Genomic DNA, 103,023 nt, shown 5'->3' with positions numbered 1-103,023 from the left:
GATGTGGCCTTAACGCTACTAAAACAACACTCCAAGTGTATTTTGTACAAACAATGTTTGTTGGCAATGATTTTAATATTTTAGTTACAAATTATCAACGTACGAGAAATTGCATTTTTACTCTATTATATTTTTGACTGTTTTTATATTAAATGTACATACTTTACTTTGGATTATTTTTTGTTATCTTGTTTACATTGTTATTGAGTCAAGTTTTACTTGATTATATTTCATTATTATAATAAAACTACTCCATTTGGAGTCAAAATTATACAATACAATTTAGTTGTTTTTAATTGATTTTATATGGTGCACAATGGTAGAATGTGATGATGCAGAGGGTAAATGTCATGGCCAAAGGCTCCATTGTGTGCACATAGCCTCCTGTAGTGGACATCAGTAGTATTTTATTGACAGATTCCCTTTCAAGAGGTAGAAACCCCATTTGGCACACTTGGTATCCAAGTGGCCAAATGGAAAATCCGCCTGGTCCTGTCCTTACTAAAACCTTTGTAGAATCTATGTGCTTTGTGTTATTTATATGTGCTTTGGCACAGTTGTAGTCAAGGAGATGCTGAATGAATTCAGTGGCATCTCTGTGCATGGCATCATTGCTATAATGGTGTTATCCACTGTCTAATCTAGAAAACATTTGTAGGCGATGATAAAAAATTAAATTTTTCCTTTGTTCATCACAATTTACTCAGTCATAGTAACAGTCATAATGTTACTTACACTGGGGATGAATTATCTGAGGTCTTACCTATCCATAGAGACCAAGATCATGCATATAGACCTGGTAGATGTTGAGCTATTTTGATTTATTTTGGGCACGTCTGTCTAGGTGTACCACACCTTCTAGCACCCTAGGGCTTGGTGTAATTGTATAAGTGGTTAATTACCCCTCTACTTATTGGTTTTCATTGTTGGTGGCGGAATTGTGAAGCACTCACAGAAAATGCAATGTCTTTGGCATTTTTTGACAGTGACAGTTTTAAATATTACAGGACGTTATGGAACAAGAAGGAGCAGCCACAATGTGCTGTTACGTGCTTATTAAACTGCACTTGCTGTTACTACCAGTAACCAGAGGTGTCACTAAAGCAACCATTAGGCTACCATATTGGCATCTTTTACTGTTTGATGTGGCAAACTTTAGCAAAAGGTTGCTTATTTACACATCCAACGGTTACAGAGCAACATTAGCATTCATTTGGAGTTGTTTTACTGGCCAACTGATGAATGTAAGTCCAATATTCTCCCTCTTTCAGCTCTGTTTTTGGTCTCCATCAACTCCCGAGGGAAATATCTGGCTCTTTAGTTGCTAAATGCTCCACTATGTTCACCAGCTCAGTGTGACTGCCGTGCCAAACAAATTTGCACATATACAGTAGATGATTATTCACTGTTAAGGATATATCCTCCTCTTGGTCAAAACGAGAACACCATTGACACTAAACTGGCTCCACTTGTGGTAAAAATAGCTTCCTCTTTCTAGAGAAGTAAGAGATAAAAAGTGTGCAGAGAGCCCAACATAGTTGCTGAACAATTAACAATGAAACAGAAGCCGAACATTTGTGCTGTGTCTTTAAAGATAAGTTGACATTTACCTTCCACCAATTGAAAGTTTCCTCTGAGGTTGTATAATTTCTTGACAAAAAGGGCTTGGGAGATGCACTGATAAGTTCCCTAAACCGAGGATCACCCTCTGTTAAACATCTGTGACAGGCACAAACACCTGAGTGCAGAAGGCGGAGGGAAAATAGGCCTACAGATAAGTTCCATGAAGAATTGGACAACACACCAATGGCAGTGATGCACAGTAAGCAAATGAACATTTTTCCCGCAGTGGAAAGCATCTCTGCAGCGTGTCACTCCTGAAGGAATCTGTGGATACAATATGTGATGAAGCACACAGGTGAGTCAGATCATGAACGTGGGACACCATTATGCCAGAGAATGAAACTGTCTGCTCTCATGTCCTCTGTAATTTATAGCCACATTGTCTCGTCTATTATTCACATGTGTCCTCAGATGGGGCAGAATTACATAAAAAGACAACAAAAGGTAAGGATAACAATGCAGCTTAAAATAGTTTTCGGAACTACAGCAGAACCATTGTCTTTTTTCATAGATCATTGGGTTACAGCTGTTGGCATTCAAGACAATTTGATGGTAATGTCAATTCAGTGGATAATATTTGACAGACTTCTGTTTGATATCAAACAATGAACAATGAACAATAAATCAATAAAAAATATTATTCAATAAATTACCTAGCATATTAACTGTAATGTTAGATTATTTTACTGCTCTGTGGATATATTCATGCCCTAAATGTTATTTTTACAATTTGAATATTAAAAACTTTATGAGGGTGTAACTGAACTAATAAACAAGAATATAAAAAAAGAATCAGGAAATAAATATTTTACTTTAGATAGATAGATAGATTCATTCATTTAACTCATAATAGATCCCACTTCTCTGCATTTGTTTTTATTTTGCATTTATTTACTTATTTACACTGGGGTTATATATTGCATGTTTTTGATGTGCATTTGTACACATTTTTCATACTTCTCATTTATTTTTTTAAATTACATTATTTATTTATATTATATAATTTTAATGTAATAGTGTAATATTAATAATAGTTTATCAAGTTTAAGAGGTTACATTAGGAACAGTTTGAGACAAGAGGGAGAATATTTAACAGTAGTGTGAGCATTACAGCAATGATATTTAACTTTACTCAATTAATACAATACCAGTTTGCCATATAACTACTAACAGCACATTAACAGTGTATTCTTGTAAAAATGCCAGACAACAGCGTAGAACTAACTAAATATTCACTGAGTATCAGGACTTTATTAAAATCTTTTCTATTCTGCATTTGAACCTTTTAAATTATTAGAACACAATATTAAACTATAAATTAATTATAAAATCCCACCATCAGTTGAAATGGGTTATATATATATTTAATTTGTTTCTCTTACCTGACAAGAGATGAAAAACCGGCGAATAAGGCAAGAAAAAAACCCTTGCAGTGGATAAACCTGTGAGATGTCAACACTGATAACTTATGAACAGCAAATAGAAGTGACTAGAAGGAAGTGTTGGAGGTTTGGCATCTCCGGCAATGGGGTGTGTCAAGACTTTTACAATAAGCAAAGCTTTGTATGAATTTTACATGACTAATGTAACAAACATTTCCGACGGTTTTGAGTGTGTGACTTTTTTCAGGAATTATTTCAGTTTTATTTTTGTCTTCATTTTTCAAAAATGTGCTGAACCAAACTCCACCAAACTTTACAACATGGTCCATTCTCACCAAATCCGCCCACAGTATGCTTCGCCCTTCATCTCCCACCCTTTCCGTTTCCTTCCAGTTCTCCCGAGGTTCACGCCAAACCTATCAAACTTAAACTGTAGAACGTCTTAATCGATGCCTGAATGTATGCCTAAGTGTGATTGCTCACTGTAATCAGGCTTTGAATGTGTATCATTGATGCCAACGCACATTACCCACACATAGCGAGTCTACACATGTTATATACAATTATCAGACTAATAACTTATTGCTTATTTTATGCCTTTCTAATTATCATGCCTTTTATGTCTATGCCAACTTCATCACTATACATATACAGCGGGTAAAATAAGTATTGAACACATCACCATTTTTCGCAGTAAATATATTTCCAAAGATGCTATTGACATGAAATGTTCACCAGATGTTGGTAACAACCCAAGTAATCCATACATACAAAGAAACCAAAACAAATAAGTTCAGAAATTAAGTAATGTGTAATGATGTGAAATGACACAGGGAAAAAGTATTGAACACATGAAGAAAGGGAGGTGGTCAGGTCTTTCTGAAACTCTCCACAAGTGGTCCTTGGCTCTTGGACAACTCTTCTGATAATTATTTTCACTCCTCTGTCAGAAATCTTGCGAGGAGCACCTGGTTGTGGCCAGTTTATGGTGAAATGATGTTCTTTCCACTTCCGGATTATGGCCCAAACAGTGCTTACTGGAACATTCAGAAGTTTAGAAATGCGTCCGTAATCAGTATGTTTTGCAACAATAAGGTTGCGAAGGTCTTGAGAGAGCTCTTTGCTTTTACCCATCATGAGATTTTTCTTGTGTGACACCTTGGTAATGACACACCTTTTTATAGGCCATCAGTTGGGACTGAACCAGTTGATATTAATTTGCACTGACAAGGGGCCGGATTACTTTCTAATTACTGATAGATTTCAGCTGCTGTCTTGGCTTTCCATGCCTTTTTGCACCTCCCTTTCTTCATGTGTTCAATACTTTTTCCCTGTGTCATTTCACATTATTACACATAACTTAATTTCTGAACTTATTTGTTTTTGTTTCTTTGTATGTATGGATTACTTGGGTTGTTACCAACATCTGGTGAAAATTTCATGTCAAAGGCAGCTTTGGAAATATATTTACTGAGAAAAAAAGGTGACGTATTCAATACTTATTTTACCCACTGTAAGGCTGCACAACATTATGGTCGACAACCGTATCAAAGGTCACGCTTCAGTGAGGCACAGAGGTACTGCAGTAGTTTTTTTCTTTTGTGTGGTATCTTAGGCCTCTAAAGCCTGTGCAAACGGAGGTATTTCTTTGTACTGTACCTGAACGTCTCCTTGTGTCTCCAGGATCATTACCCTCCAACTCCGCTGCCTACGTGCCTCACCAGCTCGCTACCGACAGCCACGCCCACACAGTCATCAGCCTGCTCGACTCGGCTCGGCTCAGCCCTGCCTTCCGCCGTCGCCCCGCTACCCTCTGCCTTCCTCAACCTCACACCATCCTCATCATCGCCCTTGGTCCCTACAATAAATCCTTCATTTACTCTGAACTCCTGAGTCTTTTTTTCAGTGACCCTAAACAACAGCTTATAACACAAACGGAAAATGAAGGAATTATAAGAGCAGTAGTTGTGGTAGCATTAAGCTTCATTTGTTTAGTGGTAGCCAAGGTATTCAAAAATACTTTCCAGCACGAGTAAAGTCAAAGACAGGAAAACCAAAAGAAAAACCCATTGTTCTTCTCTCCCTCTGTCTTAGACTCATCTTTTTGATATGGCCATAATGATTGTTGGTTTGGTACTCAAGTCGCTTATGTGTGTGTCATTTTGCTCTATTATAATAATGCTGGAAGGTGGGGAAGGAAAAACGCCTCCCAATCTTTGGAAGATGTGTGTGAACCCCACATCCCCACGGACAGGACCGCCAGAGCGCTGTGCCAGCCCGTTCTCATTCCCAGAGTGTCAAATACAGACGGTTTTTGTGATGGCCAACGGTGATACAGCCACGTCTGATATCTGGCGTAAATCTATAGTCACATTGTCTCATCTATTATTCCCGTGTGTTCTCAGATGGGGCCGAATAACATAAAAAGACAACAAAAGGTAAGGATAACAATGCAGCTTAAAATGTTTTCTGAACTACAGTAGAACCGTGCTGCCAGTGTTTTTGTCTTTTTTCATAGATCATTGGGTTACAGCTGTTGGCATGCCAGAGAATGTGATAGTAATGTTGCTACTACTAAACCTCTACTAATAAAGCCTAGCATAGCTCCGTCATTCCCAGAGACTGGGTTGATTTTATTAAGATGATATTAAAGGCTTGTTTTACTGATGAGAGGAAAAAAGGAGAGCTTGCTATACTCTGCCTAAATGCATATATTTGGTCACATTTATAAAGTATTTAACATGTGTATCTGTTTTTGTTGTGGTTTATCAAATGTAGTATATCTCTTCAACATGGTGTATGTGTGTGTGTGTTTCTGTGTTGTGGGCATGGCACCTCTCTCCCTCTCCCGCCTCTCTGATCTAAGTTGATTCACCTGTCCCAAGCTGCACACCTTGCATGCCATCTACTCATCAACGCTGCAGATCTTCACTCAACCTATACCAGATCGTTGTTGCAATCACACTGGTAGTTTGATGTTTTTCTTGCCGCTCCTTTTTGTGCTAACAGAGTTATTTCTTTGTACTGTACCTGAACTTCCCCTATCTCCTTGTATCTCCAGGATCATTACCCTCCCACTCCCCTGCCTGCCTGCCTGCCTCACCAGCTTGCTACAATAACCTCGAGCTATCGCACCAGCCACACTCTCACTGTCATCAGCCTGCTCGACTCGGCTCGGCTCAGCCCTGACTTCCACCATCGCCCCCATCTACCCTCTGCCTTCTTCAACCTCTCACCATCCTCATCATCGCCCTTGGTCCCTACAATAAATCCTTCATTTACTCTACACTCTTGAGTCTGTTTTTAGTGACCTTAAACAACAGCTTATAACAAAAACGGAAAATAAAGGAATTATAAGAGCAGTAGTTGTGGTATGTTTCATTTGTTTAGTGGTAGCCAAGGTATTCAAAGATCCTTCCGAGCATAAGTATAGAGTCAAACAAAGACCAAAGACAGAAAAAAGAACATTGTTCTCTCCCTCTTTCTCAGACTCATCTTTTTAATATGATAAAAGTCAATAGTATTTTATTGCAGCAAAATTCACCACATAGTTTCATTGACATACGTTTCTGTTGTCTGATATAGTACTACGAGTTGATCACAGCTCATAAATACTAGTATGTTGACCAGCAGTCATTGCCAAGCTGCTGAGCTGCTATTAACATCTTTATTTTACGATTAGTGTCAGACAAAGTAAACGTAAAAAAAAATGGATTAAGACAGCAGCTGTGCAGTGAGATCGGCTATATGTTGACATTTAAAATGAGTCATGGCAGAAAATGTTTAACACAAGGTCATATTCAGGTATAGTCATACAGCATCTGTTACACATCTGAATGAGCTGCTGTAGATTTTTCTTGTGAAACATGAGACATGTTGGCAAATCAACTCTTAACTGTATCATAAATGTGGCTGCTGACGCACAGACGCTCCTCTTCTGAAAGCTTTCCTGTGGACATTGAAACTGTGACAGATCCGTGACTAAGACGGACACAGTAGGATACTGTGTGGTGTGTAATGGTTCTTAGTCATTCCAAACACTGGAAACCAACGCGATCACTTTACAAGACTACAATAACGACTGCATCGAAAGGTTTTGGGATTTCCTCACATCATTGTTGTAGCTTTAGTCTAAAGATTTAATCTGCTGATCTTTGTGTGCACTGGTGCCAGTTTACTTATTCTGACGTCAACAACCACATTTTTTGTCTTGTCATGGATCCATGGAAAGTGTCATTTGTCACTTTACAGGACAGCAACTTGCCTTTCCACTGTAGTGGGGAGAGATAGGCACACCTTACTAAAACAAATACAGGTCTGTTACAACAGACCTGCAGTAAATCCGACCATCAATAAGGTTGTAATGTTTGGGTTTTGTTGATTCTACCTTATTGTTCATTTGAAGTTGAATTTTATTATATCATACAGAGAGTGGACTTCAGGAGAAACTCACAAAGTAAAAGACATTCTCTAGACAATTATTGTTATTTTTATTATCTTTGAATCTAAAAAGGTTCCATCCAGCTGACTTCACAACCGTTTACACTATAAGCACAATCAGAACATAACAATACATCATGATTTAACTTTTAACCACAAGTTACCTAAAATACTCCAGAAAACAAATTCAGTTAAATTAATTTAATAGTTTTAATTTATGTTTAATAAAGAGACATTAAACACATCTGGGTATAAATATGGTACTAATAGCCCTCTTAATTGACCAGAAACTACCTTTTCAACACTTACGTAAAAAACTGACAATGACTGTTTTGTACTGAAGATGCATTTTTGCTGAGCAGTCGCTGTCAGCACTAACCTGAGTGACTGTGATGACTCCCTTTCCTATCAATCTGTCTATTTCCCATGTTTTCCAGATACCTGGTGTCTCCGTCTGCCGTGCTGCTGCTGCTGCAGTTCTCGCCCTTCTCCTAACAGGCAGCCATTTGTTTGTTTTCATGTGTCTTAAGTTTATCCATATTGCATTTTATGACACCCACACACACATCCATCTACATCTACCACCTAAAGAATCAATTACAGATCAAATAGAAATCAATCAATAATCATAAAACAAAATAACTTTTAGATTTGTATTTACTGTATTTTTTATTTTTAGTTACTAGGTGAATTGTGCCAGGCAAATAATTATTTTAGAGTTTTTTTTTATAATAGACGGCATGTAAATATTGCACCAGATTAAAGCTGTTTTCTAAACAAAATGGAAAGCACTTTCAGTGGAATACTGAAGGACAAAAGACAGGATTTCTATGCAAATGAAGTTTCCAGAAATAACTCCCCTAAACCTCAACACACTGACAAGAAACATGCATGACAATGAGCAGAAACAACTGTATTTATTTTTTTTTCCCAATAAACTACCCATTTCTCCTTTAATGACCATGATGTATCAATAATGCGGTGGGTGCTGCTCATTAACGCAATTGACAAAGACAGAGAGGCAAACAGAAAGAGAGAAACAAATATCACCATCCTTTGAAAAAGGTAATTTTCTGTTGCTGATATAGTTTCTCAATGATTGCATACTCCTGATTTCCACCATGATTTCCAGTTTTCAGTTGTTTGTTTTTGAGTATTTCATAGTAATGGTCCCAGTTTCCATATCTGTCTGCACCGAACCCAAACACGCTGACCTGGGAAAACAAAAATACACTGAATTTTATATAGATTTAACCTGGAAGAAAATTGTTACCATAGATTTCATCAAGTTGCTTTGTGGCAGCGTGTTACCAATCTGTCATTTGAAAATGTTGTTGTCATCATGTTATAATTTGCATATCAGGAGGTAGATTTTCTGAACACATTACAATGAAGACCATACAAGTAGAAAATGTATCAGCACGCTAATATGCAAATTTTCATCTACAACCACAGACTGGATAAAAGGAGTTCATGTCCTTTACCCATTGGTTTGTGGTCTGCGGTTTTGAAGCCTCGAGTTCAGCATGTTGGCCTTCGCCATGTCAGTTTCAACCAGAAGTGAAGGCAAGAGAGAGTAGAGCTATAACTGAACGCTGACTGAGACATTTTCAGGCGACCAAAAAGTTTATAATTAACTTTCATGAAATGAAAACACACTATGAAAGGGTTAAAGTTCTAAGACGAACACACGGACAACTCCCAGATTGGACAACGCCGTGGTAGCGACCTGCCAATCACAAGGTAGCCACGCCCTATAGCATCCCCTGCTTTATGGTCTATTTGAGTCTAAATGGGACCATAATTTACTAAATCAACATCATGTTGTATTGAAAACGACTTGAAACTAGCAATTGAGACCATAAACTCATGTTTACAATGTTTACTGAGGTAATAAATCAAGTAAGAAGTAGGCTCATTTTCTCATAGACTTCTATACAACCAGACTTCTTTTTGCAACCAGAGGAGTCACCCCCTACTGGCTATTAGAAAGAATGCAGGTTTAAGGCACTTTGGCATTAGACCTGGATGTTGCCACATATCTACAATAGATTTGTCCTTGTTGAAGGCTCGCCACTCAGGTCACACTAATATATTTATCATAAATTTGCATTTTGTAATGACCTCAAAAAGGAGTCCTTACAAACTTAGGAAATAAGGTTATAGGTTACGCAGAATTATTAGCTATATTTAACCTTTTGAATCCAGTTTGACCATTTGTTGAAGTAGGAACATGAGCACCAATTTTGAGCAGCAGTATCATTTTGATTGACTTACAGCTAATTAAAAATGATGTACTGATATTGTAATATTGAATTTTTGAAAATTGATGAACGTACCTCATCACACATGTGCATGCTGAGAATCAAAGTCATAAAGCCAGTAGATGGATACATGCCCTTCCTTTTGAGCCAAACATAATGAACGTATTTCATGAAAGCTGGACTGAGGATCATCACCTGTTCAGGAGTAAAATTAAAACTTTAAACTGACATTTATGAACCATTCCATCCCAATGAACTGTATAATAGCAACATGATGTCAGACGTAAAAATAGCATGACATTTTAAGGACATTCAGCATGTCATGATAACGCATTTTTAGGCTTTTCATGTGTCATTTACACGCCACGTCGTTACCTGAAATTTTTTGTCACCAACAAAACAAAACAGTCGTCAACAACGGTCTCGAACATTGGTCTCCTGGTTAAAAGTCTGGGGTTTGTTGGCGTACAAATGATACGACAAAAGCAACAAAGGCGTTTTTATTGCACGCAAAATGACGTACAAATTACTGTGTCATTCATAAACCATTTGGTGAGATCGGGCTGATAATACTCACCAAATCCTTGTTGGCTTTCAACCCTGAGTCCGCAATTGTTTTTTGTCTGTTGGTGGAAACATGTAAGGGATAATGTACAGTGAGCCAGTCGTTGTTGTGAAATATATTATATCACACACCTACCTTGGAGCGAAGGACTTGAGGAGCCACTGTAAGTCATTTGTCTTGAATGGAAACAACAAAAGATGGGTGGTGTTGTCCAAATTAGTAGCACTAGTTGGATACATCACACGATGTGTTGTTCTGGTCCCAACATCTTTTTCATAGCCTTTGATACGGCCACGGTTGATCCTAAATGGTGCAGAGGATAAACATTAGTACATCATGTAGTTAAAGAACTATTATATGGTGAAAGAAGATCACAAGGAAATACAGAATATAAATGTCGATCACTGAAGACTGGAGCTTTATGATTCACTGTACCTTATGATGACATCGTGGAAATCTATGAGAGGTCCATAGTGTGATCCATTCAGATTCCCAGAGTTCCCAACCACAGCACAAGTCCTGCAGCGGTCGGGGCTGGACTCCATCAGATTAAGACTGTGTGGGAACATCTGGAACACCTTCTCCACTGTTGTATTGTAGAAACTGAAGCTGCTTCTTTCAGACTGTATGCGCTGACACACATAAAAAAAACAGATTATCCACAACAAACCCTGTCTCGCAGAAGTTACGGTTCTATCATAATACATTGTTTTGCCAATTACACGATGGTGAGAAATGTAATCAATGCCTTGAAATATATATATTTTTTTAATGAATGAAGAGCACCAGATTTTCAGGGGTATGGTCTGGGCAGACGGTGGATGTACAGAGCGCAGGACTTTGACTCCAGAGAATAAGGTCACATCCTGTCTGTGGTTAGGCACTGCAGGGAAAGATCATGGTTTCGGTTGAAATGTTAATAAAACAAAACACTTTGTGTCTCAAGTCACTCCGGACCTCTTCTGCAATAAACCAAGAAGACCATGATCTTTCCCAACATTAAAGGTGCTAAATGCAAGATTGGGAGCATTATATTGCCTTTGCACGGCTTGCAAGATTGGATATTTAGCTGAAAACAAATTAAATATGTTGACTGACATTTTACTAATACATTCAGTAGCAACACTTTTTGGGGCTTCCCAGATATGTTAAAGGGACTGTTTATTACTTTTTACACGTATAAATGTATTGGGTCGGGATCCCATGCGCGAGTGGCTACGCTGTTCAGACCACTCCTCTGCCTGCATGCTTGCCTTCACTCACACAACGCGCGCGTTCTCGCTGTCTCGCTCCACCTCTAGACTTGAACGCGCGCTCACTACACACTGCAGAAGAGTTAGTTTAGCTCTGAGAATATCGAGTGAATGTACAGTGGACGTTTGTGCAGAAATAACTGCTGCAGCTCCTCCAGACCAACAGAGGCTTCCCGTGTCTTGTGAAGTGACGGGGCTCCGCAGCGAGAAACGTTAACGTTTCAGACCGGGTACCGGTGTCTCCCTGCGGGCGCAGTCGGGAGACGATAACGTTTCTGTTCCTGCTTCAGCCCCGGCACCGACCCGCTTTTCCTGCTTCAGCCCCGGAGGCTGAAGCAGGAAAAGCCAACACTAGGATCAGCATTGATTCAAGGAGAGACCTTCGTCTGGTCAGCTAACATTACTGCCAAGCAGCTGAAATATAGAGTGATATTGTGGTTTTAGCTGATGTGTGTCGCCTCACTGTTTTGAGCGATGCTCGTTCATGTCTATTTAGAGCGAGCAAGCGCGAGCAACAGGACGCTGACTTTCGTTGACTTAACGGCCACAGGTGTCGCTGTTAACAAGCAATTCTGAAAGTTACAAATAGCCCCTTTAATTAAAAAAAACCAAAACATTTCTTCATAATGTTAAAACAACCTAATACGGTCGGCATTATAAATCCTTGAACTGCATTTGATGCTTGCACTAAGATTTCTGCATTACTTATTTTAACATCAGATTTTCACTATTTTAAATATTTCAAATAAATACAACTTTTTTACTAAAGGAAAAAACAGAAATAAAAGCTATCGTAACTACCATAACACAATCTTTAAAGGTGCAGTGTGTTGGTTTCGGAGGCATATAGTGGTGAGGTTGCAAATTGCAACCAGCTGAGACTTCTCCCATGTGCCAAGCATATAGGAGAACTACGGTGGCTGATGCGAACTTGTGAATGGCCCTCTCTAGAGCCAGCGTTTGGTTTGTTCGTTCAGGGATACCGTAGAAACATGACGTCCGGCTCCGTGAAGAGGACTTGCTTCATATGGAGATATAAACGGCTCATTCTAAGGTAACGAATACACAAGGATTCTCATTATCAGGTGATTATACACTAAAGAAAACATACTTATTATTATTATATTCCATTTATGCCAATAGATCCCCGAAATCCTACACACTGACCCTTTAAAGATTTAAAAGTTTACTGATTTACCTTCCACCAGTTAAAGGTCTCCTCTGAGATAATGTTTCTCGGTGACAAAAAGGGCTCAGGAGATGCACCCATCAGCTCGCTAAACCACGGATCATATTCCATTAAACATTTGTCACATGCACAAAGACTTGAGTTGTAAGGGGGGAAGAAATCACGGTACACTGATAAAATCCATGAAGATCTATAAAACACCCCGATGGCAGTGAGACACAGCAGGGACATGACGACCCAGGTTTTTCTGGAACACATCTCGGCAGCGTGGCGGTCTTGACTTGAGTATCAGATCCAATCTGTGGATACAATATGTGGTGAAATACACGGGTGAATGTGTAAACCTGTCATAAACAAGCTTACATCAAAACAAATGACAGTTTATTACCATTTTAATATTGGAACTAAAACTTGAGTCTGGTGGCCTTATAAAATAAATTCAGTCTACATCTTATGAATGTTTTTTGATCTCTGTCTCCTGACTATCCGTCATTTACACAGCTGCCTAGATAACATATTTTTATGTATGTGTGATGATACAGGAAGTGATGTCTTGTAAAATAACACAATATTTTATGGAAGTCCGAAGTCTGAGTGTTTAACTGTGTGTTCAATGTTATGTGGAACATATTCATGCCTCAGATGTTATGTGTAATATGTTATCAAGTTTACAAACAAGTTCTAACAGAAGACAGACAATGTGTATGAGGAAGAATGATTTAAACTAACAGATTTAGATCATTTAATGTAAAGGTGAATGAATAAAATGAAATGCAATAAACCTTTAAAAAAAATAAAATAGGTAAAAGTTGCTCATAATTTTTTTTGTGGCTCAAACAATTTGTTGTTCTTTGACATGTATGTGAATTTTAAAAAAAACTATTTTCGAATGTTCCCCCATCAAATCTGGTAGTTTCATATTATTGTATATTTATATTTTTTACCATAGCGTTATACCAGAGAGCAGACGGTCAGACTGACTTTACCATTTTGGGTATAAGCATTTAATTCAACACTACATTGTGTCTTAAATCTATGTCAGGTTAATCACTCTAAACAGTTGAAATGTGTTCAAATGTCTTTGTTTCTTCTCTTACCTTACCAGATATCCAATACATTTAGATATATCCAGTTACCTCCCCACAGAAACAGGCTGTTCTGCTGAGGTCAGAAGAAGACTGAAAAACATGTGTGATACAAACTGATAAGTAGGTGGAACTACCCGTAGGAAGGGTTGGGATTATGGCATCAGCAGCAAGAGAGGGTGAAAAAAACATCAACATAAAAAGCTCGTACATTCTGTTTATGGTTTGTTGGTTCTGTATAATCAGCATATTTTTGCAAATTGTTTTCTCCCGAGCCTTTTGAAATATTGTTTTAGAAAATAAAAACAAGGATTATATAATTCCCATAGTTGTAATACATTATAAACTATTTATAATGCATTACAATTAATGTGATTATAAGTTACTGTAATTGGTCGTTTGGTTAAAGTGGAAATTAATTTTAAAGATTTTAATTTTACAATGTTTTGTGTGTTGAGCAGTAGCTCAGTGGGTAGAGCGGGTCATTCTTTAACCACAGCGTTGGCGGTTTGATCCCAAGGAAGTGTCCTTGAGCGAGACGCTGAACCCAAAGAGTCCACTGCTCCTAAAAATGTTTACGACGGGTCAAATGCAGAGGTCAAATTTCATGTGAATAAATCTAATAAAGTTAAAGTTAAAACCTTTTAAGTAAGTGTAAGTCAAATATTATGGAATATGATTGGATATGTTTTATGAGTGCATTTGTGTGTAATCCCCATGTTGTTCAAGATGGAGCTAATTCAAACTACTTTATATACTATTGGGTAGGTTAATCTATAACAATGCATCATGATTAACATATAACCACACAGTAGATGCTTCAGAAAACAAATTCAGTCAAATAAATTTAATATACTTAATTTAAGTTTATTAAATACAATTGGCTTTATGACTTTGATTCTCAGCATGCACATGTGTGATGAGGTACGTTCACTGGTAATCATTCCCTATTTTTAAGTAAATCATTTTAAGCAAAATGTGCTGCGCAGTGTCAGAAAGCTTGGTCTCAGTTGCAGGTCATGGGTCCTCAAACAGGATACTGACCTAAAACACAGCTAAAAACACCCAAGAATGGCTAAGAACAAAACATTGGACTATTCTGAAGTGGCCTTCTATGAGCCCTGATCTAAATCCTATTGAACATCTGTGGAAGGAGCTGAAACATGCAGTCTGGAGAAGGCACCCTTCAAACCTGAGACAGATGGAGCAGTTTGCTCACGAGGAGTGGGACAAAATACCTGTCGACAGGTGCAGAAGTCTCATTGAGAGTTACAGAAATCGCTTGATTGCAGTGATTGCCTCAAAAGGTTGTGCAACAAAATATTAAGTTAAGGGTACCATCATTTTTGTCCAGGCCAGTTTCATTATTTTGTTTTTTAAAATGATTCTGTTGAACCACAATTCAAAAGCAATGTCTGATTTTCATTAGTTAATTTTCAGTAATTTTTTATTTATTATTACTTTTGTCAGTTTCAAGTTATTTCAGTGACCATTGTGGGTTTTTCTTTCTTTAACGGAAGGGTACCAACAATTTTGTCCACGTCTGTAATACAGCTTTGACACAGCGGTGGAAGAGTAAACAGTGAATATCAAAAAATACAAACAGTAGTAGTTTACATCCCCTGTGCATTTAAAGGCCTAACAATAAACACTACTATATTATATAGAGAGGTAGTTAAAAATGTAAATACATTAAATATTGCTGAAAACATTCCACTCAAAAATAGCCAACTTCAAGCAGTGCAACCTCTGTGATGTATTTATGCATTGATGTGACACAATACAAATCATTTTTCCACAATTCTGTAGACCACACAATATCTTAAGGGGGACATATCATGCTCACTTCCAGGTTCATACTTGTATTTGGGGTTTCTACTAGAACATGTTTACATGCTTTAATGTTAAAAAAACACATTATTTTTTATCATACTGTCTGTCTGTATTCATCCTCTGTCTGAAACGCTCCAGTTTAGCACCTGTCTCTTTAAGAGACCCTCTATATTATAATGAGCCTGCATGTGACATAGGAAGGGGCGCCAAATCTGAATGGTTTGTTGAATCACATGTTTTCTGATCTAGGAAGCCCACAATAAACTAACTGGGTTGTCTTATTTCACAGTTTGTGGGTTGGTAGGGACTACAATACCCAAATGTGGGAGCACAAGTACTGAAAGAGTGAGTTTTGTGTGATATGTCCCCTTTAAGTTGAAAGACAACAACTGACAAACAAGAAAAACACAGCGATGGTCAACGTCCATACAAGTCCACACTCAAAGGAGAGTGGTCAGCATGTCTGAGTATGTATATGTCGGACTAGTTTGTTAATTAAACCCCAGTTATATTTCAATATGTATCTTAAAAGACTTTTACTTTAACAAATTATTATTATATTTTTTACTAACATTATATATTATAGCCACAACTCTGAGACTCAATGAAGGTGAGGAGGTCGAATAGAAGCAAATGGACCTCAACATTTACAACCTAGAGAATCAATTACGGAAAAAAAACAGCAATCAATCAATAAACCAATCAAAAAGAACATTTCATTTTGCATTTACTGTATTTTTTTAAATGAAAAGACGATGATAGTATAATGAGTCTTGGATGGGCGCTGTGAATAGATTCTAACAAGAATATTTGGGGGTATTTAATTTACATGTGAGAATATTTTGTCGCATTTTTTGGACAAACATGGTCACAATAGAGAGAGAAACAAAGATTACCATCCTTTGAAAAAAGTAATTTTCTGTTGCTGATATAGTTTACTAATGATTTTATACTCGTGATTTCCATTATGATTTCCAGTTTTCCAGTTTTTCCTCATGTTTTTCAATATTTCATAGTAATGGTTCCAGTTTCCATATCTGTCTGCTCCAAACCCAAACACGCTGATCTGTGGAAACACAAACACAGTAATATACTTAATTTCATGGATTTAATTTGGGGTAAGATTGTTACCATTTAATAATTTGCATATCTAGATTTAGAGAATGTAGCTATCCGCAGTATAATATGTTAATTTTTCATCTACAGTGAATTTGTCCTTGTTGATTGTCAATTAAAAATGGGACTCAAGGTGGATGCATTTTCTATTTGATTCTGAGGTGCTGAAACCTGACAGCTTAACTCAAAGAACAAGACTCAGAATCTACAGCCATTAGTGGCATTAGGGCGAGCACCATGCATATCCGTACCAAAGTCAATGGCAATCCATTCAATAGTTGAAGTAATATGTCACTAAAACTAGAATTACCGCCTCGTGGTTGTTTGCCTCCGCCAACCAGTCAAGTTACAGTTTACATCCATGCCTGTCCAAAATGTCATCTCTTCATCATTTTATCCTGTTAGACATTTGTATGAAAATGTCATAATTAGCATATGAATTCTTGAGTTATGGCCAAAATCCTTTTTTGGGCCATTTGTGCCAAATTTGAAGACACTCAGTCAAGGCGATCCTGAGATATCGAGAGAATGGGACGGACGCGAGGGCACAATGACCTTTGACCTCCAAATTCTAATCTGTTCATCCTTTAGACCAAGTGGATGTTTGTGCCAAATCTAAAGAAATTCCCTCTAGGCGTTTTGGAGATATTGCGTTCACAAGAATGGGACGGACGGATGGACGGACGGACGGACAATCCTAAAACATAATGCCTCTGGTCACAGCTTTCGCCAGTGTGGAGGCATGGAAACAAAAATGGCAGCCTTATGTTGGTGCTAGAGGAAAATTTGGGGGGGGGAGGGATCAGCAAGAATAATCCTCTGGACATCAAGAAGGACAACATTTCATCTTCGTTTTTTTTAAAGTTGGTTAACAATTCTCTTTATTCAGTGCAGAACTCCTGCATGTAGTGGAAGGCTTGCTAGCTAACGTCAAACAACGTACTGTATATGAGATGAGTTTTAAAAGTTTGGCAGGTGTATTTTTGCACTTTTTGAGGCCAGTGGGTTCCCTCTGTTCCTCCAGTGTTGGAGCTATGAGGCCCTTTCTGGTCACAATAGGTGTGAGAACTGATGTACTTTCTCCCTTCAGCCCAGTTTGTATCTTTTTCCAACTACTAATGCTCATCTTGCAGTTCTTCTCTATAGTACAAGCATGTGTGCAAAGCTCCTTATTCAACTCACGGACCAGTTGTGGACAAATGGAAGTGAACTGGGACTATTCTTTACTATGTTTCAATGTTTTCCTACATGTGCAACCCGCATAAATGTTCAAAATGTGATTATCAGATTGACTGACTACGTCAAGTACAAGTAATGTGCAAGTGGAGAACTGTTCCACTGTGGTCCAAATGGTCCAGTTTGACCATTTGTTGAAGCAGGAACATGAGCACCAGTTTTGAGTGGCAGCATTATTTTGTTTAACATTCACCTAATTAAAAATGATTTACTTAAAAATAGTGAATGATTACCAGTGAACGTACCTCATCACACATGTGCATGCTGAGAATCAAAGTCATGAAGCCAGTGGATGGATAACTGCCCTTCCTTTTGAGCCAAACATAATGAACGTATTTCATGAACGCTGGACTGAGGATCACCACCTGTTCAGGAGTAAAAATTAAAACTTTAAACTAACATTTATGAACCATTTTATTCCAGTGAACTGTATAATACATAAAACTCACCAAATCCTTGTTGGCTATGAATCCTGAGTCTGCAGCTTTTTTTTCTCTGTTGGAGGAAACATGAAGTGTTAGAGTCTACCCTTCAAAATACGTCTTTGAGGAAATGTAATTCATGTCTGGATTACATTCAAACTCATGAAGTTTCTTCCTATTCAGGAAGTGTGACATCCCTCTACTGCACAATCAATAGGAAGTCAATGGCTAGGGACACTGTAGACCAGGGTTTATTCCATGTCTTGTTAGAATTAGACTACTTAAAAGGGAAACTTTGCTGATTTTCAACCAGCTCTGTGTCATCCCAGTGTGTGCAGATGAATGATGTTTGGCTGTTTTTTTGGGTTACCAGCGCCCAGAACTCCAACACACAGAGCTGGTTGAAAATCTGCAAAGTATCCCTTTAAACCAGGGGTGTCAAACATATGGCCTGAGGACCAGAACCAGCTAGCCGAAGGGGTCCAATCCGGCCCACTGGATGACGTTGCAAAGCGTGAAAACGGCAGAGAAGTCATTAATTCAAAATTTTCAATGGGGCTGTCCTAATAAGAGTAGCAGGCCCTATGCTGGACACACTATTAAAGATCCCGCATGCTTACCAGCCCAGTCTCACGGCAAAGCGTGCAAGAGCCTGCCTGTCCACCGGAAGAAAGCGTGGCAGTGTCATGTTTCGTGTCGCTGCGACGTGAATATTACACACCCGCATGAAGGTGCAGTGTTTTGTTCTGATGTTTGTCACGTGTTGTGTAGTGACGGAAGTGAAACTTCAGAGCTAATTATGTAGTATATAAAGTGGAAAAGACCACTTAAGGTGGGCGGGTCAAACAAACACAGGACATTCAAGCGGAAGGCTTGTGTTTTGTTTTGCAAGTTACGTTAGTGACGTTTGTCACGTTTTTTGTAATGACTTTTGTCACAAGATGTTTGTCACGTGTTTCCCGTACTGACGTTTACGTTGTGTTTTACTTACTTTACATACTAATTTTAAACCCCTACAATGCCGTTTTCCCTCAACCTAACTTAGTGGTTTTCTTGCCTGATCCTAAGTCAGTAGCTTTGTTGCCCCCTGCTCGTACTGCACGTTCATACAGGTGTGTATATTCACGTCTCTGCGAGTCAAAACGTAACACTGACACGCTGTTCTCTGGTGGACAGGCGGGTGTATTACAGGCTTTGATATCGGGTTGCACGCACAGGCTTGTGATACAACACTGTCAAGCGAAAGCCATGCAGGAGCCACTGGTGAAAAAATGTCTTTGTCAAAAAGGAGAACAGTGAACAATATCGGGTTTTCCAAGAAAAATGGATCAGTTCTTATTTCTTCACCGAGGTAAATGGGGAACCAGTGTGCTTGGTGTGTTCACAGCACCTTCCAGTGCTCAAGGGATACAATATTTGCCGCCACTATCAGACTCATCATGGCAGAAAATACAAGAATTTGCAAGGATAACTTAGAACATCAAAGATAAATGAATTGTTGGCAGGTTTGAGGAAACAATCTGTTTTTTAGTCGTACCCGAGAGATTTCAGGCCTTTCATCGTCTGTATTGTAAATGGATTGTTCATTAATTGTAAACGTTTTCAGAATGTATTTGTTTTTCTTTCCACTTATTATTATTTATTGGTAATTATGCAATGGTTTTACTGGTCCAGTCCACTTGAAATCAAATTATGTGGCCCATGAACTAAAATGAGTTTGACACCCGTTTTAACTTCAACGTGTTAAAACTAGAGAAAGATTGTGGTTCTAGTTACAGAAAATAATGAAAAGCAAATGCATCCTGTCTCATGCTTCAAATCAGTATTCACTTTTTTATTGTGTAGCCAAAGATCTTTTTGACACAGATCATTCCCTAACTTTAACTAAGTGTTTTCTGTTACCTTAACATAACCGTAAAAATGTCGGTCATGCTTTAGTTGCTAGCAGCGGATATTGTAGAGAAAACAAATGAAATATGTAGACACTGAATGTGTGGCAGATAAGGTCAGTGTAAACACTTTGCAAAGGCAGCAACAGCTTGCAGATATGTTTAATATGAATATTTACGTCATGGTAATAAAGATATGCCATCTGGCAGGCATTACGTTTCCTTCAAAACATATTTGCGAATGCAAATTGGTTAAATGTAATGTGCATGTGCCCATTGTTATGTGTTTCCTGATGTTATTCTTCAAATTCCTCTTACACACAGCCAACTACACAACTTCCTCTTACAGTAGTTGCTTGGTTCAAAATCATAAAGTCTTGTAATCAAATTACATCTCAGTACAGAAAAAAAATACAGATTATTTTCTTTGTTTGTACAGTTACTGTATATCTCACACCTACCTTGGAGCGAAGGACTTGAGGAGCCACTGTAAGTCATTTATCTTGAATGGAAACAGCAAAAGATAGGTGGTGTTGTCCAAATTAGTAGCACTGTTTGGATACATCACACGATGTGTTGTTCTGGTCCCAACATCTTTTTCATAGCCTTTGACACGGCCACGGTTGATCCTAAATGGTGCAGAGGATTAACATTAGTATATCATGTAGTTAAAGAACTATTATATGGTGAAAGAAGCTCACATAACAAGGAAATACAGAATATAAATGTTGCTCACTGAAGACTGGAGCTTTATGATTCACCGAACCTTATGACGACATCGTGGAAATCTATGAGAGGTCCATAGCGGGATCCATTCAGATTCCCAGAGTTCCCCACCACAGCACAAGTCCTGCAGCGGTCGGGGTTGGACTCTGTCAGATTAAGACTGTGTGGGAACATCTGGAACACCTTCTCCACTGTTGCATTGTAGAAACTGAAGCTGCGTCTTTCATACTGTATGCGCTGACACACATAACAAAAAACAGATTATCTTCAACATTTACAGTGAAACCCTGTCTTACAGAAGTTTTGGTCATATACCCTCCGCAAATTACGGCCCCTCAAACTCAGACAGGGTCAATCACCGTGCAGCATCGGCCAGCTCACGAACAGCGATCTCCTGGATGAAAGCTTTGTGTTTGTTGGACCCATCCACCTCCCCTCCCGCCGGCCCTGTGTGTGTCTCTTTCGCTCTTTAAACTACGTCACCACAGTGACTCCCGGCACACTTTCTCTGCGCTTTCACTGTCCCTGCGGCGGGGTTTAAATTGTAGTTAATGGAAAGCCTGTTGCATCTCATACTGGAGCTAAAGGGTGCCTTGTGATGCCGACGGCTGTGACAAAGCATCAGTATTTGACGCCATGTGAGTGAGAACGGGCTGGACAGCTTGACGGAGTAGCAGCGGAGGGAGGGGAGGGGGGGGGGGGGGGTGCAGCTAAAGGCCCTGACACACCAAAGTTTGGGGCCGTTGGTGAGCGTCTGTCGGCTTAGTTTTTGTGGTGTCCCGCACCGTCGGCTCCAGTCTGCCCGTGTTGGAGGCTTTTCGGCCGATTCAGCATGTTGGAACCAGTCGCTGAGAGAAATCACTCTGATTGGCTGTTCAGCTTAAACGAGTCAGTGCACGAGAAGAGAAACGGACGTGAGGAAAGCAAGCCAACGATATTTTTACAGCGACACGGCCATCTGGAATGAAGCTATGTGGTGAGGGAGTGGGGTGTGAAAGTGGTCAGCAAACCCCACTTTGTTTCATGTACGTATCATGACAACGGCTTGTATATCCACAGTCCTATAAAATAAATAATCATAATTATTATAACACAGTATTTAAAGATTTAAAAAGTTGACTGATTTACCTTCCACCATTTAAAGGTCTCCTCTGTGATGTTGTTTCTCGGTGATAAAAAGGGCTCAGGAGATGCACCCATGAGCTCACTAAACCACGGATCATACTCCATTAAACATTTGTCACATGCACAAAGACTTGAGTTGCGAGGGGGGAAGGAATCACGGTACACTGATAAAATCCATGAAGATCTAGAAAACACCCCGATGGCAGTGAGACACAGCAGGGACATGATGACCTGGGTTTTTCTGGAACACATTTTTCTGGTCTTGAGTGAGGATCAGATCCAATCTGTGGAGATAGTATGTGGTGAAATACACAGTTGGATGTGTAAACCTGTCATGAACAAGCTTACATCAAAACAAATGACACAGTTTATTACCATTGTAGTCATAGTGGAACTAAAACTTCAGGTTGGTGGTCTTTATTAAACTAAAACCAGTCTCCGTCTTTGGGGCATTGAGTCAGAAATAAATCCACTTTCTGACCTCACCTCCTACAATTTGAATGTTTGTTTTTGTTAACTGTGTTTACTCATGTAACGCTTTCTGCACCTTTTCATATAGGTAGCGCCCTGTGTTAGTAAAATTATTTCCCAGGTTGGCTCTAATTAAACCCTTATTCCTGTTGTTGTTTTATTTTAATAACCCATCATTATTTCCTCCCTATTTCTTATATGTGGCTTCACTGTGGTTATGTTTATACACAACAAAAATCACAGAACAACTATGTCCCCAACAATTAACTCACAATGTATTAACTAAAAGGGAATGATAATATCAAAAATATGTAAAATAGAAAAGGTTCACAATACTCTTAATAATAGTAAACCATGAAAATAGCACTTTGACCTTTCACAGAAATAAACAAGTCAGTATTCACCCAAAACAATCTTCTATGCTCCTTCAACCTTCTAAGGTCACTAGCATATATGTTACCCTTTAATGTACTTGGTCTAGACAATAATACCATAAAGCAATACCAAAGAATATGAAATGAACTCTTATGGTTTCTTTTACTTGACCAATAATAACCTGGTGGGCCCACACACACTCACACACACACAAACAAGCTGGCAAACAGAAAAGGACCATTAATGAAAACAACCCCCGTTGCAGGCCTGGTCGATGCTTGGGAACGTGGTGGCCAAAAACAGTTCAGACCGTTTTGCTCTAACCGAGCCAAAACAATAAGAGCTGAGTACTCACAGTAGCGTAGCAGAGTTTGTGTCAAAGAGTGCTAATGTTGCACCTCCAAGTAGGGGTGGGCAATACATCGAATATAGTCGATCGCGGCTTGTCCCACGCGCGGTATATAAAATGACTATATCGCGATCATCGACTATAAATTGTCACGTAATGTTTTTAAGCCATCCCCCCCAGCATGAGACTCTCTGTGTGATGTATTCGGCCGGCGTGTTTTTTTTTTTATGGAGGGAAGCAGTGGAGAGAGAAGGAGCCCGGAGCCCAGAGAAAGCGAAAGAACTGAAACGGCAAAGCGAGTACAGTAGCGAGAACACGACAAAAGCAACCAGAACCAGCCCAGAGGCAAATGACTCTGGCTTCCTCACTTTCCAAAGCAATCCCATTTGACAAAAAAGTGCAAAATGCAAAGAAATCACGGCCGCTGTAAACACCTACATCACAATGTTAGCGTAGTTGAAAAGCCCAGATTCAAAAGACTCATTAAGACACTTGATCCAAAATATGAACGTCCAGCTAACAGAACCAAAGCTGTGAGCCTGAATAAGTGGACAACTGCAGTTTTGGCCACAGCCTTTCTACACTGCTGGGAAAATAATATTTTTTTTTATCAGCAATGTTATAACAGCTTACTATTAAACATAACAATAAGTTACTTTACACTTATTACCATTAAAAACATTGTAAGGCATGTATTGCCAGATAACTATTTGGTTAAAGTGAATACTGTTTTGTTAAATTTAACTTGTGATTTCTCCCTTTCTCCATGCAAGATTAAAATATATTAGTTCCAATAGATCCCCCTAATGAATATAAACAAGAGGGGTGCAAAAAGCTGGCTGGCTGATAGCTGACCGTGGCAGGCCGACGGGTGAAATCTTCTTTCTCCCTCGTTGCCAGAGAAGCTACCAGGCTTTATCCGGGTCACCTGGAGGCTCTCTGGGCATTCTAGAATGTCCTTCAGAGGTAGTTAGCTTGGCTAGTTAGTTGGAAAGGCTAACGGCGCAATATCAGCTACGGCGTCGATAGTCACTTAACTACTCACAATGTATACATTCGGCGTTTTACTGGCTTGTAGTCAAATACTGTGTGTTTATATTGAACTGAACATGTCAATATTAACCAAAATATATTTATTCTGAGCAGAACCATCAGGAAACCGGTTCTACAGATGTCAATGAGGAAACATTATGTATGAATATTTAAATTAATTCCCTGTAAGAATGAATAAATAAAATGAAATGCAGACTTTAAACTGTGTTACCTTCATCACAATGATCAAATGTTTTGCGGCTCCAGACAGATTTTTTTGTTTTGGTTTTTTTTGCCTAAAATGGCTCTTTTGGTAGTAAAGGTTGCTGACACCTGTCATAGTGGAAGTAAAACTTCAGGTTGCTGGTCTTTATTAAACTTTGGCATTCAGTCAGACATAAATCCACTTTCTGACCTCACCTCCTACTATTTGAATATTTGTTTTTTGTTAACTGTGTTTACTCAGATGGTATGTAAATTGTAGCCTACTGTCTGTTGATATTCAAATGAATCACAATAAACAAGTTCTACAAAAGAAAATGAGGAAACATTATGAATATTAAAATTAATTTCCTGCAAGACTGAATAAATAAAATGAAATGCAGAAAAAAACTTGAAATAAAGTGGCTCAAATGTTTGTTTGTTTACTCAGACATTTATGGGAATTTAAAAAAATATATATTTTCACATTTTCTTCCATAAAAGCTGGTATAGCTCCATACAATTGTGTATATATTTTTATATATTTTATCACAGTGTTATGCCTGAGAGCAGCATAGGAGTCACTCATATCAGCCAAATTAATCACAACAAAAAAGTTCTACAGAAGACAATGAGGAAATATTATGAATATTAAATTTAATTTCCTGTAAGACTGAATAAATAAAATGAAATGCAGTAAAACCTTGAAATAAAGTGGCTCAAATGTTTGTTTTCTCAGACATTTATGGGAATTAAAAAAAAATATTTTCACATTTTTCTTCCATAAAAGCTGGCACTTCCATACAATTGTGTATATTTTGTATATATTTCAACACAGTGTTATGCCTGAGAGCAGCATAGGAGTCACTCATATCAGCCAGACTGACGGACTTCACCGTGTTGTGTGTATGTGGGCTGCGCACAAATTGTTTGCTTTTATCTCTTTATACCTCCACATGTCGATGGTTAGTCAAGTGCGTCGGGAGCGTGCCAAACGCACTTTTGGTAATACCGTGGCCATGGCTTGCTCGTTATTTATCCTAACAGTGTAGATCGCCAAAGGTCCATACGTTTATTTCATTGACGTGTTGTCTACCCACCTCTCTCTCTCTCTGTGTGCTCCTCTGTGCGCTTCACCAGATCGAAACAGGAGCAGAGCGCAATCAGCTGTTAAGTAACCAGGGCGCATTCAGATGAGGTGTTGGTCACATGATTAAAGATGAGAGATTTCTGTGTAATTATATATAATATTTTAAAGGCAGATCATTGTGTGAGAAAGACTTGTTAAAGAATATATAATTTCCTTCGTATGATTTGTGTTTTATTTGAGGAATAATTTTAATATTCTGGTGATCAATTAGCCTGATAGGAGGAGCTTCAGATTTTAAGGAGCTCCATGAAAACACGACATTGTGTCTTAATTAATGTCATTAATTATTCTAAACCCACCATCACTTTAAATGTGTTAAAATGTCTGTAATTTTTTTTTCTCTTACCTGACCAGATATCCAGTTAATTTTTATAGATAAATCCAGTTACTTCCCCACAGAAACAGGCTGCTGAGGCCAGAAGAAGACTGGAAAACATGCGTGATAGAAACAGATAAGTAGGCAGAGCTACCTGTAGGGAGGGTTGTGGGATTTAGCATCTGCTGAAGAGTGTGGGCGGAAAAAAACCCCATATAAAAATCTTGTAGCCTACACACTGTATATGAAATGCTGATTCTGTATAATAGGCCTCTTTTTTACAAATTATTTTCCTTTGAGCCTTTTGAATTATTGTTTTAGAAAATGAAGAAAAAAATAAAATAAAAACATTGAAACATATGTTTAGGTCCACCCTGAAATAATGTTGATCCACCACTGAAAACCAATTCACAATTTCAATTCACGTTTTGTAATTATTTCAACATCAGTTCATCTTCTATCAGTGTGGATTCAACAAAAGTGGGACCATAAGCATTGTCTATTTCATTTCAATTTTAATTTTAATTATTTTAATTTAACTTTTGTGAGCCGATGACTTCTATTTACATACAAAGCACAACATAGAGGGAAAGCAGCTTGCCAAAACCAAACAAAGCAGATTTATAATAATATAAACAAATGAAAAGAAAAAAAAACATGACCTTTTACAGTGAAAAACCAAAGGGTGTTTAGAAATCATAAAAAATTATATTTTTAGCCATTCTAGTGGCTTGCCTCTAGAGATGGCTCTGTCAGCCAGTCTGTCAGTCCACCACTTTGGTCCAGATTGAAATATCTCAACTATTGAAGGGATTGCTATAAAGTTTTGCAGAGACATTCATGGTTCAAAGAGGATGAATCCCACTGACGTTGGTGATCTCCTGCCTCGTCGTCAGTCGTCAGTATACACACCAGTATCATTATGTATAAAATAAGTGACAGGACACAGCCCTGTGGAGATCCAGTGGAAGAGCAAAACATGTCACACAGTCTTCCACTAATTACAGCAAGAAGTAAAAGAGCTCCCTCTGTGTTTCAACATACATAATGACAGCGTGATTGGCCTGTTTTTCTTTCATCCATGAGTCAAAGATGTGAGATTTTTATAAGAATTTGATCATTTCTACAACTCAAAAATGGGTGTCTCTCTTATTCTCTCCAGTGGCTGGTTATTTAAGCAGGTTAATGGCTGATCCATTGAGACGGAGCTATTCAGAGCATGAATCAAGGAAAAGCTGGACAATGTTTGGGAGCCGTACTGAACACTGCACACATCTTTCAAATCTGTGCACGATTTGGAGGACATTTCTATATTCATTGTTAATTTAATTTGTGTGTTGCCTAATCTAAAACCTTGTATCTGTGTGATACTTATTTTTTTGTCTGAGGTGCGATCCTGTACTTTCTGTAACTTGTTCTGCCATCTAACTCTTGTTCCTGTTTAGGTTGAATGCACTTATTGCAGTTTGCTCACTGCTATCGCACTGCTAAAAAAAAATTCTACTTCAGTTACATACATTTAATAAGGTACAGTACTTCACCACCCCAACATTTTTATTCCATGTAAACAAGAAGAGATTCTGGTACAGATTTGTATCCATAACTTTCAGTTAATAGAATAGTATTGTGTCACAATCATAGAGGCACATGTGTATTCTGTATTCGGTAGTCTGTTGGCTATCTATCTATAGAGTATATACATATAAATATACATCTTTGATATAATTTTATAGTGTGTCATGTGTACACATGTAGTTTATTCCCTCTCCATAGATCTGGATGATTCACCACTCACAGTTTTAATCTATGAAGGGTTAATGTTTGCAGCAAAGGGAGTCAGTCCCAGAAGAGATGTGTAAGGCCGATGCTTCTTGGCTTGAATACTTTGAATGCTGATAGAAAGATCACCACCCTGCATAAAACGTGAGTTTTCGTCGCATATCTAGCTCCTGGATGACCTTATACTCAAGTCCCTCAGGATGTCCTCCAGTTTTTAAGTTCTTGTATCTGAGTTTTTCCCAGTAATGGCTCCAGTTCCCATCACTGTCTGCTCCAAAACCAAACACATGGACCTATCGGAAAACAAAGAAAGTCGTAGTAAAAGCCTCAAAGCTTTTTCCATCAGTCATCAATCATTTGCATCCACTTATTAATCATTAGTGTGTTACATCAACAACGGTGACGTTACAAGGAAATACAAGTGAACTCACCTCGTCACAAATGTGCAGGGCAAGAACCAGAGCAAGGAAGCCAGTGGATGGATACCCGGCCTTCTTTTGCAGCCACATGTCATGAACATACCTCATGAAAGCTGGGTTCATGAACATCGCCTGTTAGGAATCAAAATTAGGCTCATTTTATGAACCATTACCTTTGCAGCCAATAAAGTTTATTGTTGAATGAATTGGAAATAATACTCATCAAATTCTTGTTAGCCCTGATTCTTGGCCTGTTGAAAATAGCAGGAAATGTCAAACTCAACATGAAATGATTGGATGTTTTCGTCAGTACAGTAAAATGATACTAAAACGCCTATCTCAGGGGGATGTTTTATTTCACGTTGTGTATACCAAACTCTGTAGAATTTTCAAAGAATTTTACACAATGAAATTGCTAGCATGTGAATGAGCCTTGTTGCCAACAACCCCCCCCCCCCTACCCCCCACCCCCGCCCTACTTTATACAGGCTCAAACCGACAGGGCAGACCATCCTCAGCACACCTGGGTCAAAGACTATAATAAACTATATTGTATTTGCTCAAGTTCTATTTGTAATGTTACCTTTTCTTTTAACTTTTTATCTTTCCAAATAAACCTGCTAAAAGATCCATCTGTCACTTGTTCCATCTGTTATAAGGTAACAAACACAGTCCTAGTTCATTACATTATCAAGCAATTAGCAAACTAAATGAAATATAATTTCATTTTAATATGTTTGGATAAACTCTTACATTATCCAACAGTTGCCACATGTCCAGCTGAAAAACTTTAGTAGGTCGGCTATATGAAGCAAATTTTTGCTGGGATGTTAGAGTGAGTGAATTATGCATTTCAGTCTTCAGAAGTGTCTAATCCTTTTGTAAATGTAGTCTATATTATCATACTAGAGAGCACAATGTAGTCTGGTATATGATAAATGGGTACTGTAGATAGACTGAGGAAAACATTTTCATGTTGATGAATAGATACTGTAAATCTGTATGTTGTCTGTATGTTTTGGCATACATTACAGCTCCATACATACAACATAGTTACAGATTTTATAAAGCTAAAAATGCTGATTGTACTTTATTTACACTGTATCCCAAAAACATGCATCATTCTCTGACATTTTACGTTTATGCACAAATAGATGATACCACTATCAACCCCTCTCTCTGTAATCCTCTTGATGGTGTAACTTTAAGTTAAAAAAATATACATTTAGTTAACTTAATTTATATGTTTTTTTTTATATACATTTCATGTTCTCTGATCTTAAATATATTTATTTTTTCTATATTTTTATTAAATTCAATTGATTCAATGATACTTATTAAAATTAAACATTATTATATATTCCAATAGGAATATATGCATTCATTGAAATGATTGGGCTACTATGTTTGGAGACGTTGTCCTCCTTCAGAGAGATAGTCCAAATCTGTGGATGGATTTCCATGCAATTTGGCAACTTTCATTGAAATTGAAGGTATTGCTGTCTGTGTGTTAACTTTTTATCTAGCGCCATCAAAATTATAATGTCCTTTGGTTTATATCTGCAAAACTAATGACATTCCCATCAAGTGCAAATTAGCAAATTTTAGCATGCAAACACGCTGAAATAAAATGATGAATATGGTTTACATGATACATGCTAATGATCATCATACTGTAGTAGCATTTGTCAATGTGAGCACATTAGCATGGTGACATTGCCATTTAGCTCAAAGCATCACTGCACAGCCTCACATAATGCTAACATCCCTGTAGACTTGTCTTATTTCATTATGGTTTTTTTCCAATTGGTCGTTTTGTCAGTCTAAATAAACAGGACAGAGCAGATATGTGATTGGCTTTTGGTAAAGGGGAATTTTGAAATGAAATCTACTGGAATGAAATAACCAGCCTATTTAACATACAAGGACTACCGACTGGATAAACTACTGTAAGAAACAACCATCATAGCAAAATGTTAACTTATTTCTTCTCAAAACATTATTAGTTATGTAAGTAATGTCATCTGAAGAAAATAAAAAACAGGATATTATTTTAGGAAAGTTACAGGTAATTTGCACATTGTGTAAAATGAAAACAGACAAGAATAAGTATACCTGTATGAGGGTTAATACTGAACACTATGTAAGCTACTGGGAAGAAATTATCACACATCCATAGTTCATAGAAATATGACTCACTTTCCAGAGGGTCCAATGGTGATGGCCTTCATGATCCACTCAAAATCCCGTGTCTTAAATGGAGCCATCACTAGATAGGTGGTGTTATCTAAATGCACAGCGCTCTCTGGATACATGACCCGATGAGTTATTCTGCTCCCAACATCCGCTTCATAGCCTTGTATACGACCACGGTTAATTCTAGACAGTACAGAGGGATACGTTTCATACAAAAGGGAGGGACAAAAGACAATAATAGATTAAAACAGCTTTCTTCATCTTTACCGTATGACGAATTCATGGAAATCTATGAGTGGTCCATAATGTGATCCCCTCAGATTCCCAGAGTTCCCCACCACAGCACAAGTTCTGCAGCGGTCAGGTCTGGGTTCTATAACAACTGGACTGGGTGGGAACATCTGGAACAGCCTGTCCACTGTTCTTCTGTAGGTACTGAAGCTGCGTCGTTCAGCCTGTAACCGCTGTCGGGAAAACAGAACATAGATGACTGTTAGAGCTGTCATGAGTTGTACTCAATAAACAAATTGGCAGATGTTGTCACCACAGTGATTTTAAAAGTTTTGAAATATTTGCCTATATTGTGAAATGTATAAATGTTGTATTTTCTGCTTGATGGATACAGTTCTGGTATTTTGCCTAGAATCAGGTTAATTTGTTTTGGTGATAGTTTATTGGTTATTGTAAAGTTGCTTACTGCACATGTGTAGAACGTGTAACCTAGAAATAAATTAAAGTGTTTCTCTGACGGCCATGTCTATAATTCATTATAAACATATTTATAATGCATAATAATCTGCTGCTTATAGCACTGCATAATTATAGTTCGAAGCACTTGACTTATAAGGTCAAGTAATATAAAACTGCATCATTGCTGGTTAATCAATGACCTTTATTTTGCATAGATCACTGTGTATTATAATTCCCATAGTTGTAATACATTATAATATTTTCCTAATGTATTATAATCAGTGTTATATGTGATTATAAGTTACTCCAAGTGGTGATTATTTGCTATAAAGGAACATTGTGTAACATTTTGGGGGATCTATTAGCAGAATTGGAATATAAAATTCATAACCATGTTTTCATTAGTGTATAATCACCTGAAACTAAGAATCGTTGTGTTTTTGTTAGTTTAGAATGAGCCTTTCATATCTACATAGGGAGCGGGTCCTCTTCCTGCAGTGCGCATTGTTTCTACAGTAGCCCAGAACGAACAAACCAAACTCTATCTCTAAAGAGAGTCTTTTGCATTTCTACGTTACCTGCGTGAGCCGCAGAGTGCAAAACCGTGGTACCACTGGCCGTCGTCTGACTTCCGTTGCTCCTAAAGTAGTGTTATTATGGTTAGGATGGCCTCTGAGAGAGATGAATGGCATTACCATGGTTTTGTATTCGGCGGCTCACGGTACCGCAGTCTTGGAAGGGGAGGAGTGAGTGGAGGGGTACCAAGCTGGTTGCAATCCTCAATCTCACCACTAGATGTCACCAAATTCTACACACTGTCCCTTTAAGTAGATTAAAAATTAATTCTACAACATTTTGTGTAGGTTTAATGATATTTTTTCCACTTTATATCACACTAACATCACTATTATTCCCAGAGTCCTGTCTGTAACATTGCTTACCTGTGGATAAAGTAGTTAGTTCACGGATACGAGTCAGACAGCTTTCTACTGCCACCATTGAGAAGAAGTGGTCTAACTATAACAGAACAGAGCTGAAGTTTTCTCACTATGATAACTGTTAAATGAGATTGTATTTTACTTCCTGACCCTGATTTGAACTGCTGGTTGAGAGACTGAACAAGGTCACAACTTACCTTCCACCAGTTGAAAGCGTCCTCTGACAGTTTGTAGTTTGCTGACAGAAATGGTTCAACAGATTTGTTGAAACGCTGCATGAACCAGGGATCATCTTCAGATAAACACCTGTCACAAGCACATGGCGGCGTCATGTTTATTCTCCAGAACACAGAAATGCTGGTCACACCCAGCACGACAATAAGCACCATCCCTTTTTTAACCATCTTGGCTGTGTGATGCATTTGATTGGGAAGCCGCTCAAATCTGTAGACAAAGGGTGTGGTGAAATACACAAGAGAGTGTAGTCAGAGGTGAAATGTAACTAAGTGCATTTACTCAAGTATTGTACAAATCTTACTTCGTCCTACTTGTACTTGAGTATTTCCATTTAATGCTACTTTTACTCCACTACAGTTCAGCTGTAAATATGGTACTTTTTACTCCACTACATTTATCTGACAGCTTTAGTTACAAGTTACTTTGCAGACTAAGATTTTACATATAACATGATGGATTTATAAAACATAACTCCATCAAGTTTTGTATGCAAAATATAATAAATTACCCAACATGATAGTTCAAATCAACTCCACTTCGACCAACTAGAAGAGTGAAATGCTAATTACACAGGAATGCATCAGTAATAACACAACAATCCAGCATACATAGTAAAACACAACAAAATCGTTTTTCATCATTATGGGTATTTTTACTTTTGATACTTTAAGTACATGTTGCTGATAATACTTAAGTACTTGTACTTATATTTTCAATGCAGGACATTTAGTGGAGTATTTTCACAGGAATTTCTATTTTTTACTAAAGTGAATGATCTGAATACTTCTTAAACCACTGTGTGTACATTGATGGAAGCTCTCATAAACTGTCATTTTTGTTTGTTTAAAGCTACAGGCTAATCATCAAAAGCAAATAAGGCGGTTTGGTAGATGAGAGCTCAATCCATAAACTTAATTTCCATAAACGCATTTTTATATCGGACCAATACAGCTGCCAGTCATTATAAAACAGTTTGCATTAATTTTCTCATGGTTGAGGATTGAGTATTTAAAAAAGCAAAAGTTTTCATTTTATTCTTATCATTATTGTTGTCATCAAAATAAAAATTATAAGAATAATGATACATCATTATTATCATTATTATTATTTTCACTTGATTACTGTAATAATATTTCCATTCATTTATGAGCCAAAATAAAACCTAAATCTGTGAAAATTATGCTGTCAGTTAAATTAATAATAAAATCCATAATAACAGTAGTATAATTATAATTAGTAGTAATAGTAATAGTAGTAGTATTGTTATTAATATCAATATTAATAATAACAATGATAATAATAATAATAATAATAATAATTTGTATTATTATTATATAAAAAGTTATATCAAGTTCAAATGTATTCATGTTTTTTTTGTCCTACCTGATCAGAGAGTGAATCCGCTTCTATTCCAGTTATAATGAGTAAACAGGTATCGGAGTATCTGAGGTCGATGATAAACTAGGTGAATGCTCATTGGTGCACTGTAGATATCAATCAAGTGGTTGTTTGATTGGCACATCTGTGGTGAAGGGGTGGGGTTTGTGCGCAGGAGTCCAAGATCCACCCAGACATTAATATTTAGAATCATTTTCTACGCAAAAGTTCAGATTTTACCCCTCTTCTGTCATTATATTAACATATAGTCCTTCAATGAAAAATATTAAAAAATTCGAACGGTTGTGAAAATAAATAAATTCTATTACTTTGTCAAGTTATAAATTCCAAAAATTCTTTCTCTATGTGGCTGTTTGAATCTTTTCTGTGCCCGAATCGCCACCCAAGTATCATGATAGTATTGAATCAGGAGATGGGTGTATCGTCCCAGCCCCAGTATATATACTGTACATGTACCACCATCATCATACAGAAACCTACGTCAGGTCACGATGTAGGAAAAAGGTTTTAGAAGGACTTGAAGGGCGATTAAAACAAGAGCGATTATTGAGCTGGTTTATCAGGTCTGAAGGGAGTGCTGTTTTAGTGAATCATAAAAGTTCTGGCAGAGTTCACCTCCACATTCTGAGAAGGAACATGTCAAGGACATCTATTTTTATGTATGGGCAGTACTGTCAGTTGTATGGTAATTAAAATACCTGCACAATTAGCCAGCTGTATAGGGCGGTGCAGTGTCCTGGCTCTGCTGATGTTGGTGGAGATCAGGTGGTAGATTACAGTTTACGTGTTTGGATGGCAGGAAGCTATGCCTGTGTTTCTGCATTTCATACCTCGTGTGTGAATCAAGGTAGGACGTGAAGCCCAATGAAGAGCAGCATGCCAGTAACACTTATTATATGAAGACATATGAGAAGTATATGAGTATACGTATTTACTAGGGTTGGGGAAAAAATCGATTCACCTACAATATGTATTGCGATTTTTTAATTTTTTTGTACGATTTTGAAATCGATTTCTTTAATGCCAGAATCAATATATTTGCTTCATTCGAGTCTATGTGGAGGTAGAAGGAAGTTAACACTTTTATTGTTGTAGTCTGAGTAACAGGAGGTTATGTTTTCACCGGCGTTGGTTTGTTGGTTTGTTGGTTTGTTTGTTTGTTGGTTTGTTGTAATAAAGTAATAAAGTAATATCACTAGTTTGTGAGGGAAATGTCTTTATTCTTTGATTTTTGCGTTGCTGAAAAAAAATGTAATAAATAATTCCTAAAAATGACTGATATATTTCATTTCAGGACTTCTCTGACTACATACATGCTAAAAATAAAAGAAAATTACCGGATTCATCGAGATTTTTCAAAGTAAAAGTCCCTAGAAGTGTATGATTCAACTATTTCCCGTAGTGTAGTGTTAAAAAAGTGAACAAAAATGACAATAAATCGTAATATCGAAGTGCAATACTTAAAAATGGCAATATATATCGAATCGACACTCAAGTATCATGAAAGTATCGAATCAGGAGATGGTTGTATCGTCTCAGTCCTAGTATATATACTGTATATGTAGCAGCGTCATCATGCAGAAACCTAAGTCAGGTCACGATGTAGGAAAAAGGTTTAAGAAGGACTTGAAGGGAAAATAGCATTTTTATGCTAAAACATACTTTGACCAAAATGTTAATGTTGGGATTTGAATACATAAAGAACACCACTGGGAAGATACAGAATGATAGAAAAACGTACACACAAAGTACAGAGAAAATAGAAAGAAGCTGAGAGAGATTTTGAGCCCCTCCTCTCTGGTAAAACAAGAGCGATTATTGAGCTGGTTTATCAGGTCTGAAGGGAGTGCTGTTTTGTAGAAGTGTAACAGTTCTGGCACTTATTCCACATATGTGTCAGTTGTGTCTAAACAGAGAGAGAGAAGCAGCCACACACAAGCAGACAGACAGAGACACAGAGAGAGAGATGGATAGTGAACAGCAGAGGATCAGAATCGCTTGTTGACCACCATAGAGAAATGTGCTTCTCATCATCCAGGACACAGAGGTGGAGCGGGCTGACAGTTTGAAGTTCCTCGGCCTTCACCTGACTGACAACCTGAGCTGGGCCAAAAAACACTACTGAAACAGTGAAGAAAGCTCAGCGGCGGCTGCACTTTATTAGGCTGCTGAAGAAGGCTGGACTCAGAAGTCAGCCCCTCACCCTGGCCTACCGAGGAATAGTGGAAAGCATCCTCATCAGCGGCATCACGGTGTGGTTTTGCCGGTACTGCGTACTGCTGCGTACCAGCCCACTTCGAGCACTGTGTAGAGCACCCATATACTGACATTTATGTTGAATGCATTCAAACGGCCCAGATGGAGCTGACCACGGATGTATAAAGAGAACGGAGCTGACGGGAGAGCTAGCGACGACCTTGGAGAAGTTAGAGGAAGTATACACGTGTGACTACGTCCAGTTTTCAAAATAAGGTGTTAACAAAGGGAACTGTATAAAATACATACATGGAAATAAGATTGATTGGATTATATTCACCAGAAGTATAAAACATCCCACCCACTCTTCTCTGGTAAAACAATACAAGAGTGATTATTGAACTGGTTTATCAGGTCTGAAGGGAGTGCCGTTCTTGGGACTCCTAACAGTTCTGGCAGAGTTCAACTCCACATTCTGAGACGGGGCATGTCAAAGACATTTATTTTAAGGATTTTGTCAGCATTGGCAGTTGTATGGTAATTATAATACCTGCACAATTAGCCAGCTGTATGGGGCAGTGCAGTGTCCTGGCTCTGCTGATGTTGGTGGAGATCAGCTTGGGTTTCTGCAGCTCATAACTTGTGTGCAGTGTGCCAATAACACTTGTGAACACATGTCAAAAAGATCTATTTTTATTGGCAGTAGGCCTACTGGCAGTTGGATGGTAAAAAAATACCTGCACCATTAGCCAGCTGTATAGATCAGTTTACTTGTTTGGATGGCAGTGTTTCTGCAGCTTATACCTGTTGTGTGTGAATCAAGGTAAGACGTGAAGCACAATGAAGCGCAGCATGTCAGTAACATTTATTATATGAAGACATATGAGAAGCATATGAGTATACATATTTACTAGGGTTGGGGGAAAAAATCGATTCACCAATGTATCACTGTTGCGTTTTCTACTTCCTTGTCCATATTGCAAAAGAATCACACCGTATATATCGTTTGGTTTGTTTATTTTCTCTCTCTTCTTCAAAGCACTGATAAACAGTAGCGATGGCATGGGCAATTCCTGCTTACATTCATCATTGCCGTAAAGTGCTGTAACGTAACATATGTCGTAAACAGAAACAATCACGACAGTTACACAGTAAATCACGTACATAAAAACAGGACGTATAACTTACAATAAAAGTGCTCACCAAAATAAGTGATGAACTGTTAACAATCTAATATGGAAGCATATGAAGAATAAAATAAGATAATACAATTTAAAGTTAATATAACTAACATTACAGATGAGAACGCAACTTAAAACCCCCACTTGTTCTCATCATCTCAAGCCATATCCTTTATTTCCAAAGAACCACCTTTTGAATTTGACAATTTTTGCCTTTGCTACAGGTTTTGTCAATATATCTGCAACCATGTTTTCTGATGGGTAGTACACAATATCTATGTTACCCTCACTGAGTGCTTCACGAATGAAATTATATTTTTCATCAATGTGTTTGGACTTCTGTCTGTTCACTGGGTTCTTACTCAGTGCAATGGCCCCCTGATTGTCACCATGAATCTTTGTACAGGTGTACACTCTGTTATCCATGCCATTTAGCAGTTGAGTTAGGTGCATGCTTTCTCGAGTAGTGGTTGCTAGACCAATGTATTCAGCCTCACAAGTCGAGAGAGCCACCGTCAGCTGTCTTTGATTTCCATGAAATTGCAGGACCTTGTTTTGTCAGGCTAAAACAATACCCTATAGTGCTACGTCTGTCTTCCACTGAAGATGCCCAATAAAAGTCACTGGATGCTATCAGGTTTAAATCCCCTTCATGTTTTGGTTATAGTTATTGATTTAATTATTAGTCAAAGTTCCAAATTGATAGTTTAGTATATTTAATGATATCTATGAGACTACATTAATGTGCTATCATTTTCTCTTTGTTTCAAAGAGGATGATTTAATATAAATTTAAATGATATTATTCAATATAATTAATAATTATTTTGATAATTATTATTTACTTTTGATAGAGATTTTTTATTTATTTTGGGCTTATGTAACAATGTAATTTGGTGCCCTGTTATTATTAACATATATTGATAATTTATTAATATTAATTTGATTAATATTGATAATTATCTTTAATACTTTCTAATAACTAGACCAGCTCCTATCTGCATCCCCGACATTTAAGAGGACATTTCTCTATTCATTTCATTTCATTTCACTTATTTCATTTCAAAATGTATTTCTAACATGTAGAATACAAAAAAATAAAGAAAGAAAGAAAGAAAAGAATTATCATACCAACAAGTGGACAGTCAGTAACAAGTAGTATTTACAAACAATGAAAAGCATAAGAAAAATGAATTGTCAAACATTTGATGCATTGATTTACATATTCGAAAAGGAGTGAGAAGAAGTACAAACTTATTTAATCACACGCCAAAAATGCAACAGCGATACATTGGTGAATCGATTTTTTCCCCCAACCCTAGTAAATATGTATACTCATATGCTTCTCATATGTCTTCATACAATAAGTGTTACTGGCATGCTGCCCTTCATTGTGCTTCACGTCGTACCTTGATTCACACACAAGAGGTATGAGCTGCAGAAACACAAGCATAGCTTTGTTCACTTTTTTAACACTAGTCCATGGGAAATAGTTGAATCATACACTTCTAGGGACTTTTACTTTGAAAAATCTCAAAATGAATCCAGTAAAAATGTTTGATTTTCAGCATGTACAGTATGTAGTCAGAGATGTCCTGAAGTTAAATAAACTGGGAAAAAAAGTTCGGAAACAATCTGGGACAATCTGGGACCTAACTTCATCCTCCAAGATGACAACGCTCGCCCCCACAGAGCCAGGGTTATCACAGACTACCTCCACAATGTGGGAGTAGAGAGAATGAAATGGCCTGCCAAGAGACCAGACCTCAACCCAATTGAACAATTGTGGGATCAGCTTGGGTGTGCTCTACGTGTTAGAGTGACCAACACAACCACGCTGGCTGACCTGCAACGACTCCTGGTTGAGGAATGGAACGCCATCCCACAGCAACGTGTGACCAGGTTGGTGACCAGCATGAGGAGGTGCCAGGCTGTTGTGGCTGCGTACGGCTCTTCCACCGCTACTGAAGCTCCTGACGGTGTATTAAATGAATAAAATGTAAAATAGCCAATATCTCTTGTTTGTTCCTTGTTACTGATAGAGAGTTCAATCATCCAATCCACCAAACATCTCAAAACAAGAGTCAATACCAACAGGAGAATACCATTTACTATTGGCAGAGCATTTTGGCAAATTTTTCTTAGGCGCTACCCACATAATCAGCTGTGCTGCTCATCCCACAAATGCATGATCCTTACAAGTTGGACATCATTGTGAAGGTAAATAAACAGTCTTTCCAACCATGTAAAATACAATGCCAATTAGCATTGTAACAACAGAGAAATAATCAACCAAACACAAGTTTCCGAACTTTCTTTTTCCAGTTTATATATACATATATATATATACACACATACACATACATACACCGCACATTGCACTGTATGCACACACTTCATACCACATATACATGTATATATGTATATATAGACATATATACATATATACAATACACAGCATCCGACCATGCATACATTATTCTTAAACCCAAAATCAAATATCCCCAAATTTGCATTATTCTTTACAGAAAAAATAGGAAGATAGACTAATACAGAATAAATATTAAGTAACCAATAAATAAATAAACAGTAATAAATAAATAAACAGTAACCCCTGTAAACACCTTGTGATTGTTAAAACCAACTAACAAAATCATGTCTTTATACCTTATTTTAAACTGGTTTAAGTTTGGACATTGCTTAAGCTCCACATTAAAACTGTTCCATAGTTTCACTCCACAGATAGAGATACAAAAACTCTTCATGGTCGTACATATACTGTGTGTTTTGAAATTAAACTTTCCCCTTAAATTATAACCCCCCTCTCGATCACTGAACATTTTTTGAATATTTCCTGGTAGCAGGTTATTTTTAGCCTTAAACATTATTTGTGCTGTTTGAAATTCCACTAGATCGTCTTACTAATTTTGACTGTATGAATAATAAGGTGGTGTGATCCAGATATCCGACATTCTGAATGATCCGTATTGCTCTTTTTTGGAGAATAGATAGTGAATGTAATGAACATCTGTAGTTGTTGCCCCAGACCTCCGCACGGTAATTTAAATATGGCAAAACCAGTGAACAGTAGAGAATGTGGAGTGAATTCTGATCCGGAACCTGTTTGGCTTTGTTTAATACTGAGATGCTTCTTGACAGTTTATTTACTACATGTTTAATGTGTGATTTCCAGCAGACTATATCATCTATTGTCACCCCGAGAAATTAGTTTTCATGAACTCTTTCAATTTCAACCCCATCTATCTGTATCTGTACTCGTGTATTAATTCTACATTTACCAAATAACATTACTTTAGTTTTGTTCAAGTTTAATGATAATTTGTTTTTATCAAACCATGTTTTTACTCTGCTCATTTCTTTAGTGATGTCCTTCAGTAGTTGTTTTAAATTCTCCCCAGAACAGAAAATATTTGTGTCATTAGCAAACAATATTAATTTGAATACCTTGGATATGTTGCATATATCATTGATATACAATATAAACAATTTAGGGCCCAACATTGACCACTTGGGGACACCACAAGCAATGTCCAAACATGTTGAAGAGAAATTTCCCAACTTCACAAACTGTTGTCTCCTATTTAAATAGCTTCTAAACCAATCTAATACTAAACCCCTGATACCATAGCTTTCCAGTTTATTGATTCATATGTCATGGTTGATTGTGTACAAAACTTTTTTGATGTCAATAAATACCCCTACTGCATATTTTTTGTGATCTATAGCGTTAGTGATTTCCTCGATTGATTCCATTATTGCCAGTGATGTTGATCTGTTTGATCTGAATCCGTATTGACTGTCAGTGAGTAACTTGTGAGTAAAGTAGTGCTTTTCTAAAAATGTGTCCAATCTATTGTTGAAGTCTAAATCTAATTCTAAGTCCAATCTAATTTGGAAAATTGTGGAAGTAAAGAGACAGGTCTGTAGTTTGTGAAGTTGTGTTTGTTCCCAGTTGTGTACATAGGTATGACTTTAACTATTTTAATTTTGTTTGGAAATGAACCGGTTTGGAATGAGAAGTTACAGATGTATGTTAATGGTTTTGAAACCCCCTTAATGTCCTTTTTCACTAGAGTCATATCAATGTCATTAAAATCAGTAGACTCTTTGTTTTTACACTTATTAACAATATCCAATATTTCTTTCTCATCCACTGGTTTGGGAAACATTGAGCTGGGATTATCTCTAACAGCTTATCAAGATGTTCTCCAGATGTCCATGGATTATATTATATATATTTTTGTTAATTTAGTTTGAGTGTTGCCTAATCTAAAACCTTGTATCTGTGTGATACTTGTTTTTTTGTCTGAGGTGCAATCCAGTACTTTCTGTAAATTTTTCTGCCATCTAACTCTTGTTCCTGTGGAGGTTGAATGCACTTATTGCAGTTTGCTTTGGATGAAAAATTAAAGTTGTGACATAATGTGATGAACTCATTTTATTTATCTTCTAAAGCTAAATATTTGTGACACAAATTCATAGTTTTTATTGGAAACATTTGAGTTAAGTTTAAGGCACATCCATTAACATATTTCATTAGAAGTAAATTCAATATGCTTAACATTAAAAAATGTAAATAGCAACAAGTAACACATACAGAAGAATAACTAAAATAGAGGGAAGTGCACCTAAAACAAAAGAAAAGGCAAAAACTAAAATGTGCTTTAAGGTAAAGTACTTCACCAACCCAACATTTTTTATTCCATATAAACAAGAAGAGATTCGGGCACAGCTTTTATCCATAACTTTCAGTTAATAAGTTAAGTTTATGGGTGTCTTGAGAGGCGCCACCAAATAAAATGTATTATTATTATTATTAATGGAATATTATTGTGTCACAATCATAGAGCCACTTGTCTATTCTGTTTGCTATCGATCTATAGAGTATATACATTTTTTGATATATATTTTTATATTTTGTCTACCAGTCAGTAACACAAGCAAATAATCTGTCACTCCTTCAAAAGTGACATCTGCATAGACATGACCAGGAGATTCACATATATTGTGTAAAAACACAAAGATCAGTGTCTGAGGAAACACTTCAAGTCCTTCTACTATTACCTACAGCTAATCTTCCAAAGGCAATTTTTGTTCTGGTATTTTAACATTGTCACAGTGAAAAGATGATGTTATTAGGCCAAACATTCAGCAGACAAAATATTTAAAAATGTCATCACATCAAAAGCAATCAGTGCTTTGTAACATGCTGCCATGTTCGGATTTCAATTCAAACATGTTTTTTTTACCCAGAACTTACTACTTAATTTATGTATTTATACAGCGCAAAATGACGATAAATAAACAATGAAAACACAGCAAAATATGCACACAGCAGCTTAGAACAGTTGTTATCCTACATTTCATTGGCTTAGATTCATGTCACTGACTCAGTTTGGGTAGCTTAAACACCCTCAACGGGATCAGTCACATTTATTTTACATGTAGCTTATTCCCTTTCAATAGATCTGGATGATTCTCCACTCACAGTTTTAATCTACAAAGGGTTAATGTTTGCAGCAAAGGGAGTCAGTCCCAGAAGAGATGTATAAGGCTTTAAATGCTGAGAGTAAGATTACCACCCTGTATAAAACGTGAGTTTTCGTTGCATAGCTAGCTCCTGGATGACCCCATACTCATGATTCCCAGGATGTCCTCCAGTTCTAAACTTCTTGTTTGTGAGTTTTTCCCAGTAATGGCTCCAGTTCCCATCACTGTCTGCTCCATAACCAAACACATGGACCTATCGGAAAACAAAGAAAAAATCGTAGTAAAAGCCTCAAAGCTTTTTCCATCAGTCATCAATCATTTGCATCCACTTATTAGTCATTAGTGTGTTACTTACCTCGTCACAAATGTGCAGGGCAAGAACCACACCCATGAAGCCAGTGGATGGATACATGCCCTTCTTTTGCAGCCACATGTCATGAACATACCTCATGAAAGCTGGGTTCATGACCATCACCTGTAAGGAATCACAATTAGGCTCATTTTTATGAACCATTACCTTTGCAGCCAATCATGTTTTGCATTGTTGAATGCATTGGATATAATACTCACCAAATCCTTGTTAGCCTTGATATTTGACTTTATTGCCGCGTATGACCTGTTGAAAATAGCAGGAAATGTCAAACTCAACATCAAATGATTGGATGTGTTTGTCAGTACAGTCAAATGATACTAAAATGCCTATCTCAGGAGGATGTTTTATTTCACATAGTGTATACCAAACTCTGTAGAATTTTCAAAGAATTTTCACAATGAAATTGCCAGCATGTGAATGAGAAAGTCTCCCGTCACGGTCTAGTTTTTCTAAAGCCTGAGAACAAAGCCATGATGAGGTGCAGAAGTCTAGTTATCTCTCAGAACACTTTAATCACAATATGCTGAAAAGTTATTATAAAAATTTTGCCCAATGATGCCAAAAATATACTGCCTACTGGCACTTTAAGTTAAAAAAATATACATTTAGTTAACTTAATTTATGTAATTTTTTTTATATACATTTCAAGTTCTCTGAACTTAAATATATTTCTATTTTCTATATTTTTATTAAATTCGATTGATTCAATGACACTTCTTAAAATTATATATTATTATAATGTTTGGAGACGTTGTCCTCCTTCAGAGAGGTAGTCCAAATCTGTGGATGGATTTCCATAAAATTTGGCAACATTCATAGAAATTTAAGGCATTGCTGTCTGTGTGTTAACTTTTTATCTAGCGCCATCAAAATTATAATGTCCTTTGTTTTATATCTGCAACACTAATGACATTCCCATCAAGTGCAAATTAGAAAATGTTAGCATGCAAACACGCTGAAATAAAATGATGAATATGGTTAACATGATACATGCTAATGATCATCATACTGTAGTATCATTTGTCAATGTGAGCACATTAGCATGTTGACTTTAAAATTTAGCACAAAGCTAGCTCAATGTTTTTTTCCAGTTGGTCGTTTTGTCAGTCTAAACAAACAGGACAGAGCAGATATGTGATTGGCTTTTGGGAAAGGGGAATTTTGAAATGAAAACTACTGGAATGAAATAACCAACCTATTTAACATACAAGGACTACCAACTGAATAAACGACTGTAAGAAACAACCAGCATAGCAAAATGTAATCTTATTTCTTCTCAAAACATTGTTAGTTATGTAAGTAATGTCATCTGAAGAAAAGAAAAAACAGAATATTATTTTAGGAAAGTTACAGTTTATTTGCACATTGTGTAAAATGAAAACAGACAAGAAAAAGTATACCTGTATGAGGGTTAATACTGAACACTATATATGCTACTGGGGACAAATGATCACACATCCATAGTTCATAGAAATATGACTCACTTTCCAGAGAATCCAGTGGTGAGGGCCTTCATGACCCACTCAAGATCTAGTATCTTAAATGGAGCCAGCACTAGATGGGTGGAGTTATCTAAATCCACAGCGCTCTCTGGATACATGACCCGATGAGTTGTTCTGCTCCCAACATCCGCTTCATAGCCTTTGATATGACCACGGTTCATTCTAGACAGTACAGAGGGATACGTTTCATACAAAAGGGAGGGACAAAAGACAATAATAGATTAAAACAGCTTTCTTTATCTGGAGGATTTACCGTATGATGACGTCATGGAAATCTATGAGAGGTCCATAATGTGATCTCTTCAGATTCCCAGAGTTCCCCACCACAGCACAAGTCCTGCAGCGGTCAGGTCTGGGTTCTATAACTACTGGACTGGGTGGGAACATCTGGAACAGCCTGTCCACTGTTCTTCTGTAGGTACTGAAGCTGCGTCGTTCAACCTGTAACCGCTGTCGGGAAAACAGAACATAGATGACTGTTAGAGCAGTCATGAGTTGTACTAAATAAACAAATTGTCAGATGTTGTCACCACAGTGATTTTAAAAGTTTTGAAATATTTGCCTACATTGTGAAATGTATAAATGTTGTATTTTCTGCTTGATGGATAGAGTTCTGGTATTTTACCTAGAATCAGGTTCATTTGTTTTGTTGATAGTTTATTGGTTATTGTAAAGTTGCTTACTGCACATGTGTAGAACTTGTAACCTATAAATAAATTAAAGTCTTTCTCTGACGGCCATGTCTATAATTCATTATAAACATACTTATAATGCATAATAATCTGCTGCTTAAAGCACTGCATAATTATAGTTCGAAGCACTTGACTTATAAGGTCAAGTAATATAAAACTGCATCATTGCTGGTTAATCAATGACCTTTATTTTGCATAGATCACTGTGTATTATAATTCCCATAGTTGTAATACATTATAATATTTTCCTAATGTATTTTAATCAGTGTTATATGTGATTATAAATTACTCCAAGTGGTGATTATTTGCTTTAAAGGAACATTGTGTAACATTTCGGGGGATCTATTAGCAGAATTGGAATATAATATTCATAACCATGTTTTTAATTTGTGTATAATCTCCTGAAACTAAGAATCGTTGTGTTTTCGTTAGTTTAGAATGAGCCCTTCATATCTACATAGGGAGCGGGTCCTCTTCCTAGAGTCCGCATTGTTTCTACAGTAGCCCAGAACAAACAAACCAAACTCTAGCTCTAGAGAGAGTCTTTCGCATTTCTACGTTACCTGAAGGCCACCGTAGTTCTATGACACACTTGTGAAACTGCAGTAACGTGCAATCTGCAATCTCACCACTAGATTTCACCGAAATTCTACACACGGTCCCTTTAAGTAAAGTAAAAATTAATTCTAAAACATTTTGTGTAGGTTTAATGATATTTTTCCACTTTATATTACACTAACATCACTATTATTCCCAGAGTCCTGTCTGTAACATTGCTTACCTGTGAATAAAGAAGTTAGTTTACGGATACGAGTCAGACAGCTTTCTACTGCCACCATTGAGAAGAAGTGGTCTAACTATAACAGAAAGGAGCTGAAGTTTTGCCACTATAACTGTTCAGTGAGATTGTATTTTGCTGCCTGGCCCTGATTTGAACTGCTGGTTGAGAAACTGAACAAGGTCACAGTTTACCTTCCACCAGTTGAAAGCGTCCTCTGACAGATTGTAGTTTGCTGACAGAAATGGTTCAACAGATTTGTTGAAACGCTGAGTGAACCAGGAATCATCTTCAGATAAACACCTGTCACAAGCACAGGGGCGTGGCGGTGTCATGTTTACTCTCCAGAACACAGACATGCTGGTCACACCCAGCACGACAATAAGCACCATCCCTTTTTTAACCATCTTGGCTGTGTGATGCCTGTGATCGGGAAGCCGCTCAAATCTGTAGACAAAGGACGTGGTGAAATACACGAGAGTGTAGTCAGAATTGAAATGTAACTAAGTACATTTACTCAAGTATTTTTCAAATCTGAGGTACTTGTACTTGAGTATTTCCATTTTATGCTACTTCTACTCTACAGTTCAGCCAGAAATATGGTGCTTTTTACTCCACTACATTTATCTGACAGCTTTAGTTACAAGTTACGAAGATTTTACATACAAAACATGATGGATTTATAAAACATAACTATGCATCATGTTTTGTATGCAAAATATAATAAATTACCCAACATTATAGTTCAAATCAGCTCCACTTCGACCAACTAGAAGAGTGAAATGCTAATTACACAGGAATGCATCAGTAATAATACAACAATCCAGCATACATAGTAAAACACAACAAAATTGTTTTTCAGCATTATGGGTATTTTTACTTTCGATACTTTAAGTACATGTTGCTGATAATACTTAAGTACTTGTACTTATATTTTCAATGCAGGACATTTAATTGTAGTGGAGTATTTTCACAGGAATTTCTATTTTTTACTAAAGTGAATGATCTGAATACTTCTTAAACCACTGTGTGTACATTGAGGGAAACTCTCATAAACTGTCATATTTGTTTGTTTAAAGCTACAGGCTAATCATCAAAAGCAAACAAGGCAGATTGGTAGAGGAGAGCTCAATCCATAAACTTTATTTCCATAAACATATTTTTATATCGGACCAATACAGCTGCCAGTCATTATAAAACAGTTTGCATTAATTTTCTCATGGTTGAAGATTGAGTATTTAAAAAAGCAAAAGCTTTAATTTTATTCTTATCGTTATTGTTGTCTTCAATAATACAAATTATAAGAATAATGATACATCTTTATTATTATTATTATTATTATTATTATTATTATTATTATTATTATTATTATTATTATTATTTTCACTTGATTCCTGTAGTGATATTTCCATTCATTTATGAGCCAAAATATAACCTAATATCTACGAAAATTATGCTGTCAGTTAAATTAATAATAATATCCATAATAACAATATTATTATTATAACTAGTAGTAATAGTAATAGTAGTATTAGTAGTATTGTTTTTTAATATCAATATTAATAATAACAATAATAATAATAATAATAATTATTATTATTATTATTATTATATGAAAAGTTATATAAAGTTCAAATCTATTCATGTTTTTTTTGTCCTACCTGATCAGAGAGTGAATCCGCTTCTATTCCAGTTATAATGAGTAAACAGGTATCGGAGTATGTGAGGTCGATGATAAACTAGGTGAATACTCATTGGTGCACTGTAGATATCAATCAAGAGGTGGTCTGATTGGCACATCTGTGGTGAAGGGGTGGGGTTTGTGCGCAGGTGTCCAAGATCCACCCAGACATTAATATTTAGAATCATTTTCAGATTTTACCCCTCTTCTGTCATTATATTAACATATAGTCTTTCAAGAAAAAAAATAATAAATCAAACAGTTGTAAAAAGATTTAAACTCTATTATTTTTTAAAGTTTGAAATTCAGAAAATTCTTTCTCTATATGGCTGTTTGAATCTCTTCTATGCCCGAATAGGCACCCAAGTATCAGAATAGTATCGAATCAGGAGATGGGTGTATCGTCCCTTACTTACTTCGTTAGTCCTTGTTGCGCCTGGTGGCACATAGGGCACGGACTAAGGATCTCCACTCATCTCTGTTGTTTGCTTTCTTCTCAATGCTGTTCCAGCTGTATCCTCTTGTCTTCATCTCTCCTTCGATGGTTCGCCTCCAGGTTGTTTTGGGTCTCCCTCTTTTGCGTTTTCCCTTTGGTGTCCAACGCAATGCCATTTTTGTCATGTCATCAGATGGTTTCCTTAATACATGTCCAAGCCATCTCCATCTTCTTCTTATCAATATTGTATTGTAGAACGACAGATAATCCTTCTACAATAAAATATTGTAGAAGGACAGATAGTACCAGCTGTTGTATAACTTTATCTTGGTGTTTCTAGTTATATGTGTCGACTTCCAGATGTTTCCAAGTCTTAGACATGCTGACCTTGCTTTTCCTAATCTGGCCAAAATGTCTTGGTCAGCTCCACCATCTGATGTTACCCGGCTTCCAAGGTAAGTGAAAGATGAAATACATGTCAGTTGTTGTCCATATAGCTCTATGACAGGTGGTTCTTTCATGTTAAGGGGCATGACTTCTGTTTTCTTGATGTTATCTTAAGTCCCAGCATGCTTGCATTCTTCTGTAGTATACATGTTTTGTCTTGCATGTGACTTGGTAGATGTGATAGGAGAGTGAGGTCGTCAGCATAGTCTAAGTCCTCTAAGTCCTCTGATACCAGTGTTTGAGTTGTTTAGTGTTGTTTGCATTACCCTGTCCACAAATACAATGAACAACAGGGACGACATCACACACCCGTATCTCACTCCTGATTTAACAAGGAATCTGGTGTCATTTGTGCAGAACACAAGTGATACTATCTTTGTTGGTATTCCATAATGTCTGAGAATTTTATTGTCCCAACCCTAGGATACATTTTGTACATGTATCAGCGTCATCATGCAGAAACCTACGTCAGGTCACGATGTGGGTAAAAGGTTTTAGAAGGACTTGAAGGCAAAATAGCATTTTGATGCTAAAACATACTTCGACTAAAATGTGAATGTTGGGATTTGAATACATGAAGAACACCACTGGGAAGATACAGGATGATAGAAAAACTTTTTTTAAAAAGTACAGAGAAAAAAGAAAGAAGCTGAGAGAGATTTTGACCCCCTCCTCTCTGGTAAAACGATACCAGGGCAATTATTCAGCTAGTTTATCAGGTCTGAAGGGTGGTGCAGTGTCCTGGCTCTGATGATGTTGGTGGAGATCAGGTGGTAGATTACAGTTTATGTGTTTGGATGGCAGGAAGCTATGCTTGTGTTTCTGCATTTCATACCTCTTGTGTGTGAATCAAGGTAGGACGTGAAGCACAATGAAGTGCAGCATGCCAGTAACACTTATTATATGAAGACATATGAGAAGCATATGAGTATACATAATTACTAGGGTTGGGGAAAAAATCGATTCACCTACAGTATGTATCGCGATTTTTTTTTTTGTACGATTTTGAAATATATTTTTTTTAATGCCAGAATCGATATATTTGCTTCATTTGAGTCTATGTGGAGGTAGAAAGAAGTTAACGCTTTTATTGTTGTAGTCTGAGTAACATACAGGATGTGATATAAATGATCTGATTCTGATGAGATGATAAAACATGCATCCCACAAATGCCTTTAACTTCCCTCCCCTCTCTCCCTGCTGTTCTCCCGGAGTTTTAATTCCTCCGATTCCCTCCTGGTCCCTCCCCCCAATCACATTTCAAAATCCATCCACTATATTTATTGAGAAAAGCCGGTTGTCACTGCTGTTTGTGATCATAGGTTTTAAATTACTTATTACCTCCGCCAAGGCCAAATTTAGAGGAAGTATACACATGCGAATACGTCCGGTTTTCAAAATAAGTTGTTAACAAAGGGAACTGTATAAACAAAATACATACATGGAAATAAGATTGATTGGATTATATTCTCCAGAATATCCCTTAAAAATAAATAGAAAATACCACTAATTTCTGAGGGAAATGTCTTTATTCTTTGATTTTTGGGTGGCTGAAAGAAAATGTAATAAATAATGACTGATTTAAACTGGGGAAAAAAAGTTCGGAAACTTGTGTTTGGTCAATTATTTCTCTGTTGTTACAATGCTAATTGGCATTGTATTTTACATCGTGGAAAGCCTGTTTATTTACCTTCACAATGATGTCCAACGTGTAAGGATCGTGCATTTGTGGGATGAGCAGCACAGCTGATTCTGTGGGTAGCGCCCAAGAGAAATTTGCCAAAATGCTCTGCCAATGGTAAACAGTGTATTCTCCTATTGGAATTGAATCTTGTTTTGAGTTGTTTGGTGGATTGGATGATTGAACTCTCTATCAGTAACAAGGAACAAACAAGACATATTGGCTATTTTACACTTTATTCATTTAATACACCGTCAGGAGACTCAGTAGCGGTGGAAGATCCATACGCAGCCACAACAGCCTGGCACCTCCTCCTCATGCTGGTCACCAACCTGGTCACACGTTGTTGTGGGATGGCGTTCCATTCCTCAACCAGGTTTCATTCCAGGTCAGCCAGCGTCGTTGTGTTGGTCACTCTAACACGTACAGCACGCCCAAGCTGATCCTACAAGTGTTGAATTGGGTTGAGGTCTGGACTCTTGGCAGGCCGTTCCATTCTCTCTACTCCCACATTGTGGAGGTAGTCTGTGATGACCCTGGCTCTGTGGGGGCGAGCGTTGTCATCTTGGAGGATGAAGTTAGGTCCCAGATTGTGGAGATATGGGATCGCCACTGGCTGCAGAATCTCATCCCGATATCTCACTGCATTGAGATGGCCTTCAATGATGACAAGCCTTGTTTTGCCAGTGAGGGAGATGCAGCCCCACACCATGACACTGCCCCCACCAAAAGCTTTTACTCCATCGGTACAACAATCAGCATAGCGTTCTCCGCGTCGTCTCCGTACTTTAACTCTGCCAATCCAACTTTCGCAGACAGAACCTGGACTCATCACTGAACATGACATTCCCCTACATGTTCAAGTTCTATTGTCTGCGTTGTCGACACCAGCGCAAACGGGCCTGACGGTGAAGGGCAGTCATTGCAGGCTTCCTGGTAGCCTTATGAGAATACACTGTTTACCATTGGCAGAGCATTTTGGCAAATTTTTCTTGGGCGCTACCCACATAATCAGCTGTGCTGCTCATCCCCCAAATGCATGACCCTTACAAGTTGGACATCATTATGAAGGTAAATAAACTGGCTTTCAAACGATGTAAAATACAATGCCAATTAGCATTGTAACAACAGAGAAATAATCGACCAAACACAAGTTTCCGAACCTTTTTTCCCAGTTTATTTAACTTCAGGACATCTCTGACTACATACTGTACATGCTGAAAATCAAACATTTTTACTGGATTCATTTTGAGATTTTTCAAAGTAAAAGTCCCTAGAAGTGTATGATTCAACTATTTCCCATGGACTAGTGTTAAAAAAGTGAACAAAGCTATGCTTGTGTTTCTGCAGCTCATACCTCTTGTGTGTGAATCAAGGTACGACGTGAAGCACAATGAAGGGCAGCATGCCAGTAACACTTATTATATGAAGACATATGAGAAGCATAAGAGTATACATATTTACTAGGGTTGGGGGAAAAAAAACGATTCACCTATGTATCGCTGTTGCATTTTCTGCTTCGTTGTCCATTTTGCAAAAGAATCACACGGTATATGTCGTTTGGTTTGTTAATTTCCTCTCTCTTCGATACAGCACTGGTAAAACAGTAGCCATGGCATGGGCAATTCGTGCTTACACCATGGATGTATTAAGAGAACGGCTTACATTCATCATTGCCGCCTTAGGTAGAAAATTTAAATTATCCCAACTGGCGGACAATACAACACTATTTTTGTCTAATAGATATGAGGTGGTCAAAGCAACTCTGTATATTGAAGAATTTTCTGCTGTGTCAGGTTTAAGAATGAACTTGAACAAATCTGTTCTATTACCACTCAAGGAATGTGACCTATCATAATTGAATGGTATCCCTGTGAAGACCACTGTTACATACTTAGATGTGGTTATTGATACTGTTACAGATCGTTCATTGAATGGCAGAGTCTTATTGTCTAAAGCTGAAGGAATATCCCGGTCTGTCTATATCTCCTTATCATTAGCAATGCCTACCGAAATATACAAGAAATTGGATAAGATTTTATTTAATTTCATCTGGAGGAACAAATGCCATTATTTAAAGAAAGATATCCTTTGAAACACAAAAACAAATGGTGGTCTGTAGGCACTAACTTTTGAATCATTAAACAATACTTTCAATTGAAATGGTTGACCAATTTGGTTGAAGAAAAATAAAAAATTTGGAATACCTTCCCTAAATATTTATTTAACTCAATGGGTGGAATTCGATTTTTACTAAAATGTAATTACAATATTGATAAATTACCTGCAAAATTAGCACATTTTCATAAATAAGCTCTGCTGGCCTGGAAACTGATATACAAACATAATTTTTCACCAACTACTTGCTACATTTGGAATAACAAGAATATTCAATACAAAAATAAATCCTTATATTATGGAAAATGGGTCGACAATGGTGTCGTATTGGTCAAACAACTTCTTAATGCTGATGGGCAGTTACTAACGAACAATGAATTCCTTTACTAATTTAGTAAACCAGTTACTCCGAAAGAGTATGCAGTGATGTTTGATGCTCTGCCGAGGAGTATGCTGCAACTTCTTAGAGGTTCAGTAAGGGATATTTCAATGTTGGATCAATTTAATAATGGTATATTCCTTGGAGAAGTCAACATTACCAAGAATAAATGCTCTAATAAATACATAAGGAATTTCATACAAACTGTAACTCTGCCTCCAGGAAGATTCTTTTGGGCTTCACTTTATGGAGAAATTAATTGGCAGAAAAGTTGGGTAGTTGGGGACAGAGTCTGTCTCAATAATAAAGTTAAAGAAGTTTCCTTTAAAATTTTGCAATTGTGGATGTTGAACATTATTTCAGAAGGAAAACTGGACAAACAATTAAATTTCAGGAATAAAACATTCTTATTTGTTTTGAAGGTAATGAGAAAGATAAAGATTGTATGTTCTTTGTACAGTTGGTTCTATTTTGGGGAAATTCCACACTCACAAGAAGAAATGGTCGGACTCCCAAATTTGAACATTTTTATCAAGAACTGAGGCAGTATGGCACCACAATTAAAAACATTAAGAATAAGAAGGCAACCAGAACCAGCTCTGTGTTTGATAAATTTCTTATGGACGGATGTAAATTTATTTTGATTTTGTCTCAATATAGATGTAAATCTCTCTACTGTTTATTTTTTTTTGAATTATGTTAAACTTCTAATTTGACCTTTAAATCTCAGGAAAGAAAACTGAATAATTCGGCCCTCTGGCATAAACTTTGCGCGTAAATGACTAGCATAAACTAATAATCATCAGTTATAATTAATTTTTTGCCCCTGCAGTCCTTTTTTAGGATTATACATGCTGCACAGTGCCAGAAACAGGTTAAAAAAAGGAAAATTTGACATAAATCGGGAGAAATACGAATTGTGACCCGGGAAGGAAACCAGGAGAGGGCAATGAAAAACGGAAGTCTCCCGGGAAAATCGGGAGGCTCGGCAAGTATACTGTTTAGGCGCCCATCTGCCAGATACTGGGATATGTCTGGGAGGAATAAAACCTGAAGTGATACATGGTTGTTAATTTATAACTTACCGTGCATTAAGTCACAATATCAATGATGCTGAATTCCTTATTAAAAAATGTTGTGAACTTCAGCAGGGTCTCATACAGTATATAAGTGATATATTAGATCATCATTAATGTTTGTTGAGTCTTATCGGACCTATCACATTCAGAGTCTGATGGAAGTGGCACTTGGGGACGGGGGGGCAGTGCCAGCTCTGACCCCTACGTTGGCCCCCACGTTGGCCCCGCCCCTGGCAGACAGACATAAGCAGACTGACAGACAGACCCACTCACACAGAGAAAGAGATGGATAGTAAACAGCAGAGGATCAGAAGAAGCAGAGAAATGCTCTTCTGATGTGAACAGTCAGGCTTCAGCTCGTGCGGAGATTAATAGCGCTGGGCTTCCGTTCACTACGGGAACCTACGCGGTGCAAATCCGCTGGCTCTGCTATGTTATGAATCACTATTATGAATCTCCCAGAGAACCTGATATGGGGAGGGCAGAGGAGAGGACCGGCAGCTTGTGAGAAGCTCCAGTACGCATGAAAAAGTCACGGTACGCCAAGGAGTAAAATGAGTAAAATACTGCGTACCGCTACGTACCAGCCCACTTCAAGCACTGCTCATCTCTCATGACATGTTGAGCCAGGCAGCTAACCCATAACGCTTACTGCAAACTCTAAAGTCCCTCCCTCATCTCTCTCACTCCTCCTCACTGTGGCTGCCCAGCACAGAGCGATTGGGCCAGCCCAGTGTCAATTAAGGAAAAGAAATGGGCAGATTTACCTGTTTTATGGGCCAAGAAAAAAAAAAAAAAAGACATACGCCGGCCCACTGGGAAAACGCCCAGTATGCGAGATGGCCAGTCCAGCCCTGGCGGGCATGTAAACTGGAGGCTGTTTTCTACAAAATGTAAAGCACCTTCAGTGGAGGACTGAAGTACAAAGGACAGGACTTCTATGCAAACAAAATGGAAAGCACCTTCAGTGGAGGACTGAAGGACAAAATACAGGACTTCTATGCAAACAAAATGGAAAGCACCTTCAGTGAAATACTGAAGGACAAAAGACAGGACTTCTATGCAAGTGAAGTTTCCAGAAATGACTCCCCTGAACCTCAACGCACTGACAAGACACATGCATGACAATGAGCAGAAACAACTCCATTTATTTCTTTCCAATAAATTACCCATTTCTCCTATGACCATGATGTATCAATAAAGCGGTGGGTGCTGCTCATTAATGCAATTGACAAAGACAGAGAGACGAACAGAAAGAGAGAAACAAATATCACCATCCTTTGAAAAAGGTATTTTTCTGTTGCTGATATAGTTTCTCAATGATTGCATACTCCTGATTTCCATCATGATTTCCAGTTTTCACTGGTTTGTTTTTGAGTATTTCATAGTAATGGTTCCAGTTTCCATATCTGTCTGCACCGAACCCAAACACGCTGACCTGGGAAAACAAAAATACACTGAATTTTATATAGATTTAACTTGGAAGAAGATTGTTACCATAGATTTCATCAACTTGCTTTGTGACCAATCTGTCGTTCCCAAACCATAGCCATAAGTGGTTATTATTGTAATGATGAAGAACGTCCCCTAACCTTAAAGAAGAAGTCATTTTAATTCAAACCACAATGTTTCCTTAACCGTAAAGTGTTTATTTAAACCTAAACCATGATCTAACCATAACCAAATCATAAAACAGATCCATTTTTGTAGATGCATTTAGTTATTCAAAAGCTTGACAATCCAATGTTGACCTCAAAATAAAAACTAAACAATGGTCTAACATTTTTTCATGAAGCTAAACTATATTGAAATAATTTTGCAGAGTTCTTCTCGTTATTTTTACAAATTGTTAAAAATAAAAAATAGAAAGTTAATTAAGTCATGGATTTGGGAAGAGGCTGCAGGGGCTTGACTCGATTGCACAAAGTTAAAGAGCTCGCTCTATGTTTCAACATGACAGCGTGATCGGCCTTATTCTTAACTCTTTTATATATGAGTCAAGGATGTGGGATTTTTATAAGAATTTTATCATTTCTACAACTCATAAAAACACTTACTGTATGTCCACATGAGGAAATAGATACAGGCAGTTTCATTTGGGTTGTTTTAACGGTTGTGTTTATTCTTTTCTCCACGGGCTGGTTATTTTAGCAGGTTAATGGCTGATCCACTGAGATGTGCTCTTTAGAGCATGACACCAGAACAAGGAACTGTACTCAACACTGCACCTATCTTTCAGATATGTGCACCTGTTAGAGGGCATTTCTATACTTATTAATTTAGTTTGTGTGTTAAAACCCTGTATCTGTGCGATCATACTTTTTCCTATCTGAGGTGCAATACTGTAGGCCTACTTTTTGTAACTTGTTCTGCCATCTAACTCTTGTTCCTGTGGAGGTTGAATGCACTTATTGCAGTTTGCTTTGGACGAAAAATGAAAGTCACGTGAAATAATGTGATGAACTCATTTTATTTATCTTCTAAAGCTAAATATTTGTGACACAAATTCATAGTTTTTATTGGAAACATTTGAGGTAAGTTTAAGGCACTCTCATTAACATATTTCATTAGATGTAAATTCAATGTGCTTAACATTAAAATGTAAATAGCAACAAGTAACACATACAGAAGAATAAATAAAATACAGGGAAGTGCACCAAAAACAAAAGAAAAGGCAAAAACTAAAACATTCTACTTCAGTTTAATACATTTAATAAGGTAAAGTATTTCACCACCCCAACTATTTTTATTCCATATAAACAAAAAGATATTCTGGCACAGATTTTATCCATAACTTTCAGTTCATAAATTAAGTTTATCTTTGTAAGGTGTCCTTGGGTGTCTAGAAAGGCACCACCAAATAAAATGTATTATTATTATTATTAATGGAATATTATTGTCACAATCATAGAGGCACTTGTGTGTTCTGTTTACTATCCATCTATAGAGTATATACATTTTTTGATATATATTTTTATATTTTGTCTACCAGTCAGTAACACGAGCAAATAATCTATCACTCCTTCAAAAGTGACATCTGCATAGACAAGACCAGAGGCCTGTAAGACGAAGCAGGATTTGGCGTTTGCGAGGTATCTTCAGGGCTAACTCTGGGTTTTCCGTCCTACGAAGGTGGATCACTTCTTATCGGGGTAGATCTCCATGGTAACTGATGCTGAACAGCTAACCTGCTCCGGAGCAGGTTATGTTCCAGATAAGAGATCAACTGATATAAAAGCACCTCCTATTTACCAATCAGAGCTCAGTGCGGTGATTGTATGATAATATTACACACATATGAAGAAGTTTAAATCATAATCCAGATTAAAAACAACACAGTTTAAACTGACAAATGCAGGAAGGACAGCTGGTTATATGCTGTGGGTGCTAACGTCTCTGAATTATATTTTTATATTTATTTTTTTTACTTGCTCTTGAGTCCGTTTCACACCGCCGGAGACGGGGAAGCAGCTGAAAGAAGGTTGAAATCGTCATACACACTACTTTATAATAATAAGGTGAAAGAAGAGTAATCCATTCATCCATTGCCCTCCCTAAAGCTATTTATATCTAAATGACTATATCTGACTTTTGAGTGTTCCGTTAAACCAATAAGTCTGTTATTTACAAATTCATACATCAGGAGTTTTTTTCTTTTGCCAGCTGGTCTTCCTGCATTTGGTAGCTTCAACTGTGTTTCTTTTAGCCTGGATTATGTGTTTAACTTCTTCGTATTTGTCTAATATGTGCAAATCTGCCTGTCTGTCTGCCAGTCTGTGGACCATGTCTGTGATTGGTCAGATGCTGCAAACACCGCCCCGTTCATGTGAACGCGCTCACAGCCAGACTGAGAAATCCTGGGTTGATTTACCGAGTTGATAACAACCTTCGTAGGACCACTTAGCATGATCTCGTTTGTTAGGGTTAGTTAAGCCAGATAACGAGAATATGACCTGGGTATGTTGAACTCGCTTCGTGTTACAGGCCTCAGGAGATTCACATATATCATGTAAAAACACAAAGATCAGTGTCTGAGGAAACATTTCATGTACTTCTATTACCTACTGCTAATCTTAAAAAGGCCATTTTTATTCAGATATTTTAACATGGTCAAAGTGAAAATTGATGTTATTAGAGCAAACTTTCACCAGACAAAATATGTAAAAATGTCATCACATCAAAACTACTTTCTAGAAACAATCAATGCTTTGTAACATGCTGCCATGTTCGGATTTCAATTCAAACATGTTTTTTTTTTGGGTCAGAACTTACTACTTAATCTATGTATTTATAAATTAAGCAGTTGTGCATTGCAACAGTGTCCATCAACAGCACAAAATGACAATAAATAAACAATGAAAAAAGAAAAATACACATACAGCAGCTTAGAACAGCCATTATCCTACATTTCATTGGCTTTGATTCATGTCACTTGGGTAGCTTAAACACCCTCAATGGGATCAGTCAGGTTCATTTTACATGTAGTTTATTTCCTCTCCATAGATCTGGATGTTTCACCACTCACAGTTTTAATCTAGTTAATGTTTGCAGCAAAGGGAGTCAGTCCCAGAAGAGATGTGTAAGGCTTCTTGGCCTGAATACTTTAAATGCTGAGAGAAAGATCACCACCCTTGATAAAACGTGAGTTTTCGTTGCATAGCTAGCTCCTGGATGACCCCATACTCATGATTCCCAGGATGTACTCCAGTTTTTAACTTCCTGTCTTTGAGTTTTTCCCAGTAATGGCTCCAGTTCCCATCACTGTCTGCTCCATAACCAAACACATGAACCTATCGGAAAACAAAACAAAAAAATCATAGTAAAAGCCTCAAATATTTTTCCATCAGTCATCAATCACTTGCATCCACTTATTAAACATTAGTGTGTTACATCAACAACGGTGACGTTACAAGGAAAATATAAAAGTGAACTCACCTCATCACAAATGTGCAGGGCAAGAATCAGAGCCAGGAAGCCAGTGGATGGATACCTGCCCTTCTTTTGCAGCCACATGTCATGAACATACCTCATGAAAGCTGGGTTCATGACCATCACCTGTTAGGAATCACAATTAGGCTCTTTTTTATGAACCATTACCTTTGCAGCCAATAAAGTTTATTGTTGAATGCATTGGAAATAATACTCACCAAATCCTTGTTAGCCTTGATATTTGACTTTACTGGCTTGTATGACCTGTTGAAAATAGCAGGAAATGTCAAACTCAACATCATATGAAGTAAAGCAGAGATTATTTTTAATATGAATGCTTATTTCAGGAGGACGTTTTATTTCACATTAGGCTATACCAAACTCTGAAGACTTTTCAAAGAAATTTTACACAATAGAATTGCTGTCAACCCAATTCCGTGTTAATTTTTTTTTCACTTACCTGGTTGGGCAAGTGGGTCAGAAATCGAATTGCCCAAAGTACAATTTTTACTTGCCCCTATACAAATTGTTTTATTTATTAGTGGTTATCAAAAAGACCAAAGTTAATTGTCATGTTTAATCCTTATTTAAGGAAATTAATCTGGAGTTTCGTCGATATCCTCTAACAACACCCTACTAATCTCCCGCAGTATAATTGAAATGCTCACTTGCGCTTCAGCTCGTAACCTTTGTCTTTACCCACCGCCGCTTTTTCGCGAATGGCCGATCGTTACTGTGCATGTACAACTCAACAGAGATGAGGAAACGAGATGGCTCACTGCTTACTTCCATCATCATCTCCGGAAAAAAACAATGTGTCTCTTTTACGGTTAAGTGAGTTGCTAGATTTACTAGCCCACCACAGCATTTTACTTGCCCCGGGGCAAGCGGGCAATGCTTATTGTTGAGCCTTGAGCATGTGGATGATCCTCATTCATTCTCGTTGCCAACAACTTTCACCCCCTCCCCTGCTCCAATTTATACGGTTTCAAACCGACAGGGCAGATCATCCTCAACACACCTGGGTCAGTGATTATATAGAAGCATCTTAAGACTAAACAAAGACAACAATAGTTACGGTTTGTCTGAGACATAAACTCCAGTCTCTTACATGACATACCTGAATGGAAAATTACCCCTTGCACTCGAACTCAGCATTTGCATTGTATGTACATTGTGCTGCATGAATGTTAAGGCCTATAGAGTTACTCTGCTTAGTGACAGAAGTTTAGCAGTTGGTGGTCAGTTGTCACAGAGGAGGGTGCTCTTCGTTGCCTATGCCCCCTGTAAGCGTACAGAGACCTTCAGAGGGGATACTCTGCTGAAGTAGAACTGCATTAATGCTTATTATCACAGAAGAACAAGTATACTGCAGCACACAGAGAGGATTAAGTAGTTATCAGACCAGGTTTCATTTGTTTAGTGGTGTCTAAGGTATTCAAGGACACATGACATTGGAAACAAAGAAAGAACGAAGAAAAATAGCCGTAAAAAGGATTATGCAATCCAGTGACCACCACCATTATGGTCCAGATGGACACATCTCAACTCAAACATCTACAGCATGGATTGGCACTAAATTTGGAGCAGATATTCATGGTTTCCAGAAGATGTATCCGAATGACTTTGGTGATCCCCTAACTTGTTCCCTGGCGCCACCATGAGGTTGACATTGGGGGTTTTGAATGAAATGTTTCAACAAACACAGGATGGATTTCCATGCAATTTGGCAATATTCATTGAAATTTAAGGCATTGCTGTCTGTGTGTTAACTTTTCATCTAGCGCCATAATCAGGTTGAAATTATAATGTCCTTTGGTTTATATCTGCAAAAGTAATGACATTCCCATCAAGTGCAAATTAGCAAATGTTAGCATTCAAACACGCTGAAATAAAATGATGAATATGGTTAACATGATACATGCTAATGATCATCATACTGTAGTAGCATTTGTCAATGTGAGCACATTAGCATGTTGACTTTAACATTTAGCTCAAAGCTAGCTCAATGTTTTTTTTTCCAGTTGGTCGTTTTGTCAATCTAAACAAACAGGACAGAGCAGATATGTGATTGGCTTTTTCCAAAGGGGAATTTTGAAATGAAAAATACTGGAATGAAATAACCAACCTATTTAACATACAAGGATACTGACCGAATTAACTACTGTAAGAAACAACCAGCATAGCAAAATGTAATCTTATTTCTTCTCAAAACATTATTAGTTATGTAAGTAATGTCATCTGAAGAAAATAAAAAACAGAATATTATTTTAGGAAAGTTACAGGTAATTTGCACATTGTGTAAAATGAAAATAGACAAGAAAAAGTATACCTGTATGAGGGTTAATACTGAACACTATATAGGCTACTGGGGACAAATGATCATATATACATAGTCCATAAAAATATGACTCACTTTCCAGAGAATCCGGTGGTGAGGGCCTTCGTGATCCACTCAAGATCCAGTATCTTAAATGGAACCAGCACCAGATGGGTGGAGTTATCTAAATCCACAGCGCTCTCTGGATACATGATCCGATGAGTTGTTCTGCTCCCAACATCTGCTTCATAACCTTTGATACGACCAGTGTTCATTCTAGAAATAGATTTCATGTCACTGCTTGAAATTTATGACTTGAGAAAAAACTTTCATGTTTGTCCCACTGTCTTAAATCATTGTGGAGTTTTTTTCAGAAGGGACAAAAGACAATAATAGATTAAAACAGCTTTCTTTATCTGGAGGATTTACCGTATGACGACGTCATGGAAATCTATGAGAGGTCCATGATGTGATCTCTTCAGATTCCCAGAGTTCCCCACCACAGCACAAGTCCTGCAGCGGTCAGGTCTGGGTTCTATAACAACTGGACTGGGTGGGAACATCTGGAACAGCCTGTCCACTGTTCTTCTGTAGGTACTGAAGCTGCGTCCTTCAGCCTGTAACTGCTGTCAGCCAAACAGAACATAGATGACTGTTAGAGCAGTCATGAGTTGTACTAAATAAACAAATTGTCAGAGGTTGTCTGTAAGTAGCCAAAAATATTTTTGAAATACTGGCCTATATTGTGAAATGTTTACATTTTCTTCTTAATGAATACAGTTCAGGTATTTTCCTATAAACAAACAGAGGATCAAGGTTAATTTGTTTTATTGATAGTTTATTGGTTATTGTAAAGTTGTTTACTGCACATGTGTAGAACGTGTAACATAGAAATAAATGAGTCTTTCTATGACGCCCATGTCTATAATGGATTATAAACATACTTATAATGCGTTATAATCTTCTTATAGCACTCTATAATTATAGTTATAAGCACTCATACATATTCATAATGCTGTATAACAATAATCATAACACGTTATAAGGCATTTTATAATGACTTATAAGGTCAAGTATCATAATACTTTATAATTGCTGGTCACTCACTGACATTTTTCATAGTGTATTATAATTCCTGCGGTTGTAATAGATTATAATCACTGTTATAATTCAGTATAATGTGATCATAAATTACTCTAACTGGTGATTGTTTGCTTTAAAGGAACTGTGTGTGACATTTTACGGGATCGTCACATACCACCCCTTGGCTGGCGTCACCCTTGATGACAGCCTTGTGTTTGTTGGACCCATCAACCTCCCCTTCCGCCCACTCTGCGTGTCTCTTTCACTTTTTAAACTACACCACCACACTCCCGGCACACTTTCTCGGAGCGTTTACTGTTGCATTTGATGTAACGCCCGATGCATTTCATACCGGCGCTAAGGGGTGTCGTGTGCGGCAGTACTGAACCGTGGCAAAGCCTCGGTATTTGGTAACGCTCTGGGAATGAGAATGGGCTGTGTTATGGTTAGGATGGCCTCTGAGCGAGGCAAACAGCGTTACCACGGTTTTACACTCGGCAGCTCACGTTTCCGCAGTCTTGGAAGGGGAGGAGTGAGTGGAGGGGTACCCAGTTGGTTGCAATCTGCAATCTCACCACTAGATTTCCAAATTCTACACACTGTCCATTTAAGTAAAGTAAAAATTAATTCAACAACATTTTGTGTAGGTTTAATGATATTTTTTTCCACTTTAAATTACACTAACATCACTATTATTCCCAGAGTCCTGTCTGTAACATAGCTTACCTGTGGATAAAGAAGTTAGTGCACAGATACGAGTCAGACACCTTTCTACTGCCACCATTGAGAAGAAGTGGTCTAACTAAAACAGAACAGAGCTGAAGTTTTGCCACTATGATAACTGTTCAGTGAAATTGTATTTTACTGCTTGACACTGATTTGAACTGCTGGTTGAGAGACTGAACAAGGTCACAGTTTACCTTCCACCAGTTGAAAGCGTCCTCTGACAGATTGTGGTTTGCTGACAGAAACGGTTCAACAGATTTGTTGAAACGCTGAGTGAACCAGGGATCATCTTCAGATAAACAGCTGTCACAAGCACAGGGGATTCCGTCCCAAGGCGGCGAGCGTGGCGGCGAGCGTGGCGGCGAGCGTGGCGGCAAGCGTGGCGGCGAGCGTGGCGGCGTCATGTACACTCTCCAGAACACAGACATGCTGGTCACACCCAGCACGACAATGAGCACCTTCACCTTTGAAAACATCTTGGCTGTGTGATGCCTGTGATTGTGTGTGACAAAAAACACAAGAGAGTGTAGTCAGAGGTGAAATGTAACTAAGTACATTTATTCAAGTATTAAGTACAAATCTGAGGTACTACATTTTATGCTACTTCAACTCCACTACTGTTCAGCTCGAAATATGGTGCTTTTTACTCCACTACATTTATCTGACAGCTTTAGTTACAAGTTACTTTGCAGACTAAGATTTTACATATAACATGATGGATTTATAATACATAACTACATCATGTTTTGTATGCAAAATATAATAAATTACCCAACATGATAGTTCAAATAACTTCACCAACTACAACAGTAAAATGCTAATTGCACAGGAATGCATCAGTAATAATACAACAATCCAGCATACATAGTAACACACAACAAAATTGTTGTTATTTTTCAGCATTATGGATATTTTTAGATTTGATACTTTAAGTAAATGTTGCTGATCATACTTAAATACTTGTACTTATATTTAGTGGAGTATTTTCACAGGAATTTCTATTTTTTACTAAAGTGAATGATCTGAATACTTCTTAAACCACTGTGTGTACATTGAGGGAAACTCTTATAAACTGTCATATTTGTTTGTTTAAAGCTACAGGCTAATCATCAAAAGCAAATGAGGCAGTTTGGTAGAGGAGAGCTCAATCCATAAACTTCATCTCCATAAACGCATTTTTATATTGGAACCAATACAGCTGCCAATCATTAAAAAACAGATTGCATTAATTCTCTCATGGTTGAGGATTGAGTATTTAAAAAAGCAAAAGCTTTCAATTTATTCTAATTGTTGTAATCAATAATACAAAATTATAATAATAATGATATAATATAATAATGATACATCATTATCATCATTATTGTTATCTTAACTTGATTCCTGTAGTAATATTTCCAGTCATTTATTAACCAAAATATAACCTAAAATCAATGGAAATTATGCTGTCAGTTAAATTAATAATAAAATCCATAATAACAGTATTATCATTATTTATATTACTATTAATACTATTACTCATAATACTAATAATAATAATAATTATTATTATTATTATTATTATTAGTATGAAAAGTTATATAAGTTTAAATGTATTCATGTTTTTTTTTTTGTCCTACCTGATCAGAGAGTGAATCTGCTTCTATTCCTGTTATAATGAGTAAACAGGTATCGGAGTATCTGAGGGTGATGATAAACTAGTTGAATGCTCATTGCTGCGCTAGATATCGATCATTGATTGGCATATCTGTGATGGAGGGGTGGGGTTTGTACGCAAGTGTCCAAGATCCACCCAGACATTATTATTTAGAAACATTTTCTGCACAAACGTATAGATTTTACCTGTCATTATACTAACATATCATAAGTAAAAAAGAAATTCAAAGTCTATTACTTTTTAAACTTTGAAATTCAGAATTTTTTCTCTCTATGTGGCTGTTTGAATCTCTTCTGTGCCCGCAAATAACCACCAATAAAATGAGATTTTCGTCTCTGATTAGATCGCATTTATTGTTGAAGAAATTTCACAACAAAACAAGAAAAATAGATGGTGAAATCTACAGGATTATAAAAACGGAGTATAGGACAGGAGAAGCTTTTTGCCAATAATCAGGGTGAAAAAAAGAGTTAAAAAAAAAAAAAAAAAAAAAAATCCTTTACCTCCGGCGACTCTAGGTCATCATCTTCGTCCTCCTGCTCCAGACTGTGACAATAAAAAAGGAAAAAAAGAAAATCATCTCATCAATAAATCCACAAGGTTAAATCCACAAGGTTAAACATGCATCCAGTTAAGTAAAATAAATCTGGCACAAGAGTTGCGGTTAATCCGTCTCTCAGTCTGCAGCGCTGATAAGAAGCAGACAACCCAAACTTTATATTCAACATTAAGAAGGAAATTAAGGATTATTATTTGACCTGCTGCATTGGAAAGAATACATGCTTTAAAAAATAATAATAATAGCTGTAACCAAACAAACTAAAGAGGCGCGTCAGAGAGAGATGGGAGGGATTCACAATCCGATGCAGCAGCATCACACGCACACACGCACGCACACACGCACACACACAGCAGGTGCAGCAGCAGCAGAGGCACAGCTCCAATATTCACTGAGAGAGAGGTTACAGTCTCACACTCATTACAAGAGTTCTTCTGGCCACTTTAATATGTGTAATGCGTTCTGTAAAGATTTAAATTAATAATAACAACAACAACAATAGGCCAATTCTAGAAATAGACGAGGCCTCTACACTGCTTCCCATTGTACAAAAGTGATGCCAAAGCATCTTTGGCAAAATATCCCGGATGAGAGCCGGATGTCAATCACTCTCGAACTCCGACCAAACGGTCAAACTAGGCTTCGCTGATCAAATATGAATCAATATTATGTTACGTTAATGCCTATTTCTCTCCTCAAATGTTTTCAGACTCGTCTTGTAGTGCACGGTTTAGCTGTAAAATGAGAAAGTTTGAAACGCCACCGCCATGGTGAAATTTGGTGAAGGTCCGCCAAGTTTCAGTCACATGACCGGAGCACAGCCAATAGGAACGCTCTCTCAATGAAATGACCTGTGATCGGTCAAAGGCTGCATCCCAAAGCTCTTAATTGAATCCCCGTGACCCTCACTTGCGTCTCATCCTTGCGTCTTAGTCCTTCCCACCAGAGAAGCATGGAGAGACGCAAGGAAACCATGCGAAGACAGAGGAAACAAGGAAATACGGTTTAAGAGACATAAGACGGTCGTTTCCTCTGAAGCATCACGTGAAGCGACGTCAGTTTCTGATGACAGCAGCAGCTGATCACAGCTGGATCAGCTGTCAGTGGACTTTAATAGCTGTTTATGTCTGAACTGTACTAATACTAATAAAGACAAGTGCAAGCTGCAGTCTGTATTTCTACTGTGGACTGAGTCCTGCTTAGAGGACCAGGAACCATCTCTACTGGAACAATATCTTTATATTATATATTCATTATTAGCGTCTGTAGTTAGTATTATTCTGATTGTGAGTTCATCATTTAATAACCCAGAATATGACTATGGTGTTTTTTGAACACTGGACATTGTTTATTAGGCTAGAGGGAAAATGTAAATGATGTAACTCGTATCAAACCGACATTCAGGGATTATCAGCCTCATTTGACTGAATGAAAATGAGGATAAATTATGTAAAAGGTGTTTGTTGCTGACAGACAGACTCTCCTACTCTCTCTGACTTTAATAGAATCATTAATAAAAGTTAACGGGGGAAATAACAGATCATGAAAAGAAAAATCTTTCTAGTACATGCAGAAAGTTATTTTAACTTAGTTTGTCAGGTTTTATAAACCCCTGTCAGTGTCAGGCTGCTTCACTGGCGGTGTGTGAAGGAGAGATACTGCAGGTCCTTCTGCTGCTGTTCAGAGCTACAGTTAACACAGACAAGCCTCCTCGATCCTCGATCCTCGATCCTCGATCCTCGCTCCTCGATCCTCGCTCCTCGCTCCTCGATGCAGTAATATGAGCTTTGGAACAGTCTTCAAGATGGCGCACCAGAACAACTTCCGGTTCAAGCGAGGATCGAGGAGCGAGGAAATGAAAATTAAGAGCTTTGGGATGCAGCCAAAGTCTCCCGTCACGGGCTAGATTTTCTAAAGCCTGAAAACAGAGCCATGAGGAGGTGTAGAAGTTTAGTTTTCTCTCAGAACACTTGAATTACAATATGCTGAAAGGTTATTATGGACTTTTTGCCCAATGATGCCAAAAATATACTGCCTACTGCCACTTTAATCTCCAGGGGCATTATGAAACTCACCCTACCAAAAGTGGTTTGACAGACTGCTGGGAACATAATGAAACTAATATAAGTTTTGGGTGGGTACACTGTCAGAAAAGTGAAGTTTCCAGAAATGACTCCCCTGAACCTCAACACACTGACAAGAAACATGCATGACAATGAGCAGAAACAACTCCATTTATTTCTTTCCAATAAATTACCCATTTCTCCTATGACCATGATGTATCAATAAAGCGGTGGGTGCTGCTCATTAATGCAATTGACAAAGACAGAGAGATGAACAGAAAGAGAGAAACAAATATCACCATCCTTTGAAAAAGGTATTTTTCTGTTGCTGATATAGTTTCTCAATGATTGCATACTCCTGATTTCCACCATGATTTCCAGTTTTCACTGGTTTGTTGTTGAGTATTTCATAGTAATGGTTCCAGTTTCCATAACTGTCTGCACCGAACCCAAACACGCTGACCTGGGAAAACAAAAATACACTGAATTTTATATAGATTTAACTTGGAAGAAGATTGTTACCATAGATTTCATCAACTTGCTTTGTGACCAATCTGTCGTTCCCAAACCATAGCCATAAGTGGTTATTATTGTAATGATGAAGAACGTCCCCTAACCTTAAAGAAGAAGTCATTTTAATTCAAACCACAATGTTTCCTTAACCGTAAAGTGTTTATTTAAACCTAAACCATGATCTAACCATAACCAAATCATAAAACAGATCCATTTTTGTAGATGCATTTAGTTATTCAAAAGCTTGACAATCCAATGTTGACCTCAAAATAAAAACTAAACAATGGTCTAACATTTTTTCATGAAGCTAAACTATATTGAAATAATTTTACAGAGTTCTTCTCGTTATTTTTACAAATTGTTAAAAATAAAAAATAGAAAGTTAATTAAGTCATGGATTTGGGAAGAGGCTGCAGGGGCTTGACTCGATTGCACAAAGTTAAAGAGCTCGCTCTATGTTTCAACATGACAGCGTGATCGGCCTTATTCTTAACTCTTTTATATATGAGTCAAGGATGTGGGATTTTTATAAGAATTTTATCATTTCTACAACTCATAAAAACACTTACTGTATGTCCACATGAGGAAATAGATACAGGCAGTTTCATTTGGGTTGTTTTAACGGTTGTGTTTATTCTTTTCTCCACTGGCTGGTTATTTTAGCAGGTTAATGGCTGATCCACTGAGATGTGCTCTTTAGAGCATGACACCAGAACAAGGAACTGTACTCAACACTGCACCTATCTTTCAGATATGTGCACCTGTTAGAGGACATTTCTATACTTATTAATTTAGTTTGTGTGTTAAAACCCTGTATCTGTGCGATCATACTTTTTCCTATCTGAGGTGCAATACTGTAGGCCTACTTTCTGTAACTTGTTCTGCCATCTAACTCTTGTTCCTGTGGAGGTTGAATGCACTTATTGCAGTTTGCTTTGGACGAAAAATGAAAGTCACGTGAAATAATGTGATGAACTCATTTTATTTATCTTCTAAAGCTAAATATTTGTGACACAAATTCATAGTTTTTATTGGAAACATTTGAGGTAAGTTTAAGGCACTCTCATTAACATATTTCATTAGATGTAAATTCAATGTGCTTAACATTAAAATGTAAATAGCAACAAGTAACACATACAGAAGAATAAATAAAATACAGGGAAGTGCACCAAAAACAAAAGAAAAGGCAAAAACTAAAACATTCTACTTCAGTTTAATACATTTAATAAGGTAAAGTATTTCACCACCCCAACTATTTTTATTCCATATAAACAAAAAGATATTCTGGCACAGATTTTATCCATAACTTTCAGTTCATAAATTAAGTTTATCTTTGTAAGGTGTCCTTGGGTGTCTAGAAAGGCACCACCAAATAAAATGTATTATTATTATTATTAATGGAATATTATTGTCACAATCATAGAGGCACTTGTGTGTTCTGTTTACTATCCATCTATAGAGTATATACATTTTTTGATATATATTTTTATATTTTGTCTACCAGTCAGTAACACGAGCAAATAATCTATCACTCCTTCAAAGTGACATCTGCATAGACAAGACCAGAGGCCTGTAAAACGAAGCAGGATTTGGCGTTTGCGAGGTATCTTCAGGGCTAACTCTGGGTTTTCCGTCCTACGAAGGTGGATCACTTCTTATCGGGGTAGATCTCCATGGTAACTGATGCTGAACAGCTAACCTGCTCCGGAGCAGGTTATGTTCCAGATAAGAGATCAACTGATATAAAAGCACCTCCTATTTACCAATAAGAGCTCAGTGCGGTGATTGTATGATAATATTACACACATATGAAGAAGTTTAAATCATAATCCAGATTAAAAACAACACAGTTTAAACTGACAAATGCAGGAAGGACAGCTGGTTATATGCTGTGGGTGCTAACGTCTCTGAATTATATTTTTATATTTATTTTTTTTACTTGCTCTTGAGTCCGTTTCACACCGCCGGAGACGGGGAAGCAGCTGAAAGAAGGTTGAAATCGTCATACACACTACTTTATAATAATAAGGTGAAAGAAGAGTAATCCATTCATCCATTGCCCTCCCTAAAGCTATTTATATCTAAATGACTATATCTGACTTTTGAGTGTTCCGTTAGACCAATAAGTCTGTTATTTACAAATTCATACATCAGGAGTTTTTTTCTTTTGCCAGCTGGTCTTCCTGCATTTGGTAGCTTCAACTGTGTTTCTTTTAGCCTGGATTATGTGTTTAACTTCTTCGTATTTGTCTAATATGTGCAAATCTGCCTGTCTGTCTGCAAGTCTGTGGACCATGTCTGTGATTGGTCAGATGCTGCAAACACCGCCCCGTTCATGTGAACGCGCTCACAGCCAGACTGAGAAATCCTGGGTTGATTTACCGAGTTGATAACAACCTTCGTAGGACCACTTAGCATGATCTCGTTTGTTAGGGTTAGTTAAGCCAGATAACGAGAATATGACCTGGGCATGTTGAACTCGCTTCGTGTTACAGGCCTCAGGAGATTCACATATATCATGTAAAAACACAAAGATCAGTGTCTGAGGAAACATTTCATGTACTTCTATTACCTACTGCTAATCTTAAAAAGGCCATTTTTATTCAGATATTTTAACATGGTCAAAGTGAAAATTGATGTTATTAGAGCAAACTTTCACCAGACAAAATATGTAAAAATGTCATCACATCAAAACTACTTTCTAGAAACAATCAATGCTTTGTAACATGCTGCCATGTTCGGATTTCAATTCAAACATGTTTTTTTTTTGGGTCAGAACTTACTACTTAATTTATGTATTTATAAATTAAGCAGTTGTGCATTGCAACAGTGTCCATCAACAGCACAAAATGACAATAAATAAACAATGAAAAAAGAAAAATACACATACAGCAGCTTAGAACAGCCGTTATCCTACATTTCATTGGCTTTGATTCATGTCACTTGGGTAGCTTAAACACCCTCAATGGGATCAGTCAGGTTCATTTTACATGTAGTTTATTTCCTCTCCATAGATCTGGATGTTTCACCACTCACAGTTTTAATCTAGTTAATGTTTGCAGCAAAGGGAGTCAGTCCCAGAAGAGATGTGTAAGGCTTCTTGGCCTGAATACTTTAAATGCTGAGAGAAAGATCACCACCCTTGATAAAACGTGAGTTTTCGTTGCATAGCTAGCTCCTGGATGACCCCATACTCATGATTCCCAGGATGTACTCCAGTTTTTAACTTCCTGTCTTTGAGTTTTTCCCAGTAATGGCTCCAGTTCCCATCACTGTCTGCTCCATAACCAAACACATGAACCTATCGGAAAACAAAACAAAAAAATCATAGTAAAAGCCTCAAATATTTTTCCATCAGTCATCAATCACTTGCATCCACTTATTAACCATTAGTGTGTTACATCAACAACGGTGACGTTACAAGGAAAATATAAAAGTGAACTCACCTCATCACAAATGTGCAGGGCAAGAATCAGAGCCAGGAAGCCAGTGGATGGATACCTGCCCTTCTTTTGCAGCCACATGTCATGAACATACCTCATGAAAGCTGGGTTCATGACCATCACCTGTTAGGAATCACAATTAGGCTCTTTTTTATGAACCATTACCTTTGCAGCCAATAAAGTTTATTGTTGAATGCATTGGAAATAATACTCACCAAATCCTTGTTAGCCTTGATATTTGACTTTACTGGCATGTATGACCTGTTGAAAATAGCAGGAAATGTCAAACTCAACATCATATGAAGTAAAGCAGAGATTATTTTTAATATGAATGCTTATTTCAGGAGGACGTTTTATTTCACATTAGGCTATACCAAACTCTGAAGACTTTTCAAAGAAATTTTACACAATAGAATTGCTGTCAACCCAATTCCGTGTTAATTTTTTTTTCACTTACCTGGTTGGGCAAGTGGGTCAGAAATCGAATTGCCCAAAGTACAATTTTTACTTGCCCCTATACAAATTGTTTTATTTATTAGTGGTTATCAAAAAGACCAAAGTTAATTGTCATGTTTAATCCTTATTTAAGGAAATTAATCTGGAGTTTCGTCGATATCCTCTAACAACACCCTACTAATCTCCCGCAGTATAATTGAAATGCTCACTTGCGCTTCAGCTCGTAACCTTTGTCTTTACCCACCGCCGCTTTTTCGCGAATGGCCGATCGTTACTGTGCATGTACAACTCAACAGAGATGAGGAAACGAGATGGCTCACTGCTTACTTCCATCATCATCTCCGGAAAAAACAATGTGTCTCTTTTACGGTTAAGTGAGTTGCTAGATTTACTAGCCCACCACAGCATTTTACTTGCCCCGGGGCAAGCGGGCAATGCTTATTGTTGAGCCTTGAGCATGTGGATGATCCTCATTCATTCTCGTTGCCAACAACTTTCACCCCCTCCCCTGCTCCAATTTATACGGTTTCAAACCGACAGGGCAGATCATCCTCAACACACCTGGGTCAGTGATTATATAGAAGCATCTTAAGACTAAACAAAGACAACAATAGTTACGGTTTGTCTGAGACATAAACTCCAGTCTCTTACATGACATACCTGAATGGAAAATTACCCCTTGCACTCGAACTCAGCATTTGCATTGTATGTACATTGTGCTGCATGAATGTTAAGGCCTATAGAGTTACTCTGCTTAGTGACAGAAGTTTAGCAGTTGGTGGTCAGTTGTCACAGAGGAGGGTGCTCTTCGTTGCCTATGCCCCCTGTAAGCGTACAGAGACCTTCAGAGGGGATACTCTGCTGAAGTAGAACTGCATTAATGCTTATTATCACAGAAGAAGTGGTGGGAATGCCTGCACTGTAAAACCGAATAAGTTCACAGTACTCAAAATGTTTGATGTAACTGATTACCTAAGAATATGTAAGTAATAATGTTAAATTAATTATAATTATATAATTTACATTTCAAGTTCTCTGAACTTAAATATAATATTTCTATTTATTTCTGCATACTAAATTTGATTGATTCAATGATACTTATCAAAATCATATATTATTATATATTCCTATAGGAATATATGCATTCATTGAAATGATTGGGCTCATATGTTTGGAGATGTTGTCCTCCTTCAGAAAGGTAGTCCAAATCCAGTGCCACAACACCGACGTTACTCAGTACATTTGGTTTGACAATTGGGTATTATGTATTACCTTTCCTACTAAGCAACCTAACAAGTATACTGCAGCACACAGAGAGGATTAAGTAGTTATCAGACCAGGTTTCATTTGTTTAGTGGTGTCTAAGGTATTAAAGGACACATGACATTAGAAACAAAGAAAGAACGAAGAAAAATAGCCGTAAAAAGGATTATGCAATCCAATGACCACCACCATTATGGTCCAGATGGACACATCTCAACTCAAACATCTACAGCATGGATTGGCACTAAATTTGGAGCAGATATTCATGGTTTCCAGAAGATGTATCCGAATGACTTTGGTGATCCCCTAACTTGTTCCCTGGCGCCACCATGAGGTTGACATTGGGGGTTTTGAATGAAATGTTTCAACAAACACAGGATGGATTTCCATGCAATTTGGCAACATTCATTGAAATTTAAGGCATTGCTGTCTGTGTGTTAACTTTTCATCTAGCGCCATAATCAGGTTGAAATTATAATGTCCTTTGGTTTATATCTGCAAAAAAGTAATGACATTCCCATCAAGTGCAAATTAGCAAATGTTAGCATTCAAACACGCTGAAATAAAATGATGAATATGGTTAACATGATACATGCTAATGATCATCATACTGTAGTAGCATTTGTCAATGTGAGCACATTAGCATGTTGACTTTAACATTTAGCTCAAAGCTAGCTCAATGTTTTTTTTTTCCAGTTGGTCGTTTTGTCAATCTAAACAAACAGGACAGAGCAGATATGTGATTGGCTTTTTCCAAAGGGGAATTTTGAAATGAAAAATACTGGAATGAAATAACCAACCTATTTAACATACAAGGATACTGACCGAATTAACTACTGTAAGAAACAACCAGCATAGCAAAATGTAATCTTATTTCTTCTCAAAACATTATTAGTTATGTAAGTAATGTCATCTGAAGAAAATAAAAAACAGAATATTATTTTAGGAAAGTTACAGGTAATTTGCACATTGTGTAAAATGAAAATAGACAAGAAAAAGTATACCTGTATGAGGGTTAATACTGAACACTATATAGGTTACTGGGGACAAATGATCATATATACATAGTCCATAAAAATATGACTCACTTTCCAGAGAATCCGGTGGTGAGGGCCTTCGTGATCCACTCAAGATCCAGTATTTTAAATGGAGCCAGCACCAGATGGGTGGTGTTATCTAAATCCACAGCGCTCTCTGGATACATGATCCGATGAGTTGTTCTGCTCCCAACATCTGCTTCATAACCTTTGATACGACCAGTGTTCATTCTAGAAATAGATTTCATGAGAAAAAACTTTCATGTTTGTCCCACTGTCTTAAATCATTGTGGAGTTTTTTTCAGAAGGGACAAAAGACAATAATAGATTAAAACAGCTTTCTTTATCTGGAGGATTTACCGTATGACGACGTCATGGAAATCTATGAGAGGTCCATGATGTGATCTCTTCAGATTCCCAGAGTTCCCCACCACAGCACAAGTCCTGCAGCGGTCAGGTCTGGGTTCTATAACAACTGGACTGGGTGGGAACATCTGGAACAGCCTGTCCACTGTTCTTCTGTAGGTACTGAAGCTGCGTCCTTCAGCCTGTAACTGCTGTCAGCCAAACAGAACATAGATGACTGTTAGAGCAGTCATGAGTTGTACTAAATAAACAAATTGTCAGAGGTTGTCTGTAAGTAGCCAAAAATATTTTTGAAATACTGGCCTATATTGTGAAATGTTTACATTTTCTTCTTAATGAATACAGTTCAGGTATTTTCCTATAAACAAACAGAGGATCAAGGTTAATTTGTTTTATTGATAGTTTATTGGTTATTGTAAAGTTGTTTACTGCACATGTGTAGAATGTGTAACATAGAAATAAATGAGTCTTTCTATGACGCCCATGTCTAAAATGGATTATAAACATACTTATAATGCGTTATAATCTTCTTATAGCACTCTATAATTATAGTTATAAGCACTCATACATATTCATAATGCTGTATAACAATAATCATAACACGTTATAAGGCGTTTTATAATGACTTATAAGGTCAAGTATCATAATACTTTATAATTGCTGGTCACTCACTGACATTTTTCATAGTGTATTATAATTCCTGCGGTTGTAATAGATTATAATCACTGTTATAATTCAGTATAATGTGATCATAAATTACTCTAACTGGTGATTGTTTGCTTTAAAGGAACTGTGTGTGACATTTTACGGGATCGTCACATACCACCCCTTGGCTGGCGTCACCCTTGATGACAGCCTTGTGTTTGTTGGACCCATCAACCTCCCCTTCCGCCCACTCTGCGTGTCTCTTTCACTTTTTAAACTACACCACCACACTCCCGGCACACTTTCTCGGAGCGTTTACTGTTGCATTTGATGTAACGCCCGATGCATTTCATACCGGCGCTAAGGGGTGTCGTGTGCGGCAGTACTGAACCGTGGCAAAGCCTCGGTATTTGGTAACGCTCTGGGAATGAGAATGGGCTGTGTTATGGTTAGGATGGCCTCTGAGCGAGGCAAACAGCGTTACCACGGTTTTACACTCGGCAGCTCACGTTTCCGCAGTCTTGGAAGGGGAGGAGTGAGTGGAGGGGTACCCAGTTGGTTGCAATCTGCAATCTCACCACTAGATTTCCAAATTCTACACACTGTCCATTTAAGTAAAGTAAAAATTAATTCAACAACATTTTGTGTAGGTTTAATGATATTTTTTTCCACTTTAAATTACACTAACATCACTATTATTCCCAGAGTCCTGTCTGTAACATTGCTTACCTGTGGATAAAGAAGTTAGTGCACAGATACGAGTCAGACACCTTTCTACTGCCACCATTGAGAAGAAGTGGTCTAACTAAAACAGAACAGAGCTGAAGTTTTGCCACTATGATAACTGTTCAGTGAAATTGTATTTTACTGCTTGACACTGATTTGAACTGCTGGTTGAGAGACTGAACAAGGTCACAGTTTACCTTCCACCAGTTGAAAGCGTCCTCTGACAGATTGTGGTTTGCTGACAGAAACGGTTCAACAGATTTGTTGAAACGCTGAGTGAACCAGGGATCATCTTCAGATAAACAGCTGTCACAAGCACAGGGGATTCCGTCCCAAGGCGGCGAGCGTGGCGGCGAGCGTGGCGGCGAGCGTGGCGGCGAGCGTGGCGGCGAGCGTGGCGGCGTCATGTACACTCTCCAGAACACAGACATGCTGGTCACACCCAGCACGACAATGAGCACCTTCACCTTTGAAAACATCTTGGCTGTGTGATGCCTGTGATTGTGTGTGACAAAATACACAAGAGAGTGTAGTCAGAGGTGAAATGTAACTAAGTACATTTATTCAAGTATTAAGTACAAATCTGAGGTACTACATTTTATGCTACTTCAACTCCACTACTGTTCAGCTCGAAATATGGTGCTTTTTACTCCACTACATTTATCTGACAGCTTTAGTTACAAGTTACTTTGCAGACTAAGATTTTACATATAACATGATGGATTTATAATACATAACTACATCATGTTTTGTATGCAAAATATAATAAATTACCCAACATGATAGTTCAAATAACTTCACCAACTACAACAGTAAAATGCTAATTGCACAGGAATGCATCAGTAATAATACAACAATCCAGCATACATAATAACACACAACAAAATTGTTGTTATTTTTCAGCATTATGGATATTTTTAGATTTGATACTTTAAGTAAATGTTGCTGATCATACTTAAATACTTGTACTTATATTTAGTGGAGTATTTTCACAGGAATTTCTATTTTTTACTAAAGTGAATGATCTGAATACTTCTTAAACCACTGTGTGTACATTGAGGGAAACTCTTATAAACTGTCATATTTGTTTGTTTAAAGCTACAGGCTAATCATCAAAAGCAAATGAGGCAGTTTGGTAGAGGAGAGCTCAATCCATAAACTTCATCTCCATAAACGCATTTTTATATTGGAACCAATACAGCTGCCAATCATTAAAAAACAGATTGCATTAATTCTCTCATGGTTGAGGATTGAGTATTTAAAAAAGCAAAAGCTTTCAATTTATTCTAATTGTTGTAATCAATAATACAAAATTATAATAATAATGATATAATATAATAATGATACATCATTATCATCATTATTGTTATCTTAACTTGATTCCTGTAGTAATATTTCCAGTCATTTATTAACCAAAATATAACCTAAAATCAATGGAAATTATGCTGTGAGTTAAATTAATAATAAAATCCATAATAACAGTATTATCATTATTTATATTACTATTAATACTATTACTCATAATACTAATAATAATAATAATTATTATTATTATTATTATTATTAGTATGAAAAGTTATATAAGTTTAAATGTATTCATGTTTTTTTTTTGTCCTACCTGATCAGAGAGTGAATCTGCTTCTATTCCTGTTATAATGAGTAAACAGGTATCGGAGTATCTGAGGGTGATGATAAACTAGTTGAATGCTCATTGCTGCGCTAGATATCGATCATTGATTGGCATATCTGTGATGGAGGGGTGGGGTTTGTACGCAAGTGTCCAAGATCCACCCAGACATTATTATTTAGAAACATTTTCTGCACAAACGTATAGATTTTACCTGTCATTATACTAACATATCATAAGTAAAAAAGAAATTCAAAGTCTATTACTTTTTAAACTTTGAAATTCAGAATTTTTTCTCTCTATGTGGCTGTTTGAATCTCTTCTGTGCCCGCAAATAACCACCAATAAAATGAGATTTTCGTCTCTGATTAGATCGCATTTATTGTTGAAGAAATTTCACAACAAAACAAGAAAAATAGATGGTGAAATCTACAGGATTATAAAAACGGAGTATAGGACAGGAGAAGCTTTTTGCCAATAATCAGGGTGAAAAAAAGAGTTAAAAAAAAAAAAAAAAAAAAAAAATCCTTTACCTCCGGCGACTCTAGGTCATCATCTTCGTCCTCCTGCTCCAGACTGTGACAATAAAAAAGGAAAAAAAGAAAATCATCTCATCAATAAATCCACAAGGTTAAATCCACAAGGTTAAACATGCATCCAGTTAAGTAAAATAAATCTGGCACAAGAGTTGCGGTTAATCCGTCTCTCAGTCTGCAGCGCTGATAAGAAGCAGACAACCCAAACTTTATATTCAACATTAAGAAGGAAATTAAGGATTATTATTTGACCTGCTGCATTGGAAAGAATACATGCTTTAAAAAATAATAATAATAGCTGTAACCAAACAAACTAAAGAGGCGCGTCAGAGAGAGATGGGAGGGATTCACAATCCGATGCAGCAGCATCACACGCACACACGCACGCACACACGCGCACACACAGCAGGTGCAGCAGCAGCAGAGGCACAGCTCCAATATTCACTGAGAGAGAGGTTACAGTCTCACACTCATTACAAGAGTTCTTCTGGCCACTTTAATATGTGTAATGCGTTCTGTAAAGATTTAAATTAATAATAACAACAACAACAATAGGCCAATTCTAGAAATAGACGAGGCCTCTACACTGCTTCCCATTGTACAAAAGTGATGCCAAAGCATCTTTGGCAAAATATCCCGGATGAGAGCCGGATGTCAATCACTCTCGAACTCCGACCAAACGGTCAAACTAGGCTTCGCTGATCAAATATGAATCAATATTATGTTACGTTAATGCCTATTTCTCTCCTCAAATGTTTTCAGACTCGTCTTGTAGTGCACGGTTTAGCTGTAAAATGAGAAAGTTTGAAACGCCACCGCCATGGTGAAATTTGGTGAAGGTCCGCCAAGTTTCAGTCACATGACCGGAGCACAGCCAATAGGAACGCTCTCTCAATGAAATGACCTGTGATCGGTCAAAGGCTGCATCCCAAAGCTCTTAATTGAATCCCCGTGACCCTCACTTGCGTCTCATCCTTGCGTCTTAGTCCTTCCCACCAGAGAAGCATGGAGAGACGCAAGGAAACCATGCGAAGACAGAGGAAACAAGGAAATACGGTTTAAGAGACATAAGACGGTCGTTTCCTCTGAAGCATCACGTGAAGCGACGTCAGTTTCTGATGACAGCAGCAGCTGATCACATCTGGATCAGCTGTCAGTCAACTTTAACAGCTGTTTATGTCTGAACTGTACTAATACTAATAAAGACAAGTGCAAGCTGCAGTCTGTATTTCTACTGTGGACTGAGTCCTGCTTAGAGGACCAGGAACCATCTCTACTGGAACAATATCTTTATATTATATATTCATTATTAGCGTCTGTAGTTAGTATTATTCTGATTGTGAGTTCATCATTTAATAACCCAGAATATGACTATGGTGTTTTTTGAACACTGGACATTGTTTATTAGGCTAGAGGGAAAATGTAAATGATGTAACTCGTATCAAACCGACATTCAGGGATTATCAGCCTCATTTGACTGAATGAAAATGAGGATAAATTATGTAAAAGGTGTTTGTTGCTGACAGACAGACTCTCCTACTCTCTCTGACTTTAATAGAATCATTAATAAAAGTTAACGGGGGAAATAACAGATCATGAAAAGAAAAATCTTTCTAGTACATGCAGAAAGTTATTTTAACTTAGTTTGTCAGGTTTTATAAACCCCTGTCAGTGTCAGGCTGCTTCACTGGCGGTGTGTGAAGGAGAGATACTGCAGGTCCTTCTGCTGCTGTTCAGAGCTACAGTTAACACAGACAAGCCTCCTCGATCCTCGATCCTCGATCCTCGATCCTCGCTCCTCGATCCTCGCTCCTCGCTCCTCGATGCAGTAATATGAGCTTTGGAACAGTCTTCAAGATGGCGCACCAGAACAACTTCCGGTTCAAGCGAGGATCGAGGAGCGAGGAAATGAAAATTAAGAGCTTTGGGATGCAGCCAAAGTCTCCCGTCACGGGCTAGATTTTCTAAAGCCTGAAAACAGAGCCATGAGGAGGTGTAGAAGTTTAGTTTTCTCTCAGAACACTTGAATTACAATATGCTGAAAGGTTATTATGGACTTTTTGCCCAATGATGCCAAAAATATACTGCCTACTGCCACTTTAATCTCCAGGGGCATTATGAAACTCACCCTACCAAAAGTGGTTTGACAGACTGCTGGGAACATAATGAAACTAATATAAGTTTTGGGTGGGTACACTGTCAGAAAAGTGAAGTTTCCAGAAATGACTCCCCTGAACCTCAACACACTGACAAGAAACATGCATGACAATGAGCAGAAACAACTCCATTTATTTCTTTCCAATAAATTACCCATTTCTCCTATGACCATGATGTATCAATAAAGCGGTGGGTGCTGCTCATTAATGCAATTGACAAAGACAGAGAGATGAACAGAAAGAGAGAAACAAATATCACCATCCTTTGAAAAAGGTATTTTTCTGTTGCTGATATAGTTTCTCAATGATTGCATACTCCTGATTTCCACCATGATTTCCAGTTTTCACTGGTTTGTTTTTGAGTATTTCATAGTAATGGTTCCAGTTTCCATAACTGTCTGCACCGAACCCAAACACGCTGACCTGGGAAAACAAAAATACACTGAATTTTATATAGATTTAACTTGGAAGAAGATTGTTACCATAGATTTCATCAACTTGCTTTGTGACCAATCTGTCGTTCCCAAACCATAGCCATAAGTGGTTATTATTGTAATGATGAAGAACGTCCCCTAACCTTAAAGAAGAAGTCATTTTAATTCAAACCACAATGTTTCCTTAACCGTAAAGTGTTTATTTAAACCTAAACCATGATCTAACCATAACCAAATCATAAAACAGATCCATTTTTGTAGATGCATTTAGTTATTCAAAAGCTTGACAATCCAATGTTGACCTCAAAATAAAACTAAACAATGGTCTAACATTTTTTCATGAAGCTAAACTATATTGAAATAATTTTACAGAGTTCTTCTCGTTATTTTTACAAATTGTTAAAAATAAAAAATAGAAAGTTAATTAAGTCATGGATTTGGGAAGAGGCTGCAGGGGCTTGACTCGATTGCACAAAGTTAAAGAGCTCGCTCTATGTTTCAACATGACAGCGTGATCGGCCTTATTCTTAACTCTTTTATATATGAGTCAAGGATGTGGGATTTTTATAAGAATTTTATCATTTCTACAACTCATAAAAACACTTACTGTATGTCCACATGAGGAAATAGATACAGGCAGTTTCATTTGGGTTGTTTTAACGGTTGTGTTTATTCTTTTCTCCACGGGCTGGTTATTTTAGCAGGTTAATGGCTGATCCACTGAGATGTGCTCTTTAGAGCATGACACCAGAACAAGGAACTGTACTCAACACTGCACCTATCTTTCAGATATGTGCACCTGTTAGAGGGCATTTCTATACTTATTAATTTAGTTTGTGTGTTAAAACCCTGTATCTGTGCGATCATACTTTTTCCTATCTGAGGTGCAATACTGTAGGCCTACTTTCTGTAACTTGTTCTGCCATCTAACTCTTGTTCCTGTGGAGGTTGAATGCACTTATTGCAGTTTGCTTTGGACGAAAAATGAAAGTCACGTGAAATAATGTGATGAACTCATTTTATTTATCTTCTAAAGCTAAATATTTGTGACACAAATTCATAGTTTTTATTGGAAACATTTGAGGTAAGTTTAAGGCACTCTCATTAACATATTTCATTAGATGTAAATTCAATGTGCTTAACATTAAAATGTAAATAGCAACAAGTAACACATACAGAAGAATAAATAAAATACAGGGAAGTGCACCAAAAACAAAAGAAAAGGCAAAAACTAAAACATTCTACTTCAGTTTAATACATTTAATAAGGTAAAGTATTTCACCACCCCAACTATTTTTATTCCATATAAACAAAAAGATATTCTGGCACAGATTTTATCCATAACTTTCAGTTCATAAATTAAGTTTATCTTTGTAAGGTGTCCTTGGGTGTCTAGAAAGGCACCACCAAATAAAATGTATTATTATTATTATTAATGGAATATTATTGTCACAATCATAGAGGCACTTGTGTGTTCTGTTTACTATCCATCTATAGAGTATATACATTTTTTGATATATATTTTTATATTTTGTCTACCAGTCAGTAACACGAGCAAATAATCTATCACTCCTTCAAAAGTGACATCTGCATAGACAAGACCAGAGGCCTGTAAAACGAAGCAGGATTTGGCGTTTGCGAGGTATCTTCAGGGCTAACTCTGGGTTTTCCGTCCTACGAAGGTGGATCACTTCTTATCGGGGTAGATCTCCATGGTAACTGATGCTGAACAGCTAACCTGCTCCGGAGCAGGTTATGTTCCAGATAAGAAATCAACTGATATAAAAGCACCTCCTATTTACCAATCAGAGCTCAGTGCGGTGATTGTATGATAATATTACACACATATGAAGAAGTTTAAATCATAATCCAGATTAAAAACAACACAGTTTAAACTGACAAATGCAGGAAGGACAGCTGGTTATATGCTGTGGGTGCTAACGTCTCTGAATTATATTTTTATATTTATTTTTTTTACTTGCTCTTGAGTCCGTTTCACACCGCCGGAGACGGGGAAGCAGCTGAAAGAAGGTTGAAATCGTCATACACACTACTTTATAATAATAAGGTGAAAGAAGAGTAATCCATTCATCCATTGCCCTCCCTAAAGCTATTTATATCTAAATGACTATATCTGACTTTTGAGTGTTCCGTTAGACCAATAAGTCTGTTATTTACAAATTCATACATCAGGAGTTTTTTTCTTTTGCCAGCTGGTCTTCCTGCATTTGGTAGCTTCAACTGTGTTTCTTTTAGCCTGGATTATGTGTTTAACTTCTTCGTATTTGTCTAATATGTGCAAATCTGCCTGTCTGTCTGCCAGTCTGTGGACCATGTCTGTGATTGGTCAGATGCTGCAAACACCGCCCCGTTCATGTGAACGCGCTCACAGCCAGACTGAGAAATCCTGGGTTGATTTACCGAGTTGATAACAACCTTCGTAGGACCACTTAGCATGATCTCGTTTGTTAGGGTTAGTTAAGCCAGATAACGAGAATATGACCTGGGCATGTTGAACTCGCTTCGTGTTACAGGCCTCAGGAGATTCACATATATCATGTAAAAACACAAAGATCAGTGTCTGAGGAAACATTTCATGTACTTCTATTACCTACTGCTAATCTTAAAAAGGCCATTTTTATTCAGATATTTTAACATGGTCAAAGTGAAAATTGATGTTATTAGAGCAAACTTTCACCAGACAAAATATGTAAAAATGTCATCACATCAAAACTACTTTCTAGAAACAATCAATGCTTTGTAACATGCTGCCATGTTCGGATTTCAATTCAAACATGTTTTTTTTTTGGGTCAGAACTTACTACTTAATTTATGTATTTATAAATTAAGCAGTTGTGCATTGCAACAGTGTCCATCAACAGCACAAAATGACAATAAATAAACAATGAAAAAAGAAAAATACACATACAGCAGCTTAGAACAGCTGTTATCCTACATTTCATTGGCTTTGATTCATGTCACTTGGGTAGCTTAAACACCCTCAATGGGATCAGTCAGGTTCATTTTACATGTAGTTTATTTCCTCTCCATAGATCTGGATGTTTCACCACTCACAGTTTTAATCTAGTTAATGTTTGCAGCAAAGGGAGTCAGTCCCAGAAGAGATGTGTAAGGCTTCTTGGCCTGAATACTTTAAATGCTGAGAGAAAGATCACCACCCTTGATAAAACGTGAGTTTTCGTTGCATAGCTAGCTCCTGGATGACCCCATACTCATGATTCCCAGGATGTACTCCAGTTTTTAACTTCCTGTCTTTGAGTTTTTCCCAGTAATGGCTCCAGTTCCCATCACTGTCTGCTCCATAACCAAACACATGAACCTATCGGAAAACAAAACAAAAAAATCATAGTAAAAGCCTCAAATATTTTTCCATCAGTCATCAATCACTTGCATCCACTTATTAACCATTAGTGTGTTACATCAACAACGGTGACGTTACAAGGAAAATATAAAAGTGAACTCACCTCATCACAAATGTGCAGGGCAAGAATCAGAGCCAGGAAGCCAGTGGATGGATACCTGCCCTTCTTTTGCAGCCACATGTCATGAACATACCTCATGAAAGCTGGGTTCATGACCATCACCTGTTAGGAATCACAATTAGGCTCTTTTTTATGAACCATTACCTTTGCAGCCAATAAAGTTTATTGTTGAATGCATTGGAAATAATACTCACCAAATCCTTGTTAGCCTTGATATTTGACTTTACTGGCATGTATGACCTGTTGAAAATAGCAGGAAATGTCAAACTCAACATCATATGAAGTAAAGCAGAGATTATTTTTAATATGAATGCTTATTTCAGGAGGACGTTTTATTTCACATTAGGCTATACCAAACTCTGAAGACTTTTCAAAGAAATTTTACACAATAGAATTGCTGTCAACCCAATTCCGTGTTAATTTTTTTTTCACTTACCTGGTTGGGCAAGTGGGTCAGAAATCGAATTGCCCAAAGTACAATTTTTACTTGCCCCTATACAAATTGTTTTATTTATTAGTGGTTATCAAAAAGACCAAAGTTAATTGTCATGTTTAATCCTTATTTAAGGAAATTAATCTGGAGTTTCGTCGATATCCTCTAACAACACCCTACTAATCTCCCGCAGTATAATTGAAATGCTCACTTGCGCTTCAGCTCGTAACCTTTGTCTTTACCCACCGCCGCTTTTTCGCGAATGGCCGATCGTTACTGTGCATGTACAACTCAACAGAGATGAGGAAACGAGATGGCTCACTGCTTACTTCCATCATCATCTCCGGAAAAAACAATGTGTCTCTTTTACGGTTAAGTGAGTTGCTAGATTTACTAGCCCACCACAGCATTTTACTTGCCCCGGGGCAAGCGGGCAATGCTTATTGTTGAGCCTTGAGCATGTGGATGATCCTCATTCATTCTCGTTGCCAACAACTTTCACCCCCTCCCCTGCTCCAATTTATACGGTTTCAAACCGACAGGGCAGATCATCCTCAACACACCTGGGTCAGTGATTATATAGAAGCATCTTAAGACTAAACAAAGACAACAATAGTTACGGTTTGTCTGAGACATAAACTCCAGTCTCTTACATGACATACCTGAATGGAAAATTACCCCTTGCACTCGAACTCAGCATTTGCATTGTATGTACATTGTGCTGCATGAATGTTAAGGCCTATAGAGTTACTCTGCTTAGTGACAGAAGTTTAGCAGTTGGTGGTCAGTTGTCACAGAGGAGGGTGCTCTTCGTTGCCTATGCCCCCTGTAAGCGTACAGAGACCTTCAGAGGGGATACTCTGCTGAAGTAGAACTGCATTAATGCTTATTATCACAGAAGAACAAGTATACTGCAGCACACAGAGAGGATTAAGTAGTTATCAGACCAGGTTTCATTTGTTTAGTGGTGTCTAAGGTATTCAAGGACACATGACATTGGAAACAAAGAAAGAACGAAGAAAAATAGCCGTAAAAAGGATTATGCAGTCCAATGACCACCACCATTATGGTCCAGATGGACACATCTCAACTCAAACATCTACAGCATGGATTGGCACTAAATTTGGAGCAGATATTCATGGTTTCCAGAAGATGTATCCGAATGACTTTGGTGATCCCCTAACTTGTTCCCTGGTGCCACCATGAGGTTGACATTGGGGGTTTTGAATGAAATGTTTCAACAAACACAGGATGGATTTCCATGCAATTTGGCAACATTCATTGAAATTTAAGGCATTGCTGTCTGTGTGTTAACTTTTCATCTAGCGCCATAATCAGGTTGAAATTATAATGTCCTTTGGTTTATATCTGCAAAAGTAATGACATTCCCATCAAGTGCAAATTAGCAAATGTTAGCATTCAAACACGCTGAAATAAAATGATGAATATGGTTAACATGATACATGCTAATGATCATCATACTGTAGTAGCATTTGTCAATGTGAGCACATTAGCATGTTGACTTTAACATTTAGCTCAAAGCTAGCTCAATGTTTTTTTTTCCAGTTGGTCGTTTTGTCAATCTAAACAAACAGGACAGAGCAGATATGTGATTGGCTTTTTCCAAAGGGGAATTTTGAAATGAAAAATACTGGAATGAAATAACCAACCTATTTAACATACAAGGATACTGACCGAATTAACTACTGTAAGAAACAACCAGCATAGCAAAATGTAATCTTATTTCTTCTCAAAACATTATTAGTTATGTAAGTAATGTCATCTGAAGAAAATAAAAAACAGAATATTATTTTAGGAAAGTTACAGGTAATTTGCACATTGTGTAAAATGAAAATAGACAAGAAAAAGTATACCTGTATGAGGGTTAATACTGAACACTATATAGGCTACTGGGGACAAATGATCATATATACATAGTCCATAAAAATATGACTCACTTTCCAGAGAATCCGGTGGTGAGGGCCTTCGTGATCCACTCAAGATCCAGTATCTTAAATGGAACCAGCACCAGATGGGTGGAGTTATCTAAATCCACAGCGCTCTCTGGATACATGATCCGATGAGTTGTTCTGCTCCCAACATCTGCTTCATAACCTTTGATACGACCAGTGTTCATTCTAGAAATAGATTTCATGTCACTGCTTGAAATTTATGACTTGAGAAAAAACTTTCATGTTTGTCCCACTGTCTTAAATCATTGTGGAGTTTTTTTCAGAAGGGACAAAAGACAATAATAGATTAAAACAGCTTTCTTTATCTGGAGGATTTACCGTATGACGACGTCATGGAAATCTATGAGAGGTCCATGATGTGATCTCTTCAGATTCCCAGAGTTCCCCACCACAGCACAAGTCCTGCAGCGGTCAGGTCTGGGTTCTATAACAACTGGACTGGGTGGGAACATCTGGAACAGCCTGTCCACTGTTCTTCTGTAGGTACTGAAGCTGCGTCCTTCAGCCTGTAACTGCTGTCAGCCAAACAGAACATAGATGACTGTTAGAGCAGTCATGAGTTGTACTAAATAAACAAATTGTCAGAGGTTGTCTGTAAGTAGCCAAAAATATTTTTGAAATACTGGCCTATATTGTGAAATGTTTACATTTTCTTCTTAATGAATACAGTTCAGGTATTTTCCTATAAACAAACAGAGGATCAAGGTTAATTTGTTTTATTGATAGTTTATTGGTTATTGTAAAGTTGTTTACTGCACATGTGTAGAACGTGTAACATAGAAATAAATGAGTCTTTCTATGACGCCCATGTCTATAATGGATTATAAACATACTTATAATGCGTTATAATCTTCTTATAGCACTCTATAATTATAGTTATAAGCACTCATACATATTCATAATGCTGTATAACAATAATCATAACACGTTATAAGGCATTTTATAATGACTTATAAGGTCAAGTATCATAATACTTTATAATTGCTGGTCACTCACTGACATTTTTCATAGTGTATTATAATTCCTGCGGTTGTAATAGATTATAATCACTGTTATAATTCAGTATAATGTGATCATAAATTACTCTAACTGGTGATTGTTTGCTTTAAAGGAACTGTGTGTGACATTTTACGGGATCGTCACATACCACCCCTTGGCTGGCGTCACCCTTGATGACAGCCTTGTGTTTGTTGGACCCATCAACCTCCCCTTCCGCCCACTCTGCGTGTCTCTTTCACTTTTTAAACTACACCACCACACTCCCGGCACACTTTCTCGGAGCGTTTACTGTTGCATTTGATGTAACGCCCGATGCATTTCATACCGGCGCTAAGGGGTGTCGTGTGCGGCAGTACTGAACCGTGGCAAAGCCTCGGTATTTGGTAACGCTCTGGGAATGAGAATGGGCTGTGTTATGGTTAGGATGGCCTCTGAGCGAGGCAAACAGCGTTACCACGGTTTTACACTCGGCAGCTCACGTTTCCGCAGTCTTGGAAGGGGAGGAGTGAGTGGAGGGGTACCCAGTTGGTTGCAATCTGCAATCTCACCACTAGATTTCCAAATTCTACACACTGTCCATTTAAGTAAAGTAAAAATTAATTCAACAACATTTTGTGTAGGTTTAATGATATTTTTTTCCACTTTAAATTACACTAACATCACTATTATTCCCAGAGTCCTGTCTGTAACATAGCGTACCTGTGGATAAAGAAGTTAGTGCACAGATACGAGTCAGACACCTTTCTACTGCCACCATTGAGAAGAAGTGGTCTAACTAAAACAGAACAGAGCTGAAGTTTTGCCACTATGATAACTGTTCAGTGAAATTGTATTTTACTGCTTGACACTGATTTGAACTGCTGGTTGAGAGACTGAACAAGGTCACAGTTTACCTTCCACCAGTTGAAAGCGTCCTCTGACAGATTGTGGTTTGCTGACAGAAACGGTTCAACAGATTTGTTGAAACGCTGAGTGAACCAGGGATCATCTTCAGATAAACAGCTGTCACAAGCACAGGGGATTCCGTCCCAAGGCGGCGAGCGTGGCGGCGAGCGTGGCGGCGAGCGTGGCGGCGAGCGTGGCGGCGTCATGTACACTCTCCAGAACACAGACATGCTGGTCACACCCAGCACGACAATGAGCACCTTCACCTTTGAAAACATCTTGGCTGTGTGATGCCTGTGATTGTGTGTGACAAAAAACACAAGAGAGTGTAGTCAGAGGTGAAATGTAACTAAGTACATTTATTCAAGTATTAAGTACAAATCTGAGGTACTACATTTTATGCTACTTCAACTCCACTACTGTTCAGCTCGAAATATGGTGCTTTTTACTCCACTACATTTATCTGACAGCTTTAGTTACAAGTTACTTTGCAGACTAAGATTTTACATATAACATGATGGATTTATAATACATAACTACATCATGTTTTGTATGCAAAATATAATAAATTACCCAACATGATAGTTCAAATAACTTCACCAACTACAACAGTAAAATGCTAATTGCACAGGAATGCATCAGTAATAATACAACAATCCAGCATACATAATAACACACAACAAAATTGTTGTTATTTTTCAGCATTATGGATATTTTTAGATTTGATACTTTAAGTAAATGTTGCTGATCATACTTAAATACTTGTACTTATATTTAGTGGAGTATTTTCACAGGAATTTCTATTTTTTACTAAAGTGAATGATCTGAATACTTCTTAAACCACTGTGTGTACATTGAGGGAAACTCTTATAAACTGTCATATTTGTTTGTTTAAAGCTACAGGCTAATCATCAAAAGCAAATGAGGCAGTTTGGTAGAGGAGAGCTCAATCCATAAACTTCATCTCCATAAACGCATTTTTATATTGGAACCAATACAGCTGCCAATCATTAAAAAACAGATTGCATTAATTCTCTCATGGTTGAGGATTGAGTATTTAAAAAAGCAAAAGCTTTCAATTTATTCTAATTGTTGTAATCAATAATACAAAATTATAATAATAATGATATAATATAATAATGATACATCATTATCATCATTATTGTTATCTTAACTTGATTCCTGTAGTAATATTTCCAGTCATTTATTAACCAAAATATAACCTAAAATCAATGGAAATTATGCTGTCAGTTAAATTAATAATAAAATCCATAATAACAGTATTATCATTATTTATATTACTATTAATACTATTACTCATAATACTAATAATAATAATAATTATTATTATTATTATTATTATTAGTATGAAAAGTTATATAAGTTTAAATGTATTCATGTTTTTTTTTTGTCCTACCTGATCAGAGAGTGAATCTGCTTCTATTCCTGTTATAATGAGTAAACAGGTATCGGAGTATCTGAGGGTGATGATAAACTAGTTGAATGCTCATTGCTGCGCTAGATATCGATCATTGATTGGCATATCTGTGATGGAGGGGTGGGGTTTGTACGCAAGTGTCCAAGATCCACCCAGACATTATTATTTAGAAACATTTTCTGCACAAACGTATAGATTTTACCTGTCATTATACTAACATATCATAAGTAAAAAAGAAATTCAAAGTCTATTACTTTTTAAACTTTGAAATTCAGAATTTTTTCTCTCTATGTGGCTGTTTGAATCTCTTCTGTGCCCGCAAATAACCACCAATAAAATGAGATTTTCGTCTCTGATTAGATCGCATTTATTGTTGAAGAAATTTCACAACAAAACAAGAAAAATAGATGGTGAAATCTACAGGATTATAAAAACGGAGTATAGGACAGGAGAAGCTTTTTGCCAATAATCAGGGTGAAAAAAAGAGTTAAAAAAAAAAAAAAAAAAAAAAAACATTTACCTCCGGCGACTCTAGGTCATCATATTCGTCCTCCTGCTCCAGACTGTGACAATAAAAAAGGAAAAAAAGAAAATCATCTCATCAATAAATCCACAAGGTTAAATCCACAAGGTTAAACATGCATCCAGTTAAGTAAAATAAATCTGGCACAAGAGTTGCGGTTAATCCGTCTCTCAGTCTGCAGCGCTGATAAGAAGCAGACAACCCAAACTTTATATTCAACATTAAGAAGGAAATTAAGGATTATTATTTGACCTGCTGCACTGGAAAGAATACATGCTTTAAAAAATAATAATAATAGCTGTAACCAAACAAACTAAAGAGGCGCGTCAGAGAGAGATGGGAGGGATTCACAATCCGATGCAGCAGCATCACACGCACACACGCACGCACACACGCACACACACAGCAGGTGCAGCAGCAGCAGAGGCACAGCTCCAATATTCACTGAGAGAGAGGTTACAGTCTCACACTCATTACAAGAGTTCTTCTGGCCACTTTAATATGTGTAATGCGTTCTGTAAAGATTTAAATTAATAATAACAATAACAACAATAGGCCAATTCTAGAAATAGACGAGGCCTCTACACTGCTTCCCATTGTACAAAAGTGATGCCAAAGCATCTTTGGCAAAATATCCCGGATGAGAGCCGGATGTCAATCACTCTCGAACTCCGACCAAACGGTCAAACTAGGCTTCGCTGATCAAATATGAATCAATATTATGTTACGTTAATGCCTATTTCTCTCCTCAAATGTTTTCAGACTCGTCTTGTAGTGCACGGTTTAGCTGTAAAATGAGAAAGTTTGAAACGCCACCGCCATGGTGAAATTTGGTGAAGGTCCGCCAAGTTTCAGTCACATGACCGGAGCACAGCCAATAGGAACGCTCTCTCAATGAAATGACCTGTGATCGGTCAAAGGCTGCAAACCCAAAGCTCTTAATTGAATCCCCGTGACCCTCACTTGCGTCTCATCCTTGCGTCTTAGTCCTTCCCACCAGAGAAGCATGGAGAGACGCAAGGAAACCATGCGAAGACAGAGGAAACAAGGAAATACGGTTTAAGAGACATAAGACGGTTGTTTCCTCTGAAGCATCACGTGAAGCAACGTCAGTTTCTGATGACAGCAGCAGCTGATCACAGCTGGATCAGCTGTCAGTGGACTTTAACAGCTGTTTATGTCTGAACTGTACTAATACTAATAAAGACAAGTGCAAGCTGCAGTCTGTATTTCTACTGTGGACTGAGTCCTGCTTAGAGGACCAGGAACCATCTCTACTGGAACAATATCTTTATATTATATATTCATTATTAGCGTCTGTAGTTAATATTATTCTGATTGTGAGTTCATCATTTAATAACCCAGAATATGACTATGGTGTTTTTTGAACACTGGACATTGTTTATTAGGCTAGAGGGAAAATGTAAATGATGTAACTCGTATCAAACCGACGTTCAGGGATTATTAGCCTCATTTGACTGAATGAAAATGAGGATAAATTATGTAAAAGGTGTTTGTTGCTGACAGACAGACTCTCCTACTCTCTCTGACTTTAATAGAATCATTAATAAAAGTTAACGGGGGAAATAACAGATCATGAAAAGAAAAATCTTTCTAGTACATGCAGAAAGTTATTTTAACTTAGTTTGTCAGGTTTTATAAACCCCTGTCAGTGTCAGGCTGCTTCACTGGCGGTGTGTGAAGGAGAGATACTGCAGGTCCTTCTGCTGCTGTTCAGAGCTACAGTTAACACAGACAAGCCTCCTCGATCCTCGATCCTCAATCCTCGATCCTCGATCCTCGATCCTCGATCCTCGATGCAGTAATATGAGCTTTGGAACAGTCTTCAAGATGGCGCACCAGAACAACTTCCGGTTCAAGCGAGGATCGAGGAGCGAGGAAATGAAAATTAAGAACTTTGGGATGCAGCCAAAGTCTCCCGTCACGGGCTAGATTTTCTAAAGCCTGAAAACAGAGCCATGAGGAGGTGTAGAAGTTTAGTTTTCTCTCAGAACACTTGAATTACAATATGCTGAAAGGTTATTATGGACTTTTTGCCCAATGATGCCAAAAATATACTGCCTACTGCCACTTTAATCTCCAGGGGCATTATGAAACTCACCCTACCAAAAGTGGTTTGACAGACTGCTGGGAACATAATGAAACTAATATAAGTTTTGGGTGGGTACACTGTCAGAAATAATGTGCTAAGTTTGTACCTTTAGGGGTCCAACAGCTCTTCACTGGGGCAGTACCCTCAAAGGTTCACCCATTGTACCCTTTAACAAGGGTGCATTTTAGTACCTTTACCGATTGTACCTTATGGGGCCAAATATGTACCCCTGGGGACAAAAATGGACCTTCATTCTCTAGGACTTAAATGTACCCTTGGAAATGGTACAAATGTGGCCTTAAAGAGGTTACTGCCCCAGTGACAAACACTTGTTTTTATCATGATGCTCGCTATCAGATAGCACACGTAGCACACGCTACCTATGTTAATGATACACATGATGCCTGAAAGATTTGAATAATGTAAAAGTTGGCTTACTGTTATTTAGTCCACAAGTTATATTAAAGTTGGCTTACTGTTATTTAGTCCACAAGTTATATTAAAGTTGGCTTACTGTTATTTAGTCCACAAGTTATATTAAAGTTGGCTTCGTGGGCATTAATTAGACCAATATGTGGAAGCAATGTCATTAAGGTGAAGGTGGTTCTTCTATACCTTGTACGTCTATACCAGGGGTCAGCAACCTCCAGCTCTTTAGCCCCTTTCCAGTGGATCCCTGAGGATTTTTTAAATTAGTGGAACTAAATAACTGCTTTTTTGTTTAAATTTTCATTTTTATTTATCATTGTTGTAGGTCGATGGAGTATTAGGGCCACATTGAAGAAAAAAAATAAATCAGAGATTTCAAGAATAAAGTCATAATATTACGAAAATAAAGTTTACGTGAAAAAAGTCGTAATATTATGAGAATAAAATCATAGTATTATAAAGTAGTGACGTGTTATTTTTCCTTTTTTCTCGTAAAGTTATGCCTTTTTTCATATTATGACTTTATTCTCGTTATATAGCAACTTTTTTCTTGTAAAGTTACGACTTTATTCTCGTAATATTCCGACTTTTTTCTTGTAATACTATGACTTTATTCTCGTAATATTACGACTTTTTTCTTGTAATACTATGACTTTATTCTCGTAATATTACGACTTTTTTCTTGTAATACTATGACTTTATTCTCGTAATATTACGACTTTTTTCTCAAAATATTATGACTTTATTCTCGTTATATTACGACTTTTTTTCTCGTAAAGTTACGACTTTTTTCCCGTAATATGACTTTATTCTCGAAATCTCTGTGTTTTTTTTCCCTCAATGTGACCCTAATACTAATACCCTAATTGTACATTTGTACTTTGGCCCTCACTGCATTAGACTAACAGTAGACTATAAACTGTGACAAAGCTGTATAATGTTTTGCAGCTTCAGACAGATTTTCTTTTTTTTTTTTTTGCCTAAAATGGCTCTTTTTATAGTAAAGGTTGCTGACCCCTGGTCTATACGGTCGTGGCATTTTTAATAGAGTAGATTGATCATTCGGGTCACAGTGACTGGTATAGGGGCTTTTCACCCACCACAGTAATGTTCAGTATAGTACGTTGGAGAAAGGGTAGTGTATTCTTCATGAAGGGTGGGTAAGCCGAGTCAAAATCAAAGTAGGCACAGGATGCTGCAATTACCCCATCTTCAACTCCTGAACAAAACAGGAACCTTCCTGGTAAAGGCCATCTTCCAGTCTGTGTCTACCAACTGTAAAGTTGGGTATAGGGACATGAAGCATCATGCAAAATTACCTACTTTCCAGTCTTCAGATATGAAGATATTAGGCCTACTGTACGTTGCTGTCCTGCAAACGTCAGCTTCTCCTGTGCAAGAAGAACATCAGCTGTTTTCTCAACTTTATCACAATAATGTGTGTTTTTAAATAGTTTATTTTGCTTAAGAAGTAGGAGAAGTTTCTCAACCCACAAACGCTTTAGTTTATCAGAAAGAAATCCAAATCTACAGTGGTTTTCACAGGACAAACATGTCATTATGAATCATGTCTTTATAGATTCTCTGTATTTTTAGTGTGGGTTAAAACATATAAAATCAATAGTATGTTTGGAGCTCAGAGGAAGTGAGACTGACCACATGAGAACAACAATGATAATTATATTAATATAATATATAATATTGGGGCTATTTACCTTACCACTGTCATCATTTTAAAATATGCCCATTACTCAACAACAATAGGCTACCAATTACTATTATTACTGCTATTATTATGATGTGCTGGTGGCGCACACAGACACACATATTAGTATATGGCTACACTTTACGCAGCACATTAACTCTCATTATTCACACTTCTGCTGCACTATAATCATACTTTTTTTTTTTTTGATACTTTGTTTTTATTGCTTTTCCATGACAGAAAGACAACACACACATAGAACAATATAACAAAACAGAAAACATGAAAGGATATAGATTGCCCTGTCTCTATAAAGTTTTCTTATTACTATGACATATTCAATGGTTAATTTCCTCATCCTGTCGTTGACATGTAAACATTGTCCATTTCTCCCACTTCTCTCGACATTGCTCCTCTTGTGTTCTTATCCTATGGGTTAACAGTTCCATATCATATATTTCATTCACAATTTTCAGCCATTCATCTTGCGTAGGTGGTTCTGCCTTACACCATCTCTTCGTAATGGCCTTCTTACAGGCCGCCAACAACACTTTCAACAGGTATCTGTCTTCTCTTAACACAGTATTTCCAGTCATATTGCCAAAATATAGTACCAAACATGACTTGGGTATAACATAGCCCAAAATTTTGCAGATAACCTTATGAACATTTCCCCAAAATTGTGCAACTTCAGGACAAAGCCAAAATATATGTGAATGGTCTACATTCATGGCCCCACATCTTCTCCAGCAAGGTTGTGCTACAGACACGTATTTATTTGTAATTTGGGGTGTTATAAAAAATCTAATTACATTCTTCCAACAGTGTTCTCTCCATGTACGTGAAGATGTTGTGGACTGTTGTGTTCTCCAGATATGTAACCATTCATCTTCTGTGATAGTGACACCTAATTCTTTTTCCCATTTCAGCTTTACATACGATGTTGTATTTCCCCTTCTCTCCATTAGGCACTGATATAATGTAGATATTATCCTATATTTTTTTGAATTATAAACTCCAATTATGGTTCTTACTATCCCATTTTTATCTAAATTGACATTGTGCTTTATGTCTCTGTCATAAAAGTCCCTTAATTGCAGATATCTAAAATGGTCCTGGTTGCTCAATGAATAGTTTTGTTTCAGTTCCTGAAAACTCATAACATTCCCATCTTTTATTACTGTACATAATGCTGTTACACCAATTGGAATCCATTGTTTGAATCTCTGGTCAAGAGTGCCAGGGATAAAATTTCTGTCATAGGCTATCCATCGAAGTAATCTGAGCTCCTTCTCTAATCCATATTTCCGTACCAATTTAAACCAAAATTCTAATGTAAATCGAGTAATAGTATCTACCTGGTCAAGTAAATCCTTTGCTACATCTCTGTCCCCAATAAGGCTCTGAATTTCTCTTCCTTGTACATATCTCTCTAAATTTTTCCATTTTGCTTCATAATCCTTGGCACACCAATAGATTATTGGTCTAATTTGTGCTGCATTGAAATATTCCCTAAGGTTTGGCAACGCCATACCTCCTTTATGTTTCCCAATCTGTAATGTCTCAAATCGGACTCTTGGCCTTTGACCATTCCATATAAATCTTGAAATAACTTTATCCCAGGTTCTAAATTGTTTCTCAGGAATTTCAATTGGTAATGACTGAAATAAGTAGAGGAGTCGTGGGAGTATATTCATTTTGATGGTATCTATTCGTGAACTGAAGTCCAGTGGGAGGACAGCCCACCTCTCAATATCATTCCTAATGTCCTGATCCACTTTGATATAGTTGGCTTTATATAATTTCTCAGTTCCTCGTGTTAATGTAACGCTGAGATAAGTCATTTTTTTAGAACTCCAATTCAAGTTATATTTATGCCGTATAGTTTCGGATGGGTAATAATTAATTGTTAAAATCTGTGTTTTTGCTAAATTTAATTTGTATCCAGAGTAGAAGCCGAATACCTCAAGTTGATTGGTTAATATAGGGAGGCATGTGTCAGGGTCCTCTAGATAACAGATCACATCATCCGCAAAGAGCCCAATGATGTGTTCTTCATTTCCAACCTTTATCCCTTTAAGGTCTCTATTCTGCCTAATTGCTTGTGCAAGGGGTTCTATAAAAATTGCGAATAAAGTTGGGGAAAGACAACATCCCTGCCTGGTGGACCGTTCTAGTACTATACTATCAGTCAGACTGCCATTTATTTTTATCCTTGCCGTCGGATTTTGGTAAAGAGTTTTAATACATCAAATGGCCTTATCATTTAGTCCAAATTTCTCAAGTACCTGATACAGAAATGCCCAGTTTACACTGTCAAATGCCTTTTCTGCATCAAGACTTATTAAGACTGCACTAATATTTTTGTCTTTGACATGTTCAATGATGTGTAGGGTTCTTCTTATGTTATCTTGGGTTTGGCGCCCTTTAATAAAGCCTGTCTGATCTTCATCTATAATGTCATTCATGAAATGTTCATATCTTTTTGCAATAATTGAGGTGTAGAGTTTATAATCTATGTTTAATACTGATATGGGTCTGTAACCAGAGCAGGTCTCACTGTTCTTCCCCTTAGGAATCACTGATATAACAGCTTCCTTCCAGGATGGTGGGAGTTCACCATGTTCAAGTGTATAATTGAAAGAGGACTCGAGTAGTGGTATAAGTTGTTCACTGAATGTTTTATACCACTCAGTTGGTAGGCCGTCACTGCCAGGGGACTTATTTGTTTTTAGTCTGCTCATGGCTTTCTTGATTTCTGTTCTTGTAATGGGTGAAGTCAAAAGGTCATTCTGATCCTCCCCAATTGATGGTAAGTCCAGTGTCTCTAGAAAAGCTCTCATTTGGTCAATGTTAGCAGACGGGGGCTGGCTATACAAACTCCCATAGTAGTTCCTAAAGATAATTTCAATCTCTTTTGGTTCATAGGCCATCTGATTTGTTAGGGTATCCCTTATCTTATGAATTGACCTATCCACCTGTTGTTTTTTCAGTCTTTTTGCTAACAATTTGGTTGCTCTAGGCCCCACCTCATAGTAGGATTGTTTTAGAAATCTTGTTTTCTTTTCTATCTCTGTGGTTAATAATTTATCTATATTATCCCTGATCTCTTTAATTTTTGGTAGTAGTGTGGAGTCTCGTGTAGATTTATGTTGTTGTTCAATTTCCAGCAGTTTTTCCTTTTCCCTCTTAAAGGCTTCTTCTCTAGCTTTTTTGATAGATGCTGTCCTGGCAATAAGCTTCCCTCTCATGACTGCTTTAAGAGCGTCCCACAAAATAGCAGGGTTAACCTCTCCATTATCATTTTCATTTTTATATGTTATAATCTCTTGTTTGATCTCCTCGACAATTGATTTATTATTTAATAATCCTACATTTAATCTCCATAATGTTTTTTTCTCCTGTGATTTTAATTTTACTTTGAGATAAATTGAACAGTGATCTGATACATCCGCTCCTTCAATTTCACATTCTCCTACTCTGTATAGATCTTTTTTATTCATGAAAAAATAATCAATTCTAGCATAGCTTTTGTTAGGTGCTGAAAAATGTGTATAGTCCCTTTTAGAGGGGTGCAGTTCTCTCCAAATATCCACTATACCAAATTCTTTAAATATTGTCTTGATCATTTTTGTAACATGGTTGGCATTTTTCTTATTGTTTGTTGTATCTAGCTTACTATTCATCACGATATTAAAGTCACCCCCACAAATTAATATTCCTTCCATTTCCAAAATAATGTTATCAAACAGGTTTTTAAAGAAATGTTTTTCACTGTTTGGTGGGGCATAAACATTGACCAATGTCACTTCTTCGTTTTCCAGTTTTCCTTTCACAATAATATATCTGCCCTCCTTATCACTAATTTCTTTAGAACATTCAAATTTCACAGAGTTAGAGATGAGAATGGCCACGCCTCTTCTACAACCATGTTGAAATGAACTATAGAATGTATTTGTATAGCCAAACCTCTTAAGCTTCTCATTTTCCTGCCTAGACAAATGTGTCTCCTGTAAGTATATAATCTGTGCCTTGTCTTTCCTTAATTTGGTCATTACTTTCCGACGTTTAACTGGGTTATTCAGACCATTCACATTCAACGACAATATCTTAATATTATGCTCTATCATTTCTATTTATGGAGTCATGTTGCAATCCAAACCCAAACATAAAAAAATAACATACATAAAAAAAATATATGAACTTATGAACGTCAACTGAACACAGAACTTTGTGACTTCAAAAGCAAAGGATGTACTCTGCCATCCCTTGAGTTCCCTGTTGGTGGGAGGAGGGTAACATACCTCATTACTGAGGGGGCCCTCCCTAGTAGTGGGAAAAAAACCACAAACTGGTATTCCACATATACTAGAAGTGTCCAACATTCAGCGCATACAACACTCCCTCCATCGGTTTCACAAACTTATTGAATTAAGTCATAAGATTTTTATAATATGTGGCCCAGAGTTCGCATTTTTCTTCAAGTAATGTAGACCATAACAAAAGGAAATAAAAGAAAGAAAAACAACAACTAGTTGTTATCTTTATCCTTGTAACTGAAATTATTAAGAGGCACAATCTTAAAATGTCTATTGTGTTAATAAGGGCTGTAGAGCCCAGTTCAAGCTGAAAGTAATGTTCGAGTTTAATTGGTAATAATACAAATAATAATAATAATAGTAATATTCGTAATAACTTAAATTATACCTTTATCTCAATAGGTGCCTCTTTCAAAACAAGATGTATTCCCAGACTCTGTCATAGAGGAATCTTGGTTCGATTCTGTCATGTTTATAATTGTTTGAACCACACTTATCTCTTTAGTCTCTCTGTTTTAACTTTGTGGGCTTCGCATGTACTCCGCGAGCCTCTCTCGCGCACGCTGCGCTGCACCGCCAGTTGCGTTGGTACGTTTCCATGGCAACAGCTCGTTCAGACGCTCCTCTATGATCCTCCCGGTGTTCCTCCTCGCTGTCACCGTCACCTTGACTCCACGTTGATTCAGATCCCGGGCTGCATCTTCTGCACTCTCATAGATCCGCAGTCCGGAGTCCCAGTGCACTCGTATCTTCGTGTAGGGCGTCTGGTACCGGATCCCCTTCTCCTTCAGTGCTGCTTTAACTGGCCCGCATGCCTTGCGTCTTTCCATGATGTCCGCTGCGTAGTCGTTGTCAAAGTAAAGTCGTTTGCCGTCAAGTTCACTTCTCTGCTGCCAGGCTTTCTGAATGATCAGCTCTTTAATGTGAAACTGTAGAAAGTTGACTATTATTGATCTCGGAGTGGCGGTCGCCGCCGGTTTCGGGACCGGAGCCCTGTGAGCCCGCTGAATCTGGAGCTCAGCTCCCTCGGGTAGTGCGAGGTGACTTTTAAACAACTCACTCACAAACTCAGCAACTGATCTCCCCTCTTTATCTTCAGGTACTCCATAAATACGGAGGTTATTTCTCCTGGAACGGCTCTCCAGGTCCACTAGTTTGTCCCGCATGCCCGTGTTGTGTTTCACCACCGTCAGCAGCGTCTTTCATCTCCAGGCAGGCTGATTCCAGGTCTGCGCCTCCGCGATGTTAGCATGCTGACTCTGTAGCTCACGCATAACTCCGTCTTTAAACTCTGTAAAATCTTCTTTCATATTTTTCTTGACGTCGTTTTTGAATTCACCAAGGTCCAGTCTCATATCTTGTTTAAAGTCTTTCAGCTCTTTGGAGAGTACTGCTGTCAGGCCCTGTAGTAGCGCATTGTGGCTAGCTGTTGTGTTAGCTTCTTCTGCCGTTGCCTCTTCGTCGTCATTCTGGTCAGCGAACTCGGCCACACAGTTTTCTTGTGTTTTATTCATTTTTTTGTCAGTCTTATGCCTCCTCTGCGATTTCCCTCCTTTCATCCTTGAGTTAAAATGGTTTTAATGCTATTTTATATTGATAGAAGGTACTTTTAGAAACCGACTTTGAGGAGCTCACCACTACACGTCCATCTTGTTGTAGCGTCACCGGAAGTCTCTCTATAACCATACTTTTATTTGATTGATCGTTTATGATTAGTCATTATTGTTTGCTCACCTCTCTCTCTGTGTGTGTGTTCGCGGGTTTCAATGATCCAAACAGGAGCAAAAGCCCAATCAGCTGTTAAATAAGCAGCAACCAGGGCGCATTCAGATGAGGTATTAGGTCACATGATTAAAGATGATCGATTTCTGCGTAAAACTATATTTTACTGCAGATCATTGTTTTGGGAAAGACGTGTTAAAATTGATTTTTTTTCTTTGTGTATTTTTTGTTTATTTGAGGAATGATTGAATACTCTTGAGAGAGATACTTGATGAGAGAATGTGTTATGTGATCAATTAACCTGATATGAGGGGATTCACATATTAAAGGAGACTCAACGGTGGATGAGTCCGTTTGGTTACAGAGAAGGTGACATCTACTGATTTACACTTGAGCATGGAAGTAATTACAGAACTGTTGTAAATATTTTTTTTTCGGTATATTGACTTTATTTTTTGGTAAATATTTTTTTTTCAAAGTATGTCTAGATTAGTTTTTTCCACATTTTTTGTAAATATTTTTTCTATACCTCAACATAAATGTTTCCATTTTTTGTAAATATTTTTCTGTGAATCAACATTTTTTTCTGAAAATAGTTTTCTGTATATGTCGACATTATTTTTTTTCCAAATTTTAACTATTTTTTTCTGTACATCAAATTTATTTTTTCTACATTTTTTGTATTTATTTTTTTTTTGCACTAATCTGCACTTTAGGATCCTGACCCGATACATTTCCTTAGTGATGGTCGAGGTTGGGGTTTTCTTTCTACCTGTGCTGAAAAAGATTCAAAACATTATTGGGACCAGAGCACTGTCACAACACCTCATTGTTTCAATCCCACATGTCTGCAATAGAAGTCTGCATATTCATTGTAATCTACTAATTGTCTTGTCATTTATAGAAGGCTAGTGCTGCAGTAAATGTATAAACAATATTATTGCATCGATATGCTACAATAAAATAAATCATAAATGTGTTGTTCAATTAGCCAACATATTATTTTATATTATATATAAAATATATATTTTATATCATTCACCTTTGGTGGTAATAGCATAAACGATCAAGAACTTTATTGTCACTATGCAAGGTGCCCTCAAATGGTGCATTGTATCAAAAGGCTATTTACAAGGAATAAATAAGGCACCAATGAGATAAAATTAGTAATAAATATCAGTGATAAAAAATTGCAGAATCTGAGCAATATAAGTAATATGAGTGTGATACAATAACCCTAGAATACAACTAACAAGTGTGCATACATCATCAGCAGCAGTAGCAAAAGTCCATTAAAGGAAAGAAGCTGCTTTTCAGTCTATTTGTGCATGTGCGGGTTGATCTGAAGCACCTGCCTGATGGGAGGAGCTTAATCACATGGTGTCCAAGGTGAGTAATGTCTTTATTTATGTTCTTAGCCATACCCATGCAGCGAGTGGTGTGAAGATGTTTTAGTGATGGCAGCTCAATGCCAACTATGTCCTGTGCAGTTTTCACAACACGCTGGAGGGCCTGTTGTCTACGCCCTGTATGTGCCTTCGTCATTGTCTGTTATGAGCCCGATGACTTCCGTTTATATTGACAAACTTAACGACAGTGTTTGAGTTATGGATGGTTTGGCAGTCATAGGCTCTATGTCAACAATGGGGACTTGCATTGTTCCTTCATGGATGATATTTATGTGACAAGATTTCATATAAGTGGCAGTTTGGTTCATCAGTCATTTGGGGAATGGTTGTGACATGATTAGGGAGTGATTGTGCACTGGGGCAAAGTGAAAGGGGAAGTTCACAGGTTTTTTTTCAACTGTGCTGGGCTTCAATCGGCTTCATTTCTGGCTTACAATTTCCCCAGCCTTTAAAAAAAATCCAGGATGCTGGACCAGTATGCATCTGGTATTGATTGTCAACTTATAGGTTTTGGGTAAAGTGCATTGCGGGTGATCCAGTACTAGTAGTAGTGGATCCTTCCTAAGTGTGGTTCTCTCAAATACCTAGGTAGGCAGAGAGACTGATTGACTGACCTCCTGACGCAGAGTATGAGCTGCTGGATCCCTTCCAGGAGGTGACAGATCCTGTCATCATTGCAGAGTACACGTTCCACTTTGTTATCCTGAAGGAAATTGTCGCAATAGCTACATTTTTTAAAATATTTTTCCTGTATTTTCAGTCGTTATCATCTCGGCCTGTTCCCGTTTTTGCCTGCTTATTTCACCGTCACTGACTGATGTTGAACTCTGCTTTGAACTCTGATCACGTAAATGATTGATTGCTTTCAACTGCTCTGCCTCTCAGTCCTGGGTATGTCTTTATTTTGAGCATCCTGTAGCAGCACCCTGAAGGATGGATTTCAAACTCCATCAGCAGATCAGGATAATGTCAAACAATCTTTCTGAGGAGGAACAAATGCTGCTTTACCTTTTTTACACAAAACATCTGTATTTGATAGGGTTGTGACGATTAGGGCTGCTCCCCTCTCAGTCAATTAGTCAAGTAATTGGTCTTTTTGATCTTAGTCGACTAAGATTTTTTTGTCAATTAGTCATTTTTTTTATGTCCAAGTCTTTTTCCATGCTGAATGACTTATTTCCATGAAACTTATGAGCACATCTCTGGTAAAACACAAGATTTAAAGTGGTGCTTTTGTGTGACTCTTTGTGGAGAAAGTTTTAAAGATCTGTCGATTAAATCAAC

At 37.4% G+C, this 103,023-nt stretch overlaps 8 protein-coding genes across 19 annotated transcripts in view; all 8 read right to left on the bottom strand.

Annotated features, from left to right (window-relative positions):
- The window catches only part of LOC119502727 (CMP-N-acetylneuraminate-beta-galactosamide-alpha-2,3-sialyltransferase 1-like), a 7,965-nt gene extending 4,711 nt beyond the window's left edge, over window positions 1–3,254 (bottom strand). Inside the window, exons 1-2 of the mRNA XM_037793882.1 lie at window positions 3,006–3,254; window positions 1,611–1,887 (exon numbers count right to left, since the gene is read on the bottom strand). Of these exons, the coding sequence (XP_037649810.1) occupies window positions 1,611–1,859 (249 nt within the window). The 5' untranslated portion in view covers window positions 1,860–1,887; window positions 3,006–3,254. The remainder of the gene's footprint in view (window positions 1–1,610; window positions 1,888–3,005) is intronic.
- A 5,136-nt stretch (window positions 3,255–8,390) lies between these two features.
- Window positions 8,391–14,000, bottom strand: LOC119503664 (CMP-N-acetylneuraminate-beta-galactosamide-alpha-2,3-sialyltransferase 1-like). Its single transcript, XM_037795544.1, has 7 exons — window positions 13,814–14,000; window positions 12,726–13,015; window positions 10,710–10,906; window positions 10,410–10,577; window positions 10,287–10,332; window positions 9,785–9,904; window positions 8,391–8,659 (listed from the first exon to the last, which is right to left on the bottom strand). The coding sequence occupies exons 2-7, from the start codon at window positions 12,972–12,974 to the stop codon at window positions 8,492–8,494; spliced, it is 948 nt and encodes a 315-aa protein (XP_037651472.1). The 5' UTR covers window positions 12,975–13,015; window positions 13,814–14,000; the 3' UTR covers window positions 8,391–8,491.
- A 1,817-nt stretch (window positions 14,001–15,817) lies between these two features.
- LOC119503663 (CMP-N-acetylneuraminate-beta-galactosamide-alpha-2,3-sialyltransferase 1-like) lies at window positions 15,818–26,402 on the bottom strand. Of its 2 annotated transcripts, none has more exons than XM_037795543.1 (7): window positions 26,073–26,402; window positions 22,152–22,432; window positions 21,064–21,260; window positions 20,759–20,926; window positions 18,436–18,481; window positions 18,232–18,351; window positions 15,818–16,700 (listed from the first exon to the last, which is right to left on the bottom strand). In XM_037795543.1, the coding sequence occupies exons 2-7, from the start codon at window positions 22,398–22,400 to the stop codon at window positions 16,527–16,529; spliced, it is 954 nt and encodes a 317-aa protein (XP_037651471.1). In that variant the 5' UTR covers window positions 22,401–22,432; window positions 26,073–26,402; the 3' UTR covers window positions 15,818–16,526. The 2 variants fall into 2 exon arrangements, with proteins under 2 accessions (XP_037651471.1, XP_037651470.1); XM_037795542.1 differs by lacking the exon at window positions 26,073–26,402 and adding an exon at window positions 25,677–25,800.
- Window positions 26,403–27,578: 1,176 nt separating this feature from the next.
- Window positions 27,579–33,884, bottom strand: LOC119503666 (CMP-N-acetylneuraminate-beta-galactosamide-alpha-2,3-sialyltransferase 1-like). 2 transcript variants are annotated; one of them, XM_037795545.1, is made up of 7 exons: window positions 33,685–33,884; window positions 32,262–32,508; window positions 30,704–30,900; window positions 30,440–30,619; window positions 28,464–28,491; window positions 28,253–28,372; window positions 27,579–28,114 (listed from the first exon to the last, which is right to left on the bottom strand). In XM_037795545.1, the coding sequence occupies exons 2-7, from the start codon at window positions 32,484–32,486 to the stop codon at window positions 27,947–27,949; spliced, it is 918 nt and encodes a 305-aa protein (XP_037651473.1). In that variant the 5' UTR covers window positions 32,487–32,508; window positions 33,685–33,884; the 3' UTR covers window positions 27,579–27,946. The 2 variants fall into 2 exon arrangements, with proteins under 2 accessions (XP_037651473.1, XP_037651474.1); XM_037795546.1 differs by lacking the exon at window positions 33,685–33,884 and having other exon boundaries at window positions 32,262–32,525.
- Window positions 33,885–41,356: 7,472 nt separating this feature from the next.
- On the bottom strand, window positions 41,357–48,373 carry LOC119503661 (CMP-N-acetylneuraminate-beta-galactosamide-alpha-2,3-sialyltransferase 1-like). The gene is made up of 7 exons (XM_037795537.1): window positions 48,029–48,373; window positions 46,126–46,378; window positions 44,715–44,911; window positions 44,444–44,623; window positions 43,157–43,202; window positions 42,942–43,061; window positions 41,357–42,839 (listed from the first exon to the last, which is right to left on the bottom strand). Exons 1-7 carry the CDS (start codon window positions 48,058–48,060, stop codon window positions 42,672–42,674), a joined length of 996 nt encoding a protein of 331 aa, XP_037651465.1. The 5' UTR covers window positions 48,061–48,373; the 3' UTR covers window positions 41,357–42,671.
- A 9,848-nt stretch (window positions 48,374–58,221) lies between these two features.
- Window positions 58,222–65,194, bottom strand: LOC119503662 (CMP-N-acetylneuraminate-beta-galactosamide-alpha-2,3-sialyltransferase 1-like). 4 transcript variants are annotated; one of them, XM_037795540.1, is made up of 9 exons: window positions 64,968–65,190; window positions 64,427–64,487; window positions 63,190–63,302; window positions 63,005–63,141; window positions 61,431–61,627; window positions 61,098–61,277; window positions 58,900–58,945; window positions 58,688–58,807; window positions 58,222–58,542 (listed from the first exon to the last, which is right to left on the bottom strand). In XM_037795540.1, exons 3-9 carry the CDS (start codon window positions 63,284–63,286, stop codon window positions 58,375–58,377), a joined length of 945 nt encoding a protein of 314 aa, XP_037651468.1. In that variant the 5' UTR covers window positions 63,287–63,302; window positions 64,427–64,487; window positions 64,968–65,190; the 3' UTR covers window positions 58,222–58,374. The 4 variants fall into 4 exon arrangements, with proteins under 4 accessions (XP_037651468.1, XP_037651469.1, XP_037651467.1 ...); XM_037795541.1 differs by lacking the exon at window positions 64,427–64,487 and having other exon boundaries at window positions 61,431–61,624; window positions 64,968–65,194; XM_037795539.1 differs by having other exon boundaries at window positions 63,005–63,302; window positions 64,968–65,193.
- Window positions 65,195–70,193: 4,999 nt separating this feature from the next.
- Window positions 70,194–77,921, bottom strand: LOC119502660 (CMP-N-acetylneuraminate-beta-galactosamide-alpha-2,3-sialyltransferase 1-like). Of its 4 annotated transcripts, XM_037793725.1 has the most exons (9): window positions 77,696–77,918; window positions 77,154–77,214; window positions 75,918–76,030; window positions 75,733–75,869; window positions 74,159–74,355; window positions 73,850–74,029; window positions 71,258–71,303; window positions 71,046–71,165; window positions 70,194–70,900 (listed from the first exon to the last, which is right to left on the bottom strand). In XM_037793725.1, exons 3-9 carry the CDS (start codon window positions 76,012–76,014, stop codon window positions 70,733–70,735), a joined length of 945 nt encoding a protein of 314 aa, XP_037649653.1. In that variant the 5' UTR covers window positions 76,015–76,030; window positions 77,154–77,214; window positions 77,696–77,918; the 3' UTR covers window positions 70,194–70,732. The 4 variants fall into 4 exon arrangements, with proteins under 4 accessions (XP_037649653.1, XP_037649654.1, XP_037649652.1 ...); XM_037793726.1 differs by lacking the exon at window positions 77,154–77,214 and having other exon boundaries at window positions 74,159–74,352; window positions 77,696–77,921; XM_037793724.1 differs by having other exon boundaries at window positions 75,733–76,030; window positions 77,696–77,920.
- Window positions 77,922–82,921: 5,000 nt separating this feature from the next.
- On the bottom strand, window positions 82,922–100,427 carry LOC119503717 (CMP-N-acetylneuraminate-beta-galactosamide-alpha-2,3-sialyltransferase 1-like). 4 transcript variants are annotated; one of them, XM_037795619.1, is made up of 9 exons: window positions 100,343–100,427; window positions 90,040–90,082; window positions 88,263–88,375; window positions 88,090–88,226; window positions 86,516–86,709; window positions 86,183–86,362; window positions 83,986–84,031; window positions 83,774–83,893; window positions 82,922–83,628 (listed from the first exon to the last, which is right to left on the bottom strand). In XM_037795619.1, exons 3-9 carry the CDS (start codon window positions 88,357–88,359, stop codon window positions 83,461–83,463), a joined length of 942 nt encoding a protein of 313 aa, XP_037651547.1. In that variant the 5' UTR covers window positions 88,360–88,375; window positions 90,040–90,082; window positions 100,343–100,427; the 3' UTR covers window positions 82,922–83,460. The 4 variants fall into 4 exon arrangements, with proteins under 4 accessions (XP_037651547.1, XP_037651546.1, XP_037651544.1 ...); XM_037795618.1 differs by lacking the exon at window positions 100,343–100,427 and adding an exon at window positions 89,499–89,559 and having other exon boundaries at window positions 86,516–86,712; window positions 90,040–90,255; XM_037795616.1 differs by having other exon boundaries at window positions 86,516–86,712; window positions 88,090–88,375; window positions 100,343–100,426.
- Window positions 100,428–103,023: the final 2,596 nt, after the last annotated feature.

The sequence above is a fragment of the Sebastes umbrosus genome, chromosome 15 (assembly GCF_015220745.1).
Source record: "Sebastes umbrosus isolate fSebUmb1 chromosome 15, fSebUmb1.pri, whole genome shotgun sequence".
Lineage (NCBI taxonomy): Eukaryota > Metazoa > Chordata > Actinopteri > Perciformes > Sebastidae > Sebastes > Sebastes umbrosus.
The sequence above is the reverse complement of the archived record's forward strand: the minus strand, read 5'-3'. Positions and strand labels throughout refer to the sequence as shown.

Coding starts and splice junctions, on each gene's coding strand:
- LOC119503664 (XM_037795544.1), bottom strand. CDS start 12,974: ATGTGTTCCAGAAAAACCTGGGTCGTCATGTCCCTGCTGTGTCTCACT. Junction 10,578..10,709: donor TTCCACGATGTCATCATAAG/GTACAGTGAATC, acceptor TGCACCATTTAG/GATCAACCGTGGCCGTATCA. Junction 9,905..10,286: donor TGAAAGCCAACAAGGATTTG/GTGAGTATTATC, acceptor ACTCCTGAACAG/GTGATGATCCTCAGTCCAGC.
- LOC119503663 (XM_037795543.1), bottom strand. CDS start 22,400: ATGTGTTCCAGAAAAACCCAGGTCATCATGTCCCTGCTGTGTCTCACT. Junction 21,261..22,151: donor AGACCTTTAAATGGTGGAAG/GTAAATCAGTCA, acceptor TATGTGTGTCAG/CGCATACAGTATGAAAGACG. Junction 18,352..18,435: donor TCATAGCCAACAAGGATTTG/GTGAGTTTTATG, acceptor ACTCCTGAACAG/GTGGTGATCCTCAGTCCAGC.
- LOC119503666 (XM_037795545.1), bottom strand. CDS start 32,486: ATGCATCACACAGCCAAGATGGTTAAAAAAGGGATGGTGCTTATTGTC. Junction 28,373..28,463: donor TCAGGGCTAACAAGAATTTG/ATGAGTATTATT, acceptor GATTCCTAACAG/GCGATGTTCATGAACCCAGC. Junction 28,115..28,252: donor CCCTGCACATTTGTGACGAG/GTGAGTTCACTT, acceptor GTTTTCCGATAG/GTCCATGTGTTTGGTTTTGG.
- LOC119503661 (XM_037795537.1), bottom strand. CDS start 48,060: ATGTGCCACCAGGCGCAACAAGGACTAACGAA. Junction 46,379..48,028: donor GCGCAACAAGGACTAACGAA/GTAAGTAAGGGA, acceptor CTTTGTCTACAG/ATTTGAGCGGCTTCCCGATC. Junction 44,624..44,714: donor TTCCATGACGTCATCATACG/GTAAATCCTCCA, acceptor TGTACTGTCTAG/AATGAACCGTGGTCATATCA.
- LOC119503662 (XM_037795539.1), bottom strand. CDS start 63,286: ATGTTTTCAAAGGTGAAGGTGCTCATTGTCGTGCTGGGTGTGACCAGC. Junction 61,278..61,430: donor TTCCATGACGTCGTCATACG/GTAAATCCTCCA, acceptor ATCTATTTCTAG/AATGAACACTGGTCGTATCA. Junction 58,543..58,687: donor CCCTGCACATTTGTGATGAG/GTGAGTTCACTT, acceptor GTTTTCCGATAG/GTTCATGTGTTTGGTTATGG.
- LOC119502660 (XM_037793724.1), bottom strand. CDS start 76,014: ATGTTTTCAAAGGTGAAGGTGCTCATTGTCGTGCTGGGTGTGACCAGC. Junction 74,030..74,158: donor TTCCATGACGTCGTCATACG/GTAAATCCTCCA, acceptor ATCTATTTCTAG/AATGAACACTGGTCGTATCA. Junction 70,901..71,045: donor CCCTGCACATTTGTGATGAG/GTGAGTTCACTT, acceptor GTTTTCCGATAG/GTTCATGTGTTTGGTTATGG.
- LOC119503717 (XM_037795616.1), bottom strand. CDS start 88,359: ATGTTTTCAAAGGTGAAGGTGCTCATTGTCGTGCTGGGTGTGACCAGC. Junction 86,713..88,089: donor ACGCTTTCAACTGGTGGAAG/GTAAACTGTGAC, acceptor TTTGGCTGACAG/CAGTTACAGGCTGAAGGACG. Junction 84,032..86,182: donor ACCACCGGATTCTCTGGAAA/GTGAGTCATATT, acceptor TATTTTCAACAG/GTCATACATGCCAGTAAAGT.